Source organism: Mobula birostris, chromosome 2, assembly GCF_030028105.1.
Source record: "Mobula birostris isolate sMobBir1 chromosome 2, sMobBir1.hap1, whole genome shotgun sequence".
Classification (NCBI taxonomy): domain Eukaryota; kingdom Metazoa; phylum Chordata; class Chondrichthyes; order Myliobatiformes; family Myliobatidae; genus Mobula; species Mobula birostris.
In genome coordinates, this window is record NC_092371.1 from 43,638,481 (window position 1) to 43,782,659 (window position 144,179).

At 41.4% G+C, this 144,179-nt stretch overlaps 1 protein-coding gene across 3 annotated transcripts; it reads left to right on the forward strand.

Moving 5' to 3' along the window:
* The first annotated feature begins 694 nt into the window (after positions 1 to 694).
* Positions 695 to 86,416, forward strand: LOC140186209 (beta-1,4-galactosyltransferase 5-like). Of its 3 annotated transcripts, none has more exons than XM_072240202.1 (9): positions 695 to 912; positions 41,658 to 41,792; positions 52,789 to 52,902; positions 57,698 to 57,822; positions 69,547 to 69,663; positions 71,433 to 71,620; positions 71,995 to 72,117; positions 74,755 to 74,856; positions 83,408 to 86,416. In XM_072240202.1, exons 2-9 carry the CDS (start codon positions 41,675 to 41,677, stop codon positions 83,553 to 83,555), a joined length of 1,035 nt encoding a protein of 344 aa, XP_072096303.1. In that variant the 5' UTR covers positions 695 to 912; positions 41,658 to 41,674; the 3' UTR covers positions 83,556 to 86,416. The 3 variants fall into 3 exon arrangements, with proteins under 3 accessions (XP_072096303.1, XP_072096287.1, XP_072096297.1); XM_072240186.1 differs by lacking the exon at positions 695 to 912 and adding an exon at positions 921 to 1,367; XM_072240196.1 differs by lacking the exon at positions 695 to 912 and adding an exon at positions 922 to 1,367 and having other exon boundaries at positions 41,658 to 41,786.
* The last annotated feature ends 57,763 nt before the right edge of the window (positions 86,417 to 144,179 follow it).

Below are 144,179 nucleotides of genomic sequence, written 5' to 3' on the forward strand. Positions count from 1 at the left end.
CTGCAACTTTTAGACACCTCCAGTTCAATATGTGGAAGGGTATCTATGAGGCACAAGTTACCTCAGAAATGCAAGTCATCCTTGATCCCCGAGGGATTCCCTAAAAAAGGGGAATAGCTGATATCTTTTTATTTCGTGTTAACCGAGTTTAAATTCACGAGCTGTCGTGAGGAGATTTGAACTCGTTCGGTCCTCTGAATTACTTTCCCACAATGTTACATATCTATAACAATATATCTAACCACAAACACGAGAAAATCTGCAGATGCTGGAAATTCAAGCAACACACATAAAAAATGCTGGTGAACGCAGCAGGCCAGGCAGCATCTATAGGAAGTACAGTCGACGTTTCGGGTCGAGACCCCTCGTCAGGACTAACGGAAAAAATAATTCAAGCAACACACACAAAATGCTAGTGGAACGCATCCAACCACAGTACAGGTATTATGTCCCGTCAGTCATTCCTAATATGGTAACACTGAATTTACCAGCGGAACTACGGTAAACCAGATTTACACAATCATTAGCAGGAGAAATGCCATGTCCCGGTATCTGGTCACAATCTTCGTGTTCTGAAACAAGCAAGCACAGGGATCCGCCCTGGGTCGGCAAAATGACGTTATCGGTGAAGACACTTCCCGTTAATCGCGGGGAGGCCGGGCAACCGAGAATGTATTGACAACACACTTAGCAAATTAAGACCTTGTTCAATTCTCAGTAAAAATAAGTGGGAACAGGCACCATGTCCAAAGGCTTTGATTTCATTTAAATAATTTGCTGGATTGCAGCATTGCCCTTTGCACTGGATGAGGGAGCGACAAAAGCCGGGCACTTTACCTTCTTCGTGGAAACAAAGGCTATAATCTCAATGGCGAGAAAAAGTATACAGAAAGAAGAAAATACTTGGGCAATGTGTGTGTTTAAAATTTAAAAAAGAACATCCCGAGACGGGAAATGCTATTAAATAATAATTCTTCCTATTTCCGAGTAAGAGGGCGGTGTTGACTTTCCAGCCGGAAGTTAGCAAAAAGCAAGAGCTTCACCGCCCTCGGTTGGGAGGTAGAGTCTTCCGTATTCATGAATGTGGAGAGCAGGTTGCTCTTTTTTGCTGCTGTTTCATCGCGGAGGCTGTCCTCCCTCTTTCTCTCTTAGATATATAGTGTCTGTAGAATTTCCTCTCCCTCAATCCACAGCTGCTGTAGTTTTTTTTTCTCTGTAACTGCGGCGGCCGGAATCTGTTTCTACATTTAGTTTACAGCATAATATGAGAATTTTACGCATCCCGAACCGTTCAGTATTTGCGTTGCTGTTTCTCTTCTCCTTGTCATCATCATTCCTCTACTTCATATATGTAGCGCCTGGATTAGGTGAGTGACATATTTAACATTGTTTGTCTGTCTGTCTACCGGGTTCTGCTGTTCCCTTGAGGTGAGGGAGGTGGCGGGGGATTTATCTACTATTGGACGATCAGTTGTCAGTCCTGGGCCCTGCCCTTTCCGAATGAATGAAGGATTATTTAAAAAAAAACAGAAATCGATAAAGTAAAGGAAACAAACGGTCTCATTTTGTTTCGGAATACCGAATGAATATTAAGTTTTAAAAGCTTTTTTTTTCCTCGATGCGGTTGAGCGGAAGTACTGCATAGCTTGGCCAGAGAAATAGGAGAGACGCCCCGAGGAAAATCGCATGATGTGCGATCATTTCGTATGGTTGTATATAAATAGAAAGAAACATCTTTGTCTATGTTTTATAATCGTTCCTCTATTTCATTGGACTTTCACAAATATTGAGTTTTGGATTTTCGGCGATGCATTTTTATAAATATAGCATCCTATTTATCACCAGTATTTGTAACCAAACTACTTGATTTACTCAGGCTTGCAACTGGCAACAGTTGAATCACATTGTTTCGTAACTTTTCGGTAGATGGTTGACGCGCTTTTTACGTTTGTTGAGTGGGCGATTATGATGGTGCAAGTGGAATCTTTGTACATCCTTGAGCTCGTTGATAGTAACTAACCCATTCACGCCCTTGTTTATTCGGGCAGGAAGAAAAAAAATCAAGATACTATTTAGCTAAATTGTTATTTCTGATCGTTCAGCAGCCTTCACGTGTTCGCTGTGAGGTTAAAACTTGGAGATGATGGATAATTGTAGAATTGTGGGGGGCGGGGGTTAAAAATATATTCTAAATTGCCCAGGTAGCATCTTTACAGAAATGGGAATAAGCGAACCAGAAAAAGATTTCAAGGAAAGGTTGAATAAGGATTCTTGATTTGTCCCCAAAATGCAGTTTTTTTTCTTTTTGTGAATTTCTTTTGTGGTATACTTTCCAATAGGTTATTGAATTTTTAGATTGCGCTACTTTTCTCTTGCTATCTATTCTAAGTTTATTTAAGGGCGTGTTTGGCAGTGACGCTGTATCTAATTCTACTGTTGCAGTCTAGTCAAAGTCTAGCTCTATAAAGATTTGATTGGAATCCCTTTTATAAATTGCAAGTTGTTCCTATTTGCTGAGATTGTTATTTCAGGGAATAATGAAGATGTTAGAGAGGGTTATTGAAATGTTCAATGCTAAAAGATACATTGTAGCATTTATTGAAATATAGATGTGTATCTCACAAGATGTACTATAAACATAACATAAACATTTGGGATAAACCTGTAGAGAATTGGGATTAGAACAGTGGATTTATGTTGCTTAGCAGAGGCTGCATGCCAAATGTTATGCATACTCAGTATTGGTTGCAAAATGTGTTACCCAGAAGTTTATGATGATGCAGTTGTAATTTACCAAACTTTCGCAAATTATATTTTTAGTGTTTTACTATAATTGGCAGACTTCACCCAATAATTGTGATCCACTCCTATTCCCTGATTCTTGCTAACATTGAATCTAAAAGCTCTACCAGCACATTTTATGTTTTCTATATTGATTTTGTGAACCTGGACAATTTATCAACAAATAACTTGATTATTGGGCTCTGATAATTTAATCTTATCCTTACCTCAAGAGCACACGCAAGTTTTTTCATTGTAATTAGATAATTTTCCCTTTCTCAATTTTGTGGACAGCTGGGCTTAATAGATAAATTCCTTCTCAGTTGATGTTCAATGTTTGCCAAAACTGAAAAGGTTACACTTTAAAACTGTTAATTAAAATGTTTTGTTCTCCACTGTAGCATTGTTACTTGAAGCCTCCAGGGTAATGTGCTAACCTGAGAAGTGCTTTTCATGTTCACACTTTGGTACTGTTTCGTTTCTACAGTTATATGATATCTCCAGTTGCACACAGGTGCTGCCCTGCAATTGACTTCTGTAAAATTTATTTCCCTGTCTTTTCTCTAATACCCTGAATAGTGGTGCATTATTTGGGATAAAAAAAAGACTTGGAAAAAAGTTGTACATTTTAAATTATTTTTTTAGATCTGGCATAATAGTCCATATTTAGTTTTCTTTTAATTTTTCTTGATGCCCTGCAATCCATGCCCCCATACTTCTGAACTCCCGTCAAATACGGGCCCAGAAACATGAAGTGCTCCTCATTTGTTAAACCTTTCATTCATGAGATCATTCATGTGACCCTCCTATGTAGCCTCTCCAGGGACAGCACATTCTTTATTGGATATGATACCCAAAATTACTCAATGTTCCAAATGTGATCTGACCAGTCTCAACAGTACATTCTTGATTTTATATTCTCCTGATGAAATGAATGCTAAATTGTATTTCCCTTCTTTACTCATGGACCCAGCCTGCAAACTACTGTGAGGAATTCAGACTTATCACATGAACATTGAAATAACAATTACATATATTATTTGTGTTAACAATAAATACACCTAAGGATGTGCTGGGAGCAGCCCACAAGTGTTGCCACAATTCTGGCACTAACAAAGTTTCAAACACGAGGAATTTTACAGATGCTGGAAATTCAAGCAACACACGTCAAAGTTGCTGGTGAACGCAGTTGCCCACAATGCTTGGCAAAACAATACAACTCAATAAATCAGAACACAACAAGCAAATAACAACAGCAGCAAAGCAAACATTTTCACGAGGCTCCTGTACCACCTTTTCTGATGGCACTAGCAAGAACAGAGCATGGCCTTGATGGATGCTGCTTTTCTGCAGAGCATGGACTTGATGGTTGGGGTCCTTGATGATGGATGCTGCGTTCCTGTAATGGTGCTCCTTGTAGATGTGCTCAGTGGTGCGGAGGGCTCTATCTTATCAAAGTTTTAGATGTCATGCTAAATCTTTGCAAACTTCCAAGGACATTTTTGTATGCCTTTTCTTGTTTTTATACTGTCCCTAATTTCCCTTGTCAGCTATGGTTGCCTCATTCTCCCCTTCGTGTGTTTCTTTGAGGTGTGTCTTCTACTGTGTCTTCTAAATTACTCCCAGAAACTTCTGCTATTGCTGTTTCACCATCTTTCCTGTTAAGTTCCCTTGTTAATCAACTCTGGCCATTTTCTCTAGTGTCTCTGCAGTTCACTTTATTCAACAATAGTACTGTTACACTAGAACTGCAGAGTGAATTTTATCGTATGATCACTGTCTCTTAAGTGTTCCTTCAGCTTAAGTTCCTTGATCAAATCTGTCTCAAATCCAAAACTGCATGTTCTTCAGTGGCTCTGCCATGACGTGCTTTAAAAAGCCATCTCGTAGACCTACCACAAATTTCTTATTTGGTAGTCCACTAACTAGTCTCACCACGTAGTGAAGTTCTCTAATAGTCACTTAAACATCACCTTGCGTGCCACTTTTTATCTTCTGGTGTATTTTGAAACCCGCATCCATACTACCATTTGGAGGTCTGTCCAGTCAAGGTTTTTCTTTTACCGTGTAGTTCCTTTATTGTAAATACCAATCGAATTGCTTTAATTTGCTTTTGTTAGGAAACAATGCAGATCTGGGTGTCTGTTGAAGCATGTTCACTCCATTGATCCATAGAACAATGTTTGATAATTCAAGAGTATTTTGTGTTTATTTTTAATTACTGCAGCTTACACATTCCAGACAGTTCGTTTAGAAAGCTATGAATGAAATAACCATTGTGAAGAATGAGTTAGTTTAAATAGTACTCACTTTGCCATATGTTCTTTGTCACTGAATTTGCAGTATGTCATTTCAGACTAGCTCACTAGTGCCTGTAAACATTTGTTTAGGTAAATCATATAAGGATCTTTGAGATATTTTGATTTGGAAGATGTGGAAGTTAGTCCATCCATAAATGTCCATCCATAAATGTCACACATCCTTTCCCTTTTTGCAGCCCTTGATTACTGATTGAAATATAACAATTAGGATAGAAGCTGGAAAATATTATACTTCAAGAATTATTTTGGCATACTTATGAGAGGGAATTGCAGACAACACAAATTAGTATCTTGGGATTTCCCCAATTCTAAAGCCGAGTGTACTATTAAAATTTCATACTCCAAGCGTTAAAATGTAGCATTTTTTCCCATTTCACTGATGTGATTCTTTTTTGGTAATAATCTGAGCAGAAGTATCAACACATTGGCACCGGCTTTGGGATTTCTCCATTAAGCCACATGTAAAAAATGAATCCTGAAGTCCATGTCAGTTTCAAGGTAAAATTGCAAAGAATGCTGTTGAGTTCCATTACAGTAAGGTGAAAATTTAGGCCAATATGCCAGAAGCAATGTTTTACTTTATAATAATGTTGCAAATGAGACATATTTCATTTTAAATTAGTTTTAAAATTGCAGTAATGCTAAATTTCATCCAAAATCATTACAATAGACAATAGGTGCAGGAGTAGGCCATTTGGCCCTTTGAGCCAACACCACCATTCACTGTGATCATGGCTGATCATCCACTATCAGTAGCCAGTTCCTGCCTTATCCCCATAACCTTTGATTCCGCTATCTTTAAGAGCTCTATCCATCTCTTTTTTGAAAGCATCCAGAGACTTGGCCTCCACAGCCTTCTGGGGCAGAGCATTCCACACATCCACCACTCTCTGGGTGAAAAAGTTTTTCCTCAACTCCGTTCTAAATGGCCTACCCCTAATTCTTAAACTGTAGCCTCTGGTTCTGGACTCACCCATCAGCGGGGACATGCTTCCTGCCTCCAGCGTGTCCAATCCCTTAATAATCTTATATAAGATCCCCTCTCAGCCTTCTAAATTCCAGAGTATACAAACCCAGTCGCTCCAATCTTTCGACATATGACAGTCCCGCCATCCTGGGAATTAACCTTGTGAACCTATGCTGCACTCCCTCAATAGCAAGAATGTCCTTCCTCAAATTTGGAGACCAATACTGCACACAGTACTCCAGGTGTGGTCTCCCCAGGGCCCTGTACAGCTGCAGAATGACCTCTTTGCTCTTGTACTCAATTCCCCTTGTTATGAAGGCCAGCATGCCATTAGCTTTCTTCACTACCTGCTGTACTTGCATGCTTGCTTTCAGTGACTGATGTACAAAATCACCTAGATCTCGTTGTGCTTCCTCTTTTCCTAACTTGACTCCATTTAGATAATAATCTGCCTTCCCGTTCTTACCACCAAAGTGGATAACCTCACATTTATCCACATTAAACTGCACCTGCCCACTCACCCAGCCTGTCCAAGTCACCCTGCATTCTCATAACATCCTCCTCACATTTCACACTGCCACCCAGCTTTGTGTCATAGGCAAATTTGCTGTTCCTTTTAATTCCCTCATCTAAATCATTAATATATATTGTAAACAGCTGCGGTCCCAGCACTGAACCCTGTGGTACCCCACTGGTCACTGCCTGCCATTCCGAAAGCGACCCATTAATCACTACGCTTTGTTTTCTGTCAGCCAGGCAATTTTCAATCCATGTCAGTACTCTGCCCCCAATACCATGTGCCGTAATTTTGCCCACTAATATCTCCTATGTGGGACTTTATCAAAGGCTTTCTGAAAGTCCAGGTACACTGCATCCACTGGCTCTCTCTTGTCGATTTTCAAAGTTACATCCCCAAAAAATTCCAGAAGCTTAGTCAAGCATAATTTCCTCTTTATAAATCCATGCTGACTTGGACCAATCCTGTTACCGCTATCCAGATGTGTCATAATTTCATCTTTTATAATTGACTCCAGCATCTTTCCCACCACCGACGTCAGGCTAACTGGTCTATAATTCCCTGTTTTCTCTCTTCCTCCCTTCTTGAAGAGAGGGACAACATTAGCCACTCTCCAATCCACAGGAACTGATTATGAATCTATAGAATATTGGAAAATGATTACCAATGCGTCCACGATTTCTAAAGCCACCTCCTTAAGTACCCTGGGATGCAGACCAGCAGGTCCCGGGGACTTATCAGCCTTCAGACCCAACAGCCTATCCAACACCATTTCCTGCCTAATATAAATTTCCTTCAATTCATCAATTACCCCAGGTCCTTTGGCCACTATTACATCTGGGAGATTGTTTGTGTCTTCCCTAGTGAAGACAGATCCAAAGTATCTGTTCAACTCGTCTGCCATTTCCTTGTTCCCCATAATAAATTCACCTGCTTCTGTCTTCAAGGGCCCAATTTTGGTCTTAACTATTTTTTTCCTTTTCACATACCTGAAGAAGCTTTTGCTATCCTCCTTTATATTCTTGGCTAGTTTACCTTCGTACCTCTTTTTTTCTCCGCGTATTGCCTTTTACGTTACCTTCTGTTGCTCTTTAAAAGCTTCCCAATCCTCCGGCTTCCCACTCATCTTTGCTATGTTATACTTCTCTTTTATTTTTATACTGTCCATTACTTCCCTTGTCAGCCACGGCCTCCCCTTACCCCCCTTAGGATCTTTCTTCCTCTTTGGAATGAACTGATCTTGCACCTTCCGGATCCATTGAGTATTCTAATAACTGGCATACACCTAGTACAATAAAATTTTTAAAAATTATTTTTTAGTTATAAAAAGCATGTTATTATAGCATTGAATCATTGCTTGATGAAGCGATCTTTGGGAATCTTTCAGTACAGAACCTACGAGGGGTGATTGATAAGTTCGTGGCCTAAGGCAGAAGGAGTCAATTTTAGAAAGCCTAGCACATTTATTTTTCAACATAGCCCCCTCCTACATTTACACACTTAGTCCAGCGGTCGTGGAGCATATGGATCCCTTCCTTGTAGAACTCGGCGTCTTGGACCTCCAGAAAATGGTCCACAGCAGGGGTGATTGATAGGTTTGTGGCCCAAGGTAGAAGGAGATGAGATATTAACTCCAAATTTTCTGCATAGTCACTCAAGAGTTGAACTGCACGTGCATGTAAGGAGAGCTGTATAACTCATCTCCTTCTACCTTAGGCCACAAACTTATCAATCATCCCTGCTGTGGACCTTTTCTGGAGGTCCAAGATGCTGACTTCTACAAAGAAGGGATCCATATGCTCCATGACCGCTGGAGTAAGTGTGTAAATGTAGGAGGGGACTATGTTGTAAAATAAATGTGCTAGGTTTTCTAAAATTGACTCCTTGTACCTTAGGCCAGGAACTTATCAATCACCCCTGGTATGTCCATTTCTGTAAGATAGTCACACCATTCTTTTTCTTCGTTTTACCTGTCCTTCAGGTTAAAAGTATAGCATCAGACATAGGAGTAGAATTAGGCCATTTCACCCATCAAGTTTCTCTGTCATTTGGTCATGACTGATTTATTTTCCCTCTCGACCCCATTCTCCTCCCCCCCCCGTAACCTTTGCCACCCAACTAATCAAGAAATTATCAACCTCTGTAATATACCTCTGTTACTGAAAATACATGGCATTTGCCACATTTTGTGTACAAAAATGTAGCATGTCTGGAGAATAATTGCTCTGAAATTAAGTTACATTGATCTAGAGTTGCTTACTTGATTCAATAACAAGTTAAAAAATTGTGGATTATTTGGGATGCTGTTTGGAAAGTATAGTGTACTTTTGTATAATACACTTATCATTATCATTTCCAGATATTTTTTACAAATTTATATCCATGATCCTTCAATCATGATTCTTGCAAGGTAGTAATTTTCAATTTCTAAAATCATTAGTTTTGTGCTCATTAAATTCATCTTTATCTACCTTAGAGATGACCGGGGGTGGGGGGGGGGGGAACAAATGCTCAATTCTTTAGTAAAGTCAGAAAGAACTCACACTTGTGTATAAATTGTACTACATTCTGATCCTCCATTTCAGCATTTCACTCACAATGAATTTCAATGTTAATTTGCATTAATGGAATTTCTCAGAGCTGGTATTGTGTAGCAAGGTAAACAGCACAAATGAGCTGTTTATCAGTCTGTTATGTTTTGCTCCAGTATACAGCATTCTCTCAGCACTAGTCAAAATTGGTTTTCCATAAGTAAGATTTTAAGTCCTGACCTGATAAATTTACCAATTTTGCCAAAGTGACCCAGGTTTCATGTGCTTATTTGCCTGTTTTTCAAATAAGATGTTGAAATACCTTTCTTTGTTGTGGTTTGACTGGAAATTCTGAGTCATTATGTATAATTCTACTTCATGGTAAAATGCAGACATTGTCTTGGAGTTACGTGCAATGCAAATTCAAGCCTTTGATAATGTGGTGAAAAACTCCATGAAGTTGATAGGTATTGTGAGTTTTGAAGTTCAAAATAACTTTGCAAACCAGTTTTGATTATTAACCCATGTAGTTTTATGTCTTTGCTTGAAATGCTTTTCTACTTTCTTCCAGATTCCAATTTTAATAACTTAAAACTGTGTTCTATTATTAAAACATTTTGTTTTTCTCTCTCAAAATAATACCTAGAAAACCTTGATGGACCTTCAAAGTTTTGATTACATTAAAGTCAACAAATTTATTTCAATGTTTCTGGTGAGCCCTGCTGTTTACCTAGATGAAATTAGCCAACAGTTTCTCCTGTTTTTTGACAAGACCTCTTACCCTCCAGTTACATTTACCTGTATACCTTCAATGATTGGCACATCATACCATGTGTTATATAGTGAGGAACTGGGATTATTAAGAAACCATGTACATAATAGAGATGTCTATCCCCCACCAGGAAGGCCTTAAAACACCCAGTTTCTTTCTGGACAACAGACCTCACCAGTTCCCCTCCAGCACCTTCTTCTGGCAGAACTTCTTCAACCCTTTATCTTTTCTACATGTCACTTCCCAGCTTCTTACTTCATTCCTCTCTTCCCCCCCCGCCCCCCAGCTACCTTCCCTGTCACCTGGCTTCACCTTTAACCTTCTAGCTTGTACTCTTTCCCCCTCCCCCACCTTCTTATCTGGCTTCTTCCCCCTTCCTTTCTGATGAAGGGTCTTGGCCTGAAACATCGATTGTCTATTCCTTCCATAGATGCTGCCTAACTCGCGGACTTCAACATTGTGTGTGTGTATATTTTGTATTTGTGTAAATAATCAATTAAATGTGGGAAGTTAGTAAATAGCAGGATGCATGTGTCGCTTGTTTGATCTTTTACTTATCATGAACCAAACCAATCTAGTGTTTAAAATGCTACTGACTGTTCAGATACAGTTATTTTTTTCAAGGCTTGTTTGTAAGCGCATAGATATTGGCCAGAAATGTAATTTCCTCTGTAATTATTAGGAATTAGAAGCCTGAGGCTTTCTATTAAAGTTGAGTGTCTCATGTACAGTTTATTAAAGAAAAAAATGAACTACAACATTTAAGTTATGGAATATTAAAAACTGAATTTGTACCATAATACCTTCATTAGAGTTTGTGGTTTTTTGGTTGATGCTACAAACTGATTTTTTTGTAAGATCACAGAACATTCGTGACATTGAGTGATTTTTAGTAATCTACATTGAATTATATTTAGTAGAATTAGCAGTTGAATTTTTTTTAAAAATTCTCCTGGAGCTTTTTTATTTCTCCAGATAAAAATAAGGTAGTAAAAGTTCGATCTTGACTTCTGAATTCTGGTATGCAATATTCCACCAGGGAATGCATTTGAATTATTAACACAAAATAATTTAAAGCAGGAATGCAGGTATTTTTTCATGTTTCTACAAGTTAAATAAAATGCAGTTAATATGATTAGATAGTTAACAGAGGCCAAGACTTTTACCGAGTATTGTTTAATCCTGCCCTTGTTGAGAATGTGTTGAGATTAATTTGATAGCTGTTTTGATTTGAATAAATAAACGATTATCAAAGAAGATGTTGGGTTAAAGACTTTGATTCCATTATTTTGGTGGAAACTAAATAGTAACTTGCATAATTGACGTACTCAATTGCTGCAAGCAGCCTTCTGTATGAACTGCAAATTGGATTCAGTTATGATAAACCCATCATTTGACTACTTTGTTGCCCAACCTCCTGATTTTAATCTTTAAAACGTTTCCTCATTCAGGTCAAGACATCTTTATTAGAATCATAGTTAATTTAACCTGTTTCTCTCTCTCTCATCATATTTCCTTCCATGAACGTAATTCACACTCAGAACACATTTTTAGTTAAATTTCACTGTAGTACAGATAGAATACTTCTGCAGCAGATGCTATCCCCAGATAAGTGATCTCAATTTTCATGTTATTGATTACCGGCATCTGTGGAAATTTTCTGTGATATTCTCTATTTTTGACCGTTTTTCATCCAGCTCCTGGCAATTGCCCCCTCCCCTGAATTTGGTGCTTTTTGCTGATGTATTTATGGGTACTAGCTAGCAAAAGAAGTGAATTTGCAATTTCTATCCTAGTCTAATTAGTGCCGAACAAATTACATGCCTTAAACAAATTTTTAAAAAAAGTCTTGACGTGTAATGAATGACAACAAATAACGTACTGTATGTAAAGTCATAGGACCAGTGAAGCTCTGAATCCCGAGTGAGATGTATTTATGGGTACTAGCTAGCAAAAGAAGTGAATTTGCAATTTCTATCCTAGTCTAATTAGTGCCGAACAAATTACATGCCTTAAACAAATTTTTTAAAAAAGTCTTGACGTGTAATGAATGACAACAAATAACGTACTGTATGTAAAGTCATAGGACCAGTGAAGCTCTGAATCCCGAGTGAGATCAGCTGGAATCATTATACGGCAAGATATGATCTCAAATGCAGTCATTTCTATATTGAAAAAAATCTATTGCCTGTGTGGGTGCGTGGATGGGCATCTTTCAGCATTTTGTTTACTTGAATCTAAAAACTCTGAACCCAATTTAGTGCATGGGAAAAGAGAACAGAAATAAATATTGGCACGGAATCTGCTGAATTAGTTTCCCAATATAGGGGAGAGCATTTTGCAAGGTTTTTTATACAGGCATGGGAATGTAACAAGTCTTTTGTACAGGATGAGAGGATTATGATGTAAGAGATCTGAGAGGGCAACTTTTTTATATGGAAACATCTGCCAGAGTGGTTGAGGTATATACAATAATATCATTTGTGAAGCACCTGTTTAGGTACATGGGGGGCAGGATTTAGAAAGATACAGGCCAAATGTAGGAAATTAGAACTACTTGGGTAGGCACTGTGGTCGGCGTGGACCACATGGGCCAAAGGGTCTGTATTGAGCTGTATTGTTTGATGACTTTAACATTTTCTTTATGCAAGACATGCAATACCTCTAATGTCTGATTTTTTTTAAAAAAGGTAGCATTTGTGAAGGTGCAAACCAAAAAGATAGGTATCTTTATGATTGTGAAGTCTACAAGTATTTAATAGCCAATGAAGTACCTATTAGCCACAATTGTTATGAGGTACTATAATCTCTTAAACAGGCTTGGGAAAATTTAGTGAAGATGAAAAGGTGCATGAATGTCTTTATAAGGATCCAGAAGAAGAGAAAAGAAAAATAAGAGTTTCTGCTTTGGATAGTGACCGTTCTTGTGTGTCTTTTGTGTTTTTCTTGAAGTTCTGAACAAGCTCATTTGTCTGTTAAACTGAAGGTAAATTTGTCATGAGCCAAAACAGAAAAAGCTGGAAACAATGGATTCTATCAATTTAATTAAGGGCCTTCAATCTGAGAGGTTTTTTCTCCTCTTTTTCACAAATGCTCCCTGACAGTTGAATACGGTACTTCAAGGATTTTCTGTTTTTATGATTTCTTACATCTGCATTGTCTTGATCCAAAGTAGTTGAATGTTTCAACCAATATCTCTGCAATTTTTGAAGAACATTTCATATTGTATTTTAGTGGTAAAATGGTTCAATTTGAAAATAGAAATGTAAATAAATACCAAATCTAGGATTTCAATTTCATTTTACCATTTCTACCATTTTTATTTTATTGATATAACTTGTGTTGAATCAGCTAATCAAATTTTTATGTAGTATTATTTACTATGCAAATGATGGAGGAAAACAAAATGCATTCAAACAGCTTCAAACTTCCTGTCAATGTCCTTGTCTGAATTGTCTGTTTAGCTTTTAGAGCCTCTTCAGAGGCCCACCATTAGGGCAAAAAGTTGAACCTAGTTATGGTAATTAACTCTCCCAAGGGACATGGCCAATTTGTGACTGGGTTGGCTTCAAATGTGACTGGTAATGTCTAGTCCTGCTAATGTGATTGGGGCTAAGTGTATATGCTTAAATTTTGAGCAAAATAAATTAAGGCAATGGAAGGGAAACTCTAGCTCTGTAAGGGATTTCATAAAACATACATAAATTGAGGCGAATGTAATTTAACATTTTGTCTCGTGTCTCAAGTTAATATTGTGCTCAATAGTGGCAGCTACTTATTTGGGCAACTCTTAAGGAATAAAGATGAATCAAAAAGAAAGTAGGGGTTTCTTTCAACACAAAATGATGAGGGAACTCAGCAGGCTAGACAGAATCTATGGAAAAGGGTACATTTGATGTTTCAGGCCCTTTGCTTATTTGGGATCCTATGTTGCATAATTGGGAATGGAGGCAGTTGCTAAACAGTTTCTAACTAGTGTCAGCCATGTGCACTTGCGTGGCCATTAGGCACTACACTGTACTTGAAGTGAACGGTTTTTAATGTCAGTTTCGTGTGTGTTTCTAGTAGCGATTTTCGTCACTGATAGTTGGCAAGAAATAAGCAGTAAGACAATTCAGAACTTGGGATAAATAGCAAGCAAAGGCTTACCTTGTATTGCAAATGTCACTGCACTTTTTAAAAAGGGGAGTCAGTGAAAAGACAGGAAATTATACGCTCGGTAGCCTGATTTGGGTGGTTGACAGGACCAAAATCAATTGGAGTCTATCATTAAGGATGAGATTTTGTGGTAGTTGGAGGCACATGATAAAATATGGCAAAATCAGTCTGGTTTACTTGAAGGGAAATCTTGCCCAACAAAAACAAAATTCATGATGTATATTGTATACATTTCTCTGATATTAAATGTACCTATTGAAACAAGTCTGTTGGAAATTTTGAGGAAGTAACAGGTACGATTGACAAAGGAGATTCAGTGGATATTGTCTCACGTTTGTCAGTGGATGTTGTTTACTTGGATCTTCAAAAGGCGTTCGACAAGGTGCTCCACTTGGGGCTACTAAACAAAATAAGTTCCCTTGGTATTACAGGAAAGACACCAGCATGGATAGGTGATTGGCTGACTAGCAGGAAGCAAAGAATGGGAATCAAGGAAGCCTTCTCTAGTTAGCTGCCTGTGACTTACCGGTGTTCTGCAGGGTTGGTGTTGGCACTTTTTTTTTACATTATTTAGATGATATCATTGATGGCTTTTTGGCCAAGTTTGCTGCATTCGAGGCAACCGTGTGGTCAATTTCGTCTGCAGTCTCATTTGTGACCCTATCCCTTTGGTATTGTGTCAATCAGTACTTTAAGTGCAGTCTAACTAATATTTTGTACAACTACAACATGATATCCCAACTTTTATCCTCAATGCTTTGGCTCATGAAGAGAAGCATACCAAATGCCTTTGTTTACTACTCTATCCACCCTTATCACTTTCATAGAGTTATGGATGTACCCCAAAGTCCCCTTGTACATGAACACACCTAAGATCCCTGTCATTTACTCCATAATGAAATTTTACCTCCAAAAATAAATCAGCAATTATCACCTTGTGTGAATTGAGTTCCAACAGCCACTACTTCTCTCAGCTTTTCCATTGATCTTTATCCTGTTGTATCTTTAAATTACTTTTTTTCAATAAACTCATTCAAGTATATATTACAAAAGACAGTTCAACCAAATTTTTGAGAATTGATCTTCCCAAAAGGAAAAACAAGTTTTCCTTGTCCAATGTATTGGCTAAAAACACACAATCCTGATTACATAGGCATTTATCTATTTACTTCATGATTTGGCCCATGATGTTTTGGTATGTCTTGGGTGTGGAGTAACTTAGTACAGTAAGGAATTAGTCACAAGGAAGATTTTAGCTCAGTGCATCCATGCTGACCTCTTTCTAATCGAGTCCAACTTGCCTGTGTTTGGTCCATATTCCTCTAAATCTTTCCTATCCATGTACCTCTCCAAATGACATTTAACTGTTGTAATTGTACCTGCCTCAACCATTTCCTTTGATGGCTTTTTCCTTATACCCACCATCCTCCACGTGAAAAAAATGTTCCTAAAATCCCTTTTAAACCTTTCTCATCTTAAATCTTTACCCTCTAATTTTGGATTCCCCTACCCTTGGGGGGGTGGGGGGGGGGTGGGGGAGTCTGTGACCATCCTTCTTAACTATGTCCCTCATGGACAGGGCCAATGAACTTAACCTGTTCTTTAACAGATTTGACATCGGGACCCCTGCCCATCCCCAACATGAGCCATCTGTTGTCGGTTCCCAACCAACACATATTCCACTCTCCCCTCCTACCCCCCTCACAGTCCCCCACCCTGCTGTCATGACTATACCCCTCCCCCCACATGAAACCCCCCCACGGTGGGCTTCACAGCTGAACAGGTGAGAAGGCAGCTGAAACGTCTCAACCCAAGCAAGGCTGCAGGACCGGATGGTGTCAGTACCAGGGTGCTCAAAGCCTGAGCCCCTCAGCTATGTGGAGTACTTCGCCATGTATTCAACCTGAGCCTGAGGCTCCGGAGGGTCCCTGTACTGTGGAAGACGTCCTGCCTCGTCCCTGTGCCAAAGACGCCGCACCCCAGTGGCCTCAATGACTATAGACCGGTGGCATTGACCTCCCACATCATGAAGACCCTGGAGAGACTTGTTCTGGAGCTGCTCCGGCCTATGGTCAGGCCACATTTAGATCCCCTCCAGTTCGCCTACCAGCCCCAACTAGGAATTGAGGATGCCATCGTCTACCTGCTGAACCGTGTCTACACCCACCTGGACAAGCCAGCGAGCACTGTGAGGGTCATGTTTTTTGACTCCTCCAGTGCGTTCAACACCATCCGCCCTGCTCTGCTGGGGGGAAGCTGACAGCGATGCAGGTGGATGCTTCCCTGGTGTCATGGATTCTTGATTACCTGACTGGCAGACCACAGTACGTGTGCTTGCAACACTGTGTGTCCAACAGAGTGATCAGCAGCACTGGGGCTCCACAGGAGACTGTCTTGTCTCCCTTTATCTTCACCATTTACACATCAGACTTCAACTACTGCAGAGTCTTGTCATCTTCAGAAGTTTTCGGATGACTCTGCCATAGTTGGATGCATCAGCAAGGGAGATGAGGTTGAGTACAGGGCTACGGTAGGAAACTTTGTCACATGGTGTGAGCAGAATTATCTGCAGCTTGATGTGAAAAAGACAAAGGAGCTGGTGGTAGACCTGAGGAGAGCTAAGGTACCAGTGACCCATGTTTCCATCCAGGGGGTCAGTGTGGACATGGTGGAGGATTACAAATACCTGGGGATACGAATTGACAATAAACTGGACTGGTCAAAGAACACTGAGGCTGTCTACAAGAAGGGTCAGAGCCGTCTCTATTTCCTGAGGAGACTGAGGTCCTTTAACATCTGCAGGATGATGCTGAGGATGTTCTACGAGTCGGTGGTGACCAGTGCTATCATATTTGCTGTTGTGTGCTGGGGCAGCAGGCTGAGGGTAGCAGACACCAACAGAATCAACAAACTCATTCGTAAGGCCAGTGACGTTGTGGGGATGGAACTGGACTCTCTCACGGTGGTGCCTGAAAAGAGGATGCTGTCTAAGTTGTATGCCATCTTGGTCAATGTCTCCCATCCACTACATAATGTATTGGGTGGGCACAGGAGTACATTCAGCCAGAGACTCATTCCCCCAAGATGCAGCACAGAGCGTCATAGGAAGTCATTCCTGCCTGTGGCCATCAAACCTTACAATTCCTCCCTTGGAGGGTCAGACACCCTGAACCAATAGACTGGTCCTGGACTTATTTCATAATTTACATATTACTATTTAACTATTTATGGTTCTATTACTATTTATTATTTATGGTGCAACTGTAACGAAAACCAATTTCCCCTAGGATCAATAAAGTATGACTATGACTATAATTTTATAAACCTCTAAGGTGCTCCAGATCAAACAGTCCCAGTCTATTCAGTCTTGTCTTGTCACTTTCTGGTAACACTTTTGTGATTCTTTTCTGCACCTTTGACTAATCGTATCCTTCCTTCAGTATGGTGAGTAGAACTGTACAAAGTACTCCAGGTGCAGCCTTGCAGCTCTAACATGATGTCCCACCACTTCTACTTCATGCCTATCTTATCAATGTAACAGTACTCAGTGAGTTCAGAAATGCTGGTTTTCTGTACCGTGTTTAGCTGGGGAACTGTGGAAATGAGTCTATTGCCGTTTGTCCTAAATGTTGAATATAGACATCAGAATTTAAAAAGGCAGGCAAACTTCAGTTTTAGTAATGCATTTTAGATGAGAATAGTAGAGGTGAGCAATGTACCTGCCAGATCAAGTAAATAATCATAAATCTGTAAGTTTGTGGTTGTTCCCTTTTGTAGAAACATTGTTCCCTTTTGTAGATATAAGGTCATGGGACTGCTGACATGATTTTTGCCGCATACCAACTTCAGGAGAAGTGTCAGGAGCAGAATCGCGAACTCTACACAACTTTTGTTGACCTCATGAAAGCCTTCGACACTGTCTGCCGACAAGGCCTGTGGAGGATCATGTCAAAGTTCGGCTGCCCTGCCAAATTCATTCAGATGGTATGCCAGTTCCATGATGGCATGTTGGCCAGAGTGCTGGACGGCGGAGAATCCTCTGAGACGTTCCCAGTTACCAATGGCATCAAACGGCTGTGTGCTCGCACCCACACTGTTCAACATGATGTTTACTGCCATGCTGAATGATGTCTTCCAGGACAGTGATGCTGGAATCAGCCTCAAGTACAGAGTGGATGGGAAGCTCTTCAACCTGAGGAGACTTCAAGCTGTTACCAAAGTGAAGGAGACTGTACTGAGAGACTTCCTCTTTGCCGATGACTGCGCCCTGTATGCTGGCTCGGAGCCAGAGATGCAAGTCAATATGGACAAATTCTCCACGGCTTGTGACAACTTTGGACTCACCATCAACATCAAAAAGACCGAAGTCATGCACCAGCCAGCTCCTCATGCACCGTACACAGAACCAAAAATCACAGTCAAAGGACAGAAACTACAGGCAGTGGACCAGTTTACTTACCTTGGCAGCACCCTCTCTCGAGCAGCGACTATTGATACAGAAGTTAACTGCAGAATAGCAAAGGCAAGTTCTGCCTTCGTAGACTGCGCTCCATTGTATGGGAACGTCGAGGAATCTGTCCAGCAACAAAACTGAATGTCTACAGAGCCGTGGTACTCACTACCCTCCTGTATGCCTGTGAAACGTGGACTGTGTGTATCAAAGGCATGCAAGACAGCTCAACCAATTCCACATGACTTGTCTTCGCAGTATATTAGGCATCAGATGGCAAGACAGTACCAGACACTGAAGTTCTCTCCAGAGCAAGTCCACCATCAGTCCACACACTGCTGATGAGAGCACAGACCCGGTGGGCAGGTCATGTCATCTGCATGCCGGACGAGCGCATACCCAAGCAGCCCCTTTTTGGGGAACTCTGTGCTGGAAGACGCTCGCATGGAGTGCAGAAGAAACATTACAAAGATACACTAAAGGTCTCCCTGAAGTCGCTTGACATAGACACGACCTCTTGGGAAATGCTGGCACAAAACCGCCCTACCTGGCACAGGCTCATCCACAAGAGCTGTCAAGCTTACGAGGCAAGGCGCACTGCTGAAGCACAACATAAGTGCAAGCTGCGCAAGTCCAGAGCCACCAGCGCAACAATGCAGTGCCTACATGTGTCTGCCCAACATGTGCCAGACATTTCGTGCCCGAATTGGCCTGACCAGTCATCTTTGGACACACCGCATCCAGTCTCAAAGTGACTAATGGTGTCGAGGTCTTCATCGACGATGGACGAACAACAACAGATTTTTCATCATCTCTGTAAACTAAGTAGATACTGTTTCCTTCTAAAACTGTACAACTAACTCTTCTCACTTGCATTTGAAGGATCCTGATCTTTCGATATGGTCCTGGATTGCCTCCTTGGTTCACATTTTAGCTGTTCTGTTCTGGAAGGGTTGCCTGGACATGCACTTGACTGCTGAAGTCCACTCTTTCAATGAGCTGATACAGTGATACTGGACAAAGCTCTGTAGTGTTCCTCACTGCTGGGTCTATGCGCATTGCTACTACGTAGATAATCAAAGCAATTGTTGAGCAATTTCATTGATGTATCTGACGGATGAATGGGAAACCAGCATATGCACTTGGTGCCAAGCTGCTTTCCTCTTGCGGTTGTGATCAGACTTAGTTTTTTTTTAAAGTTTGGTTAAGGTTTAGGGACTGGGATGAGGAGGAGTTAAAAGTCGAGCTGGAATCTAATTGCTCTGCACTCCAAGTCCAATGACGTAGGTGGTGAAGGTCATCCAGAGTCTAGGCCTCCACTCTGTTTGAAGATCAGCAACGTGGACAGGTGACGAAGGACATTACAGGTGACGAAGGACATCCATGGATATTGGGCTGTAGCAGGTCTGTGGGCCCCAGGATTGGATGTCTGTGCGAGCAGGAGGCACCCAGAGTTCAGTGTCCCACCAATAGCTATTCCAGAGGTAGATACTGCAGATTGGAGCATGGAGATCAATCAGAAGTTGAAGCCTGTCCTGGAGTTGCAGGACTGCCTGTGGGTGGGTGGGAGGAATAGGGCTTGTTTTATTTTTGTTGCTTGTTATGTTTTGTGGTGCCCTACTGAACATTGGGGGCATGCTATGTTGACACTGGAATGTGTGGTGACACTTGTGGGCTGCTTCCAGCACATCCTTGGGTGTGTTAGTTAAACAACTCATTTCTCTGTATATTTCCTTGTATGTATGATGAATAAATCTGAATCAGGCTCACCTGAAGAGATTTGGTCTTGCTGCTACCATTGTCTATATATTTATTGATTGATTGAGTGACAGTGTGGGCGAGACCCCTCCTGCCCTTCGAATCGCACCGCTCAGTAACATCCATTTTAACCTTGGCCTAATATGGGACAACTTGCAATGACCAGTTAACCAGCTAACCTTTGGACTGGAGCACCTGATGTCACGGGGAGAGAATACAAACTCCTCGCAGACAGCAGCGGAAACTGAACCCGGGTCACTGGTACTGTAAAGGTGTTGTGCTAACTACTATGCTACCATGCTGTCCATCAGCATCAGCAATGTTATGTACACTCAGACACTGCATAGCGCTGATCTGTTAAAATGCAGTTGTTCATTTATTTATTGATGTTTTAAAAACATGACAAAAGTTAATTTTAAACCACACTTAAAATTCTCAAGAGCAGCTGCCACTACAGTAAACATTCAATCAGCCAATGAGAGCGCTTTACATATGCCAATCACATATTAGTTCACGCTCTTTCTCCCCTGTATGTGGAAATGTCCTTGCTCCCTTGCCAATTTATTTCTCTTTGTTTTTCATCCATTATGCCTGGAAAATGGCTTTCAATTTCCAGTGGGGGCAGTACATCGAAGGTGTTTAAGAAAAGCATTAGCATGGATGTGAAACTGCAAGTGATATGGCATTTGGAAGCAGGTGAGAAAGATGCATCGATAACATTCACAGCCAGCAGAGGTTGGTTTGATAGATTTAAACAGCACTGTAAACTCCATAGTATATGTATCTCTGGTGAAGCAGCTAGTGCAGACAGCAAGGCAGCCCAGGATTTTCCTGGAACACTGAAGGCTATAATTGAAAAGGATGTTTATCCTCCTGAGCTAGTCTTCAATGTGGAGGAAACACCAGCAAGAAACCTCACTCAGAATTCCTCAGCATTAGCACCACCACGATCACACAACTCATGGACCAGTTCATTAATAATGACTCTGACTGGAGTAAAGCAGCAAGTCAGAGAGAGGTGTTCGTGACATGATTTTCTGCTACCGAGAACTACTTCATGAGAGGAAACTTAAGAAAAGGCAGTCAAATCTTGTTGCCTATTTGAAGAAGAAGCCAAAGTTAGAGGAGGACCCACAGCGTAGTCCCTCCTCAAAGGTATGACCACCACCTGCTTCCCTCTGCTACTGCTGTGATACATTGCTGCTCCACTGATGTCCGGGTGAGGCCTATTTGTGTGTTTGTTACTCCACGAATTACTGTGTATTCATATATCTTGGCTTTGATTTTTTTTAAAAACCAGGCACACATGCACATTTACATAATGTTATAATGACCCCGCATAGCACTGATTTACATAATGCTCCACCTCCGTGGAATGTATCCTCAGCGTTAAGCGGGGTCTGGGTGTATATGACTTTCTCTTGAGATAATGAAATCTTTGTGTGCTCCCCAGTAATATTGTCATTGCATGGTCAATCTTGTTAAAGAAACACACCACACAAGGAACAAGCAGCCAACCCAGCTCTGTTCTTTGCTAAAACTAACCCATCACTATATTAGTTTAATTGTACTCTTCCATGTGAGTGCAGTTTATCTTAGTTATAACCTGGAAAAAACTTTTTTTTCCGGCCCTGATGTTCCATTCTTATGAGAGACAGAAGTGAACAGTTTTCTCTTTCAGTACTACGTTAAAAAGTTTTTTTTAAATTGCTTTATTGGATTCTGAGACAGAATAGCAACTTCGGTCAGTATTTGGATTTCACATCTGTTTCATTACTAAGTTTTGTTTCTCCTTTCTACAGTCTTAAGGGACAGAGTGTAGTTGAACTCTTTTTTTCTTTTTGTAGGGTTGTAAATCTCCCTAACCCCCAACAACTCTAAGATACGTGACCAAAACTACCCTAAAAATAAGCAACCTTTTTTAAAAAAATGTACGTCCTTGAATTCAAGTCTGTCCCTCAATTCTGCATATTCTTGCAATATTAAAATACTTGCGCCCTTGGGTTGAGCTTTCATACATGAATAGTTATTCCTCAGCTGCTGAGGCCCTAACCTCTATTTCCTTCTTAAAACCTCCCAGCCATGCAATTGCACTTCCAAGAAAACTCAAGTAAGCATTTGCTTATGAAATCAATGAATTCTTTCAGCATAGGAAGAGGGCACTTGGCCCACATTCTGTGCTAGCTCCAAGCAGACTAATTTTTCTAACCCCAAGACATTAGTTTCTGTTATCTGCCTTCATCCGTTTGTGGCATGGCATATTTGGTTGCTCCTACTTCCTAGAATGTTTCCCATCATTTAAAGGTGCATGTCAAAATCTTAACTGGATGGTTTTCTGCTGCAGTCTAACATCCAGCTCAGAATAAGTGATGAAAAGCCATGTGTTCTTGATGCTTTCAATACATCCTGTACCTGAATATTATTTTTGCAAACTGCCCTTGTATGTATTTTCATGTTTACTTTAGAATGGTTTCCTTTAAAACTTGTGTTATGTATTAAATCCCTGAGTAGGAAATTAATATTTTAATTTTAGCTTAATGCAAACAATGCTTAAGACTTATTTGGGAGGTATCTTTTGAGGGATTCATGCAGATATTACATTTCCCATTAAGGTAATATTTTGAAAATTATTAAATTTCATGAAAATCATGCATAGGGGTGAGTATAGTTTAATCAGTGGAGGAACAACACTTTTTATATAGGCTTGTTTATTCATTAGTTATGTGCCATGTTGTATGACATGGGTGATCATGGTCTTTCCATGACAATGATTGTCCTTAGCAAATTTTTCTGCAGAAGTGGTTTGCCATTGCTGCCTTCTGGGCAGTGTCTTTACAAGATGGGTGACCCCAGCCATTATCATTACTCTGCGGAGATCGTCTACCTGCTGTCCGCGGTCACGTAACCAAGATTTGTGATGTGGACCAGCTACTCCTGTGGCTTCATGTGACCCTGATCGTTGGGCTAAGCAGGTGCTACAATTTGCCAAAGGGTGGCTGCAGGCTAGCAGAGGGAAGGGGCGCTTTATAGCTTCTTTGGCAGAGATTATGCCCACCCCAACACTCCTTTACGTAAGCATTCATTTCAATAATTTTCTGTTAATGTTTGAAGGAAAAAAGTGTGGCATTATTTGCTGGTTTTCTAATAATCAACAATGGTAATTTATTAATTGGATAATGTAGTCACAATTACCCTTATAACCAATGAAACAGTATTTAAAAGTAATTCTCTAAATTACTCCTGTGCATACAGTTTCTGTCGAGAACACTTCCTGACTTAAGCTACTTCTCTCCAGTGAACTATTACTTCCAACTCTTGTGTTTGTTTACATGTAAGATCAATTCTGTTGTTAATCATGTACAAATAATAATAAAAGACAAAGTGCAATCTGCAGGCTTGTTAGCTGTTTTTCATGGTTAATAACTTTCTAGAGAATAATTAATTTGTCTATAATTGAAATAAAACTTAATCTTATCACTTTATTCACTATTAAATTTGCTATATCCATATATAGTATTGGCAATAGCCTTATGCGCATGTAAAAAAGTTTATGTAAAATGAAAATGTTTTCAAAAATAATGAAATGAAAACTAAACATTAGTAGAAAGAGCAGTAAGCAGTAAAAAAACTAAATCAAATCAATATTTGGTGTGACCATGTTTTACCTTTAAAACTGCATCATTTCTATTGGGTACAGTATCGTGCAGTTTTATATATTTAAAAAATTGGCTTGGAGGTTGTTCCAAGCATCTTTCCACAGTTTTTCTGCAGACTTTGGCTTCTCACTTGCTTCTATCTCGACAGATAATCGGAGACAGCCTGAATGATGTTGAAATTAGAGTTCTGTGGAGGCCATACTATCTGAAATCTAGGATGCCTCAGACTTCTGCGGCATTGTACTGTACATTATATATGTATGTGTATATATATGTATCTATATATGTATATGTAGCGGTGTGCTACACACAGTGCTAAAATAACCACACCTAGTCGGTGAGTTGGAGTTGTGATGAAAGAGATTTATTCAAACTTCGCGGCCTGCTTTAAAGGCTTCCCATTCCCGCTCTCCTTGGGGCGTGATTGCTGTGGGGAATGCATATTCCCAGACCCTTTCCGCGCGCGGGATTTTCCCCCTGCTGGTGAAGATGGCCTGGCGCCCTTCTTGGGGCCGGCCCTCTGCGCGCGCTGTTTCGTGAGCCGGTTCGTGTGTGCTAGAAAGTGGGTCGCAATATATACATACATACACTCACTCACTCACTCACTCCCTTGATAAAGTCACTACATTATATATACTCCCTTGATAAACTTATTCTCCCAATTCAGTTACTGTCATCCCACATTGTAATTTGGATTAAAAGTGCAACATCAACCAAAGGAAAATCTGGCCCAGGAGAGCATTAGGCAGGATTTTGTGTTTCTAGTTCTAAGTGTCTAAAATACAAACCAATAGAAGGCAAGTTGCTAGGAAATTGTGCCATTCTGATGCAGATGTTTTAAAACCTGATAAAAATAAATTGACAGTTTATTTTGATTCATGCTGTCCTCTGAAAAACCATGTTTTCAAAAGAAAGCTCCATTATTGCACAACCCTTTTGTAACTTGCTGTGAATCTCTAAACATTACTACTGGTACCGACTGCAATCTAGTTTAGAGTGGAGCGTAAAGTTGCCAAAAGGTAGGCAAAATTAGTTTTTTGCACTAACGTTAATATTTCATATTCTAGAGCTGGAATAAAGATTAGGTGATCTAAAATTTTAAAACAAAATGGAAGAGTAAGTGGAACCCAAGCAATACATGGTGCTTGTACAGAAATGGCCTATAATTACTAAAGTAACAGCCAGAGCATTCCCTTGCTCTTTTATAGTCTTTAGTGAAACTCTCTTCTTTACCACTACACTTTGACGCTTATCATTTATAATCCTCATTTTTCTCCAGGAAATGCACTTTATATTTCTAATTGGGTAGATAGTTGCAAAGAATTTTAAATTCAGACCTTTTGTGGAATATACTACCTTTCAGCTGTAGTTGTTCAAAGATTGGCGTGTATTGGAACTTGAATTGAAGGGTTTATTTTACATAGATGTGGCTGAATGAGACAGCATTCAACTGTGGTCAAGGTGCAAAGTATTCACAATAGCAGGCAAAAGTTCAATAATAGCAGTAACATAATTGAAAATATTGAGCAACGAAGCATATTCTCTCAAAATAAAAACATGTATATGATCGAAGACCCTGAATGACAATGTCCGAAAATCGATGGTACAGTCTCCTGGTGGTGTCCAGATTCATGCCATCCAGTCTTTCATTCCACCTCTCAAACATGGGAGGGCAGCAGCTACGGGAGAGGCTAGGCCCCAGCTGAGCTTGGTCACCATGCTGTAGCACTCCACGTCTCTCACCTGGTCTGTAGCAGCAGCAGGCAAGCACAAGGCTCGAGCCCTAGTTCTCGCTGCAGCCAATACTACACAGCTCCATGTCGACTGTTCCTCCACCAGACAAGGATAACAGGCCTGAGCATTTTACATTATCACTGTCCAACAGAGTCTTGTGATTGCAAGTGAAATGTCAGAGACAATCTCCCATGGTTATACTGTACCAACTTCGATGCTTCCACAAAGTGGGCAGTAAAACTCTCTGCAGCCAGGTCAGCTCTTCCGCTCCCAAACCTGCTCCTCTGACATCTCAAATGTCTCCTTTGACACCTTGGCCAGCCCTTCTCTGACACCAACCCAGCTACTCCAATCATCAAGCAGCACACTGGTGGAGTAGAATTGTTTTTGGATCATTAAAAAAAACTAATTTTACAAAGAAAAAGATCATGTTTAAATATTAACCTTTTGTCAAAAACAAAATTTCTGTTTCAGGTTTTGAACTCTTCTTGCTCCTCTTTGAACAGATATATAGATTAATTTACCAATTGCTTAATGTACATGAGGCACAGTTAATAGTACAAATGGCCTTTGAGATTCGTTATTAGGTGTGTAAATTGGACTGTAGTCATGCTGAGTTACTGAACTTTGTGCTTTAAAGTTTAAAGCTACTCTTAATCAAGTACTATGCACCCATGTTGATTGTCAGTGAGGAGATGAAGTTATTTTCAATCTGCACAGTGTGTATTTAATGTTTCAGTCTTTTTTGAGTAATCTTGTAAATATATTGATTAGATAGATACTTTATTGATCCCAAAAGAAATTAGTGTCACAGTAGCATTACAAGTGCACAGATATACAAATATTAGAAGAGAAGTAAGGAAGAATAAAAAATGTTACCTCATCAGTTTAACAGGAGGAAGCTATCATTTCCCTAGCTATACATTGACTCATTATAGACCCTAATGTCTGAGGATAAGAATGACCTCAAATTGTGCTGTGTGGAGCAGTGCATTGTTTGTTTAAATAAAGCATAAATGGTTCTAATGAAAAATAAGTGAATTATATACATTATGACATTACCATGTGATAAGTACGTGTCTTGCCTAAAATAAGAACAAACTGAGACTTGCATCTCTTGGGCTCCCATCTTTTCCTTCAAATTAATTTTTATGTTTTGGACTGTGGCCTCCCAGTGAGGAAGTCAGGGTTCTAGTTGCAGAAGGAGGTACAGAGGCCCAGGTTTTGGAATTTGACTCAGACCGAGGGTATGATTGTGTTGATCACAGCTCAGCATTCAATAAACAGCATCCTGATGTAGATATTACTATTGTCCAGGTGACCCAAGGCAGAGTGGAGAGCCGTGAGGTTGCATCCATTGTAGACCGATTCTGGTGATAGGCAAATTACAGCAGGTGCAATTCCTTGCCTAGGCAGGAGTTCATTCTAGTCATAACCAACCTCTCAAAGCACTTCATCACAGTTAATGTAACTGCAACTGGGTGATAGTTACTGAGGCAGCTCATCCTGCTCTTCTTGGGCACTGGTATGATTAAAACCCTTTTGAAGCAGGTGGGAACCTCGACTGAAGGTCTATAGAACTCACTTGCTAGTTGCTTGGCACAGATTTTCAGACTGGCTATGAATCACCTGGTTCCTCCACAGCTTTTTGTTTGGGCATGTACGGTATGTTCTCAAAGGCACACACTCATCTACACAGACCTTTCTGAAGGGGAATGTGTAGCTTCTTTGGCCCTAACTCAGATATGGCCATGATGAAGGCTTCAATGTATTCTCTACATGAAACCAATTTGAACTTGTACATAGAGAACTGTTTGTGTGTGTGTGCGTGTGTGTGTATGTATGAGAGTGTGTCTTGTGGCAAGTAGTAGCATAGAAAATTCTATTAGAACATTTGGTATTCAACTGTCTGAAGTACAACATTACAATAGATAATCTGGTTTAAGGTAATTATGACTCCACCAAACTTAAAGCAGAAACTATACTTCAGTGGATAATTACCAGACGAGTTCAATCTTGAAATTTGATGACACAGAAATAAAAGGATAGAATCAAGAGTAACACAACGCCGATACATGTCCTTTGATTCCACAGGCCCATGCCAAACATGGCAGCCTCTTTCCTAGTCCTAGTTCCCACGTTTGGCCCGTTTCCCTCCAAGCCCCTCTCTGTCATGTACCTAGCCAAATGCCTCAGCTGTTGTAATTGTACCCATCACAACCACTTCCTCTGGCAGCCCATTTCAGTTGCCCAATACCTTCTGTGATTTTTAAAAAAAAATGTCACTTGTATCTACACTTTTTAGCTTTGCACTTCCAATCCTGGGGAAAAACACTTAGCTTTCATAAATCAAAATATTGAGTGGGATGTTATGTTGAAGTTGTATAAATGTTGGTGAGGCCTAATATGGACTATTGTGACCAGAAATGCACACCTACCTACAGGAAATAAACCAATAAGATTGAAAGAGTGCAGAGAAAATTCACAAAGACGTTGCCAGGACTTGAGTTATAGGGAAAGGTTGAATAGGTTAGGACTTTATTCACTAGAGTGTAGGAGAATGAGGGGAGATTTGTTAAAGAGGCACAAAACTATGAACCGTATAGATAGTGTAAATATAAGCAGGCCTTTTTCACTGAGGTTGGGTGAGACTATAACTCTTAGAGGTTAAGAGTGAAAGGTGAAATGTTTAAGGGGAACATGGGGGGCACTTTCTCATTCAGAGAGTTCTGAGAATGTGGGAGGAGCTGTGGTGGATGTGGGTTCGATTCCAATATTTAAGAGAAATTTGGATGGTAGGGGTATGGAAACCTGTAGTCTGGGTGCAGGTTGATGGGGCAAGGCAGAATAATAGTTGACATGGATTAGATAGGCTGAACGGCCTGTTTCTGTACTGCAGCATTCTTTAACTGGTCACCTATCTATCTCCCCCAACTGAAGTCACCCATCATTCTTTTGCATCCTAAGGAATAAAGATTGAAAGGGGCCAATCCTCCATGTAACTGAGGCCCCCTAATCTAGGAAGTAAATCTCTTCTGAATCAGAATCAGGTTTAATATCGCTGGTATATATCATGAAATTTGGCATTTTGTGGCAGCAGTACATTGCAATATATAGTAAAAACTATAAATTACAATAAGCATATTTAAAAATGAATTAAATTAGTGCAAAAAGAGAGAGGAAATACTGAGGAAGTGTTTATGGGTTCATTGTCCATTGAGAAATCTCATGGTGGAGGGGAAAAAAGTATTCCTGAAATGTTGATTGTGTGTCTTCAGGCTCCTTTACACCTCCTTGATGGTAGCAATGGAAAGAGTATGTTGTTGGGTGACGGGCGTTCTTAATGACGGAGGTGTCTTTTTGAGACATGACCTTTGAAGGTGTCCTGGATGCTGGTGAGCCTAATGCCCATGATGGAGCTGGCTGAGTTTACAACTTTCTGTAGCTTTTACTGATCCTTTGCAGTGGTGCTGCCGTACTAGACAGTGATGCATCCAGTTAGGATGCTCTCCACGGTACGTCTGTAGAAATTTGCAAGTGTCTTTGGTGACATCAGTTCACCTCACACTGCCAAGGAAATATAGCAGCTGCCTAGCCTTCTTTGTAATTGCATCATACACCGGGCCCAAGATAGAGCTTGAGAGATGTTGACACCCAGGAATTCAAAACTGCTCACCTTTTCCACTTCTGATTTCTTGATGAGGACTGGTATTTATTCCCTCAATTTCTCCTTTCTGAAGTCCACAATTAATCCCTTGGTCTTCCTGACATTGAGTGCAAAGTTGTTGTTGTGACTCCACTCAGCCATCTGATTGATATTGCTCCTTACACCTTCATGTCGTGATCATCTGAAATTCTGCCAACAATACTGTCATCAGCAAACTTGTAGATGTGTTTGAGTCACACAGCCACACAGTCTTGGGTGTAGAGAGAGTAGAGCAGTGGGCTAAGCACACTTCCTTGAGGTGAGATAGTGAGAAGATATTATTTCTGGTCCACACAGACTGTGGTCTGCTGGCGAGGAAGTAAAGTATCTAGTTGCAGAGGGGTGTTGTGCATCCTCTCCAGCTTAATATAGTCTTTCCTATAACATGGTGACCAAAACTACACAATACTGGGAGTGCACTTTCACCAACTACTTGTTTAACTGCATCATTGTGTTTCACTGTTAAACTTGATGCCCTGATTGCTGAAGTTGAAAGCCAGCACGCTAAACCACTTTCACCATCCTATCTACTTAAGTTGCTGCTTTCTGCAAACAGCACACTTGTACCAAGTTTCACAACTCTCATTAGTGCCCTGCCATTCACTATATAGTTCCTACTGTGCTTTGTGTCCAAAATGGATCATCTCACACTTACCCAAGTTGAAAACCATTTGCCGTTTTCCTTCCTACCTCCTTAACTGATCAACATCTCTTAGTAATTCATTGTAACCTGCCTCGCTGTTAATAAGGCGCCCTAATTTAGTATCATCAGCAAACTTGCTAACCATGCCATGTACATTCACATCCAAACATGTACATAAATAACGATAGAGTCTCAGGATTGACGCCTGGGACACACAACTAGTTACTTTCTCCAGTCAGAGAATCTACCTTCAACATCATCCTCTACTTCCTATCATCAAGCCAATTCTGAATCCACCTCGCACTTGTTCAGACTCTGGGGATTTCTCCACCTTAACGAGCTTCAAGGTTGCAAATACTCCCTTGTGATATGTACATATTTCAAGATCTCACTACCCATTACCCTAATTTCTTTGGCATTGTTATCCTTGGTAAAGACAGAGGAGAAATAGATATTAAAAACTTTTGTTCATTACCTGTGGCTCTGCAGAGAGGCAGCCCTGATGATCCTTAAGAGGACCTAATCTCTCCATGTCACCCTTTTAGTGGTCCAGGTCCATCTCATACTCTCTTTTTTCCCTTCATATTTCTCTCTGATGCCTGGTCATAAGCTTTTTTTTGTATTCATCGAGGGATTCATTCATACCCAGTTGCCTAAAATACATATGTGCTTCCTTTTTTTTCCTTCCCAGAGCCTTGCTATACCTCAACAGTCTACCCTTCACTGAATGCTTTTAAAAGCCTTCCACTTGCCAACTTTTCCTTTGCCTTTAAACAGTCTCCCAGTCAACTCCTGCTAGATCCATGCCTAATGCTGTCAAAGTTGGCCCTGCTCCTGCTCAGGGCTTGAACCTGTGGACCTGTTCTATTTTTTTTCATAACTATTTTAAAACAAATAGAATTGTGCCTTCCCGAGTAGGTTCTATATGATGCGCATGAAAACTGTCTTAGACACACTGTACAAACTTTGTCCCACCCAGCCCTTTGCACTCTGAGTCAGTTCTGGGAAAATTGATATCTCCCACTGGCACTACCATACTGCTGTCACAACTTCAACACACCTGCTGCTCATGTTCCGGCGGACTATTTAGAGCCTGTTGTAATTCTGAATTCCACTCAAATGCCTTGTAAGATAATCCATCAAGAATGCACTCTGAAGTAACACTGTTATCTCCTCCCTTATTAGAAAGACAACACCTCCTCCATTCTCACTTGTTCTTCTGCTACAACGAAAGCATCAATATCCTGGAACACTAAGCTGCCTGTCCTGTTCTTCTCTCAGCCACACTTCTATTATGGCCACAATGCTCCAGTCCCTAGAGGCAATCTTCATCCTCAGTTTGTTCACTTTACCTCTTAAACTACATGCATTAGAATAGACACAAATTGAAGCAGTGATCCTATCTACATTTTTACTGTAAATGTGGCTGTTCTGATCTCTAGTTTTACATGTTTCGTTATGTTTCGAGTACCCATCCCCTCACTGATTTAGCTCTCCTAAATTCCACTCAAATTTAAATAATCCTGGATGGAAAAGTAGATCTCTCTCTCACTGGTGCACGATCTCTAGCTGTTTACTGTCCCCTTCATGAACTTTCTGCAGCCAATTCAAACATCTTTGACCCTAACATCTGTGAGGTAACACACTACGTCCTGGCATCTCTTCTGTAGCCACCATCTCCTACCTGCCCCAACCCCCTCCCCTGGCACTATCAATATCCTGTGACTATCATGCTGATTGGGTGTACCCTTTCCTTCTGAGCCTCACAGTGCCAGAGAGGGATCACTGCAGCTGCTCCTGAAAAGGTGTATACCTGTAAGTGAGAGAATGGCTATTGGGAAACCCTGTACTGAATCAAGGACCAAGATCAACAACAAAATAAAACCTTGTCTGTTCTTACCTGTGCTTTCTCATTGAATTTAAAAACGTAAACACGAGGAATTCTGCAGATGCTGGAAATTCAAGCAACACACATCAAAGTTGCTGGTGAACGCAGCAGGCCAGGCAGCATCACTAAGAAGAGGTACAGTCGATGTTTCGGGCCAAGACCCTTGGTTAGCCCTGATGAAGGGTCTCAGCCGGAAACGTCAACTGTACCTCTTCCTAGAGATGCTGCCTGGCCTGCTGCGTTCACCAGCAACTTTGATGTGTGTTGCTTTCTCATTGATGCCTCTCTTAAGTGCTGATCTGACTCTGCACACCAGGGCTTCTAACTCCGCTTATTCATGCCAAAGCCTCAGCTCCCCCACTCCGACAATGGCCACTCCATCTGACCCTTACTATTTTTCATTGGCTGCCGCTAATCAGCTAAATTAGCTAATCATTGATTAACTAACATTTCGAAAATGTGTCTCTTAGGCTATGTCCACACTACGCCGGATAATTTTGAAAACGCCGGTTTCGAGTAAAAACGACAGGCGTACGCACTAAGCGTTTTTCAAAATATCTCCGTCCACATTAGGCGGATATTTGGGCAAATCTCCTCCTACTGGGCATGCGCAGGACACAGAAAACAAGCAAAGAGAAAACGATTATACTTGGTGCGTGTTTGTCCAGTTACAGAGTAGAAAAACTTTAAAGGAATTGCTCTTGTCTCTCGCGCAGGAGGACTTAAAACTATATAAAAAAAACAAGTACTGGAGCATATGGAGGCAACCGACAGGGAGTTCACGGACAGTATGACCCAGCTGACGACGAACATTGAAAAACTGACTAACTCTGTTGCATTAATAAAGCACTTTGTTAAATGACTGCATCAGTGTTATCTTGTATTTCCATACAATGTTACATTAGGCTGTTACACATCTATTGCCAGAGAAGTACTTGCATAAATAGGTAAACCACCTGCATACAAGCAAGGACAGAAAATAGGGCAAAGTGAGTATACGTATTTATTCAGTAAGCTATGGGTCAAAGTATTTGGTGAGTACATTTCTAACCCTTCTGGCTTCAGTCTCGTTGCCGTCTTGTTAGGTTATGTGGGGGTTGCGTTCAAGAAAACAACGATATGCCGTGCTGCGGCAATCTGTTCCGGCATGTCATGACAGCATTTTTAAATAGTCAAAAAAGCTCACTTTACAATTTAACTCTCACGCTGTTCACACCGACTGCACGTTATAACAGCTTGCGCAGTACCAAGCAGAAGCAGATATGACAAGAATACACATAGGTTAAGATGTTAGCTGTCCTGTGCTGGCACCAGTGGGATCAGCAGTTGGTCTGCCGCCTGTCTTCAGGAGAGAGAGAGAGAGAGATAAGGAAAACAATGGAGCAGCATTTGGAGATGTTAATGAAGGGACGGGAGAGAGTAATGGAAGGAGAGCTGTCAAGAGCGGCTCCCCCTTTGAACCCTAAACTGTTTGAAGTGATGGACAGGTGATACCCCAGCAGGGGGTTAAAAAGGGACAGGTTCGCTAAGGCAGGACACACGACACCCGAGGTAACGAGACCCTGGAAGCGGTGCGTCTCTCACAAGTCGGTGGGAAGTTTTGGAAGGCCGTTTGCGGGACAAGGCCATAGACGCACAGGGTGGAAAGACACAATTGGTGGGAACCTGGTGTGTGTCCACCCTTGCCTGGGTGCCGGGTTCACCGCAGAGAAACGATCGTATCTGGATACAGAGGGGTCACAGTCGGTGACCTCAGATGACATCACAAAGGACTCGCCCAAAAGCTGACTGCGAAGGTCTGTGTGTGGAAGCCGTTTTGAATATTCATTCGTTTTGCCCTCTCTCTCCTTCCCCCCACTGTCCATCGCCCACGGCAGCGATTACTGCGAACTGAACTAAATTGAACTGAACTTTGCGTCACTTTGAAACTGGTCATTTACCCCTAGACAACGATAGAGCTTGATTGATCCTGTTATCTTAATTCTGTGTACATGTATGTTTATCATTGCTGAACTGTTGCATTCATTATCCTTTTGATTAGAGTACTGTGTTGCTTGTTTCTTTAATAAAACTTTCTTAGTTCTAGTAATCCAGACTCCAACTGAGTGATCCATTTCTGCTGGTTTGGCAACCCAGTTACGGGGTACGTAACACAGAAAAAAGCATTGTTGTGTTGTCATGACAACGTTTTTAAATCTCTCCGTTTACCCTGTACACACTACGCCGGATATTTAGCGTTTTCAGATTTATTCACTCTGGAGAGTGTTTTTGAAAATCTCCGCTTTCGGGAGCTGAAAACGCCGGCTCAGTGTGGACGGGAGGGCAAAACGAAGAGAAAAAGCTTCGTTTTCAAAATTATCCGGCGTAGTGTGGACGTACCCTTAGTGTCTGTTCAAGGAAACTCATCAAGTACTGAGACTTACCTCTTTTAAACACTTCATCTTTCTCCATGTCCTTGATCCTGTGAAGGGAAACTCCTTGGGCAAACAATCAGTCATTAAACTATTTTAAAGAAGGCATACAAGGCAAATTTATGAGGTGAAAGGCTCAAAAAAATCAATGGATTCAAGAAATTCAGTAGGTCAGGCAGCACCTTTGAAGAGAAAAGTATTATTTCAGGTCAATGACCTTTTTGTAAGAAATTATATAACATTGACAGTCATTTCCACAGACTCTGCCTGGACTAGGTGGGACAGATGAATAAAAATGAGCAACTTTAGAAAAGTGGCCAAAATTGTGAATGAATTTGGGAAAAAATTAAAAGGAAAAATGACCAGGTATTTTATGAATGTTGGCTCAAGATAAGACTTGTGTAAAGCATTATTTATTCCACATTATCATAAAGTAATAACATAAAAAAGGCTGAAGTATACTGCAGGTTGGGCAACATTTTTGGAGAGAGAAATACAATTAATATTTCAGAGTTGTGACTTTCATTCAGAATATAGTTGAAATATTTAGTTTTTCTCTCTCTCTGTAAGTGTCTTGACTTAGAATGTATTTTCAGCATTTTCTGCTTTATTTCACAATTTTCAGCATTTGTAGTATTTTGGAGCAGGTGTAGCAGGACATCAGTTTAATACTACCTGGTATGCTCTGATGAAGACATTCTTGAGATAAACTGGACCAGATACAATGCTGGAATTTGAAGTCTTATTCCTAGTTTGTGATTTCGGGCATCTAGATTGGAATTTGGTCTTTTAATCACTACACCATCACTCTTTCATGGATCACATTCACCTTGGGTGTCAAGCAATGTTCAATCCTAAACAATCCTTTTGGCAAAATATTCCATCTCCTTCACAAATTGTATAATAAAGAAATTTCTCCTCCATTCTCCCTACGGTAAACTTAGATTATTGGAGATAGGAAATTCAATCTCTTCAATCTGATGTACTATCTCATCTCTATTTATTTGTAATGAATAACTTACATTTTATTTCCCTCATCGTTTTCTGTTCCACAGATAACAAAACTGGGTGATTTCTGCAACTCATATGGACAAGTCTTTGTGATTGTTGACATGAGATTCCAGCTAATAGGAAGTTTGCTCCCTAGTTTGGCTGAGCACATGGTTGAAGGGAGAGGGCGGAAACACACTAATTTGCAAAGCTGTTTTGAAAACCATGCAAATGGAAAAAGGATCTAGTGCTTTCCTACTGTATATGACAAGTAAACTCTTCTCAGGCTTCCATCCGGGCTAGGTATCAATTTTTACAGGCTAAAATCGATACCTGTACCTAGCTGGAAGCCCAAGAAGTGTTTAGTGTCATACAGGTGGACTTGGTCGTGCTAATATATGTACAGGAAACCATCTTGTTTAATTATAATTTTATAGCAATACAAAGGTAATTTTTCAAAATTTCTAGATGTTTATAGCATCTTGAAGCAGATTTGAGGTAGCTTATCCAAGTGATCACTATCTACATATGTTAGCTGCGTATAATTTCTGTGTTCATATGTAAAGTCATCTGCCTAAGAGAAACCGTCATTTCTGTAATATTCTTATTTGGAGTGCTACATTGGTTTGGTTTTCATTCTGCAGTTCTTGACCTGCACAACCGAAAAATTCCTATCCTGGATTAAGACAATTTCAGATTGACCTTGAGTTGGTATGAGCCAACTGAGTTGGATGCACTCTGTGCCAAGTGAGCATGACTGGTTTCCTATTTCACAGCTTCCAAACAGTACATGCACGAAGTGCCAGACATTGATGCTGAAGGAAATGACAAATTGCTTTCACCTGAATGTCAGATGACCATAACCAAAAAGGAAATGGGAAGATGTGGAGAATGAGTTGAAGGAACACGGAGGGATTTATTTTGATTCTAAGGAAACTACTTTGGGAGATAAATTTGTTAGCATTTATTAAGTGAGTAAAACTTAATTTTCTCTCCAGTTTCCTCCTTGCTGCATTGTTTTGTTAAATGCAGTATTTGTGCTGCTTGAAGTCACTGACAATTTTCAGAAATCATGATTACTGGACTTTTCCTGATTAATCTTGCCTTTATCCTTTTTTAAAAAGACCAGGATTTTGTGAATAAAACATGCAAGAGTCATTTATTTGCTTTAACAAAAGCCTCAGCCCTTTAAGCAACACACATAAAAGTTGCTGGTGATGCAGCAGGCCAGGCAGCATCTCTAGGAAGAGGTACAGTCGACGTTTCAGGCTGAGAACCTGCAGATTTCCTCGTGTTTGCCTCAGCCCTTTACTTCCTTTATAAACAAACCAAAAGCAGTCACCTTTTACTGACTTCATTACATCAGACACCTTCACTTAAAGTCAACACAAAAACTCACAGGTAGAGTTTGTGAATTATGCAGAACATTTTCTATTTTGAACAATATGTGTCATCTGTCACCCATTGCATTACTCTACAAGCCAATAAGAGGGATGTAAAGATGCGAAAATGCAGTTCACTGTTGTTGAATCTGAAAGAAGAACGTTGAAAATGCCCAGTGGATAAGATGGTAATCTGACTTCATATTACAGATGGATAACTTCACCCAGAACCTGGCCAGAATACAAGCAGGAGAAATGATATTATCTGAAATTGTTGCTGTTCCCCAAGCTTGCATGGGAGGTCACAGATCTACAAGTTAGAGTTGGATGTAGAATTAATGCGACAAGCAGTAGTAAACTCTGATCATTGGTTTCCAAATGTAGAGAAAATGCACAGGAAGACTGGGAAAATACTTATGAATTGCTGCTTCACTTTGTTTACTGACTTTCGTTGCTCTCAATCTATTAACAAGTCATTTCCATAATTGGAATAGCTTGGATGACCCCTTGCCTCACCCTATCAAAGAGATTCCCTTTGTCCTATTCATCCCTACCCTGCAGATGGTCTAACCATGTTGCCCCTCTAACAATAGAGGTGCCAAGGCCTCTTCCATTCTTCCTCTGCTCAGAGATATTTTGCAGGATTTGAAAGGTGTAAATATTTAAAATTAATATTTAGACCACATTAAACATGTAGATTAACTTTCAGCATTGTTAACTTCAGTGTATTCCACTTATTTATGCTGCCAAGTTCTGGGCACAGAAGTTGAGAAGGGAGTGATGTTCAATATTGCTCACTGGTTCTTTATGGAATCAATGCCTAACTATCTCCTCAGTCTGTACACGTCTGAACCATTTGGATATTTTTGAAGTTATTAGTGGTCACTAAATGCAATTTTAGTCTTGTAGGAACAGTGATATATTGCCTGATAATTTTTAGCACAATTCAGTTATTAATACCATAATTTTCCTTTTACTTTACAGCCTTTCACTACAAGGAATAAAAATTTCTGCAGACATTGAATAAAACAAGTTTTGATTTGTGTTAAGTTTCTAGTTATCAATAGCGAGACGGATGATGTTTAGGGGCTGGATGGTCTGCCTTGTCATGATGTTTTGGTATGGGAAATTATTGTGTGGAGTTGCCCTTGTCCAGGCATGTGGACTCCATTCTGGTCATGCTCCTGATGTTCTTTGTCAATGGTAGAAACAGCTTAATTCAGGAGTGAATTTCCTACTGCAGCATTCTCAAATTCTGACCTGCCTTTGCTCAGATAGGTTTCTAATCTATCATGATACTAGAAGCCAACAATGAATTTGATACTTTACCCTAGAGGTAACTGGATGAAACCTGTTCAGAGGATGGTCTGTAAGTTGCAAAGTTACAAAATTGAAGATGGACTTCCAAATTTTTTCAACTGCTGGCAAATCCATTGTACATGTGTTAAACTGTGTTGTAATATAATTTACTTGCTTCCTGGGGAATCAAATTCTGAATAGTTAAAACAATTTCAGTAGTAGTGGCAAAGATAATAGTGGGAGGAGACTAAAACCCATCATTGTCCTGTAGCATCAACAAAATCAAAATATAGTGAGCAACATGTGCAGAACTTGATATATATGTGCAAAGTAGCCTGTTTCCTCACTCAGGAAACTGAAAAGTACTTCTTAAAAATTAGTTAACACTTGAATGACCTCTTTCAAAATTACAGGTATTAGAAATATAGAGCTAACTTTGTGATTTTTACCAGTCTGAATACAGATAATGAGCTCATTAGGGTGTGGCACATAATATAAAAATAGTAAACAAGGATGTTGACATCAAAAACATGTAATTTTGATATTTTTATGCTCAAAAGCTTAACTAGCAATGTAAGAAGCTATTTTATATACTGCATGTCTTAATTAGTGATATTAGCTAATGGAAAGGTTACTTGATCTTTTATTTTTGTTAATGTAAAGATTAAATTTAAAGTACTGCTTATTCACTAGAAAACTTGAATTTACTTGGTCATGCATTTGCTCTGAAAGGATATGGGGAAATAGCATTTTATTAAGTGCGATCGTGAACAATAGCCAGATCAGAAATGCCAGTCAAGTCAACTAGTTCCCAAAGAGAACTCTGATAGGCCAATCAGATAGTTCACTGCTGCGCAGCGATAGAAGACAAAACAGACACAAGGGTCGCTAGCCCCTGTACCCTAGAAACATACCTGAGTGGTGCGGCGGAGGTATGTGTTATGCATGACCTGATCTGAAAGCATCATGTTGACTCATAACAGATCGTGTTCATGGTGGAACAGCTTAGTCAAGGATGGGATGATCAGCACAGATGGACAAATTATACCTCCGCTACCCCTTGATTAGGAAAAATTGATGGAAATGCTTAAAGTGTGGGAATATTTATATTCAGTTACTGAATAAAAATGTAAATTTATTTGTTTAGAATTTGTTTATTGTCAATATTTTGGTGTACTACCTCAAGTTTACTATTTTCTAGAAATTTGATAAGTTGTATTATATGTGGAAAAAGAACATTTATAATTGTAAAGCAATGAGATGACACAAAGTCCTCAGGTCAGTCCACATTCTGATATTAAAGTTCTTAACTCAAATTGATATCTCTGTTGAAAATCTCTGTGCTCTGCATGGAATCTTTCACTTTCTCGTGATCTTCAAAAGTATTCCACATTGAGTAATAATTAAGAAATACAAATTGGTAGAAAAAATGCTTCGTCTAATAGTAGTTCATTTGTTTTCATACACAATTTTTGTTTCATTAACAGTAAGGTTTTACCTGATTACCACACTTGAAAATTTACAGAAGGTGTTTTAGCTTTTTGATACAACTCACTCCTGCCACGTGATAGATTTTAATCTGAAGTCATAAATTTTCAATTTTATTTTGTGAAATTTCCCACCAGCTTGAAAATGAGTCATATATGGTGATTAATTGTTGAGCATACATGGGGGAAAACTCTAATCATATCACAAGTTATATGCATCTTGTAATTTTTAATATGCACACGCACATATTATAAACACGGACATTGTTCAAGCTGAACCATTTGGAAACAATAAGTTGTTTATAACAGATTTAGCTCCTCTCCCTCAACCAGTTTATTTGTTAAACTCCAAGTGAGCTAATCAAGCTCGATCCATGAATTGTATTTTATTAAATTACCTTAGCCTGGTAAAAACCAGGAAGAATTGTAGACTCTGGATTAGAGAAATGCGAAAGCTGTCAAGGAAGATCAGAATGTAGTACTAATAATGAACTACTAAACTGCAGTAAGGGTTAAAGTTAACACTGTAATGGACAGACATTTTTAATAGATGGTATTGTGAAGGTGGCATACAAAATTCTGGTGAATGAAAAGGAATGTATATAAATCCAGTTAATCAATAGTGCTTAGCTTTCTATCTCACCTGTAGTTCTCGGCCTAGACTTATGTTTACTGTTTTAGCAAACTGACATATCCCTCAACATTAATTTAAGCTGCTTCTAAAGATCACCCTTGTACAGCACCAATCGAGGTAAAAGACTTACTATTTGAACAATCCAATTAATTGCACTCCACTAATTTTGCCCTAGTGCTGAAAATTTTCTCTTTTTCAGGTAAATATCCATTGAATCTCTCTGCAGTTATTTCTGACAGTGTTCTAGATTGTGATTTGCTGTTTATTTTTGAGATTTTTTTTAATTCTCTCCCTGAATATTTTGAGATTATTGTAAATCTCTAACCTCTGGTTACTGGCATGCCCCCCAGTGGAAACCCTTTATCTATACCAAAAATGCCAAGTTTTGACACCATTCTCTTCCTATGGTCCCAAAAAAATCCACTTTTGTTTTTCTTTTTACACCACTTAACCTTACTTCTGATGCTCAGAATCCAACAGCAGTCTGGCTGAGACTCGGCCAATGGTCTTTACCATAAGTTGTATTCATTATTTGTTTTACTGCATCAGTTTGTTTATGGAGTTGGGCAATGCATAATCTTTTAAGTGGATGTTATTTGTCAGAATGATGTTACAGGAAACTTAGAAACCTATTTCTCAAGTTTGAAGGTGTCAAAAACCGAATTCATTTGACCATATTTTCAATCATTATACAATCTTACCAGTCTAAAAACATGTATTACAATAAAAGTTATGTATATTTGATAAATATTCAGCTTTTCAAACATAAAGCATAATTAAACTCTTCTTGGGCTTCCAGCTGGGTACAGTTATCTATTATAACTGATGTTTCAATGACAAACTGCTGTTTTCATCAGGGAAGATAGCAGAGTTTATCATCGAAACGTCAGTTATAATCGTTACATGTACCTGGCTGGAAGCCCAAGGAGAGTTGAAATATTCGTCATATACACCGAGAAAGCACTATATGCTTGTTGAAAAAAAGATCATTACATTGTGACACCAGAGTCTATCAGCTACTTGGAGAAAGGCTATACTATTTTCATTTTAGGCTTGCAGTGTGAACTGTTAAGTGTAGTAAAAGAGGACCTTTGAGCCTCACTGCCAGTTCTGATCTGTTATGATTTTTTAAATCAGTCTTCTATCGATCTCCTCACAAAATGACCACAGATGGGAAGGCTGAGAGTGGTCAGATATATCATTGTTTTTTTTAAGCAGAATTGTGTAGTAATTTTACTGTATCTGAAGCCTCTTGAGCTACTTATCTGTATCTCTGCTTAGCAGCTCCAGATTGTCTCCTTTACTATCATGCAATTAGAACATGAAGTCTGTTTGGTAAAGTGAAGCTTTTCCCGTTCTCTGCAACTCATCAATCTGAGACCAGGAGTGTGATATCTGAATTTTGAATCTGCAACATCTGATTTTAAAAAAATTATTAACATTAGTGTTTGCATTTTCTGATTTATTTGATTAATTTAAAGATCGAGGATATTACTAAAGGTACTTGCTGATCACAGTAATTAGACTTCTGCAAACTGGAGCCTTTTTTCATTATTCCTTTTTCTTTTTCAGTAAATACTTATCTATTTATGGTGCAAGCCCAAGGCATCATGATTAGAGAGAGCGTGAAAACCATGGGATCCCAGATGTATGAGCAAGTGGTTCGTGGTACATATGCCAAGTTGAACAACAGTTTTAATGGTACAGGTATTTATACAGTTGCCATGGTAACATCCATTACATGAATACGTGTATTCTGTAAGTGCAGTGGCCATCGTTTTAACATATAACGTCAGATACTTGTGTATTCCTTTGCAGAATATTTCTACATGTATATTTTTAATCTCACCTTTGCAGCTTCTTGAATTTACATACAAATGCTATCAGGTAAAATGCATTTTCTGTGTCCATTTGGCACTGTTTCCATTTTTTACCTCTATTTTCACTTTCCCTGTTTAACCTTCTGCCATAATTCTTGTCTTTATTTTTTAAACCCTTGTGTGCTGTGCAATCTTAGATCCTTACCCTGAACCTTCAATAAACACTTAAATTTGTACTTTCTTGCTGTCACCTCAGGCTTCGCCGTATTTGAAAGTTCATAACTTTATATTGAGTGTCATCCATAAATATGACTCTCTTCCCTCTTTGCAATTCTCTTTACGAATAACGCCATCTCCTCTATTCTGTACTTGCTCCACACTAACCTTCTGGATGACGTATTGCTTTTTGCTATATTTTCCTTTTCACTTTTGTAGGCTATGAAGGTGGGAATTGTAGTGGGAGAATTGTCCTCTAAGGACATTGTAGATGGTTCTATATTTCAATGCAGTTTTCTAATAGTAGGACCACAAGACATAGGAACAGAATTATGCCATTCAGCCCTTCGAGTCTGCTCCACTATTCAATCGTGTCTGACTTATCTTTCCATTTTAACTCTGTTCTCCTGCATTCTCTCCACAATCTTTGACACCCTTGCTAATCAGGAGCCTACAATCTCCACCCTAAATATACCCAGTAACTTGGCCACCAGTTGTCCAAGGCAAGTACAGTATGTGTGCTGCTTGAAGTTTGAGGTAGCACTATTCCTCTGGCTTATACAGGGTCTTTCTGTATCTGCAATGCCTGGTGTAAATATTCTTTGTACCATCCCAAATAGTCCTGTCCTAGTTGAACTGGCCTGGGCCAGATGAAATTGTTGCATTTCTTCAAAGAGGCATGAAGCTTTGAATCCTTGAATCTTGTCTTCTACCTGGTGGTATCCTCTTGAGAAAGAGCTTGGGATTGAGTGTGCATTGCATAAGGAACTGTGAAAATTACAGGTCTGAATATTAGATGATGACATCATTTACTTTTCAAAGGTCCTTTCCTCATTTTCCACCAACTATTGTACACATTCCAATGCTTATCTCATTCCATTTGTGGTTGTCTTGTTAGTACATCACATGGTTCATTTGCTCGCTCCTCTGCTAACTTTTAACTGTGACTCCTATTCAGGAAAATGGAAATCTGCAATTTTGAATTTCGCTCTTGAATTTTGTTGTTTTATTGCAAAATGTTTTGTATTCATATTATACTTCTTTGTTGGATTCTTCCACTGCGTAAAATCTGCTGGTTGAATAACAATTAACAGCATAGGGTCAGGCCTTTGAGGCACAACAGTGTGCAAAACTAAGTAATCAAATGTCCAACTAAACTAATCCCTTCTGCTTACACAAGGTCCATATCCTTTCATTTCCTACAAATTAATGTGCCTAAGAGCCTCTTAAGTGCTTTTAACATATTTGCCTCCGCATTACTCCAGGCAGCATATTGCACCACTGTTTATCATAAAACATTTTGCCCTGCACATTTACTTTAAATGCATGCTCTCTGGTATTAGAAATTTCAGCCTTGGGAAAGAAGACACTGGCTGTCTACTCTATCTTTGCTTTTCATCTTATAAACCCCTATCAGGACTCACCTCAACCCCTTCTACTCCAGAAAAGAAAAACCAACCCAAGTCTGTCCAACATCTTATCTAATCAGTAATTAGAGAGCACACAGTCTCTAATCCAGGTAACGTCCTGGCCAGCCTCATCTATACCCTCTCTAAAGCCTTGTCATCGTTCTTATAATTTGATAACCAGTTATGAATGCACTACTCCAGGTGAGGCCTAACTAGAATTTTACAAAACTGCAATACAACTTTCCGATTCTTGAACTCAGTTCCTCGATTAATAAAAGCAAGCATGCTAATACTTTCTTTACTACCCTAACTACACGTGTAGCCACTTTCAGGGATAATACCCAATATTAGACCCCCAAATCCCTTTAAGAGTCCTGCCATTAACAATTCCTTTAAGGATCCTGTCTCTTTATATTTGATCTCCTAAAAAGCAACATTCACATTTGGCCAGGTTAAACTTCATCTGCATTCCTCTGCCCTTGTAGATCAGTTACAGATATCCCACAGTATCTTTTTCCAGTCTTTTACGGTATTCACAGTACCACCAATCTTCGTTCATTTTACTAACCCACCCATCTATATTTTTATCCAGGTCATTTATATATTATCACAAACAGCAGAGGTCCTAGAATGGACCCCTGCAGAACACTACTACTTAGAGACTTTCAACCACATTAAGTCCCATTGATCACTAACCTCTGCCTTCTATGGGCAAGCCATTTTTAAATCTGGACAGCCAATTCACCATGGATCCCATTGATCTTAATCTTCTGGATAAGCCTTACATTATCAAATGCCTTACTAAAATCCATGTAGACAACATCTGTTTCTCTTTCATTAGTCACTGTTCTCGCCTCAAAAACTCAAATCCTGTTAGTAACCTCATCATGCCCTGCACAAAACTGTGTCTGTACCTAATTAGGGAATGGATTTCCAAAAGCTCATAACTCTTTACCTGAAGAATCATCTCTAGTACCTTCCTTACCACTGCAGTAAGACTCATTCTATAGTTTCCAGGATTGCCCTATTTTTCTTCTTGAACATTGGATCATCGTTAGCCACTCAGCATTTCTTCGGGATCTTGCCTGTGGCTGGACTGGACATAAAGATATTGGTCAAGGCCACAGCAATCTTGTCTCTTCCTTCTCTCAATAACATGGGGTATTTCACATCGGGCCCTGGGGACTAACTGTTCTTTGAGCACTAACACTTCCTCCTTTATTGTGAATTGCCCTAACAAATGAGCATGCTCCACACTGATCTCCCTGTCCTCCATTTTCGACTCCTTAGTAAGTATGAGTACAAAGTACTCATTTGGGACCTCATCCACATCCTCCACCTTCAAGCAAATTTTCCTCTTTTATCCTTAAGTGATTCCATCTGCTCTCTAATTGTCTTCCTGCTTTAGATATATGTATAGAATACCTTAAGATTCTCTTTAATCCTACTTGCAAAGGATTTTTCATTGCCCCTCCTGGTTTTCTTGTTCCCTTCTGGAGTCCTTTTCTGAGATCTTTATAATCCTTAAATACTCTGGTTTTAGCTAAACCTTCCATACATTTCCTTTTCATTCTTGATTAAATACACCATCTCACTCAACATCCAAGGTTCCATTACCTTGCTGTCCTTGTCCTTCCTCCTTACTGAAACATACCTCCCCAGTTGGTCTTTAAACACCCTCCACATTTCAGATGTGGTCTGGCTCAAAAACAGCTGTTCCCAATTAACTCTTCCTAGTTCTTCAATACTCATGTAATTTGACTTGCTGTAATTTCATACTCTTGCTCCAATAGAGCACTCTCCCACAAGGTCTGTACTTATACTTATCTATTGCTATCTGAAAACCTAAGGAGTTGTGATCACTGTTCCCTGACTGTTCTCCCACTGAAATTGGTCAGATTCATTGTCAACCAGATCCAGTCTGGCCCCCTCTTATTGTACATCCACATATTGATTTCAGAAACCCTCCTTGATGCATGTAACAAATTCTGCCCTATCTCAGTTTCTTGTATTAGGGAAGTTGAAGTCACCATGACAACAACCTTGTTGTTTTATATCTTTCCCCAATCTGCCTGCATATCTGTTCCTCAATATCCTAGTGGCTTTTGGGGGTCCTGTAGGAAAATCCAGGAGTGATTGCATCCTTTTATTTCATTTCTACCTATATACATAGGTGAGCCCTCTATTACGTCCTATCTGAGTGCAGCTGTAATATTGTCCCTGATTAAGTGCAATTTTCCGCTGCTCCCTTCAGTAGGCAGCTGTCAATCCCAGGGGATCATGGATTTGCGCCTCTGGTGGACTGTGTCATCTCCCGGGCGCAAGCCTGGGTGGGAAGATTTGAAGAACCGGCTGTTGCCCATGCAGCAGGTTCCCCCTCTCCACGTCACTGATGTAGTCCAAGGGAAGGGCAAGCACCAATACAGCTTGGCACCAGTGTCGTCATAGAGGTTGCCAGAGTGAAGTTGTAAACAACATCAAACTGCCTTAAGGACCCCAACTCCAGATTTCTTCCTTGGGGTTTACTCCCAAGTCCTTTCCCATGGTGAGTATGGCCACAAGACAGCGGAGGTTTAAAATCAGAGTTTCCTTCTCCTAGGTGGGCTGCCATCCAAGGCTGACGAGCCCCACCTGCCCGAAGCAACTTATTTTGAGGTGCCAGTGGTCTGCCTTTGCACCTTATCAGTAGAAACAGTTCCGCCAGGCATAATAGCTAAGCATTGTGTGAAGGCCAAGAGTTGGACTTGGTTGTCAGAGGCTGAAAGAGTTAGATACCATTTGGAGCACTTTAAAGGTAGTGGGAGCTTATCTCCACTATTACCCCTAGCTATGACAACCTTAGGAAACCCCCAACACACACACATATAAATGGTGTTCCTCCAACCTGAGTTGGCCCCATCGCGACAATAGAGGAGGCCATGGATTGACATATTGGAATAGGAAGTGGAATTAGAATGGCTGGCTGCTGGGAGATCCTGCTTCTTCTGGCGGAAGAAGCCAGAATTTCCACCAAAAGAAGCAGGATCTCCCAGTGGCCACCCATTTTAATTCCACTCCCCATTCCCATTCCAATATGTTTATCCATGGCCTCCTCTACTGTCGCGATGAGGCCACATACGGGTTGGAGAAAACACACCTTGTATTTACCCAATTTCCCTCGAGATCAATAAGATATGTCTGTCTGTCTGTATTCCATCTGAGTAGCTAGCCTCCATACTGATGACATGAACATTGATTTCTCGAACTTCTGGTAATTTCCTCCCAACCCCCTTCACCATTCCCCATACTTTTCCCTCTCTCAACTTATCTCCTTGCATGCCCATCACCTCTCTCTGGTGCTCCTCCCCACTTTTCTTTCTTCCGTGGCCTTCTGCCCTCTCCTATCAGACTCCCCCTTCTCCAGCCCTGTATCTCTTTCATCAATCAAATTCCCAGCTCTTTACTTCATCTCTTGCCCTCCCGGTTTCACCTATCATATTGTGTTTATCTCTCCCCTCCCCCCACTGTTAAATCTACTCCTCTTTTTTTTCCTCAAGTCTTGCCGAAGGGTCTCAGCCCAAAACGTTGACTGTACTATTTTCCATAGTTGCTGCCTGTCCTGCTGAATTCCTCCAGCATTTCGTGTGCATTGCATTAAGAACCCTTCTTTGAAGTCTGAATGTTAATTACTGCTACTTGTAAAGAATCGTTAATAACTTCTCGAGTTAAGTCTTTCCACAATTGCTACATTTTGGCTTAATATCTTCTCTACAATTACTATAATCATGTTCTCCAGCACATCTACAACACCGTCTTTTTTATCCCTACACACAGCTGGCACATGACCAAACTTCTGGCATTGCAAACATTTGAGGGGGTGGCACATAGATTCAAATCATATAACTTATGACCTAAATTAACCCGATTCAGTGACTTTTTTTTCCCCATCAAATTAAATAACACCAATAGCCTACTTGCTTTTACTCCACCATGAAACCCTTTTAAACATTTAGCATCAACAACTTTTCCCCCGACTAAATAATTTTTAACTTGGTCCATGGATGCATCCAGAGGCACTCCTGTGACAATCCCTGTGACCCCCCCCCGCTCAAAGCCACTGTTATTCAATGTAATTTCTTGTTGTTTTCCTTTCTCCCAAAGCTTTTAAACCTAAAGCTTTTTCGTATTGCTTATGATCTTTACAAAACACTAAGAGTGCCCATCTCTTAAAGGACTTGCACACACAATATCTCTTAATGCTTTTTTTCGAATTCTTAGATAAGCAAATTGGATTGATATCAGAAATCAGAATCAGGTTTATTATCACCAGCATGTGTCGTGAAATTTGTTAACTTAGCAGCAGCAGTTCAATGCAATACAGAATATAGAAGAAGAAGAAAAAAAATAAATAAATTACAGTATACATATATTGAATAGATTTAAATCGTGCAAAAAGAACAAATAATATTAAAAAAGGTGAAATAGTGATCACGGCTTCAATGTCCATTTAGGAATCCGATGGTAGAGGGGAAGAAGCTGTTCCTGAATCACTGAGTGTGTGCCTTCAGGCTTCTGTACCTCCTACCTGATGGTAACAGTGAGAAAAGGGCATTCCCTGGGTGCAGGAGGCCCTTAATAATGGACGCTGCCTTTCTGAGACACCGCTGTCTGAAGATGTTCTGGGTACTTTGTAGGCTAGTACCCAAGATGGAGCTGACTAGATTTATAACCCTCTGTAGCTTTTGGTCCTGTGCAGTTGCCCCCCCAATACCACCAATACCAGATAGTGATGCAGCCTGTCAGAATGCTCTCTACAGTAGATCTGTAAAAGTTTTTGTTGATATACCAAATCGCTTCAAGCTCCTACTGAAGTATAGTCGCTGTCTTGCCTTCTTTACAACTGCATCGATATGTTGGGACCAGGTTAGCTCCTCAGAGATCCTGGCACCCAGGAACTTGAAACTGCTCACCCTCTCCACTTCTGATCCCTCTGAAGGTTGGTATGTGTTCCTTCGTCTTACCCTTCCTGAAGTCCACAATCAGCTCTTTTGTCTTACTGACGTTGAGTACAAGGTTGTTGCTGTGACACCAATCCACTAGTTGGCATATCTCGCTCCTGTACACCCTCTTGTCTCTATCTGAGATTCTACCAACAATGGTTGTATGTATCATCAGCAAATTTACAGATGGTATTTGAGCTATGCCTAGCCACACAGTCCTTGGTAAAGAGAGAGTAGAGCAGTGGGCTAAGCACACCCCCTGAGGTGCACCAGTGTTGATTGTCAGTGAGGTGGAGATGTTGTCACTAATCCACACAGATTGTGGTCTTCTAGTTAGGATGTCAAGGATCCAGTTGCAGGGGGAGGTACTGAGGCCCAGGTTCTGCAACTTCTCAATCAGGATTGTGGGAATGATGGTATTAAATGCTGAGCTGTAGTCGATGAACAACATCCTGACATAGCTGTTTGTACTGTCCAGGTGGTCCAAGGCCATGTGAAGAGCCATTGAGATTGCAAACACAAAATAATCTGCAGAAGCTGGGGTCAAACACTGACCAACACGCTGGAGGAACTCAGTATCTGCTGTTGACCTATTGTGGCAATAGGCAAATTGCAATGGGTCTGGGTCCTTGTTGAGGCAGGAGTTCAGTCTAGTCATAACCAACCTCTCAAAGCATCTCATCACTCTGTCTGTATACAAGCCCTTTAAATGCCTCTACATTCGCTGTTTCTTTTTCCATTTTCCAGAAACTTGCCATTTGCCTTCCTCTCACCTTAAATGCATTCCCTCTAGTATTTGGCATCTTGACTCATGGAGCCTGTCTACTCTATACCTCACAACTTTATAAAATTTTATCACCTCCCCTCAGTCTCTGCCACTCAGAAGAAGAAAAACATAAGTTTTGTCCAACCCTTCCTTCTAACACATGCCCTCTAATCCAGACAACTTCCAGATAGACCCCTTTTATTTTCATTTGATTTATTTTGTGATACAGTGCAGAGTAGGCCTTTCTGGTCCTTCAAGCCAGGCACCCCCAGCAACCCTACAAGCCTGATTAACTTAACCTATTCACTGCACAGTTTACAATGACTAGTTAACCTACCGGATACATTATTGGACACTGAATTCAATGTCTAAACTAAAAAAAGGCAGGCATATTGTATGTCTTCTTTACTGTGCAGCCACTTTCAGGGAGCTATGGACCTGGGATCCCAAAATCCTTCTCTACTGTTAAGGATCCTGGTATTAACTGTGTGCTTTTCCTTCACATTTGATCTCCCAAAGAGCTATTGGATTAAAGTCCATTTGCCACTTTTCCGTATCTAAAACTGATCTATACCCCATTGTATATTTTAACAATTTTCTACGCTAGAATCTTCTTCTTAGAATCCCTCCAATTCTTTGATGTGATTTACCTTACCTTACACTTTGTATCTGCTTTTACTAAATTGCATCTAAGTTTAGTAAACATGATATTCATGAAACAAAGCATCATAGAATCATATAACATAAAAACAAACTCTTTCGGCCCACCTCAGCCAGGCCGCCTGTCATACTGATATATGCTAATCCTATTTGCTCCTTATATCTGTTTTCCTTTTTGCTTTTTCATGAATCCATGAATCTGTCTAAATGACTTTCAAATGTTGTATTTGTATTTGCCTTTACCACCACCTCTGGTAGCTTATTCCAGATAACCTCTCCCCTCAGGTGTCCTTCAAATCGCTCCTGTTTCACCTTAAATTAAACCTGTCACCTCAGTCTAGGCTCCTCTGCTCTGGGAAAAGGATTCTGATTATCTACCACATCTATAATTTTATAGCCTGCTACATGGTTACTTCTTGGTCTCCCACATTCCAGTGAGATCAATCATTTCCTATAGCTTTAGCCTTCCAACCCAGGCAACATCCCGGTGAATTTCTTCTGCCTAATCTCTACTGATACCATATCTCTCCCATGGTGTGGTGATCAGAACTACACTTACTGTACTCCAAGTAGATTCTGACAAATTATTTATTCAGCTATGACACAATGGCCTAACCCTTAATCTTAATGCCTCGGCTTATGAAAGCCTTTAGTGACCGCCTTGCTATCCTCAGTATCCAAAAATAACATTTATATATTAGAAATGTAAGTAGCCAAAATGAACAGTTGCTCTTTTTGTATGGAATGAGGTCATAATACATCAGCAACATAACTCTGAAGGTAGTCAACCCAATGATAGAGTATATATGTACAAGTGAGCATGCCAACAAATGTATCTGCCTGGGGTTTAATTATAGCCTGTATCCTTTTTTTTTGTGTAGCAATGTAGAAGTTTTTAACCTTTTGTACTGGGCAATTTCATATAACAATTATCTACTTGTATCAACTGAAAAATTTATTTTGTATTTCATTTAACCTCTCACATGCTAAAGTATCCTTAACCGCCTTACAGGCGGATTGTAAATGTTACCAAATTATAGATTGCAATGCTAGAATGTGAAGTGACAGATATTGAGGGAACTCATCAAAGAAGAGGAGAAAATTATATGTAGAGAAGACATTCTAAAATATGTGTCCTTAGTAGTGACAATTGACACGAACTATGAGACAGATATTCAAGATACTCTGAATACTTTGAGCCTCAGGAGATTTAAAATGGTTGGCATAAAGCCTATCTCCAAATTTTAAAATGCACTTCTTGCCCTAGCCACATACTGTCAGTGATGCAAGCAATGTGGAACAATCTCTGTGCAAGTTAGCATTTGGGATATCTTGTATAATGTACAGTTTACATAGGGCAGCATGAGAACCAATCCAGGAGTCAACCTGAATGCAAGATGGTAGGAGTTGTAGCAGCAAAAAAAAGGTTCAGATTGCAGTGGAATTAGATAGTAATTTTTGTTTGGTTGAAAGATCATCTTTGAGTTGACAGTGATGCTGAGGCCAAAATAAACAGAGTCAGCCTCCCAGCTATCAGTGGTCAACAGAGGATTATTTGAAGTTCCCTGGTTATGAAAAATCTAATTCATTGAGTCATATTTTATACATTTCTTTTAAAAGTAGGTTTCTCTTCAATATTTTGTGTTTGGGATATTTTTGTACCAACCTGTAGAATTTAATACATTCTTTTATTCCGTAGTTATTTGTAATTCTTTTGTTTTAAAGTGTATATTGAATTGTCCAATTTGGATCTGATCCCTTGTTATCTGTCATTGAATTTCTTTTGTATTGTTGAATGCTACAAAGGGGAACTTTGGTCAGAAACGGGTACAGGCTTATCAAATCGTTTGAGTAGGTTAGCAGTTATAAAAACAATTGGCCTTTTTATCCAAAGTTGTTTATAGGCATGATAAACCAATGCTTTATTAACTTTTTGCTGATTTGAATCCTGACTGGCAGTTGTGCTTAACAAAATAGATAGGGAACATAAAGGTTGGCTTTGACCTCTCAGTCCCATGAATAGAGACCACCATTCAGTTACGTCACAGATTATCTATGCCTCAAATCAGTTCACCTGGCCTTCATCCATATCTTTTGAAAATGCTAAAAATATGTATTGATATGTGTTGAAACCTTTAGCTGATATTTAGTTGGAGTGCTGTACCAGATTTCTATGAGCAAGTATATAAACTGCTTCCCAGTTGCATTCCTGATTTTCCTGCCGCAAACTTTATGATGTACTCTGGTTTCTATTACAAAAGAAAAAGGGTTATATTTACCTTCCCTATCAATCTCTTTATTCATATTTAAACACTCTACCGTGCTTAGATTTTCACTCAACAAAATAGAAGCCAAGGTCATGCAACACCCAGTATTACCCAAATGAGCCTGCAGAATCTCCATTTTAGTCACTTGATGTGGTGTCCAAACTAGATCAGGGTTTAACAGATGCTCTGTACAAATTAAGTAAATTTCCACTCTGGTATTGTACACCTTGGTTGCTTTATGTCGTGTGGTTTTAGGTAATTTGTAAATGAACATGCATCTCATTACCACATTGACCTCTAGGTTCCCATACATATATTTGAATCTAAATTGATTTTTGTATTTCCTGAGTTTTAACTTCAATTTCCACTGTTTGGCCACTCAATAGCTTGCCTGTCTTAATCTCCTTGTGATGTCCCTTCTTTACTTCAGCAAGATTTTTTGAAGGAAAGAGGCCTATTTTTTTTTAATTAGCATCATTGGTTGCAAAAATTTTAAAAGCTGGAATTTTAAAATGTCAGAATGGCATGTATGTGTGACAACCTTTTTTGCAATGCATTTGCTAAAATGTTCTCATTTCCTTCTCAGACTATCCAGATGACTTGAATCATAATGAAACATATCTGCAAACCACAGCATTTGTTCCTGAAGGCTTTACCTATCATGCAAATCTTGAATGTCCTGAAAGACTTCCTTCTATGAGTAAGTATATCTCGGGTCAAATTTCTGTAAATTATTCAGGGAAACCTAAAGTACTTTTTTGTTTGATATTTGAGCTAGATTTTTCATTCATTCAATTTTTCCATCATTCTAGAATGAATTAAGAAGATACAGAATATGCAAATCAATCTTTATATTAGATATAATACTAAGCCAGGAACTTAACCGTTGTTTTTCCCATTGGTTGTGTAACCTGTGAAATGAAAATTATGAACATATGTGCCGCTGGGCCCCTGGCCCCTTCTCCTACCACCACTCTCCACCCCGGTACAGTCAGGCTCCCCTGTCACCTCTTGGGTTCTCAGAGCCTCCATCTTCCTGCCTTCCTAACTTCCCTGAATACCCCAACCTTTTCCTTTCCTCTGATACTACCCACTCTCCTCCCCTCTCTGATCCCTGTTCTAAACCTTGCCATGTCTTTACTAGTCGTTCTGATCTTCCCCTCTCTGAGGCAGAACATTCTGTCCTCAACAAAGGCCTTAACTTTGTCCCCTTCGCCTGCACCTCAGTGAATTGGGTGCCTGCCATGATTATGAGCTCTTTTTCTGTTGCCTTTGTCTCCAAGTCAACTTGTTGGACAGGAATTCCTCACCCTATACTGATGACTCCCTCCTCTGTAATCTCCAGTGTTTCTCCTCTACAAATGCTCCTGCCTGATCTAGAACCTTCCATCTCTTCTTGTCAATGAGACACCCACTGGTTCAACTTCAGCATTCCTCACTCCTGCTTGAACCTTACCCCTAGTGAACGCACTGTCCATGCTCTCCACGTCAATCCTAACCTTACCATCAAACCCACAGATGAGGAGGGTGCTGTTGTAGTGTGACGGACAGACCTCCACCTTGCTGAGGCCAGGAGGCAGCCCTCAGACACCTCCTCTTACTTGCCCCTTGTAAAGGAGCCCAATCCAATACCATCACTAACCTCATCAATTCTAGAGAACTCTCATTCACTGCTACCAAACTCATTATTCCCTTGCCCGACACTACTTGTCTATACCTTCTACCCAAGATCCACAGACCTGACTATCTGGATAAGCCCATTTTCTCTGTGTGCTCATGCCCAACTGAACTTGTGTCCACAGACTGTACCGCAAATCCATTCTATCCCCCTTGGTTCAGTCCCTTCCCACCTATATATCTGTCACACTTCACATGCTTTCAGTCTCCTCAACAACCTTCCTGGCCCTGACACCTCATCTTCACCATGGTTGTCCAGTCCCTGTGCACTTCTATTCCGCCATTAAGAAGGCCTTAAAACACAACTTCTTTCTCAGTAAAAGACCCAACCAGTTCCTCTCTATTACCATCCTTCTCCATTTGGCAGAACTGGTCCTCACCCTCAACAATTTCTTCTTTGTCTCCTCCCACTTTCTACAGATTTGGGGTAACCATGGGCCCCATCTATGCCCGACCTTTCACTGGCTATATAGAACAGTTCTTATTCCAAGCCTTCAACAGTAATGCTTCCCAACTCACCCTGTGCTGCACTGATATTGCATTGGTGCTGCTTCATGCACCCTTGCTGAGCTTGTCAATTTCATCAACTTTGCCTGGAAATTTAAACCATCTACTGGCAACTTTTATAAGCTGACTGATTTCCACGCTATCTTGACTATACATTTTCCCACCCTGTCTCCTATATATATAAAAAAAATTCCTTTGTCTTTGTCACATCTGTCCCCAGGATAAAGCTTTCCCTTCCAGGGCATCAGAGAAGTCCTCCTCCTTCACAGAACAGGCTTTCCCTTTCTCCACCATTGATGCTGCCCTCACCCATATCGCCTCAATTTCCCGGACATCCGCGCTCACTCCATCTTCCCACTGCCTTAACAGGGATGGAATTCTTGTACCCACCAACCACCCCATGAGTCTCCACATCCAACACATCACACTCTGCAATTTTCACTATCTTCATTGGGATCCTACCACCAAACAATCTTTACCTTCCACTCCAATCTCTGCTTTCCATAGGGATTGCCCCAACCCCAAGATTCCCTTCTCCATTTGTCCCTCCTCTGCACTAATCTCCTTCCTGACACGTATCCCTGCAAGCGACAGAAATGCTACACCTGCCTATTCACCTTCTCTTTTATCTACATTCCTGGCTTCAAACAATCTGTCTAGGTGAAGCAACACTTCACCTGCAAATCTACTGGGGTCATCTATTGTATCCGGTGCTTCCAATGTGGCCTCCTGTATGTCGGTGAGACCCGACATAAATTGCGGGACCGTATCGCACACCTCTGCACCATTTGCCAAAAGTGGAATTTCCGGGTAGCCAACCATTAATTTCCTATCACATTCCAGTTCCAACGTGGTCCATGACCTCCTCTTTTGGCACAGTGAGGCCCACTCTGGCCTTGTGCTTTATTTCCTTATTGGACAATCACCTTCCCCTGGCGCCCCTCCTTGTTCCTTTCCTCCCATGTTCCACTCTCCTCTCCTATCAGATTCCTTCCTCTCCAGCCTTTTACCTTTCCCACCCACCTGGCTTCACAATTAACCTTCTAACTGGTTCTCCTTCCCCTCTCCCCACCTCTTCATTCTGGTCTTCCGCCGGAATAGTCTGCCTCCCTCTTTTCCAGTCCTGAAAAGGTTCTCTGACCGAAACATCAACTGTTTATTCATTTTCATAAAAGCTGCCTGACCTGACTTCCTCCAGCATTTTGTGTGTGTGGCTCTGGAGTTTGAGCATCTCTTGTGTTCGTGATAAGTACATGTGGTTCTCTTTGAGGTATTCTGAGCTTTCATTAGATGACATTGTATTTTGTGTTTAATCAGCACTGCAGGAAGAGATCTATCTTTGTGGCTTTGGTGGTTTCAAGCAACTTCATGCTGTGGCTTTTTAATCAAGATCTGGCCAAGACACCAGGAAATTCTAAACTGAGTAACATGTACAAATTTTTTCACATGGTATCTACTTCAAATGGTCTGGGGGTGAGGGTGGGTGCAGTACTTGAATTGTTGTGTAAATGAGGTGTTGAAGCAGATGAAGCCAAGTTGGAAGGCATGATTTCTGTATACTGGTTTTCTATGATTTTATTCTGAAAGTACACAAATATTTAATAATTTCCATCTCAAAAAATACTGTTTCAAATTTTTCTTGGCACTGGTGATTAACCTTCTGTTTGCCCATATTACTTTGATCTGAAATCAGCTGATTCCATTTGTATCTTTGTGCATCTATCTTACACCTCATGGACTGGTAATGCTTTGTATTGTCAGTGAGCTTGGTTGCTGACGGTTTAAACTATTCATGTAGATTTTAAGTGGTTGTAAATGTACCATGAGATATCTCACTGGTCACAAACTAACACTTAAAAGTAGTTCAGTTTACTCCTTTTATCTATTGTATTTTGATCTATTATGTGATATCTTAAATATCTTTTTAAAAATCTGTAAATATCCTACAGGCTCTCCTTTGTTTCCCAAACATTTTGACCTATGATCTTGAAAGAGCTGTTGGTCACAAGTTTATAGGGTGCCACATTAGTGGTTTTCATAAGACGATTGCAGTGCCAGTGACCTGGGTTTAATTTTGCCATTGTCTAAAAGGAATTTATACGTTCGCGTCTTGACCATGTGGGTATCCTCAGGGTGCTCCACTTTTCAATTAACCTTCTGTGGGTTAGCAGGTTAATTGGAAACATTGCTGTAATCGGGCTGCACAGGTTTGTTGGCCTTGAAGGGCCTGTTACTCTGCTTTATCTCTTTAAAATAAAATTGAAGAAATGGATGACTGCACTGAATACAGTTGATGGAGCGAGTGGGTGTTGACAGTGATGGGTGTACAGACTTCTTTGTCCTGTATAGTGTTATTCCTCTCGAAGCTGCACTCAACCAGGTAATTGGAAAGTAATCTGTCACACTCCTAGTCTGCATTGTAGATGCTGAAAGACTCAGGGAGTCGAGAGGTGTGTTGCCAACTGTAAAATGCCTAGTTTCTGTATGTTCCTGTTCCAAATAAGGCTTTAGTTTAAATCTCTAAGATGTTGATGGTATGTCTTGATGAGGATAATGCAGTAATTTTGCAAATTTTTTTTCTTAGTGATTTAATGTCAAAATCTGTACTGTATGAGAGAAAGCTTACTTGGGCTTTCTCCCTAACCCTTTACCAACAGCAAGGGCCTTAAGGTCAGGAGATACCAGTGATGTGTTACCGTGACAATTCCTGGATAACTATTGCAGCAACCATATGCCAACAAAGCATCAACTGAACCCCAAATCTGAAGGCAAAGACAAGAATCACGTGGGCTGCCACGCATTGTTAGTGTTGAGCTGCTTGGGTTTTGTTATATCTGCACTCAGAGCCAAGTTTCCCACATTCTCTACCACTACCCAAGTTGAAATTTGTAAGTGGTGAGTTTTAATGGGTTTGTAACTATTTTACTTTGGCTGAGTCCTTAAATCTGGTTCTGATTAGAGGTCCCTCATTTGTTAACAGGGTAGTCATGGCATAGAATGGAAATGCTATGCTGTTCTCTTTTACTCAAATTTGTTATTTCATATCTTTTATGTACCACAAATATTGCCTGCAGCTTTTCATGTTTTAGGAACTGCAAAGCAGATTGTTGTTAAGCACAAAATTCCTCATTTCGGATGGAGTTGGAAATGAAGCTTACAGTTTGTGGGGTTATTACTGTACTGTACCCCTTTAACTGATTGGCAGAGGAAAGGTTACAAACTTTGTTGAAGATGGTTGGCCCATTGATGCCCTGAGGTCAAGAACAATTTATTTTCTTTTGATAATTGTTGTTTTTGATGTTCCCACACAGAGGGCCCAATCAATGTAAACATGACTGAAATTTCATTGGAGGAAATCCAGGGGTTCTTCAGTAAGGATCCTTACATGCAGATTGGTGGTCATTGGAAGCCAAGGGATTGCATACCTCGTTGGAAGGTAAGATATTTATATTTTGATTATGAAATCATGACCCTTGGTCTTACGAAGAAAAGCTTTATTCACAAAAATCAGCAAAAGAAGCAGGAGTAAACCACACTGGCCTTTCACGTGATGGAACCATTGGGTATCCTGAATGGTCCTTAGCTTTAAGTTCCCTTTCTGAATGATGATATTCTTCGGGTCCAAGTATCCAAAAGTACATATGAAATATTGAACATTCACATGTTTTTGAACTATTTTAACATAGAAATAAATGTACTCAATCAGAATCAGGTTTATCATCACCAGGATGTGACGTGAAATTTGTTAACTTAGCAGCAGCAGTTCAATGCGATACATAATCTAGCAGAGAAAAAAAAATAAACAAATAAATCAATTATGTATATTGAATAGATTACAAACAGTGCAAAAACAGAAATACTGTATATTTCAGAAAAAAAGTGAGGTAGTGTTCAAAGATTCAATGTCAATTTAGGAATCGGATGGCAGAGGGGAAGAAGCTGTTCCTGAATCATGAGTGTGTGCCTTCAGGCTTCTGTACCTCCTACCTGATGGTAGAAACAGAAAACCTACCGCACAATACAGGCCCGTTGGCCCACAAAGCCATGCCGAAGTTACCTGGGGTTACCCATAGCCCTCTGTTTTTCTGAGCTCCATGTACCTGTCCAGGAGTCTCTTAAAAGGCCCTATCATATCCGCCTCTACCACGGTTGCCAGCAGCCTATTCCATGCACTCACCACTCTGCGTTTTTTAAAAAAAAAAGATGCTTACCCCTGACATATCCTTTGTACCTACTTCCAAGCACCTTAAATCTGTGCCTTCTGGTGCTAGCCATTCCAGCCCTGGGAAAAAAGCCTCTGACTATCCACATGTTCAATGCCTCTCATCTTCTTATACACCTCTATTAGGTCACCTCTCATTCTGCCTTACAGGATCTTCTCCATCAACTTACCAACCATTGAAGTAAGTCTCACTGGTCTATAATTTCCTGGGCTATCTCTACTCCCTTTCTTGAATAATGGAACAACATCCGCAACCCTCCAATCCTCCCTAACCTCTCCTGTCCCCATTGATGATGCAAAGATTATCGTCAGAGACTCAGCAATCTCCTCCCTCGCCTCCTACAGTAGCCTGGGGTACATCTCGTATGGTCCTGTTGACTTACCCAACTTGATCCTTTCCAAAAGCTCCAGCACATCCTCTTTCTTATATCTACATGTTCAAGCTTTTCAGTCCACTGTAAGTCATACCTACAGTCGCCAAGATCCTTCCCCGTAGTGAATACTGAAGCAAAGTACTCATTAAGTACCTCTGCTGTCTCTTCTGGTTCCAAACACACTTTTCCACCGTCATACTTGATTGGTCCTATTCTCTCACATCTTATCCTCTTGCTCTTCACATACTTGTAGAATGCCTTGGGGTTTTCCTTAATCCTGTCCACCAAGGCCTTCTCATGGCCCCTTCTGGCTCTCTTAATTTCTTTCTTAAGCTCCTTCCTGCTAGCCTTATAATCTTGTAGATCTCTATCATTACCTAGTTGTTTTTTTTTGAACCTTTCATAAGCTCTTCTTTTCTTCTTGACTAGATTTACAACAGCCTTTGTATACCACGGTTCCTGTATCCTACCATCCTTTCCCTGTCTAATTGGAATGTACCTATGTAGAACTCCATGCAAATATCCCCGAACATTTGCCACAGTTCTTCCGTACGTTTCCCTGAGAACATCTGTTCCCAATTTAAGCTTCCAAGTTCCTGTCTGATAGCCTCATATTTCCCCTTATTCCAATTAAACGCTTTCCTAGCTTGTCTGTTCCTATCCCTCTCCAATGCTATTGTAAAGGAGATAGACTTGTGATCACTATCTCCAAAAAGCTCTCCCACTGAGAGATCTGACACCTGTCCAGGTTCATTTCCCAATACCAGATCAAGTACAGCCTCTTGTAGGATTATCTACATATGGTGTCAGGAAACTTTCTGGAACACACCTAGCAAACTCCATGCCATCTAAACCCCTCACTCTAGGGACATACCAGTTGATATTTGAGAAATTAAAATCTCCCACCAAGACTATCTTGTTATTAGTACACCTTCCTAGAATCTGTCTCCCTATCTGCTTCTCGATGTCTTGGTTACTATTGGGTCATCTATAAAGAAACACCCAGTAGCGTTATTGACCCCTTCCTGTTGCTCCCTTCCTGTTGCTAACTTCCACCCACAGGGACTCCATAGACAATCCCTCCATGTCTTCCTCCTTTTCTGCAGCCGTGACACTATCTCTGATCGACAGTGCCACACCCCCACCTCTTTTGCCTTTCTCCCTGTCCTTTCTGAAACATCTAAAGCTTGGCACTTGAAGTAACCATTCCTGCCCCTGAGCCATCCAAGTCTTTGTAACAGTGAGAAAATGCCCTGGGTGCTGGAGGTCCTTAATAATGGACGCTGCCTTTCTGATATACCGCTGTCTGAAGGTGCCCTGGGTACTTTGTAGGCTAGTACTCAAGATGGAGCTAACTTGATTTTCAACCCTCTGCAGCTTCTTTTGGTCCTGTGCAGTAGCAGTAGCACCCCCACCCCCATACCAGACACTGATGCAGCCTATCAGAATGCTCTCCACAGTACATCTATAGAAGTTTTTGAGTGTATTTGTTGACATGCCAAATCTCTTCAGACTCCTGATAAAGCATAGCCGCTGACTTCCATTCTTTATAACTACATTGATTTGTTGGGACCAGGTTAGATCTTGACATCCAGGAACTGGAAGCTGCTCACTCTCTCCACTTCTGATCTCTCTATGAGGATTGGTATGTGATCCTTTGTCTTCCTGAAGTCCACAATCAGCTCTTTTGTCTTACTGACGTTGAGTGCCAGGTTGTTTCTGAAGCACCACTCCACTAGTTGGCGTATCTCACTTCTGTACGCCCCCTCATCACCGCCTGATATTCTAACGACGATGGTTGTATTGTCAGCAAGTTTATAGATGGTATTTGAGCTATACCTAGCCACACAGTCCTTCATATAGAGAGAGTAGAGCAGTGGACTAAGCACACACCCCTGAGGTGCGCCAGTGTTGATCGTTAGCGAAGAGGATATGTTATTACCAATCCGCACAGATTGTGGTCTTCAGTTAGGAAGTCGAGGATCCAATTACAGAGGGAGGTACAGAGGCCCAGGTTCTGCAACTTCTCAATCAGGATTGTCGGAAGGATGGTATTAAATGCTGAGCTATAGTCGATGAACAGCATCCTGACAAAGGTGTTTGTGTTGTGCAGGTGGTCTAAAGTCATGTGGTGAGCCATTGAGATTGCGTTTGTCATTGACCTACTGTGGCAAAAGGTAAATTGCAAAGGGTCCAGGTCCTTGCTGAGGCAGGAGTTCAGTATAGTCATGACCAACCTCTCAAAGCATTTCATCACTGTCGAGCAACACACATCAAAGTTGCTGGTGAATGCAGCAGGCCAGACAGCATTTCTAGGAAGATGTACAGTCGACGTTTCAGGCAGAGACCCTTCGTCAGGACTAACTGAAGGAAGAGTTAGTAAGAGATTTGAAAGTGGGAGGGGGAGGGGGAGATCCAAAATGACAGGAGAAGACAGGAGGGGGAGGGATGGAGCCAAGAGCTGGTCAGGTGATTGGCAAAGGGGATATGAGAAGATCATGGGACAGGAGGCCCAGGGAGAAAGACAAAGGAGGGCGGAGGGGGGTGGGGACCCAGAGGATGCGCAAGGGGTATAGTCAGAGGGACAGAGGGAGAAAAAGGAGAGTGAGAGAAAGAATGTGTGTATAAAAATAAGTAACAGATGGGGTACGAGGGGAGGTGGGGCATTAGCAGAAGTTAGAGAAGTCGATGTTCATGCCATCAGGTTGGAGGCTACCCAGACGGAATATAAGGTGTTGTTCCTCCAACCTGAGTGTGGCTTCATCTTTACAGTAGAGGAGGCCGTGGATAGACATGTCAGAATGGGAATGGGATGTGGAATTAAAATGTGTGGCCACTGGGAGATCCTGCTTTCTCTGGCGGACAGAGCACTATCGATGTGAGTGCTCCCGGGTGATAGTCATTAAGGCAGCCCACATTATTCTTCTTTGGCACTGGTATAATTGTTGCCTTTTTGAAGCAAGTGGGAACTTCTGCCTGTAGCAGTGAGAGGTTGAAAATGTCCTTGAATACTTCCGCTAATTGGTTGGCACAGGTTTTCAGAGCCTTTCCAGATACTCCATTGGGACCTTCCACCTTGTGAGGGTTCACTCTCTTTAAAGACAGTCTAACATTGGCCTCTGAGATAGAGATCACAGGGTCATCAGATGCAGCTGGGATCTTCACAGCTGTAGTTGTGTTCTCCCTTTCAAAGCGTGCATAGAAGGTGTTGAGTTCAGCTAGTAGTGAAGCATCACTGCCATTCATGCTACAGGTGTCCCCCGCTTTTTGAACGTTCACTTTACGAAACCTCACTGTTACGAAAGACCCACATTAGTACCCTGTTTTCGCTAACAGAAGGTGTTTTCACTGTTACAAAAGAAAGGCAGCGCGCGAGAAAAGCAGCACGTGAAAAAAAGGCAGCGCACGCCCCGAGCAGCCGCTCTCCCCCGGATTCGGAATGGCATTCTCACCGGCATTGCTTAAACACATGCCTGTGAGCAGCCGTTAGCAAGATGAGTTCTAAGGTATTGGAAAAGCCTGAAAGAGCTCGTAAGGGTGTTACACTTAGCGTAACGCTAGACATAATTAAGCCTTTTGATCGTGGTGAACCAAGTAAGGACAAAGTCAGTTTGGCTTGTGGAAGCTGACGAGGATGATGTTGAAGAGGTTTTGGCATCCCATGACCAAGAACTAATAGATGAAGAGCTGATGCAATTGGAAGAGGAAAGGATAACAATTGAAACCGAATGAGTAATGATAAAGTATGACTTCAATTTTGAAAGGGTACGTCGGTTTAGGGGATATTTGCAGGATGGTTTGAGTGTTTACACAGAACTGTATGATAGAAAAATGCGCGAGGCTAAGCAGTCAAGCACGCCTTCAGCAGATGACGAACCTCGACCTTTGACATCGAGGTGGGCAGTCATAGGAGAAGATGAGCTGCCTGCCCTAATGGAAACAGGCGATGAGGTGACACCCCAGTGTCCCACCACCCCAACACCCAGGCCGCGGACAGATACCGATTCGCGGAGAATGCAGCAGCTGCTGGGAGGCACTCAGTACATCTTTAAGAAAAAAGCCGAAATAAATATGCTAATTAATTAGGTACCGCCCGGCACATAATTGTTGGCCTAGATCAGAGGCGATGCAATTGGCAATCGCCTCTGATCTGGGCTGACAATTACGTGCTGGGCGGCACCTAATTAATTAGCTTGTTTATTTGGGCTTTTTTCTTAAAGATGTGCTGGGTGCCTCCCGGCTACTGCTGTACCTCTGCATGCTTCGTGGATTGGTATCAGCTGCCTGTTGGTTGGGGGCCACTGCACCACCCAAACTCCGACGATGCGGTCTAACACACCACCATCAGTGTGCTCCTCACTTTCCCAATTCCGGTAAGTGTTACTACAGGGTACATACATTATTTCTACTTTATATCGGCTGTGTATTTTTACGTGTTATTTGGTATGATTTGGCAGCTTCATAGCTTAAAGGTTACTGGAGAGCGCTTGCACCGTGTTTTTGTCAACAGCGCTTGCGTGAGATTTTCGCTACAGAGAACAGTTCAGGCAATGATTGTAGAGAAGTATTTCTACTTTATATAGACTTTGTATTTATCATATCATTCCTGCTTTTACTATATGTTACCGTTATTTTAGATTTTATGTGTTGTTTGTCATGATTTGGTAGGTTACTTTTGGGTCTGTGAACGCTCACAAAATTTTCCCATATAAATAAATAGTAATTGCTTCTTCGCTTTACGACATTCCGACTTACGAACCATTTCATAGGAACGCTTTACCTTCGGATGGCGGGGGAAACCTGTATTGGGTTTCGCCTTGTAGGAAGTAATGTCTTGCAGACCCTGCCAGTATTGCATCCAATGTCACCTCCAACCTCTTTCAAAATTGTCTCTTCACCCTTGAAATAGCTCTCCGCAAATCATACCTGGTTTTCTGGTACAGCCCGGACTACCAGATTTGAATGTCACAGATCTAGCCTTCAGCAGATGACGTACCTCCTGGTTCGTCCACGGCTTTTTGTTTGGGAATGTACAGCAAGTCTTTATGGGCACACGCTCATCCACACAGGTTTTAATGAAGTCAGTAACAACTGCAGCATACTCATCCAGGTTTGAAGATGGTCCCTAAGTCTAGTCCACTGATTCAAAGCAGTCCTGTAGGCGCTCCTGTGCCTCCGTTGTCCAAACCTTCTTGGTCCTCACTGCTGGTGCTACAGTCTTCAGTCTCTGCCTATACTCAGGGAGTAGAAGTACGGCTTGTAGAGGGAGTAGAAGTTCACATCACTAACTCATTACAGAAGGTTATTCATGTAACTTCTATTGACAAGCAAAGACTGCTGCAATAACTTTATTCTAAGATGATGTAAATTTGTTTCTGCTGTATGCACACTCTTATGGAAAAAGGGCCTGAAGCAAAAGTTTGGGCACCCTGCATGGTCAGTACTTAGTAACACCCTCTTTGGCAAGTATCGCAGCATGTAAATGCTTTCTGTAGCCAGCTAAGAGTCTTTCAATTCTTGTTTGGGGGATTTTCACCCACTCTAGTTCATCCATTCAGTCAAAAGGCTTCTAGTTCAGTGAGGTTCTTGGGCTGTTTTAAATGCACTGCTCTTTTGAAGTCTATCCACAGATGTTCGATGATGTTTAGGTTGGGGGACTGTGAGGGCCATGGCAAAACCTTCAGCTTGTGTCTCTTGAGGTAGTCCTTTGTGGATTTTGAGGTGTGTTTAGGATCATTATCCTGTTATAGAAGCCATCCTCTTTTCATCTTCAGCTTTCTTTACAGCTGGTGTGATATTCACTTCCAGAATTTACTGGTATTCAATTGAATTCATACTTCCCTCTACCAGTGAAATGTTCTCCGTGCCACTGGCTGCAACGCAAGCCCAAAGCATGATCGATCCACCCCCGTGCTTAACAGTTGGAGAGGTGTTCTTTTCATGAAATTCTGCACCCTTTTTTCTCCAAACATACCTTTGCTCATTGTGGCCAAAAAGTTCTATTTAACTTCATCAGTCCACAGGTCTTGTTTCCAAAATGCATCAGGCTTGTTTAGATGTTCCTTTGCAAACTTCTGATGCTGAATTTTTTGGTGAGGACTCAGGAAAGGTTTTCTTCTGATGACTCTTCCATGAAGATCATATTTGTGCAGGTATCGCTGCACAGTAGAACAGTGCACCACCACTCCAGAGTCTGCTAAATCTTCCTGAAGGTCTTTTGCAGTCAAATGGGGGCTTTGATTTGCCTTTCTAGCAATCCTATGAGCAGTTCTCTCGGAAAGTTTTCTTGGGTCTTCCAGACCTCAACTTGACCTCCACTGTTCCTGTTAACTGCCATTTCTTAATTACATTACGAACTGAGGAAACGGCGACCTGAAAATGCTTTGCTATCTTCTTATAGCCTTCTCCTGCTTTGTGGGCATCATTTATTTTAATTTTCAGAGTGCTAGGTAGCTGCTTAGAGGAGCCCATGGCTGCTGATTGTTGGGACAAAGTTTGAGTAGTCAGCGTATTTATAAAGCTTTGACATTTGTATCACCTGGCCTTTCCTAATGATGACTGTGAACAAGCCATAGCCCTAACAAGCTAATTAAGGTCTGAAACCTTGGTAAAAGTAATCTGAGAGCTCAAATCTCTTGGGGTGCCCAAACTTTGGCATGGTGCTGCTTTCTTTTTTTTTACACTCTAAAATTGCAAAAAACAAAAATAATAGAATAATCTTGCTTAAAATTTGAAAAGAGTGTGTCATCTTTAACTTTATGACTTTTGGAGATCAGTTCATCTTTTATTCGCTTAGCTATTCTCAGCAACAGAAATTTTGACCGGGGTGCCCAAACTTTTGTATGCCACTGTATAGCGCTGTTTGGATCAGTGCACTTGTCTTAATCTATTACTAAAAGTGCTCCTCTGTTCAGCTGAGGTGGCATGCATTGGGAGAGAAATATGATTCAGGATTACCAGGATTTTTCATAGGGTACTTTGAGTTACCACAGCTTCCAGTATGTTCAGTTTGACTCGTATTACAGAGCCAGCCTTTCTAATCAGGTTATTGAGCCTGTTGGCAGCACCCATTGCCCCAGCACACCACCACATAGAAGATTGTACTGGCAACATTAGACTGGTAGAACTTGTGAAGGAGAGGCCTGCATACTCCAAAGGACCTCAGTGTCAGTTTGAGCTATCTTGGAAGTGATTAAAGTTGGCAAAACTAAGTTAAGCTTCACTGGGGCCCAAATCTTGAAATACTTCTGCAAAATGGACTGAATGAGCTAGAATTTGATGCAGGTTTAATTAGAAATGAGTTCTTGTGCTGTGCATTATAATTTTGAAACTCAATTTTGGCAACTTCCCTCTGCTATAGCATTTTCCGTAAATAAATTCCTGTGAGTATTGCACAGAGCTCATATTGGCTCTTTTAGCCCACTGAAACTCAGTCATATTAGAAAAATGTAATTTGAGCAATGAACCAGAATTTCCAATTCTTGTAGAGACACATTCAGAAAATGGTGAGTCATATTTCCTTTTGGAGAAATTAGATTATCATGGATGGAGGATCCGTTGCCAGCCCGTGTGGAGTTTTTTTTCTAATCTTCGCAAACAACATTCATAAACTAAAACAGATGAAATGTCATTGTTTTTGCATGTAGTATTCACTGAACTTTACAACCAGAAGAAAATCTCTATAATAACTTCAAAAAACATTTTTCTTAAAATAGCGTAGACCTGTTTCTGCCATTCATTCTCATGCAGTTTCAGAGTAGTATTTATGTTGTGCTTAACCACTGATTCATGTCAGTCAGCAGCAAAAGATTAAAAGGTTGGGCTTTAGCCAGAAGTTAATAGAAATGAACCCCGCCCCCCCCGCCCCTTCAAGTTAGCTATGCTTAAGTGATTGCAGTGTCTTGGAGAAGTATTTATCCCCCAACCCCTTGTACACATAAATGAATATTGCAACCAGGGACTTTGATCAAATTAACGTAAAATTTTTATTTGTGAATCACATGTTCCTTTTTTCACAGTAGAGCCAAAAAAACGCAGAAAATTGTAAAGCATGAACAACTAAAAATTTTAAACTAAAATGTCAGCAGTTCAAACCCCTTTGCTGAGTACTTAGTTGAACCACCTCCACAGCTATTACAGTCAGTAGTCTTTTTCGATATGTCCCTATTAGCTTGAGCAAGATTTGCCCGTTCCTCCTTGCAAAGCTATTTGCATAAACTGTGCCAGGTTAGTTGGAGAGTGTATTTTATAGAAGCAGGTAAAATTATGAAAGGGTAGAGAAGATAAGGCAGGAAATTTGTTGCTACCGGTAGGTGAGACTAGAACTAGGGGACATAGCCTCAAGACTCGGGGGAGTAGATTTAGGATGGAGATGAGGAGGAACTGCTTTTCCCAGAGCGTGGTGTATCTGTGGAATTCTCTGCCCATTGAAGCAGTGGAGGCTACCTCAGTAAATATATTTAAGACAAAAGTTGGATAGATTTTTGCATAGAAGGAGAATTAAGGATTATGGAGAAAAGCCAGGTAGGTGGAGATGAGTCCATGGTCAGATCAACCATGATCTTATTGAATGGTGGAGCAGGCTCAATGGGCCAAAAGGCTTACTCCTGCTCCTATTTCTTATGTTCTTATGAGTGGCAGTGGACAGCAAACTTGAGGTCTTGCCAGAGATGTTCATTGGATTTAAGGTCAGGAATCTGACTGGGCAACGCAAGAACATAAATTTCTTCATTTGAAGCCACTCTGCGGTTGCTTTGGCATTGTGATTTTGGGTTGTTGTCATGGTAAAAGGTGAACTTCCTCCCAGTTTAAGCTTTGGCAGAGACTAGCAGATTTTTATCCAGTATCTCTCCGTATTTAGTAGCATTCATCTTCCCTTCAATCCTGATGAGATTTCCAGTCCCTGATACTGAAAGGCATCCCCATAGCATGATGTACCTCCACCACACAGTAGAGATGGTGTTACCTGGCTGATGCACAGTATTAGCTTTGCGCAACGCCAACCACTTAATATTGAGGCCAAAAGGTTTGACTTTAGTCTCATCTGACCATAAGACCTTTTTCCACATCTTTACAGTAGCTTCTAAGTAATGTTTTGCAATGTCTTTATCAGCAAGGATATGTGTTTTTTTTTAGCTAGGGCATTTTCCTTACCACTCTTCCATAAACACTTTTAGTACAGGGCCTTAGAGATTGTGGAGCCATGAGCTTCATCTCCAGTTACAGCCATCAACTTACTCAGCTCGCTCAAAGTAATTGTTGGTGTCACAGTAATCCCTCTGACATGTGCCATTCTTTTCCACCAACTAAGTTTAAGGCTGCGGCTGCCCTAGGCTATGGCTGTGGTGTCAGTTTTTCCTCTTTTTTTAACCATGGTATGTTCAGTGCCTTTTGAGATGGTTGTGTACCCTTCCCCAGATTTGTGCTTATTTATTATCATTTCCCTGACTTGCCTCAAATGCTTTTTTTTGTCATCATTGTGGTGTGTACTGTTGAATGTCTACCAGACTGTTGGGTCTTACAGACAGAGGAGTTTTTTTTTCATATGAATTCATTGAAAACAAGTGATCTTCTAATTTTCGACGTCAACAAATTGGATGAGTTGGTATTACACTTGAGGGAAGTTAACATAGTAATTGCAAAGGGGATCAATACATTTTCAGCCTCAGGATTTTGGTTTATAATTTTTAGACAATTGTTGACAGGTTTTTGGCATTTTTCTTTTGACTTGATGTGATGCACAATGTTTTGTAGTTTAGCTCAAAAATTCTTACTTCAGTCTATTTTAAACTTAGAAAACAAGACAGTAAAATGTGAAAATTGTTCTGGGCGCTGAATACTTCTTAAGGTACTACCTTTGTTTTAAACAAAGATAATAAAATTGTTGGCTCTCTGTTTGAGGAGGAAGACCCACTGATTTCAGTTCGTCCTTGCATGAATGAGCATTATTTCCATTCAAGCAAGCGATGATGGATGTCAAATTTAACTAAAATCAGATTCCTTTCTTTCCTGTTCCATAAACTAATATTTCTTTCATGTGCCATTTGTTTTTTTCTTGTACCATAGATTGATGTTTGTCATAGATCTATTTTGCTTCCAACTCTTGAATTTTTGTAATGTTTCAGTTTATTTCTGAAGTTTAACCTCTGAACATTTTTTTGCAAATCAGTCAGTTCTGCATTTCTCAAATGACAACACTTTAAATAAATATCCAGCATGTGACGATTTTAAGCACACTTTAATGAAAATTTCATCATTCTAACGTACAAAAATACTCCAATTTCATGATTTACGCATATACAAACCAGTTCTTCATTGTTTGCTATGTCTTGGTAATTTCATAATTTCACACTACATACAGTACTATTTTGATGGATAGTAGAAATTGTGTGCTCATCATATCAATTGCATTTGCAGAATTATTTGTGTACTGAAAATAGCATTGGCAATAATTTGTTTGCAGAGCATTTGGAAGTTAAATGAATTAACCATTCTATTAATACAACCTAACCCATCTTACAGTAAAAACATTTGTTGATGGTATAATTGAATTGCGATATTTCAGGTGGCAATTTTAATCCCTTTCCGCAATCGTCACGAGCATCTCCCTATCCTTCTAAAGCATCTGATTCCACTGCTGCAGCACCAGCGCTTGGAGTTTGCCTTTTATGTCATTGAGCAGGTTAGTGTTTCCTTTCTAATACCTTTAAATGACCTAGAAATTTTCAAGACTCATTTTAAAATTATAACCATAGTCCCGAAAGAATAATAAAAATACATGAATTCAAAGTTGTATCATATTTTAGTTTTTAAAAAAATTCCTGAGTATTGGAATTACATTTTTACAGACTTTTCCTATAACTTGATGGATTGCCATTTATAATTATACTGAAAATTTCATAATTAAAGGCAAAAAAACAAGAGCAGAGGCCTGAAGTAGGAAAAAAAGGAAATATTGGAAAGGCTCATCAGGAGAGGCAGTAACAATGTACAGAGAGACAGGATCAATGTTTCAGGTCAGTGACCTGACTGAAACTTCTGCTAGAAGGCTATTGATCTGAAAGGTTAAAATCTGTTCTCACCTGTATGGATATTGCTTAACCTAATTGTTGCCAAAATATTTAGTTTTTATTCCCATTATTCCATTAAGAAGTGAGTTCCAGGATTAGATCCAGTGATGATAAAACATTAACAATATATTTTAAAATTGGGATTGTATACAGTTTAAAGGGAACTTGAAGGTAGTGGTGTACCTATGATTCTTGTATTTCTGCTTTTGTTCAAATCTGTATATAGTAAATCTGTACTACCCTGAGCTATTTGTAATTATCCATGATATTTTAGAAGATATAAGCAAGTGCTGCTGAACTTGTCACTTGTGATTTGTAAGAGAGAGAAATACTTTGCCACCCATTAGTGCTAATCACAAAAAATTAGACTTTATACAGTTAGTTTCAAATTAAAACTTTTAGTATATGTGAGAGTCGTGTAACCATAGTATCAGTTTCTATTGTGCACAACCCACAGAAGCTGGCAAATCCATCTTGCCAATCTTGCAAGCACACATTCGTATTTTTCGGCTGTGCACTAATTGAGTGCTTCTTGTCTGAGGAGGACCTGTAATGTGAGCTTATCCACAGTGCAGACAAACAGAGTATTTATGAAATAGAGGATTTAGGATGTTCAGAAGAGACAGATGTTCTTGCACATAAATCACTTGAAGGTGCAGCGAGTGATTAGGGAAGACAAATGGTATCTTGGTCTTTATCATGAGAAGATTTGAGTATACTGGTAAAGGTGCCTTCATTTATCGTCTCACAAAAGCCCTGCATATCTGCACTGCATAGTTTGATTTTGGTCTCCAACTAAAAAAAAACATATTTGCTCAGAGTGTAAGAAGACGTGTTTCTGAGTGTGTGTGTGTGTGTGTGTGTGTGTGTGTGTGTGTTGAGGGGGTAAGGGGGTTGCAGCTTTGCTATGTGAGAGCAATTAGGTGGAATTGATCTATATTCTCTGCAATTTTAGCAAAATGAATGGCCATCACCTCCTGAAACTTAAAATTCTTACAGGACTTGACAGGGTAGAGGCAGTGGAGATGTGGCCCATGGCTGTGGTGTCTAATTCCAGTGGTCACAGTCACAACATAATATAAAATGAGAAATGATTTTTTCACTCTCACATATTGGTGAAACGTTGGAGTTCTCTACCTTGGATGGAGGTGTATGCTAAGTTATTCAGTTAATTCAAAAAGAGGGGTTGATTTCTGGGCAGTACGAGAATTAAGACATGTAAGAATGTGATCTGTAGTAGAAGATTGGCATTGACCCTGATAAATGATGGGCCAGGCTTGAAGAGCCAGATGGTCCAACTTCTGCAGCAAATCTTTGTGTTTTTGTGTTAAGGATATTGTGTGTACTTAACAATAATTCAATTATGATTTTCTTTTACTAGGCAGGGTATCACCCATTTAACCGTGCAATGCTCTTCAATGTTGGATTTTTGGAGGCTTTGAAAGATATGAACTGGGATTGCATAATCTTTCATGATGTGGATCACATACCCGAAAATGACCGCAACTACTATGGCTGTGGGGAGATGCCAAGACACTTTGCAGCCAAATTAGATAAATATATGTACCTGTAAGTCCTGTGATTAATCATAAATAGACTTGGTGAGGGGTCCCAGGGAGCTATAAGATTAATTTATTTCCCTTCATTCAAGTCTAATTTTGTGAAAATTAAGTCCATTACATATTTGCTAACTTTATTTTGTGTCGTGCTCTTTGATGATGTGTAATTTGCACGTGCCAGACCTATAAGCAAATGATTTGTTATATTATTTTGAGGTATCTAAAGTAGCGCAAACAGATTTGTGATTACTCATTAATTTTCTTATTTTTTTAACCCTCTCCCACAAGTCTTAAAGTCTTGTTATTTTTTTTGGTTACAGTTAATTTGATTATGATTTCCCCTTCATTGGACTGGATACCATTCATTTAACTTTCTTTTTACAGACTCCCTTACAATGAATTTTTTGGAGGAGTGAGTGGATTAACAGTGGAACAATTTAAGAAAATCAATGGGTTCCCAAATGCATTTTGGGGCTGGGGAGGTGAAGATGATGATCTCTGGAACAGGTTGGTTGAATAAAAATGAGAATTTATTTATGTTACTAATAAGAGTAACTCTCCTTCAATAAATACTATATTGAAGGTAATCTTGAAGCTTAATGCGGTAGGAAAGAGGGTGGAATTTCAAACTCCCCCCCCCCCCCAGTGTTAACAGTGCTCCCTGATGAAACAAAGTCAATGAGCATCAAAGGGAGAATAAACTATAGTAACTAGCATCGTGTCTTAAACAGAGCAGGATGATTCTGGTTGTCAAGTGTCACTTATCCAACTCCAAGGACCACGTTGTAGGTTTTCCTCGGGATCATTCCGAACATCCATTCACCTTCACTTGCTTCACAAATTACCTTGCTTCTATCACCGTATCTGAAATGGTGATATTGTTTGTTGAATGCATGGTTTAATTCCATTCGTAACTTTGCAGCAGCCAATACTTGTATGCTGAACAGGCACAGGCTGGTAAGTGATAGGTAACATAGACATCACCAAGGTGCCAGACAGTTACCATCTCCATTAAAGTAAGGTTGTTCACCTGCTTTTGACATTCAAAGGCAATATCACTGAGCCCTCACTGTCAATATATAGAGATCACCATTGACCATAACACCTGGATCAACCGTGCGAATACTGTGGTCATGCTAAGTCAGAGGCTGTTTATCAAGAGGTCTGTGACTTGTTTTCTGACATAAGTCAATGTTATGGAAAATTCACTACTTGTTTGTTTGGAGGTGTGGTGGGGGGAGTATATTTCAACAGCTCTGAAGAAGCTTGATGCCATCCAGGACAAAGTAGTCCATTTGACTGACACCCTGGCAACCAAAAAAAAACAGCAGCTGCAGTGTGCATACCTTCTTCAAAATATTTAGCAGTTATTCATGCAGCCAATACCTTCAGCATCTTCTAAACCCATAACCCCTGCCACCAAAAAAGACAAAGCTAGCAAGTGTATGGTGGCATCACTATCTGCAGTTAGTTCTCAAGTGCATATCATCTTGATTTTGAAATGTATTGCTGGTTCTTTATTGGCATTAGGTTTGAATCCTGCCGTTCTGTAATTGAGAGTCTGGAGTATTTCATCAAAAATATTGAAGCTGTTCACCGTGATGGTTGACCATCACCTTCTTAAGGACAATTGAGGATAGACAAAAATATCTGCCTAATAAATGGAAATAGCCTTTTCAGAGTCATTCTCACATTGGTATTTGAGAAATTGGAGAGTAACTACTTCCCGATTACACTCTTGCAGCAACCACCATTAGTTTCTTGCCAGTTAATAGCAGATTGTTTGGTATTTTGCCAGTTTGGATATAGAGTTTGTTCTAGACTAGATATGCCAGTGTAATTTTTACTCTGGGTATATATCTGTATTTAACTGTATTGTAATAATTTGATAAAATACAGCTTATTCTGGAATGCAGACTTCAACACTGTAGTTGAGTAATGTCAGGGTCCACAGCCCTTGAAGTACCAAGTGTTCTTTGTCCTTTTGATACTACATATGCTGAATTGAATTGGATGAAGTCTTGCATCTGTATTGGTATGTATGGATCAACTGAAAAAGATCCATTCACCTGAGTACTCCCAGCTGCAAGCAATTACATATGCCTTAGACTTGTCTTTTGCAACCATTCCACGGTGCGACCATCTTTGAAAATGAGTTCACGCCTTCCTCCTGGTTTAATAATTCAGCATCATTTGGATTGATAGAACTAATACACATGATTTAGCTTTTCAGCAATACTTGGGGACATAACAACCCTGTTGATCTGCATTGCTGGTTAAAGCACAGTAGTTAAGATTTTTAACAGGCAATGGAGGAATAGAGCATATTTTATGGCATTTGAGACATTAGTGCAGCTGGTATAATCATGTTGCAGCAGAACAAATATCCCTGCCTACTGAACATGTCAGATCTGGTTTGTGTAATTTAGCTAGCAGGGTTGGTGGTACAGATAATAATCAGTATCCCGAGGAGCAGTAAATATTATCTGTAGTTAATAAATGGCATGTGATCTAATTATTTGGAATCAGTTTAAATAACATAAAAAGAATAAACTAGTTCTCTTCGAAAATTTATAGATGTGAGTGATCAAGTACAGAGGAAAAAAATTCTTTGTAAATTGGCATTGCGTGAGAAGAAGTATTGACCCTCTTATTAGAACCTTTGCTTTAACTTTGGGTCTTTACTTTGGAGTTTCAAACATGTTCTTTGGCAGGATTTGCATTTCTTTTTAATTATCTGAGACAGGCTTGAAAAAATATCATTTTTATAGTAAATTTTCAACTGGAGTGAAGACTGTCCTCTCAAAAGTAGCACAAGATATTAATAACAGTATCAAGTCTGAGAGGAAGAGATCGTACTTGTCTGGGTAGTACACCATTTATACATTCAGATTCATTAGTTTGCTCCTTTCACAAATTAGAGACTTAAGAAAAGTTAATGTACATTGAAGAATGAACCACACAAATATGAAAGATGAGCGACATCTGATATTCTAATAAATTTAGCTGGCGGCAAATTTGAACTTCTCTGAGGGTTGTTGTGGTTGCAAATTTTTCCATAATTTTTAAATTTCTCTTTAATTGAGCACAACTTACAATGAGACAAAATTTGAATAATATTTGGCTCTCCTACCATTTTTACAGGGTGCAGTTTGCAGGCCTTACAGTAACAAGACCAGAGGGTGATTTAGGAAAATATAAGTCTGTTCCTCATCATCATCGAGGCGAAGTGCAATTCTTGGGAAGGTGAGTACAAATTTTGCAACAGTGTGTTTGTCCGTAGTTTTGAGGATTATATTCTGGAAGTGATTGCAAGAAATATTCTTTATTAGTTTGTATACTGTCTTACAATTGAGTAAAATGGTAGTTGATCTTGTAATGACTGACTAACCAATAAAGTAACCAGTAAAGTAAGGAAGAAATTGTTTTAAAATACTGTACCTTGAAAAGTTGTTCAGCCCCAACAACTGTCTTCATATTTTACTGTCTCATTTTCTAAATTTAAAATATACTGGAGCAGGATTTTTTGAGCTAATCTACGAAATATTGCACATCTTATCAAATAAAAAGAAAAATTCCAACACTTGTGAACAATTTACTAAATTAAAACCCAAAATTGTGAGACTGAAAAAGTATTCATCCTCTTCTTAATTACTACGATAAAGTTCCTTGGGTTCAATATATTACTGTACCAACTCGTCCAATTTGTTGATGCAGGAATTTGGAGGATCACCTGTCTTGACCATAAAACCATAAGATATAGGAGCAGAATTAGGCCATTTGGCCCTTCGAGCGTGTTCCACTATTTCTTCATGACTGATCTATTTTCCCTCTCAGCCCTAGTCTGTTGCCTTCTTCCCGTGTCCTTTCATGGGCTGACAGATCAAGAATCTAACAACTTCTGCCTTAAGTATATCCAGTGGCTTGACTTCCACAGCTGTCTGTGGCAACAAATTCCACAGATTAACCACACTCTGTCTAAAGAGATTCTTCCTCATCCCTGTTCTAAATGGTCGACCCTCTTTTCTGAGGCTGTGTCCTCCACATCCACTTACCATATCCAATTTATTGAGGCCTTTCAACATTTAATACATTTCAATGAGGTCACTCCTCATTCTTCTCAATTCCAGTGAGTAGATGCCCAGTACCATTAAAAGTTCTTCATATGACAACCCTTTCAATCCCAGAATGATTTTCATGAACCTCCTTTGAACCCTCTCCAATGTGAGCACATCCCTTCTGAGATAAGGGACACAAAACTGCCCTCAATACTCCAAGTGATTTTTCATTCATGATTTGTAAAGCCTCAACATTACAGTTTTGCTTTTCTATTCTAGTCCTCTCGAAATGAATGCTAATATCACATTTGCATTACTCAGCCTGCAAATTAACCTTCAGAGAATCTTGCACGTGAACTGCCAAGTCCATTTGTACCTCTGATGTTTGCATTTTCTCTCTGTTTAAAAAATAGTCTATGCTTTTATTTCTTCTACCATACCAGTGAATGACCATACATTTCACAACACTGTATTCCATCTGCTACTTTGCCTATTCTCCTAATCTATCTGTTTTCCGATAGCCTCTCTGCTTCCTCAAAGCTACCTGCCCTCCACCTATCTTCTTATCGTCTGCAAACATGGCCACAAAGCCATCAATTGCATCATACAAATCATTGACATATAACCTAAAAAGAAGCGGTCCCAACACAGACCCCTGTGGAACACCACTGGTCACCAGCAGCCAACCAGAAATGGCTCCCTCTATTTCAACTCTTTGCCTCTTGCCAATAAGCCAATCCACCCATCTTCAATCTACGCTAGTACCTTTCCTATAATACCATGAACTCTTAACTTGTTAAGCAGCTTCTTGTGTGGGACCTTGTCAAAGGCCTTTTGAAAAATCCAAGTACACCACAAGCACCAATTCTCTTTTGTCTATCTTGCTTATTATTTCTTCAAAGAATTCCAACAGATTCGTCAGGCAAGATTTTCCATTAAGGAAACCATGCTGACTATCGCCTATTTTATCATGTGTCTCCAAGTACCCTGAAACTACATGTTTAACAATTGACTCCAACATCTGTCCAACCACTGACGCCTAACTTACTGGCCTATAATTTTCTTTGTTATGCCTCTTTCCCTTCTTGAAGAGTGGAGTGACAACTTGTGATTTTTCCAGTCCTCCAGAACCATGCCAGAATCAATTTATTCTTGAAATATCATTGCTAATGCCTCCACAATCTCTTCACCCACCTCTTTTAGAACCCTGTGTTGTATACCATCTGGTCCAGGTGATTTATCTACCTTCAGATTATTCAATTTCCCAAGAATCTTCTCGTTAGTATTAGCAACTTCACACACTTCAGCCCTCTGGCACTCTCAAACTTCTGGCATATTGTTAATGTCTTCCACAGTGAAGTCTAATGCAAAATACTTCACTCAGTTCATTTTCTTGCCTCCCCTCACCCTCCGCGGTCCGATATCTACTCTTGCCTTTCTTTTATACTTTATATATCTGAAGAAACTTTTGCCATTCTCTTAGATAATATTGGCTCGCTTACTTTCCTTCTTTATGACTTTTTTAGTTGCTTTCTGATGGTTTCTAAAAGCTTTCCAATCCACTAAGTTCCCACTCATTTTTGCTCTATTATATGCCATGTGGCTTTTATGTTGGCTTTGACTTCTCCTGTCAGCCACGGTTCTGTCATCCTGTGTTTAGAATGCTACTTCATTGGAATGCACCTTTCAAATTGCTCCCAGAAATACCAGCCAGTGCTACTCTGCAGTCATCCCTGCTAGTGTTCCTTTCCAATCAATTTTGTCTAGTTCCTCTCTTATGCTTCTGTAATTCCCTTTACTCCACTTTAATACTGACTTTAGCTTCTACTTCTCAATTTTCAGGGTGTATTCTATCCTATTAATGATCATTCGTCCCTAAGGGTTCCTTTACCTTAAACTCTCTAATTGATTCCAGTTCATTGCACAACCCCCAAACCCGAATATCTGATCCCCTAATGGGCTCAACCACGACCTGCTCTAAAAACCCATCTCATAGGCATTCTAAAAATTGACCCTCTTGGAATCCAACACCAACCTGGTTTTCCTAATCTACCTGCATACTGAAATTTCGCACAACTATGGTAACATTGCCCTTATGACATGCATTTTCTATCTCCTTTTGTAATTTGTAGACCACATCTTAACTACTGTCTGGGGGTCTGTATATATAAGAGTAAAAAGACTCTTTTTACTCTTTTGTTCAATCCACAGTGATTCAACACCATCTGTTCCTTTATTACCTCTTCCTAATGATTTGATTTCATTGTTTACCAGCAGAGCCATGCCACCTCCTCTTCCCACCAGCCTGTCCTTTCGACACAATGTGCATCCTTGGACAGTAAGCATCCAGCTATAATCTTCTTTCAGCCATAATTCAGTGACGTCTACAACATCATGCATACCAATGTGTAACTGTTTACAAGTTCATCTACCTCATTGCGTACACTGCGTGCGTTCAAATGTAACACCTTCAATACTCCATCACCTTTTTCAATTTTGTCTGCCTTTTACATTGCAGCTCATCCTGTTGACTGCAACTTTGCCCTATCATTATCCTCTTGCTAGCAATCTCGCTACACACTTCTTGTTTGAAAACAAACACCCCACCCTCAGCACTTATCACTCCAGTTCGCAACCCCTACCAAATTAGTTTAAACCCTCCTGAACAACTCCAGCAAACCTGCCCCCAAGGTTATTGGTTCCCTATGAGTTCAAGTGTAACCCTTCACTTTTGTATGGGTCTTATCTTCCCCAAAAGAGTTGTCATTGATCCATAACTGTGAAACACTAAATTTTCAATTAATTCATAATAGTAAATACCCCTTCTCTCTGTAAGGTGCAACAGTTTGGTAGATTTTCAACAGTGCAAACTAAAATGAGGTAAAAGAACTTTCAAGACAAGTCAGGGAAATGTTAATAGAGAAGCCCAAATCTGGGGAAGGGTACAAGACCATCTCAAAGACCCTCAACATACCTCAAGCTCAGTGCAGTCCATATTAGAAAAAATGGAATAATATGAAACCTCAGCTATACTGCCTAGATCAGAGAACATGGTCGCCAGAGAAGAATGGCACTTAAAAGAGAGGCCACTGAGACGCCAACAATTATTCCGAGTGAGCTGCAGAAGTCAATGGCTGCAACTGCAGATGAAATTTTATGTATGCACAATCTGTAAGGTTTTGCAAAAAAGGTATTTATGGAATACTGTCAAGGACTTTTAAGTGTGGATGGTGTTCAGTCAGAGACCCTGACCTGGAGTTATACTCAAACTGGCTCTTTTGTGGTGGTGGGGCCCACTCTTGATGGCTCACGACCAGCTGGTTTTTGAAATCCCAAAGATGTGGGCTAGAAGACAAGCACGCCTTTGGGGTTCAGAGGCTCCACAGCCCCATGCTCAAGCTGTCTATATACCAGTACTGCTGACTGAAGCATCGCGGGAGTAACAATATCAGCAACAGAGGATCAGCTGTTGAGGGCTCTGTACTTGGGAAATCAATCTCCCTCTGTCTATCTGTCTCTCTCTCTTTCTCTCTCTATCTGTCTGTCTCTCTCTCTCTCTCTCTTTGTTTATCTCTGTCTCTCTCTCTCTCTCTCTCTCTCTCTCTCTCTCTCTCTCTCTCTCTCTCTTCTCTGCCTGCCTGTCTGTCCCTCTCTCTCTGTCTGTCAGTCTGTCTCTCTCTCTCTATTTCTCTCCCCCCCATCTCTCTCTCTCCCTCCCTCCCCGTCTCTCTCTCCCTCCCTCCCCGTCTCTCTCTCCCTCCCGCCCCGTCTCTCTCTCCCTCCCTCCCCGTCTCTCTCTCCCTCCTTCCCCGTCTCTCTCTCCCTCCCTCCCCGTCTCTCTCTCCCTCCCTCCCCGTCTCTCTCTCCCTCCCTCCCCGTCTCTCTCTCCCTCCCTCCCCGTCTCTCTCTCCCTCCCTCCCCGTCTCTCTCTCCCTCCCTCCCCGTCTCTCTCTCCCTCCCTCCCCGTCTCTCTCTCCCTCCCTCCCCGTCTCTCTCTCCCTCCCTCCCCGTCTCTCTCTCCCTCCCTCCCCGTCTCTCCCTCACTCCCTCCCCGTCTCTCTCTCCCTCACTCCCTCCCCGTCTCTCTCTCCCTCACTCCCTCCCCGTCTCTCTCTCCCTCACTCCCTCCCCGTCTCTCTCTCCCTCACTCCCTCCCCGTCTCTCTCTCCCTCACTCCCTCCCCGTCTCTCTCTCCCTCACTCCCTCCCCGTCTCTCTCTCTCCCTCACTCCCTCCCCGTCTCTCTCTCCCTCACTCCCTCCCCGTCTCTCTCTCCCTCACTCCCTCCCCGTCTCTCTCTCCCTCACTCCCTCCCCGTCTCTCTCTCCCTCACTCCCTCCCCGTCTCTCTCTCCCTCACTCCCTCCCCGTCTCTCTCTCCCTCACTCCCTCCCCGTCTCTCTCTCCCTCACTCCCTCCCCGTCTCTCTCTCTCCCTCACTCCCTCCCCGTCTCTCTCTCTCCCTCACTCCCTCCCCGTCTCTCTCTCCCTCACTCCCTCCCCGTCTCTCTCTCCCTCACTCCCTCCCCGTCTCTCTCTCCCTCACTCCCTCCCCGTCTCTCTCTCTCCCTCACTCCCTCCCCGTCTCTCTCTCTCCCTCCCTCCCTCCCCGTCTCTCTCTCTCCCTCCCTCCCTCCCCGTCTCTCTCTCTCTCCCTCCCTCCCTCCCCGTCTCTCTCTCTCCCTCCCTCCCTCCCCGTCTCTCTCTCTCCCTCCCTCCCTCCCCGTCTACCTCTCTCTCTCCCTCCCTCCCTCCCCGTCTCTCTCTCCCTCTCTCTCTCTCTCTCTCTCTCTCTCTCTCTCTCTCTCCCTCCCGCCCCGTGTGTGTGTGTCTCTCTCTCTCTCTCTCTCTCTCTTCCCCCCCCAGCAATCTGTCTGTATCTCTCTCGCTCTCTTTCCCCCCTCGCGCTGTTCCCCCCCATGCTGTGTCTCCCCCCTCGCTTGCTCTTCCCCCTTCACTCTCTCCCCCCCCCCCATCTGTTCATTACTGATTTTTGAAGTGGAGAATTCAAGAAGAAGTGATGTGGCGGACTATTATTGCAGGTCAGTGAGTTGTTGTGCCTTTCCTCTCACTGTGGAAAGGGAATTGTTGAATTGTCGGGTGAACAATTTTTGTTGTACTGCAGTTCATGGTCTTTCTTGCGGTGGCCTTTGCTTTTGCTTGGTTGGTGGAAGGTGCTGAGGTTTTTTTTGCTGAAGTAAGAGGAGGAGGGGTTTTCTGCTGCTGCTTGTGCATGGGAGGGGATGTAGGGAGGACTTTGTAGCTCTAATAATTTTAACTGTCACTCATTCTTTGCTGTACTCTTTTGCTTTCATGGATCTCATAGTCATACTTTATTGATCCAGGGGGAAATTGGTTTTCGTTACAGTTGCACCATAAATAATAAATAGTAATAGAACCATAAATAGTTAAATAGTAATATGTAAATTATGCCAGTAAATTATGAAATAAGTCCAGGACCAGCCTATCGGCTCAGGGTGTCTGACCCTCCAAGGGAGGAGTTGTAAAGTTTGATGGCCACAGGCAGGAATGACTTACTATGACACTCTGTTTTGCATCTCGGTGGAATGAGTCTCTAGCTGAATGTACACCTGTGCCCACCCAGTACATTATGTAGTGGATGGGAGACATTGAGCAAGATGGCATGCAACTTAGACAGCATCCTCTTTTCAGACACCACCGTGAGAGAGTCCAGTTCCATCCCCACAACATCACAGGCCTTACGAATGAGTTTGTTGATTCTGTTGGTGTCTGCTACCCTCAGCCTGCTGCCCCAGCACACAACAGCAAACATGATAGCACTGGCCACGACAGACTCGTAGAACGTCCTCAGCATCATCCAGCAGATGTTAAAGGACCTCAGTCTCCTCAGGAAATAGAGACGGCTCTGACCCTTCTTGTAGACAGCCTCAGTGTTCTTAGATCAGTCCAGTTTATTGTCAATTCGTATCCCCAGGTATTTGTAATCCTCCACCATGTCCACACTGACCCCCTGGATGGAAACAGGGGTCACCGGTACCTTAGCTCTCCTCAGGTCCACCACCAGCTCCTTAGTCTTTTTCACATTAAGCTGCAGATAATTCTGCTCACACCATGTGACCAAGTTTCCTACCGTAGCCCTGTACTCAACCTCATCTCCCTTGCTGATGCATCCAACTATGGCAGAGTCATCCGAAAACTTCTGAGGATGACAAGACTCTGAGCAGTAGTTGAAGTCCTTTTGCCCGCTAACTCTCAACTCACGTCCTCTTGTTTGAATCTCCCCTACTCTCAATGGAAAAGGCATATCCACGTCAACTCTATCTATCCCCCTCATAATTTTAAATGCCTCTATCAAGTCCCCCCTCAACCTTCTATGCTCCAAAGAATAATGACCCAACTTGTTCAACTTTTCTCTGTAACTTAGGTGCTGAAACCCAGGCAACATTCTAGTGAATCTTCTCTGTACTCTCTCTATTTTTTTGACATCTTTCCTGTAATTCAGTGACCAGAACTGTACACAATATGCCAAATTTGGCCTTACCAATGCCTTGAACAATTTTAATATTACATCCCAACTCCCATACTCAATGCTCCATTTATAAAGGCCAGCATATCAAAAGCTTTCTTCACCACCCTATCCACATGAGATTCCACCTTCAGGGAACTATGCACAATTATTCCTAGAACCTTCTGTTCTACTGCATTCTTCAATGCCCTACCATTTACCATGTATGTCCTATTTTGATTAGTCCTACCAAAACGTAGCACCTCACATTTATCAGCATTAAACTCCATCTGCCATCTTTCAGCCCACTCTTCTAACAGGCCTAAATCTCTCTGCAAGCTTTGAAAACCTACTTCATTATCCACAACGCCACCTATCTTAGTATCATCTACATACTTACTAATCCAGTTTACCACCCCATCATCCAGGTCTTTAATGTATATGACAAACAACATTGGACCCAGTGCAGATCCTTGAGGCACACCGCTAGTCACCAGCCTCCAACCTGACAAACAGTTATCCACTACTACTCTGGCATCTCCCATCCAGCCACTATTGAATCCATTTTATTACTTCAATATTAATATCTAACGATTGAACCTTCCTGACTAACCTTCCATGTAGAACCTTGTCAAAGGCCTTACTGAAGTCCATATAGACAACGTCCACTGCTTTACCCTCGTCAACTTTCCTAGTAACCTCTTCAAAAAATTCAATAAGATTTGTCAAGCATGACCGTCCACACACAAATCCATGTTGACTGTTGCTAATCAGACCCTGTCTATCTAGATAAACCCTGGCTTAAAAAAACATATCCTTGCTGTAAAGACTTTGCAAAGTGTCATGTAGAGGATAATGAAAATGTGGAAGAAGTTCTTGTGGTTGGATGAGACTAAAATGACTGGAAACAATAAGTAAATTAAAGGCAAAGTTGCAGAAATATGAAGATAAAACCAAATATAGTTCCTTTAGTTGTATGTTGATTTTAAATATAGCGTTACTTGAATGCATGCTGTCACCTATTCAGACAAAGCTATACTAATGTAAAGATTGGATTCGTGCTCCATTTATTCAAGCTATTTCCAATCTATTTTAACCACAATGCATAAACTTGAACCATATTTGGAATTATGTCCATTAACAGCAATTGGAACAATATATCAAGTGAGAATGTTTGCTAGTTTTTAAACAGATGTAAGCATTGGCAGTAAAAACATTTGTCTGATGTAACTTAATCCTTTTCTTTTGTTGCAGATACGCCCTATTGAGACATTCGAAAGAAAGGCAACAGCTTGATGGTCTGCAAAATTTGAAGTACTTTCCAAACATCACAGTTGAATTCTTGTATAAAAACATAACTGTAAACTTGACACCGGAGCTGGCTCCAGTGAGCGATTATTAAGTGATAATAGTCATAACGGATTAGTGAGGGTTAGGGTCCTTTTTCAAGAAAAAAATGACGGATATATAATTTTTGCTGGCTAAAAAATCTGCAGTAATGCAAAGCAGGACTGTATAATCTTGAAGAAGACATCAACAAACTTGGTTATGCAGAGATTTCTGTTCAATACCAGTGTAGAAAGAGCTGATGGATATGGAACATCAGGTTTGAAATTCATTATATCATGAACTCCATCAGTGTAACCTCTTGTTCACATTTTTTCAGTTGGATAATAGAGCACCAACAGCCAAGTTAGAAACGTAAACTGATGAATCTAAGTAAGTTTCATGGTAATGAGTAAAACTGAATTTTAAGGCTGCAGAACGAGATGGAGATAATTGCATTGCAGTGAGCAGTTGTTTTCCAATCATATGATTCAATTAGCTGAAAATCATATCTTTACCAATTTTTTTATTCACTAGCATTTGTTAATTTACTTCCAGTGAATGATATTTTTTGTAAATAAGCTGTGAATTGCCAGATATTTTTTTATTTATAGTCGACTAAACCACAAAGTTTACATGTTGAGATCAATGCGTGTCGGATGCTATTGTAAACCAGGCACAGAATACTCTGGACATCACCTCTTTAGTTTTAAATGTGAGGGAGTTTGGTTAGTACGTGCTCATGTACATATGATTTAGTGATGTTTCAATTGTCTTTACTGCTACGCATTCATGCTGCTGAAATCCATGGATTGTTCTGTGAAAGTTTGTTATTTCAACTCTCGGCTCTTAATGTTCAAATCTGGTTGCTTCAGTTTATTTAGTGTAACTTTTTTAAAAATTTGAGTCAGCTATATTTTGTTTCAAAAGAACTGTGTGGGCCAATGATACCATGGCAATTTGTTATCAATTGGTAAAATGCAAGACTGGAAGTGTGGAATATTGTGGCAACATCAACTCTATAGTACTGAGTTTCTCCTCTTCCAAAATGCGTTGTTTTGAGGGTCCAATTATCTCCTTTGATCCAAGGCAGCTGATAACTTTGGTGTATCTGCCTGAATAAATCATGTATTTTCTTTGTCATTTCTACCAACCTACCCTTTCCTACCCACCACCTTAACTGCCACATTTGTGAAGGTCAGCTTTATCAAGTTGGTGCTAATGCCCATTTAAGTTAATAGCTTTTTGAAATATTTCTAGTATTAGATGTTGTAGTACACTACATTAGGATATGGTAGGATATGGAGTTATACTTAAGGTTCTTAAGAGTTTGTATCAAGGATAAATGAGGTATTTCTCCTTGTTGGTAGAAAATGATGAGCCTATCTGTGGCACTTTGATTTTTCTGCAGGGGTCTGTTATGCACACCAAGAGAAAGGATGAGCAACATAGAATGTCTTTTTTAAAGATATAGTATGGACATGTATGTATCTGTATATTTTTGTATTCATCTTTGGTTTGCAATTTTTAATTGTTCATGAGCTCATCCACCAATGAATGGTAGTGACATCATGCAGACCCCATCCTCTGCAGTAAGGAACAATCCATGTGAATAAATTTCTGGGTCATGATCAGTCAGTATGAGAGGACATCTAAGGATGAAATTTATCCTGTCCATTGTTTTGTTTTAGCCTAAAGGTTGGTTTGAGTACATAACAAAATTCTTTTGGACTCAGCTAATTTTTTTGTTAAAATTTTCAAGATGGAATTTCATTCAATTAGACTTCTGTCCTTGAAAGGCTGTTAGCCTTATTCACTTGCATTTAAAGCTGATGTTTCACAAGAGTATTATATATATGCACATATATATATATATATTTAAAGTTAGAGTATGATGCAGGTAGAGCGTGTGGCAATAAAGAAAATACCGATTGCTATTGATAGTGGTTCAAAATGATAATGTATTGCTGTTTCTGAAACCAGTATATTGCTTTGAAACAGAAAATAAGCTTAGTTGTGTTTCATTTTGATTATAGCTACATGTAACTATATTTTGTGCTTACCCCTCTTTTCTATTCTCCTACAGATTCTTGCATCCTTATTCCTATCATTCTCTCTTCTCCCCTTTGCCCCTTATCCCCTATTGTCACTCTCCTCCCCCACCCCCTAGCACTATCCTCCAGACCATCCAAATGGCTTTGAAGCACTTAAATATATAGAGTTCATGGTTTGGTGTTTTCTATACTATTTAAGTTTTGTGTATTTCTATAAAGGAGAATAAATTCATTTGCATGTCCCCATCTGCTAGCAAAAGCATCTTTCAAAAATGCAAAACTGGTTGTCCATTGGGAATCTGCTGTAAGACAGAGAACACCCTAATCTGCAAAGTATTACTGCTTGTGGTAATTTGCAATTATAATTTTTAATGTGACTATCAAGTGATTTGAACCATATTTTGGAGAATAAATATACGTTTCCATTATTTCATCTAAGGTTCCCTTTCCACAACAAACATGGTTCATGCTGTGGCAAATCTTAGTTTCCCATTCTAGTCATTTCTATTGGTGCACCGGCCCCATCGTATGCAAATATTTTCCATAAATAGCCCTGGGCAGAGAAGTTAATAGAAGAAAGCCAGGAATCTTAAATTTTGACAGAACACTGCAGGCGGTTGTGCAAAACACTTAATACAATCTTTTCTCCAATGTTGGCATGAATTGTTTATAAAATATTGTTTATTTTATTTGTTGTATCGTCTAGTTTTTGCATGTTTCTAAGTAGAGCTGGACAAATCAGCAAAGTTCTCAACCTGTGCACTGAAAAACATCAAAGTATTACTTCTCACCTCAAAGCCTTCTGTCTTTCACATGTTTGATCATTTGTTTATACATTTTTGTATTAATTTATGGATAATTTTCAATAAAAAGTGACATCTAATGAGCTTGTGTAGCACATCAGTAATTCATTAGACTATGAATTGTTCGTTGTACTGCTCAAAATAAGTAAACAAAGATGTTATGAAATTAAATCATTCTATGACTAATTGTGTCAATGTAATGTCATAGAAGGTGAACTAAATGAGCCATATTTTATTGTAGAACTATGAATATTTGGTTACATAGTTTCCTCAGCATCATTACAGGATTGAAAGATTCATGTTCAGCAGTTGTTCTTGTAACCATTTTGAACTGATGTTCTACTAAAATCTGGGGTGGTAGGAGAGGACGAGGAACCCTATCCCTGGTAGGGTGGCGGATGGATGGGGTGAGGGCAGACAGGCAAGAAAAGGAAGCAATGCGGGTGAGGGCAGCATTGATGGTGGAAGAAGGAAAGCCCCTTTCATTGAAGAAGGAGGACGTCTTTTTAGTTCTGAAATGAAAAGCCCCGTTATGAGAGAAGATGCGGCAGAGATGCTGAAATTGAGAGAAGGAGAAGGCATTTTTACAAGTGACAGGGTGGGAAGAGGTATAGTCCAGGTAGTTGTGAGAATCAGTGAGTTTGTGAAAGATGCAAGGAGACAATCTGTCCAGACATGGAGACAGATCGAGAAAGAGAAGCAAGGTGTTGGAAATGGACCAGGTAAATGCATTTACAAAGGATTTAAATGAATGTAGATGGATGCAGGTGTTTGAGGAAAAGGCAAAAATTGGTGTAATTGAACAGCTATTTTCCAGAACTAGGACTCATTCAGCTGATTGAAAGTCTACAGCACTACCAAAATTACAAATTACTCAATATGATTGCCTAGAAAAGAAGAAGACTGAGTTTTACAAGCAAAGCACAAGGTACCAGATGTACATTTTGCATATTCGTTTTAGTTAGCAACAGTTTTGAGAAACAGTCTTTTATTCAACATAATTTTGTTAGTTTGTTTGCTTTTACAATAGTGGTATGTCAGAAAACTTGGAGGAGTTCAATATTGGATTGAAAATTACAAATGTTATTTGAAACAAGAGAAAATCTGCAGATACTGGAAATCCAAGCAACACACATAAAAGCAACACACACAAAATGCTGGTGGGACGCAGCAGGCCAGGCAGCATCTATGGATAAGAGTTAACAGTCGACGTTTCAGAATGAGATCCTTCATCAGGCCAGAATGTTCTGATAAAGGGTCTCCGACTGAAACGTCAACTGTTTTCTCTTTTTCATCAACGCGGCCTGGCCTCCTGAGTTCCTCCAGCATTTTGTGTACTATTTGAGTTTGGATTATCCATTTTGTGACACAAGAATGAAAACAATTGTTTCTGTTGGCTTTTGGTGTGGCTGGACTAAAACAACTTGAGTAGGATTAGAATTTTATTTCCTACATCTATCTCACAACATGAGGGAGTAAAAATCTTTGTTGTGTCTCCGTCGCTATGTACAAGCAATAAAGAAGGGAAATGTGGGAGGATATTGCCCAAACACCCAAGATTATATACATAATTGTTTTGTATACATGTATGTACAGTCGGATATAGAATCAGATCAACAATTATTGATAGTTGGGATGGCCTGGTGAAAGAAGCTGTCCCAGAGCCTGTTGGTCCTGGCCTTAATACTGTGGCACCGTTTGCCAGACGGAAGCAGCTGGAGCAGTTGTGGCTGGGGTGGCTGGTGTCCCTGATGATCGTCCTTTTTATGCAGCTGCCATTGTAAATGCCCTGAGTGTGTTATTTTTATACCATTACATCTATTTGAGATGATAAACAGGTTTTGGTGATTCCATCAAAGTTGATCATTTGGAATGTGAATTTTCATGTCGAATTAAATTCAATTCTCTGCACCGACCCATCAAACTACTTTGTCCTGGAAGCTTTCAAGCTGCTTGAGCATTTTAGGAGTTGTACGCATTCAGGCAAGTAAAGAATATTTCATAAAATCCCTGTTTACTGTGAGAAGGATAATCATAGAATATCCAGTGTCTAACCTGCTTTCAAAACCACAATCAATAAAGACTTCCAGGGTATCGGTGACGGAGGGAGAAGTGATGGTAATGCCATTGAATGTTGAGGGGAAGTGAACAGTTTCGCTGAAGATGGTCATGGGCACTTTGGCAATTTGACTGTTACTTTCTATCTATGTAATTGATGTTTTATCACATTGATGTCCGTTGATTCAATTTGATGTCATATTCAGTTAAATACTACCTTAATATCAAGGACAGGCTATTTTGTTCTCACCTTTGTAATTCAAATATTTGCCCCATGTTTAGATTAAATCTTTGATAAGGCAGTCCTGGTGAACCCCAGATTAGGTTTCAGTGAGCACTTACTTGCTCATGGTGTCTTAATCAAATTGAGTAGTGCATTAAAGATGCTCTAACTCAAAGTAAAAGTTATTATCAGAGTACATCCAGGTCACCACATACAACCCTGAGATTCTTTTTCTGTGGTTATACTTAGCAAATCTATAGAACAGTAACTAATCTGTAAACATCAACTGTCAACTGTAAACAAACTTGCAAATCCAGATAAAAATAAATAGTAATAAATAAAGAGCATGAAATAACAGTATAACAGAGTCCTTAAATGAGGGTAGCTATCCTTTTTTGTTCAAGAGCCGGATGGTTGAGGGGTAGTAAGTGTTCTTGAACCTGGTAGTGTGAGTCCTGAAGCACCTGTACCTTCTAGCTGATGGCAGCAGCAAAAAAAGGAGCATGATCTGGGTGGTGAGGACTTCTGATGATGGACGCTGCTTTTCTATGGCAATGTTTCATGTAGATGTGCTCAGTGGTTGGGAGGATTTTACTTGTGATGTACTGGTCCGAATCCTCTACCTTTTCTATTTTCTATTCCTCTTCTCACCCTGTCTCTTGCACTATTCCTCTTCTCACCCTCTCTTGCACTATTCCTCTTCTCACCCTCTCTTGCACTATTCCTCCTCACCCTGTCTCTTGCACTATTCCTCTTCTCACCCTGTCTCTTGCAAAAATGCCATCCCCTTCTCGCAATTCCTCCGTCTCCGCCGCATCTGCTCTCAGGATGAGGCTTTTCATTCCAGGACGAGGGAGATGTCCTCCAAGGGGCTTCCCTTCCTCCACTATCAACTCTGCTCTCAAACGCATCTCCCCCATTTCACGTACATCTGCTCTCACTCCATCCTCCGGCCACACCACTAGGGATAGGGTTCCCCTGGTCCTCACCTACCACCCCACCAGCCTCCGGGTCCAACATATTATTGTCCGTAACTTCCGCCACCTCCAACGGGATCCCACCACTAAGCACATCTTTCCCTCCCCCCCCCCCCCCCCCGCTTTCTGCAGGGATCGCTCCCTACGCAACTCCCTTGTCCATTCGTCCCCCCCATCCCTCCCCACCGATCTCTCTCCTGGCACTTATCCTTGTAAGTGGAACATGTGCTACACATGCCTTACACTTCCTTCCTTACCACCATTCAGGGCCCCAAACAGTCCTTCCAGGTGAGGCAACACTTCACCTGTGAGTCGACTGGGGTGATATACTGCGTCTGGTGCTCCCGATGTGGCCTTCTATATATTGGTGAGACCCGGCGCAGACTGGGAGACCGCTTTGCTGAACACCTACGCTCTGTCCGCCAGAGCAAGCAGGATCTCCCAGTGGCCACACATTTTAATTCTACATCCCATTCCCATTCTGACATCTCTATCCACGGCCTCCTCTACTGTAAAGATGAAGCCACACTCAGGTGGCAGGAGCAAGACCTTATATTCCGTCTGGGTAGCCTCCAACCTGATGGCATGAGCATTGACTTCTCCAACTTCCGCTAATGCCCCACCTCCCCCTTGTACCCCATCCGTTATTTCTTTTTATACACACATTCTTTCTCTCACTCTCCTTTTTCTCCCTCTGTCCCTCTGACTATACACTTGCCCATCCTCTGGGTTCCACCCCCACCTTGTCTTTCTCCCCGGACCTCCTGTCCCATGATCCTCTCATATCCCCTTTGCCAATCACCTGTCCAGCTCTTGGCTCCATCCCTCCCCCTCCTGCCTTCTCCTTTCATTTTGGATCTCCCCCTCCCCCACCCACTTTCAAATCTCTTACTCACTCTTCCTTCAGTTAGTCCTGACGAAGGGTCTCGGCCTGAAACATCGACTGTACCTCTTCCTAGAGATGCTGCCCGGCCTGCTGCGTTCACCAGCAACTTTGATGTGTGTTGTTCCTCTACCTTTTGTAGCATTGGTGTTCTCATACCAGACCGTAATGCAGCCATTCAGCACACTTCACCACACATCTACAGAAGTTTGCTAAAGTTTTTGATGACATGCTGAACCTCCTCAGACTCCTGAAAAAGTAAAGGTGCTGTTATGCTTTCTTTACAATAGTAATTATAAGGTGGTTTCAGGACAGTCCTCTGAGATGTTGACAGCTAGGACAGTTACTGACCCTCGCCACCTCTGATTCTCCAATGATTGCTGGCTCATGGACCTCTGGTTTCCTTCTCCTGGAATCTACAATCTGTGATATCATTGTAAAAGGAAAGTGAGATGATTTGTGCGTCTCGCACATTGGTTCTGTGAAAGACACGAGAATGCAGATGGTGGAGAACCTAAGCAGATCCAGCGGTATCTGTAACTGTTAAGGGATGGTTGACAATTTGGATCAAGACCTTGTCACCCAAACACCAAGATACAAACGCCTCCAAGACATTTCATTCGCAGAGTCCTTTCAGCAGTTTTTTTTCCATTGGTTAAATGAATTGTTTTCCTTCCTGAAAGTAGAGATATCCAGGTGTATAAACAGATTCTGGGTGCTCGTGAACTTGTCAGGAAGATTGAGTGAATCCATTCTGCTGTCTTTCTTTCCCATCAGGCCAAGTTTCATCCCATCCTGGAGCCGGCATTTTAGGAACATTTTCTTCAAGCCCTCCAGAGTTTACTTTGATAATTAAACATTTGTCCTCTTGATTCTATTCCACAAAGTTGCTGCCACTCAGTCTTCCTTTCTGACTCCTGAAGAACTGGCAAAGTTGAATAATTATATTGATGCTTTATTTTGAATCTCTTACAGTGAAACCAGATGACATAGGTGACAACAAGGCTTTGGTCCCAGATGAGCTCAATGCCTTTTATGCTCGTTTTGACCATCTCAACATGAAGGCACATTCACAAACTCCTTCAACCCCAAATGACCCTGTGAGGGCATCCTTCAGAAGGGTGAACCTACAGAAAGCATCTGGCCTAGACAGGGTACTTGGCCAGGTATTAAAGACCTGCGCTGATCACCAGGCTGGAGTTTCCATTGATATCTTTAACCTCTCACTTCAGCAGTCTGAGTTATCCACCTGCTATAAACGGGCTTCAATTATACCAGTGCCTAAGAAGAATGTGGTAAACTGCTTCAATGACTGTTGTCCAGTACACTTACCCACAGCGTTAAAGTGTTTTGAGAGGTTGGTCATGAAACATACCAACTCCTGCACGTGAAGGGACTTGGATCCCCACTCCAATTTGCGTACCATCACACCAGGTTAACAGCGGATGCCATCTCATTGACTTCACTCACCTTTAGAACATCTGATGTATGCATTATTGTTTATACAGGATGTCTTTATTGACCAACTCAGCATTCGATACTATGATCCCCTCAGAACTAATCAAAAAGCTTCAAGACCTTGGCCTCAATACCTCCTTGTGCAATTGAATCTTGGATTTCTTCACTTGCAGACCCCACTCAGGTCAGATTGACAACAGCATCTCCTCCACAATCTCCCTCAACACAGGTGCACCACAAAGTTGTGTACTAAGCCTGCTCTACTCGCTTTACACTTATGACTGTGTGGCTAAGTATAGCTCCAATGCCATATTCAAGTTTGCTGTTGACACAGCTGTCATATGCTGAATCTAAGGTGGTGATGATTCAACACATAGGAAGGAGGTTGAAAATCTGGCCCTTCCCTCTTCAGTCCCGATGAAGGGTTTCGGCCCGAAACGTTGACTAAACGTTTCCGCGGATGCTGCCCGACCTGCTGAGTTCCTCCAGCGTGTTGTGAGTGTTGCTTTGACCCCAGCATCCGCAGAGTATGTTGTGTTGAAAATCTGGCCGAGTGGTGCTACAATAACCTCTCACTCATTGTCAGCAAGACCAAGGAGCAGATACTTGACTTTGAGAGGAGCAGACTAGTGGTCCATGAGCCAATCCTCATCAGGGCATCAGAGGTGGTGAGGGTCAGCAACAATAAATACCTCGGTGTCACCATTTCAGAGAATCTTGGGTACAACATTACAAAGAAAGCATGGCAGTGCCACTAGTTACTTACAACTTTGCAAGGATTCAGCATGTCATCTAAAATTTTGACAAACTTCTATAGATGTGTGGTGGGGAGTATATTGGCTGGTTGCATCACGGCCTGGTGTGGAAGCACCAATTCCCTTGAATGGAAAACCTACAAAAAGTAGCAGATATGACCCAATCCATTATGGGTAAAACCCTCTCTAGCATTGACCACATCCACATGGAACAGGAAAGCAGCACCCATCATCAAGGAGCCCTACCATCTAGGCCATGCTCTCATCTCATTGCTGCCATTAGGAAGAAGGTATCGGAGCCTCAGGACCTGCTCCATCAGGTCCAGGAACAGTTATTATCCTTAAAATATCAGACTTTTGAATCAGATGGGATAACTTCACTCACCACATCACTGAACAGGACTCACTTTCAATGACTCTTTATCTCATCAATATTTGTTGCTTTTTTAAAAATTATTATTACTTTTTTTTTCCTCTTTGTATTTGCAGATTTAGGGGTTGGCCCAGTACATCACGGGTAAAACCCACCCAACCATTGAGCACATCTACATGAAAATTTGCCAGAAGAAAGCAACATACGTCATCAAAGTTCCTCACCACCCAGGCCATGCTCTTTTCTTGCTACTGCCATCAGGTAGAAGGTACAGTTGCCACTGGATTTGCCCCACCAGGTTCAAGAACAGTTACTACCTCTCAGCCATCAGGCCTTTGAGCAAAAGGGAGTAACTTCACTCGCTTAAGGAATTTTTTATCTTAATATTTTGTGCTCGTTATTTATTGGTATTTGTTTATTAACTATTTATTAACTATTGTACAGTTCATTTGCAGTTAACAGCTCCTGACGTTTACAGATCCATCTTTTCTTCTCCAGGCCTGCTGAAGCGTCTCAGCCCGAAACACCAACTGTACTGTTTTCTATACATGCTGCCTAGCGGGCTGAATTCCTCCAGCACTTTGTATGTGTTTCTGTGAATTAACCTTCTGGGAGATTTGAATGAGGACTCCTAAGTCCCTTTGCACCTCTGGTATTTGAATTTTCTCCCCATTTAGATAATAGTCTGCACTATTGTTCCTCCTACCAAAATGCATTATCATACATTTCCCAACACTGTATTCCATCTGCCACTTTTTTGCCCATTCTTCCAATTTGTCTAAGTTCTGCTGCAATCGTTTTGCCTCCTCAGCACTACCTACCCCTCCACCTATTTTCGTATCATCTGCAAACTTTGCACAAACCCATCAATTCCATTATCTAAGCCACTGACAAACAATGTAAAAAGTAGCAGTCCCAAAACTGACTCCTGAGGAATACCACTAGTCACTGGCAGCCAACCAGAAAAGGCCTCCTTTATTCCCTCTCACTGTCTCCTACCTGTCAGCTATTCCTCTATCCATGCTAGTATATCTCTTGTAATGCCATAGGGTTTTATCTTATAAAGCAACCTCATGTGAGGCACCTTATAAAATGCCCTCTGAAAATCTAAGTAAATGAGATCCACTGCCTCTCCTTTGTCCACCCTGCCTGTTACTTTCTCGAAGTATTCTAACAGACGTGGTGGGTAAGATTTCCCTTGACAAAAACCCTGCTGGCTTTTGACTTATTTTATTAGTCTCCAAGTACCCTGAAACCTTCTCCTTAATAATAGACTCCAACACTTTCCCAACCTCTGAGGTTCGGTTAACAGGCCTATTATTTCCTCTCTTTTGTCTTCCTCCCTTCTTAAAGAGTGGAGTGGCATTTGCAACTTTCCAGTCCTTTGGAGCCGTGCCATAATCAAGTGACTCTTGAAAGATCATGACCAATGCATCCGTTATTTCTTCAGCAACCTCCCTCAGGATTCTGGGATGTCGTCCATCTGATCCAGGTTACTTATCCACCTTAATACCATATAACCATATAACAATCACAGCACGGAAATAAGGCCATCTTGGCCCTTCTAGTCCATGCCGAACTCTTACTCTCACCTAGTCCCACCGACCTGGACTCAGCCCATAACCCTCCATTCCTTTCTTGTCCATATAGCTATCCAATTTAACTTTAAATGACAACATTGAACCTGCCTCAACCACTTCTGCTGGAAGCTCGTTCCACACAGCTACCACTCTCTGAGTAAAGAAGTTCCCCCTCATGTTACCCCTGAACTTTTGCCCTTTATCTTTCAACTCATGTCCTCTTGTTTGAATCTCCCCCACTTTCAATGGAAAAAGCCTATCCACATCAACTCTATCTATCCCCCTCATAATTTTAAATACCTCTATCAAGTCCCCCCTCAACCTTCTACGCTCCAAAGAATAAAGACTCAACTTGTTCAACCTTTCTCTGTAACTTAAGAGATGAAACCCAGGTAACATTCTAGGAAATCTTCTCTGTATTCTCTCAATTTTGTTGACATCTTTCCTATAATTCGGTGACCAGAACTGTACACAATACTCCAAATTTGGCCTTACCAATCCCTTGTACAATTTCAACATTACATCCCAACTCCTATACTCAATGCTCTGATTTATAAAGGCCAGCATACCAAAAGCTTTCTTCACCACCCTATCCACATGAGATTCCACCTTCGGGGAACTATGCACAATTATTCCTAGATACCTCTGTTCTACTGCAGTCTTCAATGCTCTACCATTTACCATGTCTGTCCTATTTTGATTAGTCCTACCAAAACGTAGCACCTCACATTTATCAGCATTAAACTCCATCTGCCATCTTTCAGCCCACTCTTCTAACTGGCCTAAATCTCTCTCCAAGCTTTGAAAACCTACTTCATTATCCACAACTCAACCTATCTTAGTATCATCTGCATACTTACTAATCCAATTTACCACCCCATCATCCAGATCATTAATGTATATGACAAATAACATTGGACCCAGTACAGATCCTTGAGGCACACTACTAGTCACCGGCCTCCAACCTGACAAACAGTTATCCACCACTACTCTCTGTCGTCTCCCATCCAGCCACTGCTGAATCCATTTTACTACTTCAATATTAATACCTAATGATTGAACCTTCCTAACTAATCTTCCGTGTGGAACCTTATCAAAGGCCTTACTGAAGTCCATGTAGACAACATCCACCACTTTACCCTTGTCAACTTTCCTAGTAACATCTTCAAAAAATTCAATAAGATTTGTCAAACATGGCTTTCCACGCACAAATCCATGTTGACTGTTCCTAATCAGACCCTGTCTATCCAGTTAATTATATATACCATCCCTCAGAATACTTTCCATTAATTTACCCACCACTGATGTCAAACTCACAGGCCGATAATTGCTAGGTTTACTCTTAGAACCCTTTTTAAACTATGGATCAACATGAGCAATGCGCCAATCCTCCGGCACCATCCTTGTTTCTAATGACATTTGAAATATTTCTGTCAGAGCCCCTGCTATTTCCACACTAACTTCCCTCAAGGTCCCAGGGAATATACTGTCAGGACCCGGAGACTTATCCACTTTTATATTCCTTAAAAGCACCAGTACTTCCTCTTCTTTGATCATCGTAGTTTCCATAACTACCCTACTTGTTTCCCTTGCCTTACACAATTCAATATCTTTCTCCTTAGTGAATACTGAAGAATAGAAATTGTTCAAAATCTCCCCCATCTCTTTTGGCTCCACACATAGCCATCCACTCTGATTCTCTCAGGGACCAATTTTATCCCTCACTATCCTTTTGCTATTAATATAACTGTAGAGATCCTTTGGATTTATTTTCACCTTACTTGCCAAAGCAACCTCATAGCTTCTTTTAGCTTTTCTAATTTCTTTCTTAAGATTCTTTTTACATTCTTTATATTGCACACGAGCACCTCATTTACTCCAAGCTGCCTATATTTGTTGTAGATCTCTCTCTTTTTCTGAACCAAGTTCCCAGTATCCCTTGAAAACTAAGGCTCTCTCAAACTTTTAACCTTTCCTTTCAACCTAACAGGAACATAAGGATTCTGTACCCTCAAAATTTCACCTTTAAATGACCTCCATTTCTCTATTATATCCTTCCCATAAAACAAATTGTCCCAATCGACTCCTTCTAAATCCTTTAGCATCTCCTGAAGGTTAGCCTTTCACCAATCAAAAATCTCAACCCTGGGTCCAGTTCTATCCTTCTCCATAATTATATTGAAACTAAAATACTGAAGTACCTTTCAGTTTGCCTAGCAGTTTTTCCTTTGTAATAGCAATGGCACTCACTCCTGCTCCCTGACATGCATAGACCTCTAGCATCCAACTAGTGTCTTCCACAGTGAAGACTGATGCAAAGTACCTATTAAGTTCAACTGCCATTTCTTTGTCCTCCATTACTACCTCACCAGCATAATTTTCCAATGGTCCAATATCAACTCTCACCTCCCTCTTACTCTTTATATTACTGAGAAACTTTATATTATCAGCTAGTTTCCCCTCATATTTTATCTTTTCCCTTGTAGCTTTTTTAGTTGCTTTTTCTTGGATTTTAAATGTTTCCCAATCACCAGCTTCCCAACTTTTGCTACCATATATGCCTTTTCCTTGGCTTTTATGCAGTCCTTGACTTAGCTTGTCAGCCACAGTTGACTATCCCTGCCATCTGAGAACTTCTTCAGTGGGACACCTGCACCTTGTGAATTATTCCTGGAAACTTCAGCCACATCTGTTCTGCCCCCATCCCCAGTATCCCCCTCCAATCCACCCGGGCAAGCTTCTCTCTCATGCCTCTGTAATTCCCTTTATTCCATTGTGATACTGATACATGTGACTTATGCTTCTCTCTTTCAAGTTTCATTATGAATTCAATCATATTGTGATCACTGCCTCATAAGGGTTCCTTTACATTAAGCTGACTACTAAGACCTGGGTTATTACACAACACTCAATCTAAGATGACCTTTCCCATAGTAGGCTCAAGCACAAGCTACTCTTAAAAAGCCATCTTGTAGGCATTCAACAAATTCCCTCTCTTGCGATCTGACACCAAGCTGATTTTCCCAACCCCCCGCCCTTGCATATTGAAGTTCCCCTTTACAATTGTGACATTAGCCTTATTACATACCCTTTCCTCTCTTTGCAATCTCAACCCCACATTTTGGCTACTATTTGGCAGCCTATATGATTCCCATTATGCTTTTTTAACCCTTGCATTTTTTAACTCCACCCACAAAGATTCGACATTCTCTGACCCTATGTCACCTCATTCTAAAGATGTAATTCTATCTCTTATCTACAGAGCCATACCACTGTCTATGCCTTTCTGCCTGTCCTTTCGATACAAAGTATCTCCTTTGATGTTAAACTCCCAACTATGACCTTCTTTCAGCCATGACTCAGTGATGCCCACATCACACCAACAAATCTCTAATTGTGCCATGAGTTCCTTCACCTTATTTCAAATGCTATGTGCATTTAAATACAGCCTTTTCAGTTCTGAATTCTTCACCCTTATGAATTTTGCCTCTGTGGTACAACTTAAATCTTTGCTCAGTCTGCATTGTATCCAATCATTGGCTTGTCCTTCCTTACATTCATTCTAAATCCATCATCTACTTGTAAACCTGCTGGCTGTTCCTCAGCTCTATCATACTGGTTCCTATCCCCCTGCTATATTAATTTAAACCACTCCCAACAGCTCTTGCAAACTTGCCCACAAGGATATTGGACCCCCTTAGATTCAAGTGTTTCTTTCATTTAATGTGATTGCCCCCAAGAAAATGAATCTCAGGACTTATATAGTAACATATATGTACTTTAATTATTTACTTTGAGCTTTGAAGTATTTCCCAAAAAGCTAGCACTAACTTTTTGGTCAAAGCTTAAGTTGTTGTTTCAAATTTCTCCATTTTTGTCCAATTAAACTCTAGTTTTTCATTTATTTTTTTGTAAATGTGAAATTCTGAAAATATACTGTGTAATGATAATCTGTTCTTAGGTTGATCGTTTTAAAAAAAAGGTTATGGGTAATGTATGAAACTTTAATTTGTTGCAGCCCTTGCTACTATGGCTTAAAATTCTACCATTTTAATTACAGTACCATTTAAGGAAACAGTTTCATATTGAATACCAGAATTCATCAAGGAAAAGATTTGTGGGTCTTGTGGAATGCACTTTAGTAACAAGTATGAGATTTACTTAGTAACATTACCCTAGAATTAACTCCTACTCTATATGTTATTGACCCTTTCTTTCAAAAAACTGTCCTTGGGTTACTAACAATTAAAAGCTTGGTATGAAGCATGTTAAATCATTTAAATTTATTTTAAGAATGAAGTTAGGAGGGCTAAAAGAGGCTTGAGGTTGCTCTGGCAGCCAAGGTGAAGGAGAATCTCAAGGGTTTCTACAGATATATGGAGAGCAAAAGGATAGCAAGCACCTCCTCCTTGCTAATTGATCCTATTGAAGATCAGCATGGTCATCTCTCCTTAGAGTCGAAAGAGGTGGGTGAGAACTTCAATAGATTTGTTGCCTCAGTTCTGTACACTCGGGAGATGGGCACAGAATATAGAAATGAGGCAACATGATATTGATGTCATAGACTGCATGGACTGTATACAGATTACTGAGGAGGAGGTGTTTAATGCCTTGAGACAAATTGCCTGACAAGATGCTCTCTTGGACCTTGTGGGAGGCTAGTGCAGAAATGGAGGGGCCTTAGCAGAGGTAAGGTGCTGGAGGATTGTTGGATAGTTAATCTTCTTCCATTGTTTAAGGAAGACTGTCAGAATTAGCCAGGAAATTGGAAACCAGTGAGCCTGATATCAGTAGTGGGTAAGTAATTGGAAGGTATTCTAAGAGACTAGATATACAAATATTTGGATAGATAGGGATTGATTAGGGATAGTCAACATGGCTTTGTGCATGGTAACTCATCTTAGCTTTTCGAGGAAGTTATCAGGAAAATTGATGAAGGCCAGATATTGTCTACATGGACTTCAGCAAGGCCTTTGACAAAGTCCCGCATGGTAGATTAGTCAAGAAGGTTAAGCAACTTGGCATTCAAGATGAGGTAGTATATTGTATTAGAAATTGTCTTCATGGGTGATGCCAGAGAGTGGTAGTTGATGGATGTCTCTTGGATTGGAGGCCTATGACTAGTGATGTGCCACAGGGACCATTTCTGGGTCCGTTGTTGTTTATCATTCATATCATTAATATAGATGAAAATGTGATAACCAGGATCAGCAAATTTGTAGATGACACCAAGGTTGTAGTAGACAGCTAGGAAGGCTACCAATATTTGCAGTAGTATCTGGACCAGCTGGAAAAATGGACTGATAAATGACAGAATTTAATGCAGACAGGTGTGAGGTGTTGCACTTTGTAAGGACAAACCAAGCTAGGACTTACACAGTAAACAGTGGGGCACTGAGGTGCAGTAGAACAGAGGGAAATGAGAATACAGATCCAGAATAACTAAAAAGTGCCTAGATAGTGTCATAAAGAGAATTTTTGGTACTTTGGCCTTCTTAAATCAAAGCATTGAGTGCAGGACTTTGGATGCTATGTTGAAGTCGTATAAGATGTTGGTAAGGCCAAATTTGGAGTACTGTTTTCATTTTGGTCACCACCCTGCAGGAAAAACAATAAACTTGAAAGAATACAGAGGAAATTTACAGGGATGTTGCGCATCTTAAGGACCTGAGTTATAGAGAAATGTCAAATTGGTTGGGACTTTATTCTAAGAGAATAAAGGAGATTTAGTAGTGGTATACAAAATTATGAGGGGTGTAGATTGGGTAAATGCAAGCAGGCTTTTTCTACTGATGATTAGTGAGGTTAGAATTGGAGATCATAGGTTAAAGGTGAAGGGTGAAATGTTTAAGGGGAGAGTGAGGGGGAATTTCTTCACTGAAAGGGTACTGAGAGTGTAGAACGAGCTGTCAGCAGTAGTGGTGGAACATCTCAGCAGTGTAAGAGTTAAACAAAAAAAGTACTTCAGAAACACAAAGTCTACAGATGGTCAGGCAGCATCTATGGAAATAAATAAACAGTCAACATTTCAGGGTGAAACGGAAGGGGGAAGATGCCAGGATAAAAGGATGGGGGAGGGGAGGGGGAATAGCTAGAAGGTGATAGGTGAAGCCAGGTGGTAGGAAAGATAAGTGACTGGAGAAAGAGGAATCTGATAGGAGAGGGGAGTGGTCCATAGGAGAAAGGGTAGGAGGATGGGACCCAGGGAGAGGTGATGGGCAGGAGAGAAGAGGTGGGAGACCAGAATGGGGAATAGAAGAGGGGAAGGGGAGGGAATTTTTTTTTTACCGGAAGGATAAATTGATACTCATGCCATCAGATTGGAGGCTACCCAGATGGAATATAAAGTGTTGCTCCTCTGAGCATGGCCTCATCTTGGACTGACATGTTGGAAAGTACTTTGCACTTGAGTTTTGATGCTTTATAACAACTGATGTTGGTAAAATTATAAATTGACTTTAACTTTGATTTGTAATTGCTCATTGCAAAAAAACAGAAGTTTGGAAAAATCTGAAACTAGTTTCGTTAGAGCTAATGAAAGATTACTGGCCTGAAACATTAACTCAGTTTCTCTTTCCACCGGCTAACCTAAGTATTTCCAATATTCAGTGGTTGTTTGTAATTTTTTGGCCGTGTTGATTTTTGTATGGTTGGGATGACATTTATAAATTGAGATTGCAGTTCTACATTCCATTGTATGGCCTTTTTGGGAAAGAAGTTTATCTCGAAGATGCTTCCAAGGTAATGTTTAGGGGAGGATGTGATAATGTAGTCCATTATTTCAGGCTGATTATTGCATTTGCAGGCAGGGGAATGTGTGTTTTGGCCACATTACTGTATATGAGTTGTAGTTACCGGGTGATCAGCAAATTGGAATGAACTGGCCAAGGATTCTACCTGGTTTGGTTGTCGCCTTCAATTCTCAAAAGACTTGGCATTGCAATTGGGTCTGTTATGATTGTGCTTCAGGTCCCTAAAAAACTTTGCTCCCATTGCAAGTGCCAGGTCATTGATATAGGGAAAGTTCCTTGTGGGCCTCAAATGAAACAAAGGAGATCTAGTGAGGTTTGTAAATAGTCTTAGTCTTGACTAACATACATTATAAATATAAGCTTTTTGGTGACTTGTGATCACACTAAAAGGTGGAATATTGTTTGTGCTGAAATTGCTTTCTCCTGTTATTACAGATATGCAAAAGGTCTTTGCCAAAATATACCAATTCGATTTTATAAGAACAGTTGCCACAAAGAGAAGAGAATAAATACTGCTTGGTCTTGGTGGATCATTTCATTAAATGGATTGAGGATCCACCTCATAAAACTGGCACACCATTAGCACTTTAGTTAGTCATAGTCATACTTTATTGATCCCGGGGGAAATTGGTTTTCGTTACAGTTGCACCATAATAATAAATAGTAATAGAACCATAAATAGATAAATAGCAGTATGTAATTTATGCCAGTAAATTATGAAATAAGTCCAGGACCAGCCTATTGTCTCAGGGAGTCTGACCCTCCAAGGGAGGAGTTGTAAAGTTTGATGGCCACAGGCAGGAATGACTTCCTATGACGCTCTGTGCTGCATCTCGGTGGAATGAGTCTCTGGCTGAATGTACTCCTGTGCCCACCCAGTACATTATGTAGAGGATGGGAAACATTGACCAAGATGGCATGCAACTTAGACAGCATCCTCTTTTCAGACACCACCATTAGAGAGTCCAGTTCCATCCCACAACATCACTGGCCTTACGAATGAGTTTGTTGATTCTGTTGGTGTCTGCTACCCTCAGCCTGCTGCCCCAGCACACAACAGCAAACATGATAACACTGGCCACCACAGACTCGTAGAACATCCTCAATATCGTCCGGCAGATGTTAAAGGACCTCAGTCTCCTCAGGAAATAGAGACGGCTCTGACCCTTCTTGTAGACAGCCTCAGTGTTCCTTGACCAGTGCAGTTTATTGTCAATTCGTATCCCCAGGTATTTGTAATCCTCCACCATGTCCACACTGACCCCCTGGATGGAAACAGAGGTGACCGGTACCTTAGCTTTCCTCAGGTCTACCACCAGCTCCTTAGTCTTTTTCACATCAAGATGCAGATAATTCTGCTCACATCATGTGACAGTTTCCTACCGTAGCCCTGTACTCAGCCTCATCTCCCTTGCTGATGCATCCAACTATGGCAGAGTCATCAGAAAACTTCTGAAGATGACAGGACTCTGTGCAGTAGTTGAAGTCCGAGGTGTAAATGGTGAAGAGAAAGGGAGACAAGACAGTCCCATGTGGATTGTCTTACTAGTCTTAATAGTTATTACTATTGATACGAAAGTGGTTGAATCAGAGCAAGAAAACCACTTCAGTACCCAAGCTAGTAGGAATTGAACATGAATGGAACCTAATCCATAATCTCCATTTATCAGCTCTACCAGGGATTGGGGAGAGGAATCAGGCTCAGAGAAAAATTGGAAAGTAGAATAAGATTTTTTTCTGTCCCATCCTCCGGCCCCATCTCCCACTTTGGTAACAAAAGCCCTGATGAACATCCAAGCTCATATAGCTAAGGAAACTGGGTGCTCACCCTACAAGCCATGACATATAAAAAGTGGTAATTCCAGAATAAATGAATTACAGAGGGATGTTTGGCAACTGTGGCAGGACTTGAATGCCATCACCTCCTCCAAGCAACATAAGTGACAATGGGGTTTCACTCCCAGAAGAGCCCATTGCTTTTTATGCTGGCATTGACTGACAGAGCTGAGAGTTACTTTCACAAATACCATAGCCCCCAATGACCATGTCATCTCAGTCTCTAAGGCCAAAAAGAGCTTAATTCAGGAGGATGATTCCAAGGACAGAAATATCCAGATGATGTACCTGGCCAAGTACTGAAGACCTGTGCAAATCCACTGGCTGGATTATTTATGGACATCTTCAACCTCTGACTTTCATTCTGAGATACTCACCTGCTTCAAGCAGGGGTCAGTCATCCCATTGTCCAAGAAGAATGTGGTAACCTGCTTCATTGATTCATCCAGTAGCACTTGCATCCACTGTGAAGATATGCTTGCGGAGGTTGGTCATGAATTAGCTCAACTCCTGTCTGAGTAGTGACCTGGATCTGCTCCTATTTGCCTACTTTCTCAACAGGTCACAGTAGATGCCATTTCATTGATTCTTCTCTCAGCTCTGGAACATCTGGGCAATGAAGATTTTCTAGAGCTGAGAACATCAGGATGCTCTTCATTGAGAACAGCTCAGTATTCAACATATCATCCCCTCGAAGTTCATCACTAAACTCCAAGATCTGGACCTCAATAACACTCTGTGCATCTAGATCCTTGATTTCCTCACTGGCAGACCCTTGTCAGTACAGATAACACAACCAAACATGCACTGTCACACAGGTGCAACACAGGGATGTGTGTTTAGCCCCCTGTTCTACTGACATTATAGTATGTCTGTGTGGCTAAGTACAGCTCCAAAGCCATGTTTAAGTTTGCTGACACCACTGTCGTAGGCCGAATTAAAGGTGGTGACAAAATTGCATATAGGAGGGAGACTGAAAATCTAGCTGCATGGTGCCACAACAGTGTCTTATCGCTCAACATCAGCAACACCAAAAGCCTGATTATTGACTACAGGAGGAAAAAGCCAGTCATCATTGGGGGAATGCAGGTGAATATAGGCATAGCTTTAAATTCCTTGGTGTTTTAATATCAGAGGATATGTCCTGGGACCAGCAGCTAAGTGTCAACACAATGAAGCCACTACAGTGCCTCTACTTCCTTCGTAGTTTGCATAGAATTGGATGTCACTGAAACTTTGACACACTTCTATAGATTTACAGTGGAGAGAATCCTAACTGGTTACATCACAGACACAAGAGGAAGGAGGCGGGGCACCAGAGGGAAGTGAGAAGAGAAGGGGTGACAGCACAGTCAGAACGGGCAATCACAGACAAAGAAGGGAAAGGGAGAGAAATGAAATGAATGTTCATACCATCAAGATGTAAGCTTTTATAGTTGACACAAAAATTTAAACAAAATAGTAAATAATAAAATAAGTTGGCAGTCTTTAGCACGCTTTGTTCAAATTGAATAACCTATAATTGATGAATTGATTATGGGGAGCAAGGACATGGCAGACCAATTGAATAATTACTTTGGTTCTGTCTTCACTAAGGAGGACATAAATAATCTTCCAGAAATAGTAGGGGACAGAGGGTCCAGTGAGATGGAGGAACTGAGCGAAATACATGTTAGTAAGGAAGTGGTGTTAGGTAAATTGAAGGGATTGAAGGCAGATAAATCCCCAGGGCCAGATGGTCTGCATCCTAGAGTGCTTAAGGAAGTAGCCCAAGAAATAGTGGATGCATTAGTGATAATTTTTCAAAACTCGTTAGATTCTGGACTAGTTCCTGAGGATTGGAGGGTGGCTAATGTAACCCCACTTTTTAAAAAAGGAGGGAGAGAGAAACCAGGGAATTATAGACCGGTTAGCCTAACGTCGGTGGTGGGGAAACTGCTGGAGTCAGTTATCAAGGATGTGATAACAGCACATTTGGAAAGCGGTGAAATGATCGGACAAAGTCAGCATGGATTTGTGAAAGGAAAATCATGTCTGACGAATCTCATAGAATTTTTTGAGGATGTAACTAGTAGAGTGGATAGGGGAGAACCAGTGGATGTGGTATATTTGGATTTTCAAAAGGCTTTTGACAAGGTCCCACACAGGAGATTAGTGTGCAAACTTAAAGCACACGGTATTGGGGGTAAGGTATTGGTGTGGGTGGAGAATTGGTTAGCAGATAGGAAGCAAAGAGTGGGAATAAACGGGACCTTTTCAGAATGACAGGCGGTGACTAGTGGGGTACCGCAAGGCTCAGTGCTGGGACCCCAGTTGTTTACAATATATATTAATGACTTGGATGAGGGAATTAAATGCAGCATCTCCAAGTTTGCGGATGACATGAAGCTGGGTGGCGGTGTTGGCTGTGAGGAGGATGCTAAGAGGATGCAGGGTGACTTGGATAGGTTGGGTGAGTGGGCAAATTCATGGCAGATGCAATTTAATGTGGATAAATGTGAAGTTATCCACTTTGGTGGCAAAAATAGGAAAACAGATTATTATCTGAATGGTGGCCGATTAGGAAAAGGGGAGGTGCAACGAGACCTGGGTGTCATTATACACCAGTCATTGAAAGTGGGCATGCAGGTACAGCAGGCGGTGAAAAAGACGAATGGTATGCTGGCATTTATAGCGAGAGGATTCGAGTACAGGAGCAGGGAGGTACTACTGCAGTTGTACAAGGCCTTGGTGAGACCACACCTGGAGTATTGTGTGCAGTTTTGGTCCCCTAATCTGAGGAAAGACATCCTTGCCATAGAGTGAGTACAAGGAAGGTTCACCAGATTGATTCCTGGGATGGCAGGACTTTCATATGAAGAAAGACTGGATGAACTGGGCTTGAACTCGTTGGAATTTAGAAGATTGAGGGGGGATCTGATTGAAACGTATAAAATCCTAAAGGGATTGGACAGGCTAGATGCAGGAAGATTGTTCCCGATGTTGGGGAAGTCCAGAACGAGGGGCCACAGTTTGAGGATAGAGGGGAAGCCTTTTAGGACTGAGATTAGGAAAAACTTCTTCACACAGAGAGTGGTGAATCTGTGGAATTCTCTGCCACAGGAAACAGTTGAGGCCAGTTCATTGGCTATATTTAAGAGGGAGTTAGATATGGCCCTTGTGGCTACGGGGTCAGGGGGTATGGCGGGAAGGCTGGGGCGGGGTTCTGAGTTGGATGATCAGCCATGATCATAATAAATGGCGGTGCAGGCTCGAAGGGCCGAATGGCCTACTCCTGCACCTATTTTCTATGTTTCTATACAATAAACAATTTAATCAGATTGGCTTCTCTTCCATCACCACCTCCTTATTACTGAACAGTTTATAGGACCAATAAATTCAAAAATTATATTGATTAATGTCAAGCAGGTTGTTGCAAAACAAAAAAGGTGAAATGGAGGGAAGGAAGGGTTTGGTAACCACAATATGATTGCTACAAAGACTTTATTGATGATGGGGTTGGCAGGCAATCAACATGTTTTTTAAAAATTTTAATTGGCTTTCTGGATCTGGGCATTTTAGCAAGGTGCAACATTTCAATATGTACATTTAATGTCAGAGAAATGTATACAATATACATCCTGAAATTCTTTTTCTTCACAAACATCCATTAAAACAGAGGAGTTCCCCAAACAATGAATGACAGTTAAATGTTAGAACCCCAAAGCCCACCCCCCCAGCACCCCTTCCCATGTACAAGCAGCAGAAAGGCAATAATCCCCCTTCACCAGCAAAAAAGCATCGGCATCCCCCACCGAGCACTCAAGCATGCAGCAAGGCATCAATGAAGACACAGACTTGCAGTATCCCAAGTCTACTCATTCACCCGGTATTTGACATACCACAGGCTCTCTCTTGCCCTAATAAGGGATAAAGAGGTGTCCCCATTTCACAGCGAGAAGGGAGACATAACAAACAACTGGCGGATTTATGATGTTAAAAGTCTGTTGCATTGCTTTTTCCGAGCCCTGTGCCCAAAGAACTCAGGTCTCTGGGCACGCAACCAGCAGCAAGCCTGCCGCTTCCAATCTTCCATCTCTCACAATGCATCAGGCAGCAGTAGGGAGGCCAGACGTCCAGCTTTAGCCCAGACAGTCCGGCTTTTGAACACTGTCCTCCGTCCAGTGCCACCTCGAGCCAGATGTTAATTTGTCCTCCTTTTTTGGGTCTGACTAAAAAACTTGTATAAATTACCTCAGATATACTTAAAACAGTGGGAACTGAAAGTTATAACAATCGTTAACGTATTTTTATTATATGTAGTTACCGTTATCAACACTGCTGATAAGCCTCAGTGTACGAGTCCCGTCAGCACATCTGAGAGGGTCAGTCTGTCCGAGGCCACAGTGGAGGGTGGTTGACCTTTTTGTTCTTGTTTCAAGCCCCTAAAGAAATGCTGAAAAGAACGACTATATTTAACCATGAATGGGCCAAAGACTTTGGATTTATTGCTAAAAGCAGAGAAGTTGACTTTCATGTTTTTTGTACACTATGCCGTTGTGATGTGGAGATTGGCAGTAAGGGAAAAAGTGCAGTTGAACGACATGCCACCACAGATAAACATAAAGTTAACACTTGTACTGCTGGTACGTCATCATTGTTACAATTTTTCTCCCCAGCTCGATCAACTCAAGGTGACAAAATCTTGGCTGCAGAACTATATAAAGTGTGTCATGCTGTGAAGCATCATCAGTCATACAGAAGTGTTGATTGTGGAGTAAAAGTTGACAAAGAAATATACGGTGACTCATTGATAGTGAAAGGTGTAACAAGTGGGAAAACTAAAGCAAAAGCTCTGCGTGAAAATACTCTTGCACCATATTCTGTACGAAAGTGTGTGGGGTATATCAAAGAACATGGCTTGCCCTTTTCAGTAGCAACTGATGCTTCACACAAAGGTGCAACAAAGTGTTTCCCAATACTTCTGAGATACTTTCATTTTGAGAAGGGAGTGCAACATGTGTTCAGGGGCAGCGCTAAGGTGGTGCTAGCTGGGGCTATAGCCCCAGCAGAAATTGCAATAGCCCCACCAAGAAATTAACTGCAAACAACAGAAATTCTGCAGATGCTGGAAATTCAAGCAACACACATCAAAGTTGCTGGTGAACCCAGCAGGCCAGGCAGCATCTCTAGGAAGAGGTACAATCGACGTTTCAGGCCGAGACCCTTCGTCAGGACTAACTGAAGGAAGAGTCAGTAAGAGATTTGAAAGTGGGAGGGGGAGGGGGAGATCCAAAATGATAGGAGAAGACAGGAGGGGGAGGGATGGAGCCAAGAGCTGGACAGGTGATTGGCAAAAGGGGATATGAGAGGATCATGGGACAGGAGGTCCGGGGAGAAAGACAAGGGGGGGGGGGACCCACAGGATGGGCAAGAGGTATATTCAGAGGGACAGAGGGAGAAAATGGAGAGTGAGAGAAAGAATGTGTGCATAAAAATAGGTAACAGATGGGGTACGAGGGGGAGGTGGGGCATTAGCGGAAGTTTGAGAAGTCGATGTTCATGCCATCAGGTTGGAGGCTACCCAGACGGAATATAAGGTGTTGTTCCTCCAACCTGAGTGTGGCTTCATCTTTACAGTAGAGGAGGCCGTGGATGGACATGTCAGAATGGGAATGGGATGTGGAATTAAAATGTGTGGCCACTGGGAGATCCTGCTTTCTCTGGCGGACAGAGCGTAGATGTTCAGCAAAGCGGTCTCACAGTCTGCGTCGGATCTCGCCAATTTATAAAAGGCCACATCGGGAGGACCGGACGCAGTATATCACCCCAGCCGACTCATCTTTACTTCGTTTGTTGTCAATGTCTTGCCGTTGCTGTCCTCAGATCAGTTAAGCTGATCTAAGATCACTTAAGGTGGTGACATCACTCACTCTCACTCATGCGAGAGATTGATAGTATACATCCAGGCGCAGATCCATGGTCTCGCGAGACTAACGGATGCCACACGCGCACATTGTGCTTTTACAAGTGAGCGTGAGCCTGACACGTGCATTATTTTGGCGGGCGTGAAAAATGGATCGATTTTTAGTCAGAAAACGACCTTATCCAGAGGAATCTGTGGTGTCTCAGCCTGAGCTTATCTTAATTGAAAGTGACATGCAGAAAGAAGTAAGTGGGGATGAGGACAACAGCAGTTCATCGAAGGACTGTGAGAGCGAAGTAGAGGAACAAGAAATGGAGCAGGATTCGGAAGCGAACGTGGATGAATCTGCTCTTAGTGCAAGTGGAAATACTGTTAGCGATGTTAGCCAGCAGCCTGAGGAAGGACCCTGTCAGCCAGCATTGAAAAAGTACCCTTCGCAACAGTTTGGCAATCATCAAAGGAGTTTTATTCGTGGCTGGTTTGACCTGTACTCCTGGCTGGAATATTCAATCACAAGAGATACTACGTTCTTCTTTGCGTGCAGGCATTTCCTGTGTGGAGGACATGGGTTCCATTCTGAGTCTACCTTCACTGTCACCGGTTACCGCAACTGGTGGAAAGCTACAGCAGCTTTCAAAACCCACCATGTAAGTGCAGCTCGTAAGTTTGCTGTGGAGGCATGGGCCGAATTCAGATTGAGAAAACAAGACGGTTCAAGATTGGGAAATATGCTTGACAAAGGACATGCAAAGATTGTCCAAGAAAATCGTGAGTATATGAGTGCAGTGGTTGAGCCTCTACGCTATGCTGCATGCCAAGGCATTGCCCAGCGAGGACATCGGGAGAATGATGGATCTGGCAATAGGGGAAACTTTGTTGAGTTGCTCAGTGTAATTGGGAAGTTTGATAAGACTGCAGCTAAAAAAAAAAGAGGACAATCCTGGAAATGCAAAAAACATCCATCACGATATCCAAAATGAAATTATGGGTATTATGGCAGATATGGTCAGACGTCAAATAAGTGCAGAAATCAAGGAGGCTGGACATTTTGCCATCATAGTGGATGAAAGTAAAGACTTGAGTAAAAAGGAGCAAATATCAGTGGTGGTGCGGTATTTGAATAACGAAACAGTGCTTGAAGAATTCTTGCACTTCATTCCAGCAGAAGGGTTGGACGCAGAGTCGTTTCTTAAGAGCATTGAACAGACACTCGCCCCGTGTGTTATTGATAAGAATGTGTGTCTGGGTCAGTGTAAGACAGGGCGGCAGTGATGTCCGGGTGCGATAAATGGGTACAAGAGATGGTCAGGTAAGAGGTCCCGCAGGCATTGTATATACACTGCCATGCTCACAGACTTAACCTTGTTTTAGTGGATGTTGTGAGCAATGTACAACAAGTGGGCGGGTGAGTTTTTTGAAACTGTGTAGCTGCTTTACAACTTCTTTTCAAACTCTGTTGCCAACGATCACAACAACAGACGGATTGTGCTTCTCTGAAAACATTAATGGTGAGTGCAGTTGATTTTTTAAAAATTTGGGCCAAGACTAATGCTGATGATTGTTATTATTTTGTGGTGGATAACCCATAGTCCTTATGTTTCCTGCAAATCCTAAAGTATTACATTTACTGCTATTAAGCCTATTGGTTTTGCTTAGACTTCCAAGTGGTGATTCTGTTGATTTTTGTTTAAATTCAATAACCGAATTAATTGAGGTATTGCATGGTCAGAGTACGATTTGTCCAACTCCTGGTAAAGCCTTGCATCTGTTGTGTGCCTTATTTGACTTTAATAACGATCTTTTGGCATTGCTCTCTATGTAATGCGAATAGCAGTGGGTTTGTGTTGAGTTTTTCAGTTGAAAAGCACATATTTGACGCTGATGTGATTGGTGCGTGATTCACGTTGTCCGCTGTTGCTCGGATGCTCTGTTTGTTTTTTTTTGTTTATGCTCCATGTAGCCCAGGTTGTCTCCGATGCCGTTGACAGTATAACAGTTCACTTCTATATTAGAATTATCAATTGCTGTTGCTTGTGAATCAAAAGATGCATTTATAGTAGGCAGATAATGCTTGAAACTGACTTTTTAACGCCTCGCGTCTGCTTAACGAATACATATTACAAGTGTGACAAGAATACACATAGATTAAGATGTTAGCTGTCCTGTGTGATCAGCAGTTGGTCTGCCATCTGTCTTCAGGAGAGAGAGAGAGATAAGGAAAACAATGGAGCAGCATTTGGAGATGTGTAATGAAGGGATGGGAGAGAGAGTAACAGAAGGAGGGAGCTGTCAAGAGTGGCTCCCCCTTTGAACCCTGAACTTTTTGAAGTGATGGACAGGCGATACGCCAGCAGGGGGATAAAAAGGGACAGGTTCGCTAAGGCAGCACACATGACACCCGAGGTAACAAGACCCTGGAAGCGGTGCGTCTCTCACAAGTTGGTGGGAAGTACCGGGCCATAAACGCACAGGGTGGAAAGGCACAATCGGCGGGAACCTGGTGTGTGTCCACCCTTGCCTGGGTGCCAGGTTCAGCGCAGGGAAACGATTGTATCTGGAAACAGAGGGGTCACGGTCGGTGACCTCAGATGACATCACAAAGGACTCACCCGAAAGCCGACTGCGAAGGTCTGTGTGTGGAAGCCGTTTGAATATTCATTCGTTTTTGCTCTCTCTCTCCTTCCCCCCCTCCCCCCACTGTCCATCTCCCACGGCAGCGATTACTGCGAACTGAACTGAACTTTGCGTCACTTTGAAACTGGTCATTTGCCCCTAGACAATGATAGAGCTTGATTGATCCTGTTATCTGAATTCTGTGTACATGTATGTTTATCATTGCTGAACTGTTGCATTCATTATCCTTTTGATTAGAGTACTGTGTTGCTTGTTTCTTTAATAAAACTTTCTTAGTTCTAGTAATCCAGTCTCCAACTGAGTGATCCATTTCTGCTGGTTTGGCAACTCAGTTATGGGGTACATAACATAAGTGGGGTTCTCGTCCGCGATTTTGAACGCTAAATTTGGGACGGAGTAAATTGATTGGGTCAAAATTCCCGAAAGAAAGAAAAGACAAACAGCAGAAATGGAGGCTGAGGAATTTATAAAGGCGCCGACCTTGGAGGCATTAGAGGATGCCAGGAAATCGGAATTGGTAGCTGTGACCAAACTGTTGAATCTTGCTAAGGGGAAGTCGACAATGAGGAGAGAGGAGATACACAGAGCTATCGTAGAGCACTATGCATCTAAAGGTGTGTTTCCCCAAGGCGAGCTGGGGGTGGTGTCTATTGAAAAACCTGCCGGAGACGCGGTACAGGTACAGCTTGAAAAACTGAGACTCGAGCATGAGTTCCGGGTACGACAGTTGGAACAGAAAGAGAGAGAGTTAGAAAAGTGGCAGAAAGAGAAACAGTTAGAAAGGCAGGAGAGAGAGAGAGAGAGAGAGAGAGAGAGAGACACAGCTGGAGCGAGAGGAGAAACAGAGGGAAAGGGAATTCGAGCTGGAGAAGTTAAAGATAAGGGCAGAGCAGGGGCTGGTTCCAAACCAAGGTGGAGGGTTCTGGGCGACCCAGGAGGTTAGGCTGGTTCCCCCATTTGATGATACCGACGTGGATTGGTACTTTCTCCATTTCGAAAAAGTTGCTATAAGTCAGGACTGGCCGAGGGATAAGTGGGCTGTTTTGCTTCAGAGTGTACTGAAAGGGAAAGCCCAAGAAGCTTACTCAGCTTTGTCTGCGGAAGATGCCCAGAGGTATGAGGTGGTGAAAGAGGCTATCCTCAGGATTTATGAGTTGGGCCCGGAGGCATACCGGCAGAGGTTCCGGAATGCAAGGAAGCAGTGGGACCGCACATATTTGGAGTTTGCCCGTGAGATGCAGACATATTGTGAGTGTTGGTGCGCCTCAAAGGGGGTAGAGGGGGATTATGACAGACTGCTACAGCTGATCCTGATTGAGCAGTTTAAAGGTTGTGTCCCTGAGGGTATGAGACCCTACCTAGATGAGAAAGAGGCAGCCACGTTAGCCGCAACTGCTAAGTTAGCGGATGAGTATGCGTTGACGCATAAAATGAAGTTTGCCCCGAGTAAAGGCTACCAGAAGGGTAGTCAGGACGGCGGGGAGAATCCGCCAGAAAAGTCAGAAAGTAAGCCGGGGACTAGTGAGAAGGATAAGGTAGACCGGGAGCAGTCTGGCAGGAAGTCTCCTGTGGTCGTCTGTTATAATTGCGGAAAAGTCGGACACTTTGCGTCCAGGTGCTTTGCCCCAAAGAAGGAGACGGGAAAAGGAAAAACGGCGATTTTGACTGGCTGTATCGAGCTGGTAAATGAACCGCTAGGGAAGGACAGGTCTGCCAAAGTTCAGGAAGGGCGCGAGAAGTTTATCTCAGCCGGATTGGTGTCAGTGAAGGAGGGGTTAAAACCAGTTCCAGTGTGGATCTGGAGAGACACGGGAGCGTGTCAGTCACTAATACTGAAGAGTGTATTAGAGTTTAGCTCAGAGACCCAGACTGGGGAGGTCAAGGTCAAAGGTATTGGAGAAGGGACAGAGACAGTCCCTTTGCACCAGGTACACTTACAAAGCAACCTGGTCTCTGGACTAGTCACGATCGGGGTGAGGTCCGAATTACCGATGAAAGGCGTGGAAGTCTTGCTCGGTAATGACATCGCCGGGGGAATCGTGTTCCCAGTCATGAGATTGACAGGTCAGCCTGCCAGCATTGAGGCCCCGCCCATGGACTCACAGGTTCATCACGGGACCGTGGTAGTAAATTTAGCTGAGACGTTTCTGCCAGCCTTGTACGAGAAGGGGGTAGAAAGTGAAAAGAAGGAGTGTAGTGAGGCAAGAGGTAGTGAGGGAGCTGAGACAGACGTAGCATTAGCCAGGAAAGAATTTGTGCAGACGCAGGAGCGAGACGAGGGGCTGATTGTTTTGGCAGAGACAACTCTCTCTGACACAGACTTGACAAGGGAACTAGAAGGCTATTGTGCGGAGGAGGAAGTGCTAAGGAAGAAAGGGAAACCAAGTACCGTACCCGCAAATGAGGAATGGGGGGTGGTGCAAAAGAGTTATGGGGATGAGGTTTTTAACCTGGCCCACAAGGTACCCTCCCCCAGTAGACATTTTGTGGTACTGGAGGGAACAGTTGGTGGAATCATGAAAGAGGTTTACCGGCTGCCCAGGGGGAAGGATGTTATTGATTATGACCGACGCGAACTGAGACGGTCACAGGCTTTTGATATGCTAACAAACCTAGTCGATGTTAGCGCGGAAATCAATGAAGCTAGGGTCCCCCCGATAAGAGAAAAAAACCATTTTGAAAAGATGAGTATGGTATCGACCAGATGGGAGAAGGCTATTGTTTTGGCCAGGTCTGCTGATAAGGTCTCTCCCTTAATCCCCGAACAAAGCAACTCTTTAGGAGAAGTAATTAAACGACTCGCACCCGTGTGTTTGATTGTCCCGAAGCGATGCAAAGAACTGGGACGTTGGGTGGTGTCTGTTTCACTAGGTCAGCCTAGCAAGCAACATTCATATAGAATGAATAATACAGTGACTAAAGGGCTGATGAACACAGAGGTGTGTATTGGCAATTTAATACGGCTGTCTGAAGCCAGCTTGATAGTGAACCTTGAAAAAAATGAGTTCGGCCACACGAAGTTCACTTACCTGGGAATTGTGGTGACACAGGGGCAGCTGGCAGCGATGCAAGCTACAGTGCAGGCTATCGCTGACCTCCCAACCCCAACAGACAAGAGGGCCCTCAGAAGGCTCTTGGAGATGGTGGGGTACCGTAGGAAGTTTTGCAATAACTCTGCGGTCACTACCCCTCCCCCTCCTACTAAGCCCTTGCGAGAGAAAACTAAGTCGGAATGGGATGACCCTTGTTATTGTGGTCCGGGACAAAACCAAATGAGAGGTTACATTGATCGCAATTCATCAGTGTTTTTGGCCACTATGAAGTTTGCTAAGTTGGAGCCTGGTCTAAGGGATTATTAATAACACATATAAAAGGAACAGAAAATGTGATGGCTGACTGTCTGCCAGGTATTGACAACTTCAAATTCGCTGTACCAGCCAAATAGCTGATAAAGATGTGTATTTGTGTGTGTATCAAATAATGTATTCATGTTTGTAATTTTTACCCCCCAGTAAAAATCCTTAAAGGGGGAAAGTGTGACAAGAATACACATAGATTAAGATGTTAGCTGTCCTGTGTGATCAGCAGTTGGTCTGCCACCTGTCTTCAGGGGAGAGAGAGATAAGGAAAACAATGGAGCAGCATTTGGAGATGTGTAATGAAGGGATGGGAGAGAGAGTAACAGAAGGAGGGAGCTGTCAAGAGTGGCTCCCCCTTTGAACCCTGAACTGTTTGAAGTGATGGACAGGCGATACCCCAGCAGGGGGATAAAAAGGGACAGGTTCGCTAAGGCAGCACACACGACACCCGAGGTAACAAGACCCTGGAAGCGGTGCGTCTCTCACAAGTTAGTGGGAAGTACCGGGCCATAAACACACAGGGTGGAAAGGCACGATCGGCGGGAACCTGGTGTGTGTCCACCCTTGCCTGGGTGCCAGGTTCAGCGCAGGGAAACAATCATATCTGGAAACGGAGGGGTCACGGTCGGTGACCTCAGATGACATCACAGAGGACTCACCCGACAGCTGACTGCGAAGGTCTGTGTGTGGAAGCCGTTTGAACATTCATTCGTTTTTGCTCTCTCTCTCCTTCCCCCACACTGTTCATCTCCCACGGCAGCGATTACTGCGAACTGAACTGAACTTTGCGTCACTTTGAAACTGGTCATTTGCCCCTGGACAATGATAGAGCCTGATTGATCCTGTTATCTGAATTCTGTGTACATGTATGTTTATCATTGCTGAACTGTTGCATTCATTATCCTTTTGATTAGAGTACTGTGTTGCTTGTTTCTTTAATAAAACTTTCTTAGTTCTAGTAATCCAGACTCCAGCTGAGTGATCGATTTCTGCTGTTTTGGCAACCCAGTTATGGGGTACGTAACACAATACAGAGCATCCCTCAGCACCATCACTGAATCATTTTGCCCCTCCGTAGCACCAGCAAGAAGAAATGTCTGGCGCCGCCACTGCATGCGTTACTTGAGTTTCACGGCAATAACAATGAATCATCAGAGGACATAACAAATCAGCTACTAGTTAAACTAGAGACGTCAGGTCTGGATCTGAATAAAGTGTCTGCATACACTGCTGACAGTGCAAGAGTAAACTATGGAAAACACAACAGTGTTTATCAAAAATTGAAAATGGCTCAAAAGAACATTATTGCTGCAAATTGTCTGGCCCATATTTTGTACAATGCAGCAAAATTTGCTACGGGAAAACTGGAAATTGATGTTGAAAATATTGTGCTCAAAGTTGTACAACCATTTCAGCATCTCAGCTAAAAGATCAGCACAGTTAAAGGAATTCTGTGAATTTGTGGATGTTGACAATTGTAATCTGTTACGGCATGTTGTGACTAGATGGCTCTCTCTTTTGCCATCTATTGACAGAATACTTAAGTGCTGGGAAGTCCTAAAATGTTATTTTCAGAGTCTAGGTGAGGAGGAGTGCCCCAAGGTACTGTGGAAGTGCTTTGGAGATGAAGGAAATGTCTGTGAATCATCAGAGATCTATTTCTTCTTCCTCAGTCACACTCTTAAATTGTTCTCAGACACTATTGAAGCACTAGAAGCCAAGTCATTCAGCATAATTTCAGTATTTAAGCTAATGGCTGAACTGAAAAGCAAACTTGAGAGAAGAGCAACAGACTGTTTTTTTGGCTTTGCAGTGAACACCAAGCTTAACCAGCTTACCCCTGATGTGTCTAAGAAATGTGAAGCAGACTTCATTGTTTTCTATGAAAGAGTCAGGTACTTAAGTGTCAGGTATGACTTCTCTGAAAGCAGCTTTCATAACAAAGAGTCAAAATTGAGCCTAACAAGTGCCATTCCTTTTGGAGAATTCTGTGATGCAGTCAAGGCCTGTAAGATATTGATATGGATGAATTATATGAAGAGTATGGGATTGTGGAGGCAATTATCAATACTCCTGAGATGGTAGATAGCCATAGTGAAGAATGTTATCTCAAGCTGTTCAGTAAATCTGAGGTCTCTTTTACAAACCTGAAGAAAGTGAGTGCTTATATCTCCTCTATTCCATGCAGCAGTCCTCACACAGAGCGAGTTTTTTCAATGATGGCCTCAGCTTGGAGAAACGAGAGAAACCATCTGCAAGTGGACTCAGTCAAAGCAGACTCCAAATATGTAAACAAGAGGAATTCTGCAGATGCTGGAAATTCAAGCAACACACACCAATTTGCTGGTGAACGCAGCAGGCCAGGCAGCATCTCTAGGAAGAGGTACAGTCGACGTTTCAGGCCGAGACCCTTCGTCAGGACTAACTGAAGGAAGAGTGAGTAAGAGATTTGAAAGTGGGAGGGGGAGGGGGAGATCCAAAATGATTGGAGAAGACAGGAGGGGGCGGGATGGAGCCAAGAGCTGGACAGATGATTGGCAAAAGGGATATGAGAGGATCATGGGACAGGAGGCCCAGGGAGAAGGAAAAGGGGGAGGGGGGGAAAACCCAGAGGATGGGCAAGGGGTATAGTCAGAAGGACAGAGGGAGCAGAGGGAGAAAAAGGACAGTGAGAGAAAGAATGTGTGTGTATATAAATAACGGATGGGGTACAAGGGGGAGGTGGGGCATTAGTGGAAGTTAGAGAAGTCAATGTTCATGCCATCAGGTTGGAGGCTACCCAGATGGAATATAAGGTGTTGTTCCTCCAACCTGAGTGTGGCTTCATCTTTACAGTAGAGGAGGCCGTGGATAGACATGTCAGAATGGGAATGGGATGTGGAATTAAAATGTGTGGCCACTGGGAGATCCTGCTTGACATGTCAGAATGGGAATGGGATGTGGGACATGTCAGAATGGGAATGGCCACACATTTTAATTCCACATCCCATTCCCATTCTGACATGTCTATCCACGGCCTCCTCTACTGTAAAGATGAAGCCACACTCAGGTTGGAGGAACAACACCTTATATTCCGTCTGGGTAGCCTCCAACCTGATGGCATGAACATTGACTTCTCTAACTTCCGCTAATGCCCCAACTCCCCCTCGTACCCCATCCGTTACTTATTTTTATACACACATTCTTTCTCTCACTCTCCTTTTTCTCGCTCTGGCCCTCTGACTATACCCCTTGCCCATCCTCTAGGTTTCTATCCCCTCCTCCCCCTTTTCTTTCTCCCTGGGCCTCCTGTCCCATGATCCTCTCATATCCCCTTTGCCAGTCACCTGCCCAGCTCTTGGCTCCATCCCTCCCCTTACTGTCTTCTATCATTTTTTGATCTCCCCCTCCCCCTCCCATTTTCAAACCTCTTACTAACTCTTCCTTCAGTTAGTCCTGACGAAGGGTCTCAGCCTGAAACATCGACTGTACCTCTTCCAAATGTTGTAACAACTTCTCAGAAGAGTGCCCAGCCAGGTACAAAAAACTACTGGCCAACAGAAAACTCCTGGAGATGGCAAGTAAAGGGCAGAAATACAAAAAACAGACATCCATACCTGGCAGTCCATGGTAGGCCTAGGTAGGCTACTTCCTTTAGTTTGTGAAGTAAGTTAATTTGGTTATCATATCTGCTTCAGCAGGAGTAAAAATAAATATTCATTTTCAGTTCTTTATGTAATATGCAGAATGATGAATCGTTGAACAGGAAAAAGGGCTCTAGCAGAAAATCACTGATTAATGATAAAATAGCTAGGGTTTTGCTGGATTTATATAGGCAAAAAAAGTATCATGTTAGAATTTTTATTTAATAAAATAACTAAAGTGATCATCTGTTTGCATTTGTTCTTACAATACGGTTTAAATTTTATAAGATAAATTTTTTTGAAACGCACTGTGTGTGTGTGTGTGTGTGTGTGTGTGTGTGTGTGTATATGAATGAGAGAGAGTAACCTATGGCCACGTATGCAATGTCCTCCTTTTTGGAAATTTGGAAATGGTCACCTGAGGCCGCAGTACCAGCCTTGAATCAGCTTGTCTCCAGAGCCACGAAAATCCGGCACCCTGAAGGTGCGCTGGCCTTCCAGGCTGTGTCCTTGGGATATAGAAAAGCAGCCAGTTGTGAGCCCCTGAGAGTGGGTCCCATTCCTGCGAAGGACCAAAGTCAGAATGGAACTTCAGGTCAAAGATAGAAATAGAGCTATTTCTGAAGATTCAAGCAAAGGAGTCACCATTTAGTGCCATCATAATTAACCTCCACCCTCTGACATTTATCACAATTTCTACAGTTCCATCAAGGTTACACATCCAGGCACTTCTTCCCTCCTTTAGGGTCACAGAAAAGTACAGTACAGAAACCGGCCGCTTGGCCTATCAAATCCATGCTGAACCATTTAAACTGCCCACTCCCATTGAGTGCCTTCCATACCCCTACCATCCTTGTACATATCAAAACTACTCTTAAACGGCGAAATTAAGCTTGCGCGCACCACTTGCACTGGCAGCTCATTCCACACTCTCACGACCCTCTGAGTGACAAGGTTCTCCCTTATGCTGTCCTTAAACGTTTCCCTTTCACCCTTAACCTATGACCTCTAGTTGTAGTCCCACTCAACCTCAGTGGAAAAAGACTGCTTGCATTTACCCTATCTCTACCCCTCATAATTTTGGATGTCCCATCAAATCTCCCCTTCTACATTCCAAGGAATACTGTCCTAACCTATTCAAGTCCTCTAGATCTGGCAAACTCCTTGTGAATTTTCTCTGTATTCTTTCAATCCTGTTTACATCTTTCCTGTAAGTAGGTAACAAAAACTGCACACAGTATTCCAAATTAGTCCTCACCAGTATCTAATACAACTTCAACAGAACATCCTATCTTCTGTAATGAATTTATGAAGGCCAATGTGCCAAAAGCTTTCTTTATGACTCTACCTGTGATGGAAGTTTAAATGAATTATGGGCCAGTATTTTCAGATCCCTTTGTTCTACAGCACTCTTCAGTGCCCTTCTGTTTGTTATGAAAGGCCTACCTTAATTGGTCCTACTGAAGTGTAATATCTTGTACTTGTCTGCATTAAATTCCGTCTGCCATTTTTTCAGTTGATGCAGGTCCTGCTGCAAGCTTTGATAGTTTTCCTTGTTGTCCATTACACCCCCATCCTTGGTGTCATCCAGTTCCTTGAAAAAACTCCAAGATTGGTTAGACCTACCATGCATGAATCCGTGCGTAACTATTCCTTCAGTCTATGTCTATCCAAATACTCATTATAACTGTCTCAGCGACGTTTCTTTGGGATGTTTATTTTATATGTTTCTGTCATAAATTCTTGATTATTTGAGTTCATATAGCCATAAAAAAGATTAAAAATGTAATAAATGTTAAAAAGGTAGCATTGATTAAAAAAATTGTTGAAAACATATCACCTTAAAATATTGTTTGATTAAGAATTTTGTGCTCTTTAAGGTTTTATTTAATGTACAGTGTAATGGGTCACATGACCAGAGTTTAGTAAGAGCATGACTGTGGCATTGTGGGTCAGAACCAACATGGATGCAGAGAAAGACACATGCCCAAAATAACCATATTCTGCATGTGGTCCAAGAGGTGCACACGGTTATTGTTTTCATCTGTTTTATATTGTATATAATGTTGTTGATGTGCCCTTACATGGACAGTGTGATACATTTTCAGTGATTTTATTTGACTTCACACTTCTGTTGTACTAGCATGTTTTGGGCCTGTTTATCGGTGGACACTAGCTTGAGAGACTTTATAAGACTGAGAGATGTATGCTTCAAACCTTTTATGTCCTTTATTTCTTGTAGTTTTCATGGTGTAGCTGAAGAAAGAGAGAGAGAGAGTTAAAAATAAATCTTCAAGGACATCTGCATGATGCGTGGCCATTATTTCATTGGACCAGTGTAGTTACAGTGAAAACGTGCAGCCAACATGGCCGAGAGTTCAGAGTAAGGAGCGCCGCGTGTCCTGGAAGAAGAGAGGAGGAAGCACAATCACTGGGGCAGCGTGGACTGGAGAAGTTGTTGGAGAAAAGGCTTGCCGATTCACAGGAAAAAATGGGAGTGTCTGCTCCTGACACTGTGGGGTTGAGAGTAGCGCAATTTCACCAAGAGAGGGCAATGTTTACCAGCGTAGGCTACAACTTTGCATATATCCTCTCTACAGGCTTCAGAGTACAGTAAACACAAAATAATCTGCAGATGCTGGGGTCAAAGCAACATTCACAACATGTAGGAGGAACTCAGCAGGTCGGGCAGCATCTGTGGAAACGATCAGTTAACGTTTCGGGCCGGAACCCGGAAACGTTGACTGATGGTTTCCACAGATGCTGCCCGAGCTGCTGAGTTCCTCCAGCGTGTTGTGAGTGTTGCTTCAGAGTGCAGTGTCTGTTTCATTCCCTTGCTGCCTTCAGGCAGGAAAGTGCGGCTCTGCAGACGGCGTCAGGTTTGACTGTGCTACCTCTACAACTTTATGGACTCTCATTAAATTTGAGAGAAAAAAAAATTGTTGAAATTCTGGTTTATTGATGAGAGAAGTAATTGATTTATCATAATAGCCTAATTGTTGTTCCTGCTTTACTAGCGGCATTGTTATGAATGTTCTAATGGTTTTTTTGATCTGAGAATCCAAACACATAATCAAAAGGAGTATTAGGAGGGTTATTGAGTAAACAGTAACTAAATATTAGTATTTGGATTGCATGGACAATTACATAGTTGCAAAAGGTTATATGCATATTCAGAAATAACTTCGTGATAGATACAGTGTTTTTTCTAAAACATGTACAATGTCAGTTCACGGAGAAAATCACAAGATGGTGCATCTAGTGAGCGAAATGAGTCCCTTCAAGTAGAATTGACTAGGTTAAGTGAACAGTTAAAATTCCAAACTGATGATGTTGAACACAAGAGATTAGAGTCACTCATAGGTGATTTTCATGCCAAAACAGAAATATACCAAATAGTGATGATGGAGCCTAGGTCCGCCACTTCCAGGGGAGTCGAATTCAGGAAATCTTCACAGAAAAGAAAGTTAACCACAAGAATGCTGGAGCTTAAGTGCCAAGAGGCTTCTCAGAAGGAGAGTAAACTCATCAAGCTATATGAAAGCTGGAAAGGACAAGTTAGAGCTACACGTACCAAACTTAAGGATGAGTGCTCTGACCAAGACTTAGGTGACATGATGGATGCTGTTGAACGGCTGGAGATACAAGTGAAAGATGTGTATGAAAATATATGATCTCAATCAGCACCTTCTATTGAGATTAGAAGTAAGAGGGATTCCTGCACAGCAGTAACAACAGATTTGATGGGGCTAATGAAAGTACGTGAGTGAAGTGGGGCAAGAGGAGTTTGATGCTAAGGCAGAAAATGCAAAACTTCGTATGGCGCTCGACAGAGAGTATGCCCAGTCGGTATTTGGGACTACAATCTTCAAATCCACTGTTCATAGCCACCACTCAAGCTGTTTATCAGAACAGCAAAGCATCACAGCAAAAAGAGCAGAGTGTGCTGCACAGTTTGCTGCAAAGCAGGCCGAAATGGAGATGAAGGAGGCTATCGCTGCACCAAGGCAAGAACTTAAAAGATTGGAAAATCAGAGAGATCTTCAAGTTATAGCTGCAAAGCTTAATACTTACTCTGAAGCTGACTCAGGTAAGGCCTTGGAGGAAAGTAGAACAGCAAGCAGTGAGCCGGCTAATTGTCCTCCAATACCTTATAAAGAAACTAAAGGGGAACAAACATGTAAGAACAATAACAATGAACGAACAAACAATACTAACAATGAAACATTGTTAGTACAAGCCCTACATGACACAATGGTTCTCACCAGACTTTCTACACCTGAACCCTCAGTCTTCTCAGGGGACCCACTTAGGTTCTTAGAGTGGAGCACAAGTTTCAAGGCTTTGATAGAACGGCGATGCACAAATCCAGCTGACAGGTTGTTCTACCTACAAAAATACATCAGTGGTGAGGCACGATCTGTATTGGAAGGAAGCTTCTACAGAAAGGATGATGAAGCTGACGACCAGGCATGGGAGGCTTTGAATGCTCAGTATGGCCACCCCTTCGTAATCCAGCATGCATTTAGAGAAAAACTGAATAACTGGTCGAAGATGGACTCAAGGGAGTCAGTTAAACTGAGACAATTCAGTGATTTTCTGACAGCCTGCAGCAATGCCATGCCATACATCAAAGGGCTTCAGGTGTTAAATGACTGAGAAGAGAATTAAGAGATAATCCAAAAACTCCCTGATTGGGTGATCTCTCGCTGGAATCGTCATGTAACAAAGCAGTTGCGACAAATGGAGGAGTACCCTGATTCAAGGAGTTTGCTGATTTTGTGGCACAAGAAGCAGAAATTGCATGCAATCCTGTAACATCTTTTCATGCCTTGAAGCCTACTGAAGAAAAGCCATCCAGAGACTTGAAGCGCACAGAGACTAATGCGTTCATCACAAATGTGAACGATTTGGATAAATCAAGCACAGTAATGGAAACATAGAGTGCCATGGAGAACAGCTCAAAGGATTCAAATGGATCCAAGAAGGTAAACACTTCATTTTCATCTTCAGACCTGGCCACTCCATCCACAAATGCCAGAAGCTCACCAATAAGACTGGGAGGACAAGAGAAGGTCCATATTGGACAACAACCTGTGCTTTGGCTGTCTTAAGAGAGGACACTATTCAAAGGACTGTAAGAGCAAAGCTACTTGTGGCATATGTAAGAAACATCATCCAACACCATTTCATGAAGCCCATCCTTCAGCTGCAGCAGACACGTCTCATGTTATGCAAGCGGAAGAAAAAACATCTTCCCTTTCTTGCTGCGTAGACAGAGGCGATGGTGGGAGCACATCCATGATAGTGCCTGTATGGATTTCTTCAATCTCCACGCCTAAAACAGAGACCTTAGTGTATGCCCTACTGGATACACAGAGTAGCAACACTTTTGTAGACCAAGAGGTATGTGAGAAGATGGGGGAGGATCAGAACCAGTCAAGTTAAAGCTTACCACTATGATGGGAAAAGATTCCATTGTTCAGAGTGGAAGAGTTAGTGGACTTAGAGTTAGAGGGATTTCCTCGCAAAGTTTCATCAACCTGCCTATACCAGAGATTTCATCCCACTTGAATGTTCCCACATTCCTACCCCTGAAACGGCCAAAAGGTGGAAACATCCGAATAGAATAGCACAGGAAATACCAGAGCTGATGGATTGCGAGGTAGGACTCTTGATAGGCCAGGACTGTGCGAGAGCATTGGCACTGCGACAAGTCATCATAGGAGGTGACGATGAGCCATATGCCATCAAAATTGACCTGGCTTGGAGCATTGTCGGCAGCTCACCACGGGTCGCAAAGTCAACAAAAGTGACAGGTCTGTGCCATCGTGTATCTCAAGGAACTTCCACCATTGACACCAGCCACTGTCATTAGAGCCCTTGAATCAGACTCCAGAGATACAAAACCTGGGTAAAAGAGCATATCACAAGATGACATGCAGTTCATGCAATTACTGAATGAAAGAACACACCGGAATGCAGATGGGCACCTGGAAATGCCCCTCCACTTTAAGATACGCCCTCAACTGCCAGAAAATAAGTGGCTGGCTCTGGTGCGGCTGAAGCACCTGAAGGGGAAACTTGAGAAAAATCTGAAAACGCCTAATATCCGTTGTAGTGTGTACGGGGTAAACGGAGAGATTTAAAAACGCTGTCATGACAACACCACAACAACAATGCTTTTTCTGCTTCTGCTTGGTACTGCGCAAGCACTGCTGGGCGGCTGTTATAACGCGCAGTTGGTGTGAACGGCGTGAGAGTTAAATTGCAAAGTGAGCTTTTTTGACTATTTAAAAACGCTGTCATGACGTGCCGGAACAGATGGCCGCAGAGTGGCATTTCGTTGCTTTCTTGAAAGCAACCTCCACATAACCTAACAATTTCAGGACAGACGGCAACGAGACTGAAGCCTGAAGAGTTAGAAATGTATTCACCAAATACTTTGACCCATAGCTTACCGAATAAATAACTATACTTACTTTGCCCTGTTTTCTGTCCTAGCTTGTATGAAGGTGGTTTACCTACTTATGCAAGTACTTCTCTGGCAATAGGTGTGTAATAGCCTAATGTAACATTGTATGGAAATACAAGATAACACATGTTTTATACATTTAACAAGGTGCTTTATTAATTCAACAGAGTTAATCAGTTTTTCAATGTTCGTCATCAGCCGGGTCATACTGTCTGTGAACTCCCTGTCAGTTGCCTCCATACATTCCAGTATTTGTTTTTTTTTTGGTTTTAAGTCCTCCTGCGCGAGAGCCAAGAGCAATTCCTTTTAAGTTTTTCTACTCTGTAACTGGACAAACGCGCACCAAGTAAATCGTTTCCTCTTCGCCTGTTTGTTATGTGTCCTGCGCATGCCCAGTAGGAGGAGATTCACCTAATGTGGACGGAGATATTTTGAAAAACGCCTAGTGTGGACACCTATCATTTTTACTCGAAACCGGTGTTTTCACAATTATCCGGTGTAGCGTGGACGTAGCCTCAGGCTGATTAGATATTTGCATTAGCAAGTAGTTGCACAGGAGTACCCAATCAAGTGGCTATTGACTGTGCATTCACATGTGTAAGGGGTTTCTTCTTTTATGTTACAGCGAAGGCTAACAAAATGGCTTCTTTGTTATGTTAACTGCTGAGAAAGTGCTTCTCTCTCGCAGCTTGTTTGGGTTATATTATTGATAAGAGGAGGAACAAACCAATTGGCATAGATGTTATTCTTTCTTGTGTGTCTATAAGCTATTGTTTTTTGCGGGCTTTGGCGGAGAAGGCGCGATGGGGACAGGGAGAGGAGACGCAATGCTGTAAGCTGGGCGGTGGAACAGACCCCGAACGGGAGTCCGAGGCCCAGGGTCTTCGGCGAGGAGAGGAGATGAAGATAGACTCGTGTGGAGTGTCTGGTCAACCACCGTGGTTGGTCCCAGGTGGGGGGTCGAGGGGGTCGGAGGGGCTCGAATGGTGGAAAGAAGGCTCCGTTAATTGAGCTTCAACTGTGTGCACAAAATGGTTGAACTTTGATAAGTTTGGCGCCTTTTACTTTCCTTTTATATTTTATCTCTATTAATCACATAGTTCCAGTAAGATCTATAAAGTGCAATCATTTAATCCCATATGGTCTATTGTCTGTTATTTGGTGTGGTGGGGTACATCACACAGCATCCACACAAACTAGATTACCCAGTTTGGCGGGGCCGAAGGCTGCTCCCCCTAGATGGAAGCAAGCTGAGCGAGCCTGAGGCTTACCAGGGGCTACACATGTATTAGGAATTTGCGATGGTGTGTTGATTCAACATGCAACAAAAAACACCATTCAACAAATAAACAGAATAAAGAGCTATAAAAAGTAAGTTGAAGGTTAAAGTACAGATATGGAATAAAATGTGCATAAATACCATCTTGTATTTGCAATGTAAACAGCATTATTAAAATAGATTACTGTGTTTGCAATTCATTGCAGTGACTGAGGTAACAGATAAAGGGGTGGTGGTGCGGCGGGGAGGGGTTAATGAGAATAATAGATCAGATTACCTGCTTTGGTGAAGAAACTTCTTAGATGGTGTGAAGATTTTGTTTTAATAACCCTATAGAGCTGCCCAGAAGAGAGCTTTTGGAAAAGTCAGTTTGCTGGAAGGGTTGTGTCCACAATGAATATTTTTCCCTGCCTACCTCTTTGTCTTGGACACATAATAAGTAGCAGGGCTCTGAGGAGTGCAGTTAACAATCAAATCTTTGGGATGAAAGGTAAAATACTTGAGATGAATCTCAGGGGAAACCTTTTCTCTCAGGGTAGTGTGAGCGTGGAATGAACTGCCAGCAGTAGTGATAGATGCAGGTTCAAATGTAACATTTAGGAGAAGTTTAGATAGGTATCTGGATGGGCAGTGCAGTGATGCAGTGATGACACAACTGTATTTCTACATTACATTGACTATCCTGTTGTACATACTATTTATTATAAATTACTAAAAATTGCACATTTAGACAGACATAATGTAAAGATTTTTACTCATGTATATGAAAGATGTAAGTAATAAAAAGTCAATTTGAGAAATTTGAAGGTGTGATGGTATTGGTTTTGCTGACCGCAAAGTTCTAAACTCAAATGAAGACCTTAAGCCCGATCAGATATAAATAGCCACATGTACTCTCACTAAAGGGAGGTTATACTGCAGCTAACCAATCTTCAAAGACTAGTTCACTTCCTACTTGCTCTCAATAGTGAGCTTAACTGCCAATACCCACTATCTGAGTGGAGGGCACTCTTCTCTACCAAGGAGAAGATACATCCAGCTGACAAAGTAGCTTAAATTCAGTTCATTTATTTTCACTGATGCATGTTTAAATCCAAACAACATTCTTAAAACATATTTAAAACTCAGAGGATTTCTATCTTATAAAACATTTCTAAATTGCGACCCATTTCTAAAACACAAAGGATTTCCGAAACATGGATGGAATTCCTATAAACTAAAAACATATCAATGATACAGATCAATGGATCTTCTGTCACAGGAATCAAAGCCAGAGGAATGGATTCTAGTTCACCCCATGTTTCTTTCATACCTGACGTTCCTTACTCCATTCCTAGTAAGCCTGAACTGCTCTGTACATTTATACCCTTTTTCAACCACTTGGGATACCTCTTCAGATGACTTTTTTTACACAAGAAGTCTGAAAGCTTTCTGGAGACATAATTCTCAGCTACCTAAAATTAATGCTGTAAAGCTAACTTCTCTGAGTATATAAACTTTCCAGTGATAAGCACATCAGTTATTGATATGCTATATGATATTACCCATCTGTTCTGCAAGCTTTCTTGAAATAAGCAACTTAGAGTCAGCTTGTCTGATTTGAAGCAAGGCAAATTAAATAATCAATTGTTTTATACTGCACTTCTTGAGCAGTAATAAACTAGGGGCGGTGAGCTACATCCTACCTCTACAGACAGAACATCTATATACAAGCTTGTTTGCAAAGCTGTGTTTTACAACTTCAAGCTGATTACTGCTTTCCATTTACATTTTAAAAACTGAAGACTGGCTCCTGTTTATAACAAGTAGCTAAATTGGAAGTTTAAGATCTTCTGATCTTACAGGAGGCAGCTGCTGTACTTAGAAACTGGGTTTGGCAAAGATGAGTTCTCCCTAGCCCAGGAAGCAAATATCCAACACAGAATGATATTGTCAGGGTGCATGTAGATGGGATTAAATAGAAGATCCGGTCAACATAGGCAAGATGGGCTGAAGGGCTTATTTCTTTGCTGTGGTACTTTATAAATCTTAACTTTGATTAGTTAATTTGTTATATTTGTGTGAGAGATACGTTCAAGTTTAATATCTCATTTACTTTGTAACATTAACACAGATTTCAGAAAGTACATTTTGTTTTCCTGTAGCAGAATCTTTAGAAGTGAAAAGTTCCTTCAGAATTTCACACAGAGTTATTCTATAGTTTTGTTGTAGCATTGTTTTCATGTGTGACATTGCTGCCACACTGGCCCATTTCTTTAAATAAGACTTGCAATCAGAATGATTTTTGCAAATGCAATTCCAGATTTTATTTTGAAATGAAAACTAATTTTGTTTATTAGAAAGCTGCTGCCCTTTGAGAACTGCTGATGTAGTGTAAATATAGCATCATACAGGCTTGCCTTTGGATGGAGAAAGTATAGAATGCAAAATTCAGAATTTCTTTTCTTTAACTACAGAGTTAAATTTTGCCCTGAAATATGGATAAGATCAAAACCTTTTTTGGAATACAAAGTGGTTAATTTTTATATTAGTTGATAATCAGGGAGTACTTTTAGCAATACTGATTTGTTTTCACTGATTCTAGAGCAGGGTTCCATATTTGCCAATGAATGCACAGATGAGGGAAAAGGTTAAAAGTGCCAGAATAATGGTGCATTTTAAGAAGCTAACTACTGTTCTCAGTGCAACATATGGAGACTGCATATTGATTATTTACAAGAAGTATCTAGCAATTTTTGAGGTAAAAACTTCAAATTTCAAATTAAATCTATTATCAAATGTCATATGTATGCATCACTATATTCATTTTCTTGCGGGCATACTCAATATAATCCAATAACAATAACAGAATCAATGAAGGTTTGAAAAAAACTGGACATACAACCAATGTGCAAAAGACAACAAACTGTGCAAATACAAAAAGAAAGAATTAATAATATTGTTGAATGCCTGGCTCAGAACTGGGGTTTTCAACCCAGAACCAGATGGGATTCTTGTGGCAATAAAGGACCAGGTGGTTAACACAAAAAAAATCACAAATACATAATAAAAAAAGCCAACAAATTCAAGCCAATAAATGCAGAAAATGTCAAGTAAAACCAGAAATAATCCAACATATTGCAGCAATTTAACTCAGTCTGATTACTTACACAGGCACGATCATTCACTAAAATGTTGCTTCAAAATTCAAATTGTTTACCTTACTATAAATGTAAGTCTGAAGAAGTTTTAGAGTCCAAGTCCTAAAATTTATATTATGACCAATCCATTACTACAGATAGAACAATCCATAATAACCATCTGGGTATAATATTACTGGATAAATGAGCAAGAACAACTTACTGAATAGATATAGCCATTCCAAGCACACACAACATACACAAGTCAACAAGAGAAAAACAACAGAAATATGCTGAATTAAAAGAGGAAATTGAAAGATCATGGAACATGACCAGGGTATACATTTCTGCAATAGTAATATCTACAACTGTTATCATTCCAAAGTCACTACACAATAGCATTAAACAATTAGGCCTACACTGCAATATTTATGCATGTAAATCTTCAGGAAGCCGCAATACTAAACCCCACTGGAATAGTCTGATAGTTCCTAGCAATAGAGAAATGAGTGAGCTTAGCCATGCCCATACCTCAGGTTTTAACTGTTTGAGCTGAGAATAAAAACAATAATAATAATAAATATTCAATAAATATTGAGAACATGAGATGAAGTGTCCTTGAAAGTGAGTCTATAGGTTGCAGGAACATTTCGTTGATAGGGAAGGTGAAGATATCCTCTATGGTTCAAGAGCCTGATGGTTGAGGGGTAATACCTGTTCCCGAACCTGGTGGTGTGAGTCCTGAGGCTTCTTCTGTACCTTCTTCCTGATGGCAGCAGTGAGAAGAGGGCGTGGCCTGGGTGGTGGGGTCCCTGATGATGGATGCTGCTTTCCACCGACAGTTGTGCACAATGGTGGTGAGAGCATTACCCGTGACGGACTGGGATGCATCCATTACTTTTTGTAGGATTTTCCATTCCAGACTGTAATGCAGCCAGTCAACATACTTTCCACCATTCTACTTCTGTAGAAGTTCGTTAAATTTTTAGATGTCACACCAAATCTTAGCAAATTGCTAAGGAATTAGAGGGACACATGAGGCTACTTAACAAGATAAGAGCCCATGGAATTACAGGAAAGTTACATACGTGGATAGAGCGTTGGCTGATTGGCAGGAAACAGAGTGGGAATAAAGGGATACTATTCTAGTTGGCTGCCGGTTACCGGTGGTTTTCCGCAGGGATCAGTGTTGGGGCCGCTTCTTTTTACATTGTACATCAACGATTTAGATTATGGAATAGATGGCTTTGTGGCTAAGTTTGCTGACGATACGAAGATAGGTGGAGGGGCCGGTAGTGCTGAGGAAACGGAGAGTCTGCAGAGAGACTTGGATAGATTGGAAGAATGGGCAGAGAAGTGGCAAATGAAGTACAATGTTGGAAAGTGTATGGTTATGCACTTTGGCAGAAAAAATAAATGGGCAGACTATTATTTAAATGGGGAAAGAATTCAAAGTTCTGAGATGCAATGGGACTTGGGAGTCCTCGTACAGGATACCCTTAAAGTTAACCTCCAGGTTGAGTCAGTAGTGAAGAAGGCGAATGCAATGTTGGCATTCATTTCTAGAGGAATAGAGTATAGGAGCAGGGTTGTGATGTTGAGGCTCTATAAGGCGCTGGTGAGACCTCACTTGGAGTACTGTGGGCAGTTTTGGTCTCCTTATTTAAGAAAGGATGTGCTGACGTTGGAGAGGGTACAGAGAAGATTCACTAGAATGATTCCAGGAATGAGAGGGTTAACATATGAGGAACGTTTGTCCGCTCTTGGACTGTATTCCTTGGAGTTTAGAAGAATGAGGGGAGACCTCATAGAAACATTTCGAATGTTAAAAGGCATGGACAGAGTGGATGTGGCAAAGTTGTTTCCCATGATGGGGGAGTCTAGTACGAGAGGGCATGACTTAAGGATTGAAGGGCGCCCTTTCAGAACAGAAATGCGAAGAAATTTTTTTAGCCAGAGGGTGGTGAATCTATGGAATTTGTTGCCACGGGCAGCAGTGGAGGCCAAGTCATTGGGTGTATTTAAGGCAGAGATTGATAAGTATCTGAGTAGCCAGGGCATCAAAGGTTACGGTGAGAAGGTAGGGGAGTGGGACTAAATAGGAGAAAATGGATCAGCTCATGATAAAATGGTGGAGCAGCTTCGATGGGCCAAATGGCCTACTTCTGCTCCTTTGTCTTATGTTCTTATATGCTGGGACCAGGACAGTTCCTCTGAAATGATAACATTAAGGAATTTATAGTTGCTAACCCTCTCTGCCTCTGATCTCCTGATGAGAACTGGTTCATGGACATCTGGTTTCTTCCTCCTGAAATCAATATTCAGCTCCTTGGTCTTGCCGACATTAAGTAAGAGGTTGTTGTTGTGGCACCACTCAGTCAGATTTTCAATCTCCCTCCTATATGCTGATTTGCCCCCACCTTTGATTCGGATTATGAGAGTGGTGTCATCAGCAAACTTAAATGTGGCATTGGAGCTGTGCTTAGCCAGGCAGTCATAAGCGTGACATGAGTAGAGCAGCGGGCTAAGCACACAGCCTTGTGTTGCACCTGTGCTGATGGAGATTGTGGAGGAGATGTTGTTGCCAATCTGAACTGACTGAGGTCTGCAAGTGAGGAAATCGACGATCCAATTGCACAAGGAGGGATTGAGGCCACGATTTTGAAGCTTATTGATTAGTTTTTTGAGTGGAGGATAGTATTAAATGCCAAGCTGTAGTCAATAAAGAACATCCTGATGTTTGCATCTCTTCTGTCTAGATGTTCCAGGGTTGAGTGAAGAGTCAATATGATGGCAGCTGCTCTGGATCTGTTATGGCGGAAGGCAAATTGGAGTGGATCCAAGTCACTTTTTCTTAGGCACTGGTATAATTAAAGCCTTCTTGAAGCAAGTGGGTACCTCAGACTTTGATGCGAGAGGTTAAAGATCTCAGTGATCACACCAGCCGGTTGATCAGCACAGGTCTTTAGTACTCTGCTAGACGCCCTACTCGTGCTGCATGCTTTCCGTTGTTACACCCTTCTTAATTATGTTTTCACGTCTGCCTCAGACCGAAAGAAATAGTGTTCACCAAAAAAAGAAAATTATTACTGTCAGTTCCATTTGGAAATTTTTCTATTGGATGGTATGTTGGTATTTCAAATAAGAATGCATGCCAAGTGTATCTCCTCAGTGAACTATAAAGACTTAGTATGGCTTTTTGGTTCATGGAGAATTTAACATTTTTGATTATGTTGCCCGAGTTCCCCACAAAATCTGTTCCTCTCCAGTTTCCTAAATTATAAAAATATATGAGCCAGTCATGAAATATGCTTTGTCCCAGAAACAGAACCCGAGTCTTAACATGGCTACTAACTGTTAACTACTGTATTAGTAATTGTATTTTTATTCAAATGTTGCACTTTTGTGATAATTTACCAAACATCAAAAATCTGTACTTGATGATTGAGATGGGAGGAAGTTTGGAAAAAGTAAAACTTTCAGGACCACTTTGAATACCTGTATACACTTTGAAAATCAATATTGTCTTTTCCTGTTTTCACACTTCATTTTGATTACTTCAGAAATATTTTCCTTCTTGTGTATTTGCTAGTTTCCTAGGAATGTGATACGAGGGGTGATTGATAAGTTCATGGCCTAAGGTATACGGTGTCAATTTTATATAACCATATAACAATTACAGCACGGAAACAGGTCATCTCAGCCTTTCTAACTTAGGAGATGAAACCCAGGTGACATTCTAGTAAGTCTTCTCTGTACTCCCTCTATTTTGTTGACATCTTTCCTATAATACAGTGACCAGAACTGTACAGAATATGCCAAATTTGGCCTCACCAATGCCTTGTACAATTTTAACATTACATCCCAACTCCTATACTCAATGCTCTGATCTATAAAGGCCAGCATACCAAAAGCTTTTTTCACCACCCTATCCACATGAGATTCCACCTTCAGGGAACTATGCACCATTATTCCTAGATCACTCTGTTCTACTGCATTCCTCATTGCCCTACCATTTACCATGTATGTCCTATTTTGATTAGTCCTACCAAAATGTAGCACCTCACACTTATCAGCATTAAACTCCATCTGCCATCTTTCAGCCCACTCTTCTAACTGGACTAAATCTTTCTGCAAGCTTTGAAAACCTACTTCATTATCCACAATGCCACCCATCTTAGTATCATCTGCATACTTACTAATCCAATTTATCACCCCATCATCCAGATCATTAATGTATATGACAAACAACATTGGACCCAGTACAGATCCCTGAGGCACACCACTAGTCACCGGCCTCCAACCTGACAAACAGTTATCTACCACTACTCTCTGGCATCTTCCATCCAGCCACTGTTGAATCCATTTTACTACTTCAATATTAATACCTAACGATTGAACCTTCCTAACTAACCTTCTGTGTGGAACCTTGTCAAAGGCCTTACTGAAGTCCATATAGACAACATCCACCGCTTCACCCTCGTCAATTTTCCTAGTTACCTCTTCAAAAAATTCAATAAGATCTGTCAAACATGACCTTCCACGCACAAATCCATGTTGACTGTTCTTAATCAGATCCTGTCTATCCAGATAATTATATATACCATCTCTAAGGATACTTTCCATTAATTTACCCACCACTGACATCAAACTTACAGGCTGATAATTGCTAGGTTTACTCCTAGAACCGTTTTTAAACAATGGAATCACATCAGCAGTACGCCAATCCTCTGGCACCAGTAGTTCCTCTTGTTGAATCATCATAGTTTCCATAACTACCCTACTTGTTTCCTTTACCTTACACAATTCAATATCCTTCTCCTTAGTGAATACCAAAGAAAAGAAATTGTTCAAAATCTCCCACATCTCTTTTGGCTCCGTACATAATTGTCCACTCTGATTCTCTAAGGGACCAATTTTATCCCTCACTATCCTTTTGCTATTAATATAACTCTAGACACCCTTTGGATTTATTTTCACCTTACTTTCCAAAGCAACCTCACATCTTCTTTTAGCTTTTCTGATTTCTTTCTTAAGATTCTTTTTACATTCTTTATATTCCTCGAGCACCTCATTTACTCCAAGCTGCCTATATTTATTGTAGATCTCCCTCTTTCTCCAAACCAAGTTTCCAATATCCCTTGAAAACCTAGCACATTTATTTTTCAACGTAGGCCCCTCTTATATTTATACTCTTAGTCCAGCCTTCGTGAAGCATACGGATCCCTTCTTTGTAGAAGTCGGCGTCTTGGACCTCCAGAAGTGGTTCACAGCAGGGGTGATATATAAGTTCATGGCCTAAGGTAGAAGGAGATGAGTTATACATCTCTCGTTACATGCATTTGCAGTTCAACTCTTTGAGTGCTTATGCAGAAAGTTTGGAGTTAATAACTCATCTTCTTCCACCTTAGGCCACGAACGTCTCAATCACCCTGCTGTGGACCTCTCTGGAGGTCCAAGACGCCAACTTCTACAAAGAAGGGATCCGTATGCTCCACGACCACTGGACTAAGTGTGTAAATGTAGTAGGGGACTATGTTGAAAAATAAGTGTGCTAGGTTTTCTAAAATTGACTCCTTCTACCTTAGGTCACGAACATATCAATCACCCCTCGTACATAGATGACGCAAACACGAGGAAATCTGCAGATGCTGGAATTTCAAGCAACACATAAAAGTTGCTGGTGAACGCAGAGCAACTTTTATGTGTGTTGCTCAAACAAAGATGAGTCACTTTCGCAACTGTGAGATTAAACAAAATCCCTTTTCTTTCCGAGAATTGCTTAGATGCTAATCCAAGAAATATTTCCCAGAAACAAGGAGGCAGTAGTATCATATTCATTTTGCCTCTTCTGTTGTAAGTGTGGAAATGATCTAAAGCTTGCCTAGATTATATTATGTAGGGGTGCTGAACTTGCATCTTGGCAAAAGGTTAAACAATAAAGAAATGTTTTCTTTTAGAACATAGAGCATCGAAAACCTACAGCACAATACAGGCCCTTTGGCCCTTTGGCTGTGCTGAATATGTACTTACTTTAGAAATTACCTTGGGTTACCCATCGTCCTCTATTTTTCTAATCTCCATGTACCTATCCAAGAGTCCTTTAAAAGACCCTATCATATCCGCCTCCACCACTGTTGCCGGCAGCCCATTCCATGCATTCACCACTCTACATAAAAAACTTACCCCTGACATCCTCCCTGTATCTACTTCCAAGTATCTTAAAACTAAGCCTCCTCATGTTAGCTATTTCAGCCCTGGGCAAAAGTCTCTGACTATCCACATGATCAATGCGTCTTGGCTCTTAAACTCAATCCAACGGTTGATGAAGGACAATGCACCATATGCCTTCTTAACCACACAGCCAACCTGTGCAGCAGGTTTGAGTGTCCTATGGACTCAGACCCCAAGATCCCTCTGATCCTCTATACTACCAAGAGTGTTACCATTAATACTATATTTTGCCATCATATTTGACCTACCAAAATGAACCACCTCACACTTATCTTGGTTGAACTCCATCTGCACTTCTCAGCCCAGTTTTGCATCCTATCAATGTCCCGCTGTAACCTCTTACAGCCCTCCACACTATCCACAACACCCCGAACCTCCGTGTTATCAGGAAATTTACTAACCCATCCCTCCACTTCCTCATCCAGATCATTTATAAAGATCACGAACAGAAATGGTACCAGAACAGATCCCTGAGGCACACCACTGGTCACCAACCTCCATACAGCATATGACCTGTCTACAACCATTCTTTACCTGCTGTGTGCAAGTCAGTATTGGATCCACAAAACAAAGTCCCCTTGGATCCCATGTCTCTTTATTTTCTCAATAAGCCTTGCATGGGGTACCTTATCAAATGCCTTACTGAAATCCATATACACTACATCTACTGCTCTTCCTTCATCAATGTGTTTAGTCACATCCTCAAGAAATTCAATCAGGCTCGTAAGACACGACCTGCCCTTGACAAAGCCATGCTGACTACTCCTAATCATATTATACCTCTCCAAATGTTCATAAATCCTGCCTCTCAGGATCTTCTCCATCAACTTACAAACCACTGAAGTAAGACTCACTGGTCTATAATTTCCTGGGCTATCTCTACTCCCTTTATTGAATAAGGGAACAGCATCCGCAACCCTCCAATCCTCCGGAACCTCTCCCGTCCCCACTGATGATGCAAAAATCATCACCAGAGGCTCAGCAATCTCCTCCCTCGCTTCCCACAGTGGCCTGGGGTATATCCCGTCTGGTCCCGGTGACTTATCTAACTTGATGCTTTCCAAAAGCTCCAGCACATCCTCTTTCTTAATGTCTATATGCTCAAGCTTTTCAGTCCATTGTAAGTCATCCCTACGATCGCCAAGATCCTTTTCCGTAGTGAATACTGAAGTAAAGTATTTATTAAGTACCGCCGCTACCTCCTCCAGTATCATACATACTTTTCCACTGTCACACTTGGTTGGTCCTATTCTCTCACGTCTTATCCTCTTGCTCATCAGCATAAAAGACCAATGCATACTGCAGAAATAGAGCAAAGACAGTTGTTCATGTGTCCTGGAAAATACTTCTCCCGTAACCAATACCATCAGAAACAGGAGGTTTCAAGTTGTGTTTATAATGAGGTGCAGGTACAATGAAGAACTTGTATGCAGTAGCATTACAGACATTTTGGTTCAGCAACACACAGAACATAAATATAGATACCTTCTGTAGCCTGGGGAAAAGTACACACTCAGGACAACAAATACTTTTTCAGGTTTTAATTCCTTTATTTGTTTTAGAAGTTTTCGTGCCAGAAGATGGTCTCAAAACAAAACGAACGAATTTACAACTAGTTCTTGCAATTACAATCTCAGTTTAACTTTCGATCCACACCCTTATGTATCGACGAATTGTGTAAGCAGTATAAAAGAACATAAAGCAAACCACACAAAACTAATACAGTAGTGGCAACTCTACTTGGCCGGTAAGGAACTTTGCACAAGCCATGCTATCCAGCACTGATGCCTTCACTCATGAAAATCGTTCCTCACCATGCCCAGTATCTCTGGGAGGAACTTAATCTTCTTAAAGCTCCACCAGCTTCTTCTGCAGAAAACAAAAATGTTTTCTCCCCACTATCCCACGCGTGTGTGATGACATCAATGTCTCCACTTAAAGGCACAGACAACTATTCCAGCATTACCTGGATGGATGCCTAAATACACTTTTAACGATAATGAATAAGATTCGACGGTCACCCGGTTGCATTCTCCCGTGCATTCAAGTAATTGTCCTCGATTACTTGCTCACTACAAGGGTACTTTTAACCTCCTTAACTGCTTCTCTAAAGAGAACTGAACTGAGACTAGCCAGTATCTCAAACACTGCTGCCAGACTTATGGAGGCCTCATCAAGGACTGACCTGGGTTCGCGATGTGGGTTGGGGTGCTGTCCAGCATTTACTCGTTTACTCCTGTGGGGTGCTGCCACAGGAGGGCTACTGACCTCCACCCCTGCACTAGCAGTCGCTGGGTCCCCAGTCTCAGTTCCAGAAGGGAAAGGGATAGGAACAGACAAGTTAGAAAAGTGTTTAGTTGGAGTAAGGGGAAATATGAGGCTATCAGGTAGGAAATTGGGAGCTTAAATCGGAGACAGATGTTCTCAGGGAAATGTATGAAAGAAATGTGGCAAATGTTCAGGGAATATTTGCGTGGAGTTCTGCATAGGTACGTTCCAATGAGACAGGGAAAGGATGGTAGGGTACAGGAACCATGCTGTACAAAGGCTGTTGCAAATCTAGTCAAGAAGAGAAGTAAAACTTACGAAGGGTTCAAAAAACTAGGTAATGATAGAGATCTACAAAATTATAAGGATAGCAGGAAGGAGCTTAATAATGAAATTAGGAGAGCCAGAAGGGGCCATGAGAAGGCCTTGGTGGACAGGATTAAGGAAAACCCCAGGCATTCTACAAGTATTTGAAAAGCAAGAGGATAAGACATGAGAGAATAGGACCAAGCAAATGTGACAGTGGAAAAGTGTGTATGGAACCAGGAGATAGCAGAGGTATTTAATGAGTATTTTGCTTCAATATTCACTACGGAAAAGGATCTTGGCGATTGTAGGGATGACTTACAATGGACTGACAAGCTTGAGCATGTAGATATTAAGAAGGGGATATGCTGGAGCTTTTGGAAAGCATCAAATTGGATAAGTCACTGGGACAGGACGAGATGTACCCCAGGCTACTGTGAGAGGCGAGGGAGGAGATTGTTGAGCCTCTGGCAATGATCTTTGCATCATCAATGGGGACGAGAGAGATTCCAGAGGATTGGAGGGTTGCAGATGTTGTTCCCTTATTTAACAAAGGGAGTAGATATAGCCTAGGAAATTATAGACCAGTGAGTCTTACTTCAGTGGTTGGTAAGTTGATGGAGAAGATCCTGAGAGGATTTATTTATGAACATTTGGAGAGGCATAATATGATTAGGAATAGTCAGCATGGCTTTGTGAAAGTTGTGCCTTACAAGCCTCATTGAATTTTTTGAGGATGTGACTGAACACATTGAAGAAGGTAGAGCAGTAGATGTAGTGTATATGGATTTCAGCAAGGGATTTGATAAGGTACACCATGCAAGGCTTATTGAGGAAATATGGAGGTATGGGATCTGAGAGGACATTGCTTTGTGGATCCAGACCTGGCTTGCCAACAGAAGGCAAAGAGTGGTTGTAGTTGGGTCATATTCTGCATGGAGGTTGGTGACCAGCAGTGTGCCTCAGGGATCTGTTCTGGGACACCCACTCTTCGTGATTTTTATAAATGACCTGGATGAGGAAGTGGAGGGGATGGGTTGGTAAATTTGCTGATGACACAAAGGTTTCAGGTGTGTGGATAATGTGGAGGGCTGTCAGAGGTTACAGTGGGGCATTGACAGGATGCAAAACTGGGCTGAAAAGTGGCAGATGGAGTTCAACCCAGATAAATGTGAAGTTGTTCATTTTGGTAGGTCAAACATAATGGCATAATATAGTATTAATGGTAAGACTCTTGGCAGTGTGGAGGATCAGAGGGATCTTGGGGTCCGAGTCCATAGGATACTCAAATCTGCTGTGCAGGTTGACTCTGTGTTTAGGAAGGCATATGGTGCATTGGCCTTCATCAATTGTGGGATTGAGTTTAAGAGCCGAGAGGTAATATTGCAGCTATATAGGACGCTGTTCAGACCCCACTTGGATATTGTGATCAGTTCTGGTCACCTCACTCCAGGAAGGATGTGGAAACTATAGAAAGAGTGCAGAGGAGATTTACAAGGACGTTGCCTAGATTGGGGAGCAAGCCTTATGAGAATAAGTTGATTGATCTTGGCCTTTTCTCCTTGGAGCAACAGAGGATGAGAGGTGACCTGATAGAGGTGTGTAAAATGATAAGAGGCATTGATCATGTGGATAGTCAGAGGCTTTTTCCCAGGGCTGAAATGGCTAACATGAGGAGGCATAGTTTTAAGGTGCTTGGAAGTAGATACAGGGGGGATGACATGGGTAACTTTTTTACGTAGAGTGGTGAGTGTGTGGAATGGGTGGTGGAGGCGGATACCATAGGGAATCTTGGATAGGTACATGGAGCTTAGAAAAATAGAGGGCTGTGGGTAATCCGAGGTAATTTCTAATGTAAGTACATGTTCAGCACAGCATTGTGGGCCAAAGGGCCAAAGGGCCTGTATTGTGCTATAGGTTTTCTCTGTTCTATGTTCTAAAAGAAAACATTTCTTTATTGTTTAACCTCTTGGCAAGATAGAAGCTCCAGTGGTTCAGCACCCCTAACTAATATAATCTAAGATGATGAGAGGCATTGATCGTGTGGATATTCAGAGGCTTTTTCCCAGGATTGGAATGGCTAGCACAAAAGGGCACAGTTTTAAGGTGCTTGGAGGTAGGTACAGAGAAGATGTCAGGGGTAAGCTTTTTATGCAGAGAGTGGTGAGTGTGTGGAATGAGCTGCCAGTGACTCTGGTGGAGGCGGATATGATAGGGTCTTTTAAGGGATAGGTACATGGAGCTTAGAACAGTAGACGGTTATGGGTAACCTTAGGTAATTTTTAAGGTAAGGATATATTCAGCACAGCTTTGTGGGCTGAAGGGCCTGTATTGTGCTGTAGGTTTTCTATGTTTCTTTTTTCTAGATCTGAACTCATCCATAGTTTTTATAAAAAGTTAATAGTTGGATGATTGTTGAGATGAAATTCACACAGTCAAATCCAAAGCTGTATCTAAACACCATTATGTGATGAGCATAAGTTTGTTGAGCTGAATAATATTGTCTATTTTCTCACTTAATACTAAGAATTACAATAAACAAATCACAATGGAGATAGCTGTGTGTAGAAACAAAATGACATGGTGTGTAAGATGTTGAATTTGAAAATCAAACAACAGGAATTCTGCAGATGCTGGAAATTCAAGCAACACACATAAAAGTTGCTGGTGAACGCAGCAGGCCAGGCAGCATCTCTAGGAAGAGGTGCAGTTGACGTTTTAGGCCGAGACCCTTAGTCAGGACTAACTGAAGGAAGAGTGAGTAAGGGATTTGAAAGTTGGAGGGGGAGGGGGAGATCCAAAATGATAGGAGAAGACAGGAGGGGGAGGGATGGAGCCAAGAGCTGGACAGGTGATTGGCAAAAGGGATACGAGAGGATCATGGGACAGGAGGTCCGGGAAGAAAGACAAGGGGGCGGGGGGACCCAGAGGTTGGGCAAGGGGTATATTCAGAGGGACAGAGGGAGGAAAAGGAGAGTGAGATAAAGAATGTTACTTATTTTTATATCGTACCCCATCTGTTACTTATTTTTATATTCCGCTAATGCCCCACCTCCCCCTCGTACCCCATCTGTTACTTATCTTTATGCACACATTCTTTCTCTCACTCTCCTTTTTCTCCCTCTGTCCCTCTGAATATACCCTTTGCCCATCCTCTGGGTCCCCCCCCCACCTTGTCTTTCTTCCCGGACCTCCTGTCCCATGATCCTCTCGTATCCCCTTTTGCCAATCACCTGTCCAGCCCTTGGCTCCATCCCTCCCCCTCCTGTCTTCTCCTATCATTTTGGATCTCCCCCTCCTCCTCCCACTTTCAAATCTCTTACTCACTCTTCCTTCAGTTAGTCCTGAAGAAGGGTCTCGGCCTGAAACGTCGACTGCACCTCTTCTTACAGATGCTGCCTGGCCTGCTGCGTTCACCAGCAACTTTGATGTGTGTTGCTTGAATTTGAAAATGTGAGGTTCATAAAGGTAACAGGCAGATAATGTAAATGTGGAACTACTTCAGGTTGAATTCCTGCATGTTCAAGCCCTATGGAAGATTGGGATGTAATTGGAGAGCTGAGGGAATATTAAGGTCTAAGAGAAAGCTGTAGTCATAGGTTTTATAAACCAACAGTGTTTGACTTTGTGCAGCTAAGAGCCTGTACTTTGATGACAGAAGTCAGTATGGGCTCCCCTTCCCCCTTATCTTTCTCCCCAGACCTCCCGTCCCATGATCCTCTCCCTTCTCCAGCTCTTGGCTCCATCCCTCCCCTCCTGTCTTTTCCTATCATTTCAGATCTCCCCCTCCCCCTCCCACTTTCAAATCCCTTACTTTCTCTTCTTTCAGTTGATTCTGATGAAGGGTCTCGGCCCGAAACGTCGACTGTACCTCTTCCTATAGATGCTGCCTAGCCTGCTGCGTTCCACCAGCATTTTTTGTGTGTGTTGCTTGAATTTCCAGCATCTGCAGATTTCCTCGTGTCTGCCTTTTGCAGGATTTTCCGTTCAAAGGCATTGGTATTTCTATACCAGGCTGTGATGCCAATCAGTTCACTCTCCCCAACACATCTATAGAAGTTTGTCAAAGTTTTAGATGCCATGCTGAATCGCTGCAAACTCCGGTACTGCTGTCTTTTCTTCACAATTACACTTATGTACAGGGTCCAGGACGTGTCATTGATGTCAGTCTCCAGCAGATGGCAGCATGTTGAAATAAAGACCAGATGGGATGGGTAACCCTGCAGATCACCAGAATTCATTCTTCAGGATCACGGGTGAATGTTGTGAGGATTTAGCATTTGGTATAGAAATTGAGAAGTGAGGAGATTAGGAAGGTATTGTAGTGTCACTGGTCAGGTTAGGATCAGCATAATTTCTCCACAATTTCTCCAATTACAATAAAAGTATTTTACTGTGGAATAAAGGATTCTGGTCTCCAGTTATTGATTCAGTCCCTGAGTTGGATTCTTGCACAAATTGTGGCAGCTTCAGTCGCTGGCATGTTATATGTATAGGTAGACATGGGGGAAGCAGTAGTTCTTTAAGATGACTTGATAATCTTATTACATGGGAGCAGACTAGACAGTCTCTTGGCCTGCTTTGCCACTCAAAAATTCAAGCTGGTCTTTTACCTCAGCACCATTTTACTGCCCTATCTCCGTCTAATTTAAATCTTGTATTATCTAAAGATATATTGATCTCTCTCTTCACTATGAAACACTCTGGTTCCTTTGACTCTGCAAGTCTAGGGTAAACAAACTCTGGCCCCGCCAAATGCATGAGATTGAAGTGCAAGCCCCCAAATCCCCCTGTTTGTGTGGATACTGCGTGATTCGTTACCATGTTATAAATAAATATCACAAAATAACAGACGGTACACTGCATACAGTTAAAAGATTCAGCTTTATAATTCGTAATTTGACTAAAGGGTTAGTAAAGAAAAAGCAAAAAAGGGAAAGGGCCCATTTTAATGAAATAGTCTAATATGCACAGTTGGAGCTCATGGTTTCTCCTTTGCTGATCCCCCATTGATTTCCCCCAGGCTTCGTCGAATCACAGCCCCACTCCGGGTCGAGTCCTACAACCCCTTCTCACCGGCGTCTTCTCTCTTCTCTCCCAACAAAATGCCTAACCTTAGTGTCCTCACCAGAGAAACCTCCCCTTAATCCAGCCATCCTAACTGGCTGGCACAGAATTCTCCTGTCTCTTATCTTCAACAGTAACCCAGACAAGCAGCTTGTATAGAATAGAACAGCATAACAGAGAAAAAGTAAGAACCAGGGCATTATGACTATGATGACCGAGTTTCCACAACCCTCCTAGGAAGGGAATTCTGATGATTCATGAGCCCCTGGCTGAAAATATCTCTTTCTCCTCTCCTGTCCTGTGATTGGCCCAGAATAATTTGAAACTTTGACTCTTGGTTCCGGATATCCTAGCAGGTGAAACATCATCTCTATATTCCCTCTGTTAAACCCAGTAAGAACATGTACATTTCCTTTTGCTATTTGGAGTTTACCTACTAAAATTTTATTGCCTACAAGCTGAATTAGATTTTAAAATTTTATCAAAGAACTTTGGGCTAGGCATACTGTGCGAAAATGAGAAGAAATAAGATTCAAGATTCAAAAAGATTCAAGATTCAAAAAACTTTATTGTCATTCTAACTGTACGTCAGCTCTGCAGAGCAGAATGAGACAGCGTTTCTCCGGAGCAGTGCAATCATAACATACAAACGCAACACTAAATAATAAACATAACAATA

Excerpts from the sequence above, each read along its gene's own strand:
- LOC140186209 (XM_072240186.1), top strand. The coding sequence starts at position 1,265 with ATGAGAATTTTACGCATCCCGAACCGTTCAGTATTTGCGTTGCTGTTT. Across the intron at positions 1,368-41,657 it reads ATATGTAGCGCCTGGATTAG|TAAATACTTATCTATTTATG; the intron begins GTGAGTGACATA and ends TTTCTTTTTCAG. Across the intron at positions 72,118-74,754 it reads GATGATGATCTCTGGAACAG|GGTGCAGTTTGCAGGCCTTA; the intron begins GTTGGTTGAATA and ends CCATTTTTACAG.